This window comes from Coregonus clupeaformis, chromosome 14 (assembly GCF_020615455.1).
Source record: "Coregonus clupeaformis isolate EN_2021a chromosome 14, ASM2061545v1, whole genome shotgun sequence".
NCBI classification, from domain to species: Eukaryota; Metazoa; Chordata; class Actinopteri; order Salmoniformes; family Salmonidae; genus Coregonus; species Coregonus clupeaformis.
The window spans coordinates 18779850-18909683 of NC_059205.1; the positions used below are offsets into that span (position 1 = coordinate 18779850).

Genomic DNA, 129834 nt, shown 5'->3' on the forward strand with positions numbered 1-129834 from the left:
TTATGATTGATCCCCAGGGTCGCATTCAGTAGGGCACAGCGTTATGGAACGTTCAGATATAAATACTGTTTATTGAGTAGAACAGATATACTGATCTGTCATCATATAGAGTAACGCAATGGTATTCCAACTTTTTCAACGGGGACCCCATTTTTATCACTAAAATGTCTGGGGAGTGGGGACCCCATAAAAAAATAAAGCTAATTCAGAGTCCACAGACGCAGAGACGCGATAGTCCTGCGGCCCATTGTGACACATCTATCTGGATCTGCGACCACCATCCACAGGGGATGCACAGCCTGACCGAGCACCTCCCCAAAATTCCCAACCAACACGGCTCCGCTATTCATTTGAATGTGGTGATGGTTGGAGAAATAGCTTGAGCAGCGCTGAGAACTCAAAAACTATGAAAGCTAACGGTCCAATATTCTAGAACTGCTGTAAGACACGTACACGTTTTGGACTCTGATAAGCGCTTAGGAATAATGTAATCTCTTAATGTTCAGAAGGTTGTGGAGTCCTGAATTCCACCCAGGTGTTTGTGTTGTCTGTGTTCTTGATTCTACTTTATGATACTGAGATATGAAAATTGGCTGACTAATGGTTTAAACTGTCGGTTGGTTCTGTTTATCCAGGAGCTCTTAGCTAAAGCAGCTGATTATAGACCATCTCTGTCAAGACTAAACTGATTTCTCTTCTCTTTCTAGAAATGAATGAGACGGACCTAGAGAAAGTAGAAGAGAGATAAATAAAGTGAGAGATGGAGTAAGAGGAGAGAGAACAGGGACGAGTGAGAGAATAAGAGAAAGTGTGAGTGAAACGGTGAGATGGTCTTCCAGGTGGGGTTGAAGCATTCCTGCTGCGCTCCGACTGTATCTCTGTTGTGGTCAATGTCTGTCAGAGTTCTTCTGCCTGGCCAACAGTTCAGTTTAACCCCAGAGAGGCAGGGCCATACGCTCATTCTGCAGCTCTTACTTCCCATCTCTCAGCTAGTGAGACTGATGTGAGTAGCCAGTAGTGATGGGGGAAAAATCGATAGTTACATATTGGGATATTATTTCTGACGATATATCGTATCGTTTTGACAATATCGCAATATTATTATTGCGCTAGTTGTCTGTACCTGCACCAAAACTCCAGTATTTTTCCATCAGAGCCTGTTCTCCATTATCTTTTTAAATAGGGAGCCAATTTGTTTTCAGCACTTTTATTTCCATGATCAAAACTCGTTCTCATGGCTCTCTCTTGTCCCTCTGCAGCAGACATATGGTGAGCAATATGTTTGGAACATCAAATCGCAATAAAATCACAGTATTGAATTGCAATACATATAGAATTGTGAGAATCGCAATACATATCGTATCGGCACGTAAGTATCATGATAATATTGTATCGTGAGGTCCCTGGTAATTCCCAGCCCTAGTAGCCAGTGTGCGTGTATCTCTCTCAGTCTGAGTGGCCATTGTCCTTAGTTAGGTTGTGTGTAATCAGTCCTCCTTGGTCAGGTAGCCCATGTGTGTGTTGGTGAGGAAGTCACATGTGGGGATGCTGCTGGACGCCTGGTGAATGTTCATGGCTGTGATCTCCCTGGGAGCCCTGAGGACACAAAAGGAAGATATTCATTTATCTAATAGTGTATTTAATAGGGAAAAATACAATACATTCTCAGTGTTTAGTATACCAGCTCAGTGTGAAGGGGATAATGAGTGTGTCTCACCTGTTCTGGGGGGATTTTACATGGGCTCCAGCCAGAGCTTCTCTCAGGATGTCACTAGCAAACTGCTCTGTCGCCTGCAGAAGACAGAAACATATTATACAGTATATACTACATCACAGAACATCTTATATCAGTACAGGAACAGAGACAGGTGCACAGAGGGACACAGGAAAAATGTCTTCATCAATCTAGTGAATGACATCTATCTCTAAGTGAGGCCAACTGTTATTCTCATTGTTCATTATAAGTGTTTGAGGCATCCGGAGTGACTGACCTTGAGAATCATGGCCTCGATCACCGGAGCAAACACATTCTTCTCCACCTCCACCTGCTGAAAGGCCACCCCAATCTGAGAGCGATGGAGAGAGGAAAGTGTGAGGGGAGAAGGGATAGAGAGAAAGAGAAAGAGTGAGACTTAAGTTAGGAGATGCTGGGTCTTGTTAGCACAAGATACTGTACACAGCTGTACTGATGCTAGGAGTGTATATTTGTACACACTCCTCTTTTATTTTAATTGTATTTATTTTTACCCCAATTTGATATCCAATTGGTAGTTACAGTCTTGTCCCATCGCTGCAACTCCCCTACGGACTCGGGAGAGGCGAAGGTCGAGAGCCATGTGTCCTCTGAAACACGACCCTGGCAAGCCGCACTGCTTCTTGACACACTGCTCGCTTACCCCGGAAGCCAGCCACACCAATGTGTCGGAGGAAACACCATCCAGTCCAGCTGGCGACCGAAGTCAGCTTGCAGGCGCCCGGCCCGCCACAAGGAGTCGCTAGAGCGCGATGGGACAAGGAAATCCCAGCCGGCCAAACCCTCCCCTAACCCGGACAACACTGGGCCAATTGTGCGCCTCCTCATGGATCTCCCGGTCACGGCCGGCTGTGACACAGCCTGGGATCGAACCCGGGTCTGTAGTGACGCCTCAAGCACTGCGATGCAGTGCCTTAGACCACTGCGCCACTCGGGAGGCCTCTTACAGGATTTTAATCCTCACACAATCCACAATTCTCTAGCATCTTAATACAGCACCGTGAAACCTGGCCATTTTTAGGTGCTTATCAAATTTCATAGCCAACCTCTGATCTGCAAAGGAAAATTGTCCACCAGTCTGAGAATTGAATTTCACTGCAAAGTGCACATACTTGGTTTCCTCCAAGGTCCAAATCGGTATATTTATATGGCAGGAAGGAAAGCCAGCACACACTGTGGCCATGGAGGATCAAAGTTGTGCATCCCTAAGTAAGGGTCAACTTTGACCAACTCCCTTATCTGTCGGTGCCGACCAGATAGCTCCTCACCTGTTGGGCTGTGTCGCTGATGAACTGGGCCGAGGGGCAGGGTGCCAGGAAGTACTTTGGCTCGGGGTCCGCTTCCTGTTCCTCTTCTTTGACCTTTAACCTCTGAGAGGGCGGGGTCACACTGACGATGTCTAGGACTTCATCGTCATCATCCTCGGGCTCAGTCTTCAGCAGGGTCTGCAGCTGCTCCAACCGCTGGACCAACTCCTCACAGCTACCCAGGGTAGAGGGGCACTCTAGAGAAAGATGTATACACACACGTTAACACACACACAAAAAAAAGTAGAGGTTCCAATAACAGTGAATGTTCTCTATCTACAGCCTGAGGTAGTAGCAGGGTGAAGTGAGTTGTGAGATATAAATAAAATAAATGAGATGTGTGGGCGTCTACACAGAGTACAAAACATATTGAATTGCACCCCCTCTTTTGCCCTCAGAACTGCCACAATTCGTCGGGGCATGGACTCTACAAGGTGTCGAAATCATTCCACAGGGATGCTGGCCCATGTTGACTCCAATGCTTCCCACAGTTGTGGCAAGTTGGCTGGATGTCCTTTGGGTGGTGGACCATTCTTGATACACACGGGAAACTGTTGAGCGTGAAAAACCCAGCAGTGTTGCAGTTCTTGACACAAACCGGTGCACCTGGCACCTACTACCGTACCCCGTTCAAAGGCACTTAAATCTTTTGTCTTGCCCATTCACCCTCTGAATGGCACACATACACAATCCATGTCTCAATTGTCTCTAGGTTTAAAAATCATTCTTTAACCTGTCTCCTCCCCTTCATCTACACTGATTGAAGTGGCTTTAACAAGTGACATCAATAAGGGATCATGGCTTTCACCTGGATTCACCTGGTCAGTCTATGTCATGGAAAGAGCAGGTGTTCCTAATGTTTTGTACACTCAGTGTATATTGCTCTGTACTCCATAGAAGGAGTAGAAGGACAAAGGTTGAATAAAGATAAAATGGACAATTAAGAGAAATGTAAATAAACAACTTAGGTGCACCGTAAATAAAGACTTCCTAGCTCTTTATATTAATTCCATCCTGAAAATAACCTTCAGAAAATAGGCTAACAGGTGAGAGCTTTAAACAGGTGTGAAGGCTGAGCACATCTGTTCCTAACTTTGTGTTTAGACATGCAGAGAAAGAGAGTGAGGTAGAGAGAATGTATGAAAGAGAGAAAGCAAAAGAGTGTGTGCATTTGGGGTATTTGGGCCATAGTGATTAGAGCAGAGCCGCGCAGAACAGAGCTTGGCTGTTTGGGCTCTCAGCCTGGTGTGTGACTCATCAGGCTAGCGACCTCCTTTCTCCTCCACACAGGAACAGGAACAATGGACAGAATGAATTAGGACTGCTTGTGAATACCAGACAGGCCTGCATACAGTACACTGGCCTTTGAAAAAGGTTACAAAAATGCCACATAATAGAGTTGCAGTGACATTTCTCCCGGAGAGTCATGCACACAAACTCTTCCAACACCACTGAATCTCTCTCTCTCACACACACACGCCTACACACAATAACACCCCTCTTCCCCCCCCCCTCACCCACACTCTACCTGGTTCGTTGTCTATCTGTGTGAGGATGTCCTCGATGGTTCCTTCGTCAGGCCTGCTGCTGCGTAAGGGCTCGGGGTCCGGGGGAGTGTAGCCCCTCTGCCGGCACCACTGGACCACCTCTCTGGTCTTAGGGGGGGTGAGGGCTTGCAGGCGGGGGCAGCGCTCCAACACATCCTGGACCACACGCTTCACTGCCACCGCTCGCTGGAGCTACAATGAGACAAACCGTAGCAACTTCGTTTAAAGTGCACTCAAAGTCAACACACGGGTGACTGCCAAAATAATGGAAACACTTGTGGAAATGAGGGATACAAAGTAGATTGAAAGCAGGTGCTTACACACAGGTGTGGTTCCTGAGTTAATTATGCAATTAACATCCCATAATGCTTAGGGTCATGTATAAAAATGCTGAGCAGGCCATTATTTTGGCTACCACGGCTATGCTCCCATAGGATGACAATGCCCCCATCCACAGGGCACAAGTGGTCACAGAATGGTTTGATGAGCATGAAAACGATGTAAACCATATGCCATGGGCATCTCAAGTCAACAGATCTCAACCCAATTGAACTTATGGGAGATTCTGGAGCGGTACCTAAAGAGAGTTTTACAACACAATCTACAAACCACCAAATGACGGAATGTCTCGACGAAGAATGGTGTCACATCCCCTCCAACAGAGTTCCAGACACTTCCAGAATCTACGCCAAGGTGCATTGAAGCTGTTCTGGCTCGTGGTGGCCCAACACCCTATCAAGACACTTTATGTTGGCGTTTACTTTATTTTGGCAGTTACATGTATATACATACTAGATACAAAACAGTCAACACACTTTGCACATTATAATGGAGATAGCTCCGATTCCTTTTTTCTTTCCTAATTTATTTATTAATGACAATCACAATGCAAAACATGGGTCAGAAGACATAGTACAATACAATTAATAGACGAAGGACAGCTCTGATTCCTCACAATTCTCCCTTTATTCCCTTTCAGCAGCTGTCACTCAAATTGTACTTAGCATATTAATCACATGGAGTCTGTTGATATGGAGTAAACAGAGGATTTTAACTGATTGGATTTTAGCTAGACAGCACAGGGCCAACCCTCTCCAGGGGGTGTCTTCGGCATCATTTCCTCTGAACGTCCTTTATGAGTTCATAGAAGTTACCATAACACAGTCAGTAGTCAGCCTCGGGTAGAAAACCAGTCTAGACTGCCTCCACAGATATTATGGGTCTACAGGGGATCTAGGCAGCAGCTTGGGTAAAAGTATGTGTGTGTGTGTGTGTGTGTGTGTGTGTGTGTGTATTTTGTAGAGATGAAAGAGGAGGATGATAACTGGGGAAACATACAGAGAGAGAAGCATCTGACTGGACAGGGAGACATGAGGTAAGCAGAAAATATGCAGAGTCAAAGTCTTGTGTAAACACACACACAAACGAACTCTGACTTGTTTACACGTTGTACACAGCCAGACTAACAAACACACAGCCAACAACACAAACAAACAATCTTACCTCTGCTGCCCTGCGTTTCCCAATGTTCCAGGAGTAATACTGCTCAGTAGACACTGCACAGAACGGATGGGAGTCCTCGGCTAAACAATACAACACAAGATGAATCATACAACACACAACACAGTGTCTACATAATAATAATAATAATAATAGATTGGATTTATATAGCGCCTTTCTACCAACTAAGGCACTCAAATCGCTTTACATAGTAAGGGGGAAACTCACCTCATCCACCACCAATGTGTGGCACCCACTTGGGTGACGCACGGCAACCAGTATGTGCCAGAACGCTCACCACACATCAGCTAGCATGGTGGAAAGGTGAGGAATGATATGCCAATTAAGAACGAGAGGGATGATTAGGTGGCCATTATGGAAATGACCCTAGGTTGGGAATGTTTGCCAGAACACCAGGGTTAACACCCCTAGACTTGCGATAAGTGCCATGGGATTTTTAATGACCACAGAGCGTCAGGACACCCGTTTAACATCCCATCCGTCTCATTCAAGCTTTATTTATATGGCAACTCGTCTAAGAAGAATGGATGTAAAGAGTAGAATGTAGAAGGGAGCTTACTCTTCTCTGGTAGGATGAGGGGGGATTTCTTCACCACGGCGGTGAGCAGCTGCATGAGGGTCTGTATGTGTTCCGTGCTGAGGAGCCAAGAGAGGCACAAACACACATCACAAACACATTATCACACACAAGACCCCAACAGACTCTCAGCAAACCTATAGATCTGAGTGTAGTGCCAAAACCATCCATATCCAATAGCCCAATTTGCTTCTGCGGTATAGAACTATCCTACTGCTGCTATGCTAATGGCTTGGTGCTTTGTTGTTCGCAAATAGCCAGTCCTTTTCATGGCATATAATGTTTTGTCTGAGATATATCTAAGTAGTCCTTACATGTTAGCCAATGCCTTTCATAGTGTAACTGATGTTGTATGAGCTTAGTACAGGTTCTCTTGGGACCCCTTTGTAATAACTCATATTGTATCCGAGTTGTCCTTACTTGATGACCTCGATGTGGTGGTGTGAGCTGGTGTCGGCCCCCTGCTCCAGTTTGACTGAGGCGAACGCAGTGGGAGGGGCAGCTACAGGGGTGGAGGAGGCGACAGGGGCTGTTACAGGGGGCGAAGGGGCATGTGTAGCAGAGACGGGTGTAGAGACTCCTGGCTCTGTCTTCACTGTAGAGGAGACGGGAGATACAGAGTACGAGATGGGGCTCAAAATAAAAACAAGACAAGACAACCTTTCAAGGACCGGGGTGTGAGGAAAGAAGGGGGAGAGGAAGAAGGGGGAGAGAGGAAGAAGGGTGAGAGGAAGAAGGGGGGGAGAGGAAGAAGGGGGAGAGAGGAAGAAGGGGGAGAGAGAAAGAAGGGGGAGAGAGGAAGAAGGGGGAGATAGGAAGAAGGGGGAGAGAGTGGAAGAGAGGGGTTGAGGGTGGAAATATAAAAAGATGGAGGAATTGTTAAGTGGTAGAAACGTGAGGTGAAAAGGAGAGATGGGGAGCTGAATGCATTGAGAGGAAAGAGAAAGGAAGGCTAAAGGCGTCCGCACGCTTCCCAGCCGAAACAGTTCGGAACAGCTCGTGCATACAGTACCAGTCAAGTTTGGACACATCTACTCATTCAAGGATTTTTCTTATTTTTACTATTTTCTACATTGTAGAATAAGTGAAGACATCAAAACTATGAAATAACACATATGAAATCATGTAGTAACCCAAAAAGTGTTAAACAAATCAAAATATATTCTATATTTGAGATTCTTCAAAGTAGCCACCCTTTGCCTTGATGACAGCTTTGCACACTCTTGGCATTCTCTCAACCAGCTTCATGTGGTAGTTACCTGGAATGCATTTCAATTAACTGGTGTGCCTTGTTAAAAGTTAATTTGTGTAATTTCTTTCCTTTTTAATGCGTTTGAGCCAATCAGTTGTGTTGTGACAAGGTAGGGGTGGTATACAGCAGATAGCCCTATTTGGTAAAAGACCATGTCCATATTATGGCAAGAAATGCTCAAATAAGCAAAGAGAAACGACAGTCCATCATTACTTGAAGACATGAAGGTTAGTCAATACGGAACATTTCAAGAACTTCGAAAGTTTCTTCAAGTGCAGTCGCAAAAACCATCAAGCGCTATGATGAAACTGGCTCTCATTAGGACCGCAACAGGAAAGGAAGACCCAGAGTTACCTCTGCTGCAGAGGATAAGTTCATTAGAGTTACCAGCCTCAGAAATTGCAGCCCAAATAAATGCTTCAAAGAGTTCAAGTAACAGACACATCTCAACATCAACTGTTCAGAGGAGACAGCGTGAATCAGGCCTTCATGGTCGAATTTCTGCAAAGAAACCACTACTAAAGGACACCAATAAGAAGAAGAGACTTGCTTGGGCCAAGAAACACGAGCAATGGACATTAGACCGGTGGAAATCTGTCCTTTGGTCTGATGAGTCCAAATTTGAGATTTTTGGTTCCAACTGCCGCGTCTTTGTGAGATGCAGAGTAGGTGAACGGATGATCTCCGCATGTGTGATTCCCACCGTGAAGCATGGAGGAGGAGGTGTGATGGTGTGGAGGTGCTTTGCTGGTGACACTGTCAGTGATTTATTTAGAATTCAAGGCACACTTAACCAGCATGGCTAACACAGCATTCTGCAGCGATATGCCATCCCATCTGGTTTGCGCTTAGTGGGACTATCATTTGTATTTCAACAGGACAATGACCCAACACACCTCCATGCTGTGTAAGGGCTATTTTACCAAGAAGGAGAGTGATGGAGTGCTGCATCAGATGACCTGGCATCCACAATCCCCTGACCTCAACCCAATTGAGATGGTTTGGGATGAGTTGGACCAGCAGAGTGAAGGAAAAGCAGCCACCAAGAGCTCAGCATATGTGGGAACTCCTTCAAGACTGTTGGAAAAGCATTCCTCATGAAGCTGGCTGAGAGAATGCCAAGAGTGTGCAAAGCTGTCATCAAGGCAAAGGGTGGCTACTTTGAAGAATCTCAAATATATTTCGATTTGTTTAACACTTTTTTGGTTACTACATGATTCCATATGTGTTATTCTACAATGCAGAAAATAGTAAAAATAAAGAAAAACCCTTTAATGAGTAGCTGTGTCCAAACTTTTGACTGGTACTGTATATTATGCTGACATTCTGTGACGTTTTTGTTTGTTTTGGACTTTGGCAAGGGTTTTTTCAGCTGTTTGGGCACACCATTTATTTTCGGTAGCCGAAGTCTACAACGACCCCTCATTGGCGATTGGTCAACAGTAGGGATTCGTCAATGAAGTAATTGCCTGTTGTCATTCAACGAGACGACTCGCTCGCATACACATTTCTTCACTTGAAAGATACTGCATCCTAGTCAGATGCAAAATTGCGCGACTAAGATCTCCTCGGCAAAAACATAAAAATTAATGACAGATTTCTTGAGTTATCTTAGATTAATTCTAACTATTTTGGGGAAGTGTATACTGGCTACGGCGTCTCAAAATGGAAAAAACAGTAGTATTGCTGCTTTTTTCTCATTTTTTCAAGCGAAGGTCTTTTAAGGGAGTATGCGAGAAAACTTATTTGGTTCGCCTCGCTGAGCTCGGATAGGCACCAGCCGAACTGAAGTATGCTGATGCCTTAAGGGAGGGCCACCAAAAGAGAGGAATGAAGGAGGGACAGGAGGATGTTGAAGGAGAGGAAAGACAGAGCGAGGCGAGGGGTGCTCCTCTCACCTTGGGCCAGAGGCAGGGTGAGGGAGGGTGAAGGCGAGGCCTGGGTAGCAGCTCCAGGACTGGGGGAGACTCCAGCTGCAGCCACTCCTGCTCCAGGGGAGGGAGTGGAGCTACTACTGGGAGCTGGTCCTTTAGACACACTGCCGGACTGGAATACTACTATGCGCGTGCGCGCACAAACACACACACACACACACACACACACACACACACACACACACACACAGGAGGGGACAACAAGAACAAACCCACACATGAATATTGAATGTATAATGAATAAAGCAGTGACTTTAGCGGTGAAGGTGACTGCTTTTCAGGCCCTCATGACTAGGCACCAAAACCTCTATATTCACACATGTAGGCCTGGGGCTCAGCTGGTGCCTAGACTTCCTCCTCAGTACACTGTGTGCGAGCCAGTTACTTTAAAACCCAGGTGCACTGTGTGTGTGTGTGTGTGTGTGTGTCTGTGTGCGAGGAGTTTTAATATTGCAACACCCCTGCTCCCCCTCTCTCTCTCTAGCTGCACTAACTCAATCCCCAGCCCACCGAAGCGCATCTCTCAGTCTCCCAGTCCCAGCTCACATCTGGGGAATAGGTAGAATCCCACAGCACAGACTTCTGCTCACCAGTCCTCTGGGGGTACTGCGAAAGTCTGTCTACCTGGTTTTCTATTGATTTCAATATAATGGTAGGATGTCAGCTACTCTGGAGAATAGTCATATGCCTTGAGGGCCTTTGTGTCACTGTCTGAAAAATATATGTCAGGAAAAACACTGGATTGTCTGATGGATTGATAGATTTTGGAATAATTTACCATGGATGGACTGACTGACTCTTACCTTTGTTGACGGGCATGTGTACGGTCTGTACCCCTCCTGTGCCAGTGCCCACCCCCAGCTGTTTGGGCTGGTTGGCTGGTATGGCCAGCACTGTCTGCTGGGAGCTGGACCCGCCAGAGTGGATCTTCAGCATACCTGGACAAGACCAGAGCACAGGAGACAACTCTTAGCCTGGATGGGGCATTTGGCCACTTACATGATCTATTTATTCTAAATCGATGCTTTACTTATACAGGTGATCCCACAGATATTTTTTTTTAGACCTGTCCCAAAATAGCAGCAATCCACTTTCTCAAACAACATAAGAGGTTTTCTCTTCCTACCTGATAGAGTAGCAGCTGTCTTTCCTCCCCCTGCTGCCATCCCGCTGACCAGCGATGCCGCACTGACCAATGTCGTGCTGGCGCTCTTGGGCACACCCACAACCATAGAACCCGCCCCTTTGGCCATGCTGATGACGTGCATGTTTGTAACGCTCTTAGTAACGGTAACAACAGTGGTAGAGGTGTTGGGACCCTTTGCCAAGGTGACAGTTGGCGCCGTGGCGCCCTTCTGCATGGTTACCAAACCGGTGGCGCTCTTTGCAATGGTAACGGCGTTTGCCGTGGCTTTCTTTGCCATGGTAACGGCAGCCGTGGTGTTCCTTGCCATGGTAATGGCGGTAGCAGCGCTGGCATTCTTTGCGGCGTTGATGACTGCTGCCTGGTTGGCTGCCACCAGGACAGAGTGGGATACAGGTTTGGCCTGACCGGACACCTCCGCTAGCTGGAACCAAACAACCACAAACAGCTGGCCTTCGTGAAGATGTACTCACACAGACACAAACAGACAAATTCACATAGTTTTACTGCCCTAAACATCACCACATGGTTTCAGTCCGTGTATGAAATAAATGACCAAAAAAACGTTCTTAGAGAGAAAGAATGATACAAACTACGGGTACTACACCTTTCTAGTTTTATAACTCTTTTCATAATATGTTAGGGTCCACCGCCCTGTGTTCCCCTTCTGCAGCTCCACTGATAAATCCCATTCATTCTAATTAAGGCAGACTGCTCAAGCTAAGCCAGTGGGTTTAGGGAGTTCTAGCTGAAACAAAGCAACACATTTCTCTGGCAAGATGCTGACATTCTAATTAACAGTTCTGGAAGAGTGGAGTTCCAAAATGGGGATCAGGCACGGAAGAGAGGCTTCTTGGTTCCATAAAGGACCAGATAATCTAGTTCTGATACAGGGTCTATTTGGGGAGGTTACCCCAAATACTCCAAACTCCTCCCACTCACCGGTTGACTAGCGGCTGTGATGACTCCGCCCGTCATCCTGAGCATGGTCGTGGCCGGCTTGGACAGGTGGGCCGCTGTCGACGTGGTTACCGTTTTCACTGAGCCGTCAGACAGCTTCACCTGGGACCCGCCCAGCGCCTGTCAATCAACATACAGTCCATACAAATAAATTAGATATAACTTTGTTGATTCTTGATTCTTATAACTTGATTGCATAAGTTAGATTCTTACAGGAAGTGCGCTGTATAGCATATAGGGAAAGGTTCAGGACAAGATGATCAATGCTTATGCAGAAAATAGACAATGCTTAATTGGAGACAATCGTTCAATAGTAAATTCCACAAGTACTCCTGCTCTACATTGAGAGAGATCTATGCGATCTACACAGTGTTCCTCTGATGTTTCTGACTGACCCGTCCTCAAACGAACTGCACTTAGCGTGACCAAACACACCCGATACAACAGCTCTAGCATGCACTCAAAACCTTTTGTAATAGAATCCAGAGAATTTAAAGCATTAAGCCCCAGTATTATGACACCACATGATGTAAATACCCAGGCAGGCAGGCAAGACCCCGGGGGAACAGAGGGAGGAGCTGAGGATGAGAGGGTAATTTGGGAGAGAGATGAAAATGGCTATTATGGTTATGTAGCTGAAACAGATTGAACGGTGAGAGTATCAGACTCTTCTCCTCTAGCTAACACAAGCACGGATAGGCGTGCACATGCACGCACACACACACACTGTCTTAGACTGATAAACAGTCTCACACACAGCTGTCCTCTCAAATGGTCTCTCACCCAATACTGTTGGTAGGGGGGGGATCAAAAAAGGGGAGGTCACAATTCTGTTTGTACACTTGTTTACATAGATATGCTTCTTAATAAAAATGTGAACAAGCCATTACACTTTGTTATTATCATGGCATTTCATTATTATTACATTATTATTATTAGCATTATTATTGTCACAAACCCTGCTGCTGCGGTCATTCAATGACATTGGAATATGTTCTTCAAAGAGAGGACAATTTAATGAAATAAATAATGTAGCCTAAGCTCCTGAAAATAGGCATTTTACAAGATTAAATCATGAAAGGAGCATTTTATTCTTATTAAAGAGATGGAGTCCAGACAGGCTACTTTAGGAAACTTTCTGAATGGACATATATGCCTATAGATAGAATCAGCTAACTCACAACACGCACACCCAGTGAAAGCAACCCTCAATCAAATCCACCAGCATATGTCAGACACAAGAGCAAATATTTCTCCTTTCCTTAAAACATGTTAAAAAACCTAGGCCTACCTTAGGCTTTCTGAAAATAGACTATAAGATAATGAATTGACAAGGAATGCTATGCTATAGTATGAAAATTAAATTAACAATCATTAAAATAGAAACAAATACACGCAACATCCATAGCCTATCAGAGACGCTGATTATCGAGGGGGAGAGGATTATCAAATACTGTGAGGAAATATTATGAATTGAATGGCTGTAAAAAATAAAACATAAAGACTTTGTTGACTGATAAAATGACTGATAAGCCCAGCTGGGCACTTTCCTACATTTGACATTTGTGAGAAGCAGGCGAGAAGCAGGTACTTCTATGCGTTCTCAGGCGTGCGCGCTCCATCAACATTAACAGGACAGAGAAACCAGACACATGCTCATTGCTCACATGGAGCGCGTAAATGATGGTATGAAATAAACCCAAACTTGTTTCTCACAAGTGTAGTAGGTTGTGAACTCTGCAACCAATGTTTCCACTCCGAGAATGAGAATGGTAAATTACGGTACTGTAATTAATACATGTTTTAACAGAAATGTATGTAACCAAATGACAGGGATTAGCGGTAAATTGCCTGTTTTATAAACGGTAGGTTACCACATGGGCATTCATAAAATGCTTTGCGGGCCAACACTGGCCTAGGCTACTATTCTACTTTGCGGGGATAGGAGGGCAGACTTTTTTTGGGTCTCGCCTAGGGAGGCATATGAGCCAGGACCAGGCCTGATCAGCGTTGATTAGTCTATAAATTAAGAAAATATTCTGTATCAAATTAAACCATGCCAGTTTGGAGAGGATTGGCGCATTGTCTATTTGACACAACATTAGCGCATTATAGGCCTCAGAGCCAGAACAACCTTGTCGACTGCTGTTGAATAATTATTGAATAGTCAGACACATCCAAGCTTTCTTAAAAGAACACCAATGTATTCATTTACTAGCAAGCAATGAAAATGTGCATTGTATTAAAAAAAGTCCACACATCAAAGATTTTTTTTCTGAAGTGCCATAGCCTCTCTACACCCCCGCACATCTAGCAGATTAGCTGCATGAGCATCAAAGGAAAGGTGGAAAGAGGAGATGTAGAAAGTTTAATAGACAGACGAAGTTAGCAATACAATTGCTTATAATCATCAGTAAACACTCCCGCTATTAGGTAAAGTTTATCTACATGAAAATAAAGTTAATAAAACATTTTTTTAAATCCTACAATGAATGTAGGCTTATTTAAACGGTTTTGGCGGTTATTTTATTTTCATGACTCCATAACTGTCAGTTACACGGTTATTCAATTACCATCACAGCCCTAACTGTTGGCCTCTTAAAAGGCACTTAGATTGAATTACTAGCTTAGTATAGTAGCATTTGCACCTGCTGTTTTCAAGAGGGACTAAAACATGAAAAGGAAGGAGAGAAGTTAAACTATATGTCCATAGAGGTCATAACTACTGCCTGACTCTATACTAAATAGCTTAATAAGTTCAGACCACTGCAAGGATGAGAGAATGAGAGAGGATGAGAGAATGTTTGCAATTAAATGGAGGGAAATACAGAAAGAGGGTCAGAGAGAGAAAGAACTAGCTGAAGGCATAATTATTTAGCTCTAATCTGATATTCAGGGCAAACTAAAAAACAAACAACACATACACACACACAAACACACAAGAACTCCCTTGTGAAATGCCTTTTTAAAGCCCACTCAATGAGTCCCATTTATTTCTAGGATAATAACTACTGGAAAAACACACATTTAATAACACGGTACAGTATTCTATATCTACTATAATAAATTAAGATATGCAAGATTTTTTTATATATATACAGTACCAGTCAAAGGTTTGGACACACCTACTCATTCCAGGGTTTTTCTTTATTTGTACTATTTTCTACATTGTAGAATAATAGTGAAGACATCAAAACTATGAAATAACACATATGGAATCATGTAGTAACCAAAAAAGTGTTAAACAAATCAAAATATATTTTAGATTCTTCAAATAGCCACCCTTTGACTTGATGACAGCTTTGCACACTCTTGGCATTCTCTCAACAAGCTTCACCTGGAACACTTTTCCAACAGTCTTGAAGGAGTTCCCACATATGCTGAGCACTTGTTGGCAGCTTTTCCTTCACTCTGCGGTCCGACTCATCCCAAAATAACACATATGGAATCATGTAGTAACCAAAAAAGTGTTAAATAAATCAAAATATATTTTAGATTCTTCAAATAGCCACCCTTTGCCTTGATGACAGCTTTGCACACTCTTGGCATTCTCTCAACAAGCTTCACCTGGAACGCTTTTCCAACAGGCTTGAAGGAGTTCCCACATATGCTGAGCACTTGTTGGCAGCTTTTCCTTCACTCTGCGGTCCGACTCATCCCAAACCATCTCAATTGGGTTGAGGTCGGGGGATTGCGAAGGCCAGGTCATCTGATGCAGCACTCCTTCACTCTCCTTCTTGGTAAAATAGCCCTTACACAGCATGGAGGTGTGTTGGGTCATTGTCCTGTTGAAAAACAAATGATAGTCCCACTAAGCCCAAACCAGATGGGATGGCGTATTGCTGCAGAATGCTGCGGTAGCCATGCTGGTTAAGTGTGCCTTGAATTCTAAATAAATCACAGACAGTGTCACCAGCAAAGCAACCCTACACCATAACACCTCCTCCTCCATGCTTTATGGTGGGAAATTACATATGCAGAGATAATCCGTTCACCCACACGCGTCTCACAAAGACACGGTGGTTGGAACCAAAAATCTCAAATTTGGACTCCAGACCAAAGGACACATTTCCACCGTTCTAATGTCCATTGCGCATGTTTCTTGGCCCAAGCAAGTCTCTTCTTATTATTGGTGTCCTTTAGTAGTGTTTATTTTGCAGCAATTCGACCATGAAGGCCTGATTCACACAGTCTCCTCTGAACAGTTGATGTTGAGATGTGTCTGTTACTTGAACTCTTTGAAGCATTTATTTGGGCTGCAATTTCTGAGGCTGGTAACTCTAATGAACTTATCCTCTGCAGCAGAGGTAACTCTGGGTCTTCCATTCCTGTGGCGGTTCTCATGAGAGCCAGTTTCATCATAGCGCTTGATGGTTTTTGCAACTGCACTTGAAGAAACTTTCAAAGATCTTGAAATTGTCCGTATTGACTGACCTTCATGTCTTAAAGTAACAATGGACTGTCTTTTCTCTTTGCCAAATAGGGCTATCTTCTGTATACGCCCCCTACCTTGTCACAACACAACTGCTTGGCTTTAAAATTCAAAAAATGAACTTTTAAGAGGGAACACATGTTAATTGAAATGCATTCCAGGTGACTACCTCATAAAGCCGGTTGAGAGAATGCCAAGAGTGTGCAAAGCTGCCATCAAGGCAAAGGGTGGCTACTTTGAAGAATCTCAAATATAAAATATATTTTGATTTGTTTAACACTTTTTTGGTTACTACATGATTCCATATGTGTTATTTCATAGTTTTGATGTCTTCACTATTATTCTACAATGTAAAAAATAGTAAAAATAAAGAAAAACCCTTGAATGAGTAGGTGTTTCCAAACTTTTGACTGGTAGTTTATATTCTTTAAATAGCATACAACACAATCGAGGTGAGGGCGTTGGAAATGCTTTTGGCTGTTAATCTGCTTCTGTTCTGTAGGTGGCACTGTGTGATCTTTTTAAAGGATGTGTCCAAATCTCTCAAAGGCACTAGGATCCAGGTGGACAGGGATGGTCTGCCAGTCACTGGGATGACAACCCAACTTGGGATGGGGGGAGGTTTTAGCAGGTGGAATAGTGGAGAACAATTGGAGGTTTACTCAGTAGCAGCGCAAATATCATGGTACAGCTATATTGACACTCAATCATCATGGTACTTTTTAATGGTAAATTTACAAACATATATTATGATAAATAGAATTGAAACTTGTATCTCATTATGGTAAATGGTGAAATATGTATAGCCAGTTATAATTGTAATGGCTTAGCAGATAATAAGAAAAGACGATCGGTATTTACCTGAGTAAAAGACAAGTAATATAATATCTATTGTTTACAGGAAACTCATTCAACAATTTTAGATTAAGTTGTGTAGAAAAGGGAGTGGGGGGGGGGGATCCGCAAGGTAGACGGATTCTTTTTAAATTAAATTTGTGTCCTGCTCCTTGAATGTGGCAGCTCTAGCCTTTGGCTCGGTGCAGAATTTGCCTGTAATCCATGGATTTGGATATGTACTTACGGTCACTGTGGGGACGACGTCGTCGATGCACTTATTGATGAAGCCAGTTACTGAGTTGGTGTACTCCTCAATGCCATTGGACGAATCCCGGAACATATTCCTGTCTGTGCTAGCAAAACAGTCCTGTAGCGTAGCATCTGCATAATCTGACCACTTCCGTATTGAGCGAGTCACTGGTACTTCCTGCTTTAGTTTTTGCTTGTAAGCAGGAATCAGGAGGATATAATTATGGTCAGATTTGCCAAATGGAGGGCGAGGGAGAGCTTTGTACGCATCTCTGTGTGTGGAGTAAAGGTGGTCTAGAGTCTTTTTTTCTCTGGTTGCACGTGACATGCTGTTAGAAATGAGGTAAAACTGATTTAAGTTTGCCTGCATTAAAGTCCCCGGCCAATAGGAGCGCCGCTTCTTGATGAGTATTTTCTTGTTTGCTTATGGCCTTATACAGCTCGTTGAGTGCGGTCTTAGTGCCAGCGTCAGTTTGTGGTGGTAAATAGACGGCTATGAAAAATATAGATAAAAACTCTCTTGGTAGATAGTGTGGTCTACAGCTTATCATGAGGTACTCTACCTCAGGCGAGCAATACCTCGAGACTACCTTAATATTAGACATCGCGCACCAGCTGTTATTGACAAATAGACACATACCCCCACCCGTCGTCTTACCGGATGTAGCTTTTTTGGTTTACCCACTCATCGACTAATTCTCACAAGGCACCCTGATCTGCGCCCCCGGTATCTCCTTCTTTTCTTCATCGAATGACGGGGATTTGGGCCTTGTCTGGGAGCAACATTATATCCTTCGAGTCAGACTCATTAAAGAAAAGATCTTCGTCCAGTTAGAGTTGAGTAATCGCTGTTCTGATATCCATAAGCTCTTTTTGGTCATAAGAGACGGTAGCATCAACATTATGTACAAAATAAGTTACAAACAATGTGAAAAAACACACAAAATAGCACAATTTGTAAGGAGCCTGTAAAACGGCAGCCATCCCCTCCGGCGCCATTTGCAGTCCTGATTGGACCATAAACAGATTTAGCTCATTAATCTATACGGTCCAAATGATGATGATCCACGGTTCTTTGAAAATATATATAATTTATCAAGCCTACAAGCAATACAAGACTCTATTATTTTGGTGGGAGATTTTAATACGGTTTCAAATACCTCAATGGATAGTAAAGCAAATCACATTACAAACTATCACCCTCATGCACTTAAGGAAATCACAAACATCATGGATATTTTAGAACTAGTGGATATACGGAGGCTTAAATATCCTGACCTAGTGAGATATACACTACCTTTCAAAGGTTTGGGGTCACTTAGAAATGTCCTTGTTTTAGAAAGAAAAGCTATTTTCTTGACCATTAAATTAACATCAAATTGATCAGAAATACAGTGTAGCCATTGTTAATGTTGTAAATGGCTATGGTAGCTGGAAACAGCAGATTTTTTATGGAATATCTAGATATGCGTACAGAGGCCCATTATCAGCAACCATCAGTCCTGTGTTCCAATGGCACGTTGTGTTTGCTAATCCAAGTTTATCGTTTTAAAAGGCTAGTTGATCATTAGAAAACCATTTTGCAATTGTGTTAGCACAGCTGAAAACTGTTGTGCGGATTAAAGAAGCAATAAAACATTAAATAGTACCCGCAAAACACCAGTCTCAAGGTCAACAGTGAAGAGTCGACTCCGGGATGCTGACCTTCTAGGTAGAGTTGCAAAGAAAAAGCCATATCTCAGACTGCCCATCTTAATCTTTTCTCTTTATTGGCCAGTCTGAGATATGGCTTTTTCTTTACAACTCTGCCTAGGTCAGCATCCCGGAGTCGCCTATTCACTGTTGACATTGAGACTGGTGTTTTGCAGGTGCTTTTTAATGAAGCTGCCAGTTGAGGACCTGTGAGGTGTCTGTTTCTCAAACTAGACACTCTAATGTATTTGTCCTCTTGCTTAGTTGTGCACCGGGGCCTCCCACTCCTCTTTCTATTCTGGTTAGAGCCAGTTTGCGCTGTTCTGTGAAGGGAGTAGTACACAGCGTTGTACGAGATCTTCAGTTTCTTGGCAATTTCTCAAATGGAATAGCCTTCATTTCTCAGAACAAGAATAGACTGACGAGTTTCAGAAGAATGTTCTTTGTTTCTTGCCATTTTCAGCCTGTAATCGAACCCACAATTGCTGATGCTCCAGATACTCAACTAGTGTCAAGAAGGCCAGTTTTATTGCTTCTTTAATCAGCACAACAGTTTTCAGCTGTGCTAACATAATTGCAAAAGGGTTTTCTAATGATCAATTAGCCTTTTAAAATGATCAACTTGGATTAGCAAACACAACGTGTCATTGGAACACAGGACTGATGGTTGCTGATAATGGTCCTCCGTACACCTATATTCCATTACAAATCAGCCGTTTCCAGCTACAATTGCCATTTACAACATTAACAATGTCTACATTGTATTTCTGATCAAGTTGATGTTATTTTAATGGACAAAAAAATTGCTTTTCTTTCAAAAACAAGGACATTTCTAAGTGACCCCAAACTTCTGAACGGTAGTGTATATATTTTTTAAATGATTTGATGAAAACTTAAATTTAGCCTATTGAAACGCACTGAATAACAGATTCACACAAAAAGTTTGTTTAAGAAAGATCAGGAAACATTCCTTTTTTTTTTGTTACATGTATTTAACCCCTTATTTTTGGCACTAAACAGTGTCCATATAACACTACCAGTCAAAAGTTTTAGAACACCTCAATTTTTCCAGTTTTTATGGAAATTCACACAGTTTAATGTCTTAATGTACTCTGAAATTAAAGCATAGAACAAATAAACAATTGGAGACAAAAAATAAATCATGGAATCGTATTGTTTAACAAAATGTAATCAACATTTTTGACTCATCAAAGTAGCTACCTTTTGCAGACATAACAGCCGAACACACTCTTGGCATTCTTTCTACAATGGAAATCAAATATTGTTCGGAAAGTTCTTCCCAACATTGTTGCAGAAGTTCCCACAAATGTATTGCACTAGTAGGTTGCTTTGCTTTCACCCTTCTGCCCAGTTCATCCCAAACCAGCTCGATGGGGTTTAAGTCTGGAGACCATGTGCTGGCCATTCCATGATTTGAAGCCTACTGTCTTGTTCTTTTCTTCTAAGGTAGTTCTGACATAGCATGGAGGTGTGTTTTAGGTCATTATCTTGCTGTAGGAACCCCTGACCAACTAGGCATACACTAGAGGGTATTGCATGGCGCTGCAAAACGCTGTGGTAGCCATTTTGGTTCAGGGTGCCACTCACTACGTGCAAGTCACCGACTCTGGATCCAACAAAAGAGCCCCAGACCATCACGCTTCCTCCTCCATGTTTGACAGTTGGTGTCACACACTGAGGAACCATCCTTTTGCCTACTCGACGGCAAAAGGATGGACCGAAGATTTCAAATTGTGATCCATAAGACCTTCTTCCAGTCTTCAGTAATCCACTGGCGGTGCTTCGTGGCCCAGGCAAGCCTATTTTTCTTATTTTGCCATCTTAGCAATGGCTTTCTTACTGCCACTTGACCTGTCAAACCTGCAGCTCGAAGTCTTCTCTTCACAGTTGAAACTGAGACTTGCTTACTTCGACCAGTGTTAAGCTGTGCTTGAAGCTGTTGTCCTGTGAGCCGCCTATCACGCAAGCTGTTGACTCTCAGAAACTTGTCTTCTGATTCTGTTGTGGCTTTGGGTCTGCCAGACCTCTTCCTGTCAGAGCTTCCTCCAGTCTCCAAGTGCCTTTTGATGGTGTAGGACACTGTACTCACTGACACCTTGGTTTTCTTTGCAATTTCTCTAAAGGAAATACCTACACTTTTAAGGGTTATAATGGTCTGTCTGTCTTCCTTTGTTAATTGCCTTTTTCTTGCCATTATGATAGCAATATACTACTTTCTGCAGTACAATACTGTCCAAATAATGTTTATGAGGGTGTAGTAACACAGTCTGTTCCAACACTGCTTTTATACAGACAGAGGGTTTGTAAGTAATCAACACAAGTTGGGACACCTGTAGGAATTGTTAGCGTCAACTTTCAAGGCTTAATTTACTTCCATTGCAACAGAACAGCTGTAAGTGATTAACCCATTACTTGTTCCCTGACAAAGGCATTTTTTTATAACTCTGAAATGTACATTATTTTCCAGTTTTTGGTAACCTAAATGTTTTTTTGTTAGTTTTTTTATTCCTCTGGCAGCTTACCTCTTATCTTTGTACCATTTCAGGTTATTCACTGGACTAAATTTAAATAAAAACTGGAAAAAGGGGGTGTTCTAAAACTTTTGACCGGTAGTGTACTTCCATAAATTTTTTCAACTGGTACCGGGGGACCTTCAGAGGAGGAGCAAAACAACCGACATGTATGTATTCGTGAGAGTCTCACCTTTCCACAGAGGGGTCAGTGTGTAGCTCAAACTGCTCAAACTGTTCAGACATTACAGACAGAAGTTGGCAGATTGGCTGTACCGAGACGCTTGTGGGGGTCATAGAACAAAACGGAGAACACTATTGTGTTTGTGAGAGTAGTTAGTTTGTAGGCCAAACCATCGGACGCTACAGACGATTTTGTGATAAGACCAATTTTCAAGATGTCTCATGGTCTGACAAACACCGCTCTAGCTCCGTCACCTTTCACCACAGATGCGGAAGTGTGACATAGGCAGATGCGGTGCATACAATGCAAAAATGTTTTATTTTAAGATGAAAAGCAATATCTTTAGGGCCTGTACATGGTCCACATCAGGCAGGTGTGCTATTTTAGCAATAAGCATCATCACCTGTCTGATGCAGCATGGTGGCTACATGGCTGAAGCCTGGGGTTGCTCCTCTGCATTGTTTACCCCAAAGCGCTAATCATTAGCTAGATCAGACTCTAAATATGATCTTGATGCTTGTTTAATGTCCTAAAAAAAACGTATACTGGCAATAATAAAATCATGTGATTTTTACAGTGTTTATAAATACAGTGTAATTGTGTGAATTTTACAGTGAATATAGGTCTACCATTTATGCATTCGAATGGCCGACCCACTTCCCGCGATAATCTTTTTTATTGTCATGCCAGACACTGAGATTGTAAAACACTGCCAATTGTGCACAAATTTGAGTTGAGAAAGAAATCAAACAGCACTAAAAAGCTGGGATCCTGCTCTTTTCAATAATTGTCATCAAAACTGTTGTATTTTCCTGAGGTTGGATTTAGGAATGTTGCACAGTGACTGGTCTTATTAGAACACATTTCTTTCTGCACAGCAATCAGCAGTGTGAGGAGTTGTGCGCTCTTTACAGCCGACAGTTGATATTCAGCTGATAAATAAACAACATAGCACATTAACAGCATTGGGAATTAATCTTTTTTTTTTAAACAATTATATAGACTACAGAATAGCAATATTACAATATTCATTTTTATTTATTCCTGTATTTAACCAAAAAGTGATTTGTGTAAATAATGTTCATGTCTTGACAAGTAAGCAGCTAATAATGACATCGCTGTGTCTGATATGAAAAATGACAGAAAAGGAGGTGGACTTTTAAATGCGCGTGCCGATGTTCAACTCTGAATTGATGGGCTTCCCGCCTCCGCTGAGACGGTTCTGGTGCAAGTATCCAGGACGTAGCCTACTGGAAGTTTCCGTGCCAGCGGGCAGCCCTGAATGTCAAGCTCTGTTATACAACTTATATGACCACTAACTTGCACGTCTCCCCAGAAGTAACTATGGCTATAGTGGAAGTTTACCTGTCCTCCATTTTGTGTCTAGACAGTACTGACCTGAGCCAGGATGGCAGCCTTCTGACCGGCTGTGACCCGGATGGCCTGCTGGGTGACGGTCGCAGGGGACGACACCACGTGACCTGTGGAACTGGCCGCGCCCTGCTTCCCCACGCCCTGCGACGCCGGCTGGCCAACCAGAAACGTGCCCTGGAAAAGATCAATCACAAACAGCTTGGTCGATACGACACCAAAACATAATATCAACAGCAATTGCTTTTACAATACCATCTGAGAGCTTTTGTTAGAGCTTTTCTGGAAGAGTTTAGAAGTATGTAGGGGGGGATGGTAACATGTATTTGTTATTTATTCATTGGTTTGTTCAACAGTTTGGGAATATGGGTTGGTGGGATGAGTGGGTGGCACATTGTGGTTGATCAATTTAGACATCCTCTTTGGCACAATCAGTCAGCAGTTAGGAAGGCAGATAACTGGGGTGAGTGATTTCTTTAGTTAGGCTGTTTAAGGATGTAGTAGGGGTGTGTGTGTGTGCACGCACAAACACTCGCAAATGTGTGCATGCGCAAGTGTGTGGTTGGTCACATTAATTTGCTGCTACCGACCGGTGGAGCGGTGGAAAGAGGACGTCTAAATTTGTCCGTACTCTCTGCGGGCCGGCACCCCGATGGCAAAGGCTAAAGGTTTTTCCAAAAGTTCGACCGACGTGAGAGTGAGAACGGCGAGTGGTGACATGAAATTATCTCTGCCCCAGATTCAGATTTTAGGTGGGAGGAAGACAGGACGCACAGACTTCATTAGAAGTTGTTGGGTAAATGCAGAGAAAGCATTGTTCTAGAGTTAAGAGCTGGATCAATGGCTCAATAATGAACGTATCTACTTAAGGGATATAGCTAGCTAGCAGCAGGCTCAATCACTACTGAAATCCTAAAGACAGGCTTTACTAAAGGAAAATCCCAGCCTTCATGAATGCAAAACAGCACAAATATATTCTTTACGAAGGAAACAAATCCCCTAGCAAGTAGTCATTCAAATTAACGAGAGTGTGTATAAGACAGACAGTCAACCCTGTGGATATGAGCCCTGCCTGTCATGCTTAAAGGGGATTGTGTGTAAATAGGGGGAATTTTAGAGTTTGGTTATTACATAAACATAGTATTAGTGTGATAACGTGAAGTGTTTGAGCTGTCTAGAGGCTTTGAAGAGACTGAAGAGAGTCCTTTTATTCCACTCTGAGCATGACATGAGACTTTCCGCAAGAATAAGACATGAAAGACAGCAGCTTGTTTCACTCAATGATTATTCAAAGAGGATAAAAGGATGAACAGAGAGAGTGAGAAGATGTGATTATCAGTGTGTACCTGTGGGGTCTATTTGAGGAGGTGTGCACGTATGTGTGTGTGTGTACCTGCATGGTCTGTGTGCGTGATGTGTGTGGGCGCGCCTGTGTGTGTACCTGTGGGGTCTGTTTGAGGATGTATGATGTGTAGGAGAGGTTAGAGGTCAGGCTGCTGGATGAGGTGGGGGTCTGGGAGCCAGAGCCTGTAGAGGAGCTGCCCTGGGACTGCTGACCTGCACACACATAAACACAGAGAGACATGCATCAGCATAATAGTGTTTTTTCGGGATCAAAAAGGGGCTTAGGTGGTGGGCGCGGTCGGCCCTGCAATTCTACACGTTTTGCCATGCAGCTGAGAGAAAATGAAGCTAATTTCCTGCAATTCTATGCATTTTGCCATGGCTAATTCTTTATACTGCTAAATTCATTGTTTTGGGAATGTTCAATTCTCCCTGACTGTCTAGCTTTTATTTAGGTGATTGTTAGTTCTCAAAGATGAATAAAAAAATATATAGGTCCATTATCTTTACAACATACTTTATATCTGGTTTTAGTCAGTGGTGTAGTGGAGGGTATACGCAGGTATACGCCGTATGCCCACTTATTGTTCAGCGGGCATTGCATATACTCACTTCTTAATCCCCACGATGTGTATCAAAGTAGTGTAGTGGAGGTATACGGCGTATCAATTAATAAGGCTGATGGAACGGAACAGATCAGAATGTTTAGCTTAAAATGATGATAAACTATCATTTCCTCACATTTTATGTGCCCCAATGTGCACACGGCGGTTGGCCTACGCGCAAATGTTCCAAAATACAATTTGCTGGAAATCACGTTATAAAATGCGCACTGCAAATGAGAGCGGTCTCATGGACAGAGATGGAAATATCTGTTAGAAATTGGGAATATCTAACGATGCAACATGACTACGATAATGCCTTTGGCTGCTAGACAATGAAAGAAAGTTGAAAGAAAAACAATTGAACAGGAGAACGCATATGAGGAAGTCTTTTTTAAATAATTGCCTCCATGTTTCTATGGTGGGATTTTAGCTATAGGCTACTTTGAAGCAAGGTAAGACACACCTCATAATATGAAGTAAAACGGCCAGGTAAAAAAAAATTAAGGAACAGGAGAAATATAGCATTTATTTGTCTTCTTTTTTATGGGGGGGTGGGGTAGGAGTCACTTTATACTATTCCAGGTATTCCTTAAAGAGGTAGGGTTTCAAGTGTCTCCGGAAGGTGGTCAGTGACTCCGCTGTCCTGACGTCTTGGGGAAGCTTGTTCCACCATTGGGGTGCCAGGGCAGCAAATAGCTTTGCTAATGATCGGCCTATCAATCTTCTGGTAGATGGAAAGGATTTTCTCAAAAACCTTCTCAATTAAATGTTAACTAGCTACAAAGTAGCCTATGCCTACCTGGCAGAATGATATCATGATTATTTGCATCAATCCAGTGGCCGTTTTCCAACTCCATCTCATATGCTACAGAAACATCGCTAACCAAACAGTGTTATGTGCCTGCCTACTTGAATTGAAGAGTAACTACACAAAAAAATCTAAATGTCTTAGATTTTTCCCAGACATCAAAAGTGGTCTCTTGATGTGGTTTAAGTATTGTTGTCCAATTTTGTTGTTTTTCTATAAAAAACAGTATGACTTTGAGAGTAAAATGTTTGTTTAAAAAAAATTGAAAAGCAGAAACCTATGACTTTCTGACTCAGTTGACAGCCTAATTTATCTGTTTCAATAGTAGGCCTACTATTAGCCTAGTTGCACAGTACATATTGGGTTGGCCTGACTGAAAGACCAATATGGGATTGATCATTTGAGGTCACTGTTTCTCATAGAATTTTTCACACAGGGTGCCTTTCCTTTGCCGGGGGGGCAGTTTGGGATTTTCTTGGTGCAACATTTGAGTATACCCACTTCTCCAGGCACTACACCTAGAGCAGGGCTCTCCAACCCTGTTCCTGGAGATCTAGGTTTTCACTTCAGCGCTAATCTAGCACACCTGATTCTAATAATTAGCTGGTTGATATGCTGAATCAGGTTAGTTACAACTGGGGTTGGAGTGAAAACCTACAGGAGGGTAGCTCTCCAGGAACATAGTTGGAAAACCCTGACCTAGAGACTGCAATCTCATACAGACATAAACACCCAAATAAACCTGTATTCATACACCAAAGAGGTGAAAAACCCCACAGCATATTCACTATTCAGTGGGGGTTTGTAAATGTGACAAACTGGATTGGATGCAAGGACGGGGTCGGAGAGGAAGAAATGGAGGAAGAAGAAAAGAGCAAATGAAAGGAGAGGAGTTGGTGAGGATAACAAGGTGTGTGTGTGTGTGTGTGTTACCTGCTGAGTTGGAAGCTCTGAGGATGGCTCCCTGGGGAATGAGCAGCAGCTTGCCCTTGCCTGATGGGTTCTTGCTGTTGGTGGTGAGGTATAGCTTGGTTCCCGGGGGCAGGTTGGCAAGGTTGGCCAGGTTGTTGGCTGGCAGCTGGAGGGTAGCCATCACTGTGGAAAAAGGGGGGAGTTTGTGAGGGCGTCTGTCAAGAGGACAAAGAGTTTGTTTGTGTTTACATGTCTTAATGTCTCAGATAAACAGGCACCTTTTCCCAGTGTTTGTATGTGTGAACAAACAAAAGTGAAGTGACCCTCACCTCCGCTCTTTCCCGTTCCCCCTGCGGCCCCCGTTGCCTTAGCAACAACCTGCTGACCCATGATGCTACCAGCCGCTCCGCTGACGATGGCCTTGGCGACGCCCTGGGCGACCACCTGCTTCCCACCGATCACCTTGGAGACGGAGGGGTTACCCTTGGCGACCAGTATCTGTCCGCTGCTGATGGCCACCTGCTTCACCGCTGCCTGGAGGGCGGACCCTACAGGGATACCCATAACCTGGAGAGGGGGAACAATGGAAATGTAGTTTTACAGATTCTTTACTCTCTGACACCTTGCTCATTGGCTGTGAACCATCTCTGTGTGTGTGTGTGTGTGTGTACGTCAAATCAAATCAATGTTTATTGGTCGGGTACAGAGTTTAGCAGATGTTATAGCGGGTGCAGCGAAATACTTATGTTACTTGCGCCTAACAATGCAGTAAAATGTCAAACAAGTACACAAAAAATAATAATACATCTAGAAATGTCGGAATGAATCCAATGAACAACCCAAATAGCACTGTAAGAGTAATAGCAAGCAATCTATTTGTATATACACAGGAAGAATTTACACAAGATATACTAAATAATGATATGTACAGCAATAGATATATTAGAGTGAGCTATGTCAAGGAGCCATTATATAAATAAATATGCGGTGAGTATAAACAGTATAACTAAAATGCAACGTACAGTAGTAGAAATATTAGAATGAGCTATGTTGAGAATACATTATTTAAATATACAGTACATAACCCCATGGCAAAATGGATAGAATTGCAGGAAATTAGCTTCCGGACTAGAGTCTGGAATATAAATATATGTATGTGAATGGTGCGTATAGACAGTATGTGAATAGAAAAGGTGTGTATAGCAGTAGTTATGTATTATGAGCCACGACTAGAAGTTCAAGTGTGTGTGTGTTTATGTGTCCGTGTGTGTCTGTCTGATACCTTGCTGGGTGGGGCCCCTGCTCCGGTGGCCCCTCCTGTCTGTTTCTGTGGCGACATGGAGATCACGTGACCTCCCTTCACTGCGACAAATTGCTGCGTTGCTGCGGCGGCGGTCTGCTGGGCTGCCGTTACCGAGGAAACCATCTGCTGCTGATGCTGAGTGGGAACTTCCCCCGGCTCCTGCTTGATAATGACCTGCAGAAGAAGAGAGCATATAGATAGAACATTCGAAAAAGGACAACCAGTGCTAGAAGCAACAGTTTCAGAAATGATTCACACCCCTTTACTTTTTCCACATTTTGTTGTGTTACAGCCTGAATTTAAAATGGATTCAATTTAGATTTTGTGTCACTGTCCTACACACACAATACCCCATATTATCAAAGTGGAATTATGTTTTTAGAAATGTTTACATATTAATTAAAAAGGAAAATCTGAAATGTCTTGAGTTAATTAGTATTCATCCCCTTTGTTATGGCAAGTCAAAATAAGTTCAGGAGTAAACATTTGCTGAACAAGTCACATAATAAGTTGCATGGACTCACTGTGTGCAATAATAGTGTTTAACATGATTTTTGAATGACTACCTCATCTCTGTACCCCACACATACAATTATATGTAAGGTCCCTCAGTCAAGCAGTGAATTTCAAACACACATTCAAACCAAAAAGACCAGGGAGGTTTTCCAACGCCTCGCAAAGAAGTGCACCTATTGGTAGATGGGTAAAAATACAAATAAAGCAGACATTGAATATCCCTTTGAGCATGGGGAAGTTATTAATTACACTTTGGGTGGTGTATCTATACACCCAGTCACTACAAAGATACAGGGGTCCTTCCTAACTCAGTTGCCAGAGAGGAAGGAAACCGCTCAAGGATTTCACCATAAAGCCAATGGTGACTTTAAGACAGTTACAGAGTTTAATGGCTGTGATAGGAGAAAACTGAGGATGAATCAACATTGTAGTTACTCCATAATACTAACCTAATAAGAGAAGAGTAAGAAGCCTGTACAGAATAAAATATTCCAAAACAAACATCCTGTTTGCAACAAGGCACTAAAGTAATACTGCAAAAAAATTGGAAAAGCAATTAACTTTTTTTCCTAAATACAAAGTGTTATGTTTGGGGCAAATCCAATACAACACATTACTGAGTACCACTCTCCATATTTTGCTGGCTGCATCATGTTATGGGTATGCTTATAATCGTTAAGGACTGGGGAGTTTTTCAGGATAAAAAAGAAACGGAATGGAGCTAAGCACAGGCAAAATCCTAGAGGAAAGCCTGGTTCAGTCTGCCTTCCACCAGACACTGGGAGATGAATTCACCTTTCAGCAAGACAATAACCTAAAACACAAGGCCAAATCTACACTGGAGTTGCGTTCCAAGAAGACAGTGAATGTTCCTGAGTGGCCGAGTTACAGTTTTGACTTAAATCTACTTCTAAAACTATGGCAAGACCTGAAAATGGTTCTCTAGCAATGGTCAACAACCAATTTGAGCTTGAAGATTTTAAAAAATAATAAATGGGTAAATGCTGCACAATACAGGTGTGGAAAGCACTTAGAGACTTACCCAGAAAGACTAACAAATGTAATCGCTGCCAAATGTGCTTCTACAAAGTATTGACTCAAGGGTGTGAATATTTCTGTATGAAATGTTCAATACATTTGCAAAAATGTCTAAAAACATGTTTTCAACTTTGTCATTATGGGGTATTGTGGGTAGATGGGTGAGATAATAATAATTATTTTTAATCCATTTTGAATTCAGGCTCTAACACAAAACAATGTGGAATAAGTCAAGGGGTATTAATATTCTTCCCCCTTCCAAACAGGCTAGAAAGAACCAGCAAGGCAGAAAAGAGTGAGCACTCACCATTGGTTAGTTAATACAATAAGTCAATTTCATTGTTGTGATTAGGCACTTGGTTTTAATGACATCGACTGACAGATCACAAAGGACCCTGCTTTAATATCAGCACCCAGTAGAGAGAGAAACAGTGGTGTGGGTTAAGGCTTGGTTCTGCCCAGTAGAGAAAGAAACAGTGCTGTAGGTTGAGGTTTGATGCTGTGTATCACAGCGTTCCTGCCTACAGTAAAACTGTCGGAATTAATCTGCCCTGAAATTGTGTTTAATCGTCTGTGGAGAGATGTGGGAGTGGGTTGATTTTATTACAGGGGTTTGACACCGTCTCAGAAGTCCTCACAAGGATAGTAAAACAAGGAACATTCCGACAAGTGGGTACATTTCACCGGTCCCCACAAGGAAAAAGGCTATATTAGGCTTAGGAGTTAAGTTTAGGGATACAATTACGGTTAGGTTAAGGGTTACATTTAGGGGTTAGGGAAAATAGGATTTTGAATGGGAATCAATTGTTTGGTCCCCACAAGGATAGCAAAACAAACACGTGTGTGTGAGATATAGCACCTTGCAGTTATTCCCTCTGCAATGCCTCCCCCATTACCTCTTAGAATGATGTCCCTTTTAAATGTCTTGCCAAGTGGCTGCCTACAGCTGCTGAAGACAGCACAATGGCAGAGTGGCACACTATTCATAATACACAGAGAGCGAAAGAGAGCGAAAGAGAGAGAGACAGTTGTTCAAGGGAGGAAGAGTCTACAGAGACAGGAAGTAACTATGGCACACAGACTGCTGGGTTGGCTCTGACACAAATCTCCTGGATCTCAACACTGTTAGGTCTGAAAGAGTTCTATGAAAAGTACTCATGACAGGTTAAGACTTTGGTTATCAAAGTCATTCATGGAGGACTCCAGTCAAGTTCTTCCACACCGATCTCGACAAACCATTTCTGTATGGACCACGCTTTGTGCACGGGGGCATTGTCATGCTGAAACAGGAAAAGGGCCTTTCCCCAAACTGTTGCCACAAAGTTGGAAGCATAGAATCGTCTAGAATATCATTGTATGCTGTAGCGTTAAGATTTCCCTTCACTGGAACTAAGGGGCCTAGGCCGAACCATGAAAAACAGCCCCAGACCATTATTCCTCCTCCACCAAACATTATAGTTGTCACTATGCATTCGGTCAGGTAACGTTCTCCTAGCATCCGCCAAACCCAGAAGCGTGATTTATCACGGCCATGGAAACCCATTTCATGAAGCTCCCGACCAACAGTTATTGTGCTGACGTTGCTTCCAGAGGCAGTTTGGAACTCGGTAGAAAGTGTTGCAACCGAGGACAGACAATTTTTACACGCTATGCGCTTCAGCACTCGGCTGTTCCGTCCTGTTAGCTTGTGTGGCCTACCACTTCGCGGCTGATCTGTTGTTGCTCCTAGACGTTTCCACTTCACAATAACAACACTTATAATTGACCGGGGCAGCTCTTGCAGGGCATAAATTTGACGGAATGACTTGTTAGAAGGGTGGCATCCTATGACGGTGCCACGTTGAAAGTCATTGAGCTCTTCAGTAAGGCCATTCTACTGCCAATGTTTGTCTATGGAGATTACATGGCTGTGTGCTAAATTTTAAACACCTGTCAGCAACAGGTGTGGCTGAAATAGCTGAATCCACTAATTTAAAGGGGTGTCCACATACTTTTGTATATATAGTATAGCTATGGCTGCAAGGACTGACCATCTATGATATCAAAATTATAGCTTTAAGTAGGGCTTGACATTCACTTTTTTTTGCCACAGATTTTTTACTTGTCGAAAAGCTCAAGTCACTAGTCCAAAAATAAAAAAGGGTCTGTAACACCATTTTACATCATTGTATGATGCAAGGAACCACTTTACAAAATAAAATGCATGACTAGAGAAGCAGACAAAAATGTAGGCTACACTCTATCTATTGGCTTCTTTGCATATTCAAGCCTGTCTCAAAATACATCACATCCCCTTTAAGGCTCTCTTGGAGGATGGATGGCCACCAAGGTTGGGAAATTCACACCAGCCAAATGCGGGTAGATTTTGGCAGTGGCGGGAAAGAATGTCTATTAGTGACCAGGCACGTTGGTGGGTGGTCACACACAACATTTTGGAAGAGTTTTTTTTTTCAATCCAAAACCCAAATTGGTCAAATTGACCTGAAAGGCTACTAAAGTGTGCCTTTGTCCTCGTGTTTCTTAGCTAGTTACATCGTTTTATTCAGGTTGTTTTTCAATATTAGTTTGAGTTTGCTGAAACTGTCTCCTGCTAGGCAATCACGGAGATTCTCAATCTCATCTCTGACAGACACGAGTGCCGTTACCACGGTAATGGCCCGCCCCTTAAAGGGGCAGCTGAACATTTTTGTCTCACCTAATGACTCAAATATTTGGGGGTACGTTGTGATTAATTGAGCATGGAACACTCCAAAAACCTTTTATACATAAACTTTTAGTCATATCTTATTAAAACACTTACAATTTAATTGTACTCCTGAATTTATTTGTGTGCTCATAAATATCAACTTACAGTATGCACTCCTTGTAAAAACATTTTTTGCGTTAGAGCCCAGAACTAATAATAATAAATAAGTCGTATCACTCAGCATTTTGTGGCAGGGCAGGCACTGATTCTTGATGTTTCTGTTTTACTTTTTACTATTGTATCTAAATAATTCATTTTAACATACACTGGTTAAAAGACTTGGGTCACAAAAATGAAATTGAATTGAGTAATATACCACATAACTTCTTACTAGTAATACATTTCTTGTATTATAAACATTATAAAGCATGCTCATCCGTCATTTGTGATTGTTGGTGTAATTATGGCAAAAAAATATTTGGAATGGTAAAAAATCTGAGTGGCTGGTAGATTCTTTAATCTACATGCCACAGTGGCTGGTGGACCAAAAGGTTAATTTCCCACCCTGTTGGCCACCTTGGTAGCCTATAAAATATTGCAACATTACAATTACCAAATACTTTTTATGTCTTTATAAAATAATTCCCTCTAGGGCTCGACATTAAGGGCTTCCCATCATCCCTGGGACGATAAAAAATGTCTACAGCTCAAAACAGACTCATACAATTCATACAACAATTATAAACCTAACAATGTGCACACGGCTGTAGAATATGCGCAAATGTTCCAAAATGCTATTAGCGGAAAACACCATTCTCAGAAGTGCACCGCACGCGGGAGCGGTATCATGTCACAGAAATGAAGAAAGGGGAGATCTAAAGATGCAACAACTAGCATGGGTTACTAATATGACTAGGATTATGCCTTTGGCTGCTGGACAATAAAATAAAGTTGACTTGAAAACCAATACAACATGAGAAAAATGCTGTGTTAAGTGTTTATAAAATAATTCCCTCAACATTTCTATGGCGTATTTTAGCTAGGCTACTTTGAAACAAGGTAAGACATGCTTCATAAAATGACAAAACGTCTAGGTTTTAAACAAATACATTTATGGTTAAATAGTCTCAAAAGGCTGACCACTTCCGCTCAGACTCAAGGTGGGTGATGTGCAGTGCGCAACAGGCACTGTCCTTCACTCTCCAGTCTTGTGACCATTTGATCTGAACGAACCATGCCTCGAGTATGTCGACGGAATCAAGCCTTTAGATGTTAATGATAATTATCCTTCATTATATTTGTCAATCATGACTGCCGTTTAGTCTACATTTATGTAATTAAAAGTCTCATAAAAGTTTGGCAACATTTTCTGGCACCTCCCTCATGTCAGCATCGGTTTGGACATAAGGCTGTAGCCAATATGCATATCACCTACACTTTGACATGTAGGCTTTTTTATTTACAGACAAGAGGACAAGCGTTTATGTCGAGCCCTGCTTTAACCATGTTTTTAGGCTATACAGTATTTGTTTACATTGACATTGTTTACAAACATTGGAGTAAAACAAGGTTATATTTTGGGTTATGAATGTTACGGCAGTTGAACTAAGGCATTTAGAAGTTATATTCTTCAATAATTAATGGGTATATACAGAGTATACAAAACATTAGGAGCACCTTCCTAATATTGAGTTGCACCCCCTCCCTTTTGCCCTCAGAAAAGTTTCAATTCGTCGGCGCATGGACTCTACAAGGTGTCCATAGGATTCCACAGGGATGCTGGCCCATGTTGACTCCAATGCTTCCCACAGTTGTGTCAAGTTGGCTGGATGTTCTTTGGGTGGAGGAACATTCAAGATACAGTGCCTTGCAAAAGCATTCATCCCCCTTGGCGTTTTTCCTATTTTGTTGCATTACAACCTGTAATTTAAATGGATTTTTATTTGGATTTCATGTAATGGACATACACAAAATAGTTCAAATTGGTGAAGTGAAATGAAAAAAATAACTTGTTAAAAAAATTCAAAAAAATAAATAACGGAAAAGTGGTGCGTGCATATGTATTCACCCCCTTTGCTATGAAGCCCCTAAATAAGATCTGGTGCAACCAATTACCTTCAGAAGTCACATAATTAGTTCAATAAAGTCCACATGTGTTTAATCTAAGTGTCACATGATCTGTCACATGATCTCAGCATATATACACCTGTTCTGAAAGGCCCCAGAGTCTGCAACACCACTAAGCAAGGGGCACCACCAAGCAAGCAGCTCCATGAAGACCAAGGAGCTCTCCAAACAGGTCAGGGACAAAGTTGTGTAGAAGTACAGATCATGGTTGGGTTATAAAACAATATCCGAAACTTTGAACATTTCACGTAGCAATATTAAATCCATTATTAAAAAATTGAAAGAATATGGCCTACCGAGTGGCGCAGTGCTAGCTGTGCCACTAGAGATCCTGGTTCGAGTCCAGGCTCTGTCGCAGCCGGCCGCGACCGGGAGACCCATGGGGCGGCACACAATTGGCCCAGCGCCGTCCAGGGTAGGGGAGGGTTTGGCCGGCAGGGATTTCCCATCGCGCACTAGCGATTCCTGTGGCAGGCCGGGCGCAGTGCACGCTGACTCGGTCGCCAGGTGTACGGTGTTTCCTCCGCCACATTGATGCGGCTGGCTTCCGGGTTAAGCGGGCACTGTGTCAAGAAGCAGTGCGGCTCAGTTAGGTTGTGTTTCGGAGGACGCATGACTCTCGACCTTTGCCTCTCCCGTGTCTGTATGGGAGTTCCAGCGATGGGACAAGACTGTAACTACCAATTGGATACCACGAAATTGGAGAGAAAAAGGGGGTAAAGTACAAAAAAATGATTTTAGAAGGGGAAAAAAAGAAAAAAGTAAAGAATATACCTGCCAAGAGAGGGTATATATAAAATATATATGCATAAGAGGGCCACCCACCAAAACCCACGGACAAGGCAAGGAGGGCATTAATCCGAGAGACAACAAATAATAATAATAATAATAATAATATATCTGTCCATAGGACCACTTTAAGCCTTACACTCCACAGAGCTGGGCTTTACGGAAGAGAGCCAGAAAAAAGCCATTGCTTAAAGTAAAAAATAAGCAAACATGTTTAGTGTTCGCCAAAAAAACATGTGGGAGACTCCTCAAACATATGGAAAAAGGTACTCTGGTCAGATGAGACTAAAATTGAGCTTTTTGGCCATCAAGGAAAATGCTATATCTGGTGCAAACCCAACACCTCTCATCACCCCGAGAACACCATCCCCACAGTGAAGCATGGTGGTGGCAGCATCATGCTGTGGGGATGTTTTTCATCGGCAGGGACTGGGAAACTGGTCAGAATTGAAGGAATGATGGATGGCGCAAAATACAGGGAAATTCTTGAGGGAAACCTGTTTCAGTCTTCCAGAGACTTGAGACAGGGATGGAAGTTCACCTTCCAGCAGGACAATGACCCTAAGCATACTGCTAAAGCAACACTCAAGTGGTTTAAGGGGAAACATTGAAATGTCTTGGAATGGCCTAGTCAAAGCCCAGACCTCAACCCAATTGAGAATCTGTGGTATGACTTAAAGATTGCTGTACACCAGCGGAACCCATCCAACTTGAAGGAGCTGGAGCAGTTTTGCCTTGAAGAATGGGCAAAAATCCCAGTGGCTAGATGTGCCAAGCTTATAGAGACATACCCCAAGAGACTTGCAGCTGTAATTGCTGCAAAAGGTGGCTCTACAAAGTATTGACTTTAGGGGGGTGAATAGTTATGCACGCTCAAGTTTTCAGTTTTTTTGTCTTATTTCTAGTTTGTTTCACAATAAAAAATATTTTGCATTTTGAAAGTGGTAGGCATGTTGTGTAAACCAAATGATACAAACCCCCCCAAAAAATATATTTTAATTCCAGGTTGTAAGGCAACAAAATAGGAAAAATGCCAAGGGGGGTGAATACTTTCGCAAGCCATTGTACACACAGGAAACTGTTGACCGTGAAAAATCCAGCAGCATTGCAATTCTTGACACAAACCAGTGCGCCTGACACCTACTACCATAGCCCGTTCAAAAGCACTTAAATATTTTGTCTTGCCCATTCACACTCTGAAAGACACACATACACAATCCATGTCTCAAAATCATTCTTTAACTTGTCTCCTCCCCTTCATTTACACTGATTGAAGTGGCATTAATAAGGGATCATAGCTTTCACCTGGATTCACTTGGTCAGCTTTCTCCGTTCAAATCTTACCTTAACATTATAATTATTTCACAATACTGATGACGGATCAGCTGCAAATATTGAAGCGGCTTGATCATATGTTACGCTTACCCAATAACAATTCACTAAATCACTGATTTGGCACATCATTGTGAACATGTTAGGCTACAACATCATGAGAAATTACAGACAGTAGCCTACAAGTAGCAATTTTCTTTTTATATGAAATGTTTTTCAATATGGTTGAAATAGGCCTGTAGCCTACTGCATTTATATTTTAATGCAGTCATCTCGGTTTTCATTTGAAGCATTATTTTACTTTGCTTGTGTATATCAATTGCACATTGGCAACTTCGTATTTGAAGCAGCGGTCACAGAGAGATGGATAAACCATGTGATTCTATGTTTATCTGTGTATAATGTGGAGCACAAAAAAGCATGCAACGACGCACTTAGCTGTTTTACGAGTTGTCTGAGGCAGGCGTTAGATTACGAGCGTTTTCAAGTGCAACGTTAATAACGATGGTTTTGGGAAACAGCTCAGAGATTTAACGATACTCCTATCAAGGTTCTAACAATTAACTTAGCCATAAGATGCTTTTGGGAAAACGGGCCCTGGCCATTAAAAGGTTTTCCTGAATATCTTCTGTGGTGAATGTACGACAAGACTCTTACTCCATTGACCTTTGAGCGATCTCTATGTCACCTCTGTGTAACTCACCTTGACCCCTGAGGACAGGAAGCTTCCTGTGTGAACCTTGGAGGCCGGAGAGCGAGTGCCCTGGGCCGCAACCAACTGCTTGGCTGTGGTACATCCTGTAAGACAGAGGCCATCAATCAATTAATCAAAATGTATTTTGGTCACTGCCTGACACTGGGTCCTGGTAATGGCATCGGTCTGGTTCACAATGATATTGAATTCAAAAGCTTTAGGTGGGTTACAGCACTAAAACTAAGCTATTGAGAGAAAGAGAGAAACTAAGCTATTGCCTAAAAGCTAAAAGCTATGGCCTTAGTTTCAGCACCAAAACGTCTGTTTGTTTAAGAGACTAGTGAATCAGCTCTGACTCCCACATCAGCATCAATCCTCCAGCTTGAAATAACATGGGACACTTTAAACCCCTCCACCCGTCCTGGATCAGTTAAAACTAAGCGTTGGTGGATGTCTGGGATATGGGAGAGGCTGTGTGGGAGAGCAGAGCACATGACAGGAATGTGAATGAGAACTAGAAAGGGCTGAAGTTCAGCAGTGGGAGAATGCGATTTCACTGTGCTCCACTTCAGACTGACACTGATACATGGAACCACTACTAAAGGACACCAACAAGAAGAAGAGACTTGCTTGGGCCAAGAAACACGAGCAATGGACATTAGAGCGGTAGAAATCTGTCCTTTGGTCTGATGAGTCCAAATTTGAGATTTTTGGTTCCTACCGCCATGTCTTTGTGAGACGCAGAGTAGGTGAAAGGATGATCTCTGCATGTGTGGTTCCCACCGTGAAGCATGGAGGAGATGTGATGGTGTGGGGGTGCTTTGCTGGTGACACTGTCTGTGATATATTTAGAATTCAAGGCACACTTAACCAGCATGGCTACCACAGCATTCTGCAGCGATACGCCATCCCATCTGGTTCGCGCTTAGTGGGACTATTATTTGTTTTTGAACAGGACAATGACCCAACACACCTCCAGGCTGTGTAAGGGCTATTTTACCAAGAAGGAGAGTGATGGAGTGCTGCATTAGATGACCTGGCCTCCACAATCACCCAACCTCAACCCAATTGAGATGGTTTGAGATGAGTTGGTCCGCAGAGTGAAGGAAAAGACAACCAACAAGTGCTCAGCATATGTGGGAACTCCTTCAAGACTGTTGGACAAGCATTCCTCATGATTGGTTACTACATGATTCCATATGTGTTATTTCATGGTTTTGATGACTTCACTAATATTCTACATTGTAGAAAATAGTAAAAATAAAGAAAAACCCTTGAATGAGTAGGTGTGTCTAAACTTTTGACTGGTACTGTATATATTTTGGGGGGAACTCAGTCGGGGTCTCAATTTACTGTACAATAGTATAATACAATTTCGAACTTTGGTTGTGCATCAGCAGTTTTTCTCTTATGTCAGTCACTGACAGTCACTCAATAGCCCATGTCAGTAAAACATTTTGGGATTGGTAAGTTAGTCTAACCTGCGATCTCAACTTGTAGTAATCATGGTCGAATTACCAACCGTGGGTCGTCCATTGATATTGTTAGTCACTCTCACTCCGATATCATATTAAAAACTGCAAACATTTCTCTCCACCTATGGTAAAATGTGTAGAATTGCAGGACATTTGCTGTAAAACTGCAAATTTTTCTCTCCGCCCCATGCTAATTTCATTTAGGGCCCCCAAAAGGCTAGTGATAGGCTCTGACTGCATATGTGGGTATGCATGTGGGTACGCAGACCCGCGAGCCACTGCAGCCCCTCATGATGAGTTTAGATGTTTTGTGTCCCCCACCCCCATCAAAGTTACCCATCCCTGATATACACAAACACAAACACAAAAGAGTTCCTCAATCTCACACACAGCCTCCCATGCTGTAGACCTGCGAGGGCTATAGCAAACTCACAAGCACACACATCTCTGAATGTCTAACCCCCTCCCCCCTCACTGTCCTGTAATCTGTCCCTGACCCTGAGCCACGGAACAGAGCAGTACAGCAGTACATCCTGTCACCATGGAAGCCCCTCTCATACCATCGAAATGCTGCAGCCTCACCACATGTCATGATTTATGAGTGGAAGGAGATGGAGGAGGGAGAGAGAGAGAGACTAAGAGAGAGAGAGAGAGAGAGAGAGGGGACAACTGTAAGTCGCCCTGGATAAGAGCGTCTGCTAAATGACTAAAATGTAAATGTAAAAATGACAACAGTAAGCGTTCATGTTTAGGAACGTTAGAGAATATAGTCAACTGTGGAGGTTTATTAGTATCAGAGGAGGAGAGGAGCGAAGTAAGAGTGCACTAGATTCAGCCTTGGGGTGTTTGTAACGCTGGTGTGTGGGAGGGGAGTGTTGGCCATACAGTGGCTGAGGAGAGCCTAAAACACCATTATCATGTGCTGTGTGGGAGGCACAGAGTCCACAATACAGTCTTAAATTGTGCTGCAGGAGCTAACCCAAAAACCCAACCCAAATCACAACTTTAACTATTAGGGAAAACCAGCTAAACTGTTCCTAGATCAGTGTCTAGAATCTAGGGGCAAGAGTGGAGCAGTAGAGCGGAGCAGTAACATACCTGTGGAGGCGCCGGAGTTCGCTGCCATGCCGATGACCTGGCCGGGCTTGTCGACAATGATGTAAGGGTTGTTGAGTACGGAGGAGCCCTGTTTGTTGTGTACCGGGGTGGAGGTGTGGGTACGGGGGAGGGGCGAGTGGCTGGGTGTGGAGATGGGTGAACCTTTGGGATCAAAACAAAATCACAAACATGCTCATTATAAAGATATTCATTTTAAAACACACATTTTTGTAAAGCTCTGTATCTTCAAAAAAAAATTGCCCATAAACAAAACTCGATCTAAAGATTTCCTTAAGGCACTTGTGCCTCACATTTTAAATTTAAACCCTTTTCAATCTTAAAAGATATAGGTCTCCTGTAGCTCAGTTGGTAGAGCATGGCGCTTCCAACGCCAGGGTTGTGGGTTCGATTCCCACGGGGGGCCAGTATGAAAAAATTTATGCACTCACTAACTAACTGTAAGTCGCTCTGGATAAGAGCGTCTGCTAAATGACTAAAATGTAAAATGTAAAAAAGAGAGTGTTTTTAAACTGAGATTGACGTATAGTTTCTTCCAAAAAATATTGAATAACGAAACAAATCAAACCAAATCAAACAAATGTCTCCACTGACACTAAGAGTGACTATGAAAACAAAAATCTAAATAAAACTACTGAATCATTCAACAACTCCTTCCCGTCCCTCCCTCCACTCCAATACCGCCAGATCCCATTGTGAGATAGTCACCTGACACAATCTTACAGCTCATGGTGATTGGCTGAAAGGATTTCCCGGGGGACTCGGAGGGGCTGGGCACCTGTCCCTGGGGGATGATCTTACAGCTGGCCGTGATTGGCTGGAAGGCTGAGTTGCCATGGGAACCCAGTGTGATCTTCTCTGTGACTTTAGGCCAGGATGGAGTGCGTTCCGAAGCTGAGGGGGGTGCGCTGTACACCCCAGACCTCCCTGCCTCTGCTTTGATGGGCAAACCTGGACGGAAAGGGAGGATAAAGAGAAAGAAAGGGAGAGAGAGGAGAGAGAAAGAGGATGATAACCATTAAAAAACCACTCTGGGCATAATCTACATTATAATTACCCTCATCCTGGCACAGAGAGATAGGGAGAGAGAGAGAGGCAGAGTGTTTCTCAGTCCAGCGTCATCAATAATTCACTATAGGCCTGCAGAGGAAAGGATTTAAAGAAACAAAAAAGAGAAATGACAGAAAATCATGGCCCACTTGGGCTGGTCGTGATTCACTGAATAGGAGATGAAATTGACATAATTCCAATGCAAACAGTTACAGTTCTGCAGTTCACATCTTCTATAGTGTAGACCAGGGTTTCCCCAAACACAGCCCTGGGGTCCCCCCTGGGTGCACGTTTAGTTTTTTGCCCTAGCACTACACAGCTGATTCAAATAACCAACTAATCATCAAGCTCTGATTATTTCAATCAGCTGTGTAGTGCTATGGCAAAAAACAAAACGTGCACCCGAGGGGAGGGTGGGGGGGTACCTTGGTGTTGACTAGAGTTTAAAGTCTCAGTCACATCCCTAGCTGATAGAACATGTGAGTAAAAAGGAGACTTGAATGTAGAACAGAATACAACCTACCATGTATCTCACCTTTCTCTGCGATGGTGGGGTGGTTGTCCTGTGAGAGGGGGAGTGGAGAGCTGCAGCGGCCAGAGAGGGGACCTGGGGTTTGGGGCAGGAAGGAGGGTGACGAGGGGCTGGCTGCACGCTGGTGGTGGTGGGCATTGGAGGAAGAGAGCACATAGTCGTCCCCCAGGGAGTTCCTGTGGAGCTCGACATCCACCACCTGAGTGGAGAGTGAGTTCAAGGGTCAGATTTCACAGTGGTAAAAAAAACGGTGTATTCAACAGAACGAGTCAAGTTTGAGATCAATGCTGGGGCTATGGTCGCATGAAATGTAAGTCAGGTGTCTTGCTAGTAGATTTGATAGAGAAGTTTGAACATAGTAAATGAATAACAGACTTACCGTTTCTGCCCCCAGTGTTTGCAGGCCTGTGTAAGTTCTGTCTAGCTACAGGGAGAAATGGAAAGACAGTAGGATTTATGATGTATTTTTACATAGAGAAAGAGAATGACTGAGTAACAAAATAACAGTGAGGAAAAAACAAACATTCAAAACTGTGTCAAAAAAAATAAACCATATCAGTGAGTCTCACTAATGACGAAATCAAAAAGCCTGTGAGAAACCAGAACATTCTCAAGTGGCTAGACTTATACAACTTTAAAGAATCACTTCACTTAATTGGCATCCAAGAGTCCTCTTTTGAGGAAGAAAGAAAGAGACAGAGAGTGGAAGACAGAGTGACGCAGAGAGACAGAAGAAAGAGACTCAGAGAACAGCTTCAGTGCTCCTCTGTGAACAAAACATGCATTTCCAGTGCAAATAAAGTTGTAATGAATCTACAAATCGGACCTTGAGGTGGTGTATGATGTCTATGCGTTTGTTGCGGGGGTCTTTGAAGTGGATCTGGATGCGGACAGGGAACTCCCCCCAGCCACGACGTGTCAGGTGGAACGGAGGCTCACTAACAACAGTCATGAAAACACACACACATAGATCAGGGACAAACACATTTTCAATTCTTTATGACACACACACACCTTGGTTTAGAATAAACATCATCCATGAAAACAACATCATAACAACCCCTTTAAGAATTTAATACAGTCAGTCAGAGAAAGTATCCCATCTCTCCCTATACTCTGACTCAGTCATCTTTGTAGACATTCTCCCCCAAAATCAATGGAGGCTCTCTCTCTCATCTCCTCTCTCTTTGAAGCCTGCGGTTCTCATCCTTGTGGCCCAGAGGCTAAGCTGACTGTGTGTGTGCGCGTGTACACTTGAGTTATTCCCACACTTGAAGACCTTAGATGTGTCAGAATCAGCAAAGAGCTTTAGCTACGTCTCTGTGGGGTTCAGTGAGTTTGACTCCTCTGTCAGTCAGTCGGGATGCATCTATCGGGGTTACTCAAAACCATTGCGTCTCGTCAGCTAAAAACAGCCAGAGGAGGATTTTTTTAAAAACACTGTCTGATACTCTGATTCAGTATGGGGATGTAAACTAGAATCAAACTGCATGCATTGTCAGGGCTCTAAGCATTACGGGCCTGAGGTATTCTGAGGTATTAGATATTAGTCTTTCTAAGTGATTACACAGTCTGTAGGTGAAGGGTGTGTCAGCACGGTTAGTCATGACTCATGTGTACTGTTGACTCCTGTTCTGACTCAGACTGCTCACACAAATCATAGGAACTAAAATGTATGTTTCAGGGGTGTCAGGGGGCTCTGTGTAGAAGTTTCCCTTAGGCACAGGTCTAGGATCAGCTTTCCCGCCACAAAACCCAAAGAGCAAGCTGGTCTTAGATCAGTGTCTAGGGGCAACTTCTACACAGAGCCCCCTGACACACCTGAAACACACACTTTAGGTTTCGGTGCTTTGTCTCATGTCCACATGGGGGCACTATTACTCCAAGGCATTTCAGTTTGTTTACTATGATGGGAGTGTTAAGATGTCCACATGCTTCCCAGCAGAATAGTTCTGAAGAGTGCATATACAGTATTATGTTAGTTTTGGACTTCGGCAAGGGTTTTTTCGGCTGTTCGGGCACAAATAAATGTCTTGTGGCAAGCCGAAGTCGGAAGCTGAAGTCTACGCCCCTTCGTCGTTGATTGGTCAACAGTAGGGATTCTTCAGTAAAATCTTTGTCATTCAACGAGAGATGAGTCGTTTTCATGCAAATTTTTTCATTGAGAAATACTGCACCAAACATCTTAGTTAGATGTAAAATCACGCGACTAAGATCTCCTTGGCAAAAACGTCAAAATGAAAAGCAGATTTATTGAGTTATCTTAGATTCATTCTGACTATTTTGAAAAAAAATTGACAAACAGTACAATTGTTGTTTTTTCTCATTTTTCAAGCTAAAGTCTTAAGGGAGTATGCAAGCACACTCGTTCGGTTCACCTAGCCGAGTTTGGCTAGGTTCCAGCCGAACTGAAGCATGCTGATGCCTTTATCAAGGTGTACACTCTGGTCTTCTCGGGTCCAAAAAGCTGGACCCAGAACTGACCGGACCCGAGGACAATCAGATCCGGACCCGAATGGACCGATCATTAAAAAAAAAGGGGGATCCGGACCCGAGAACAATCAGACCTGACAATAACCCGACCTAGACCCAACCCATACCCTGACCAAAAAAATATGATTATCAGCCAAGTTTATTTTCTGGATAACGAATAGGTCTTTATATGTTGGCTAGGCCTTCTACAAATATGCTATAGGCCAGGGGTATTCAACTACTATTTGAGAAGGTCCAGTGACACAAATTTCCTAGGTGGCAAATTTCCGGATGGATATCGTCCTTTATCGGCGCTGTGGTACAGCGTAGTAACAAACATGTTGTTATATAAAATGTACATTCAATAAATTAAATGAGAATAAGAATTTGAATTAATTACAACTTCTTTCGAATGTAAACATGTGCAACATTGCGTCAACATTGCCGAAGAACAAAAGTGGTTGCATAATTGTCTATGCAAAAAGTGCACTGTGAACATGTCTTCAGAAAGTGTAATTGGCATAGAATAAAAAAATATATATATTTAAATAAAATAAAATGCATGTTTTCTGGGGAACAAAGGAGAGTTGAACAAAAATAATCTGAATGCACAGAACGTCACTGTGAGCCATACAATATTTGTGTATAAGTCACTCTGGGCCTTGCCCTGCATTAATGAGAGACATTACACTTTCTGTCTCCTGCCAATGCTTTGAACTTTGGCACAAATGGTGCAGGTGTTCATTGGTGCGATATTTGTTTTTAATAAAGTTCATTGTAGAGAAGGCTGATTCACAGCTGTATGTGGAGCCAAACATGGTCAGGATGTATAGCGCCAGTTTCTTGAGAAGAGAGACATCAGATGCAGGCACCATCTTTCCCCAGAAAGGGACAGGGTCACAATCACCAGCCTGTTCCTTCATAGCCACATTTTCTTGCAGCTCAAACAACTCCATTTGCAGTGATGTAACATCTACCCATCTGAAGACCTGTTTTACTTCTTCTGACAACTTTGTCAAGTTTGTGACCAAGAAGGGTTCTGGATGAGCAGCAGCAGTTCTCTTCCAACAGTGAAGTCATCAAAGCGAGCCTTGAAGTTATCCATCAACTTCTGGATGAAATCAACATGGTTGGGAACACCTTTGTCTCCCTGCATTTGCACCAGAAGATTGGGGAAGTGGACAAGTTCGCCCTGGAGATCATTCTTAAAAAGCTGTGTTGTCCCGTCCCTGCAGCTTAACATTCAGTTGATTAAGGTGTGATGTAATGTCTGTCAAAAATTCAAACTGTTTCCAGCTTCTCATCTTCCAAAAACTGAGTTGCCTTATCACTCATTTCCTCTGATAAGAAAATTTGATTTCCTCCTGAATGGCCCAAAAGCGTTCCAAAACCCTGCCTTTGCTGAACCATCTGACATTGTTGTGCAGTAGTAAGTCATCAAAACTGGCATTGGCCTCTGCTACAATGCCTCGTAGCAGGCGCTGTTGTAGGGATGATGTTGCTCTCAAAAGTTGAACAGTTTCATCATCGTTGTCTTGACCTCAGAATACTCTTTTCCCAGACTGGCACACAGGACAGATTGATGGATGATGCAGCGATATGATGTCAGGTCAGGGTGGTCCTCTTTCAAACGTGCAACCAGTGCCCTCCCTCTTCCTATCATGGCTGGAGCTCCATCTATGTTGATGGAGACCACTGACTTCAGATCTATCCCCCTTTTTGTCATCATCCCTTTGATGGTCTCATGGATATCCTCTCCCTGTGTGTGCGCTTCTAGATTTGTTAAGCCCAACAGCTCCTCACAGAATTCTTTCTTTGTTTCGTTATATAATCTGACAAACACCGGAAGCTGGGCAGTATCAGCGTTATCTGTTGATTCATCCACAGCTAATGAAATGCATGGTACATTCTGAATGGCCTCATCAAGTTGTGTTGTTGCTTTATCTTGGCCAGGTCACAGTTGTACATGAGAACTTGTTCTCAACTGGCTTACCTGGTTAAATAAAGGTTAAATAAATAAAAAGTTGGGAAGTTAAATCTTCAGCTAATATTTCCGTTCTCCTCATTGCTGTGGAATCTGACAGTGGGATCTGCTTGATCTTTTCCCTGAGTTCATATTTTTGTTTACCTTCAAGCAAGGTGTCAGCAACTTCACACATGCATTATTTTACCATCTCAGCGTCTGAAAAAGTTTTTTTGTGTTTTCCCAAAACCAAAGCTATCCTCAGTGAACACCCCATTGCACATTGTTGGGCTGTCAGAGAACTGACAAGGACTTTGGTGGACCTCTCATATTGGGATTTGAGTTGGTTATTCTTGTTCGTTCTCACCTCCTTGTTCAGGGGATACGTCTGATCGAATTTACTATGCCTGGTGTCATAATGGCGCTTAACATTGGCACTTTTCACGAGAGCTACGGACTCACTGGATATCAGGCATAATGGTTCTGTGCTAGTTGCAGGGAGAATGAATAAATACTGTTCCGTCCACTCGTCTTTGAATATACGGTTTTCAGAATATTCTTCTTCTTTTTTTTTTAACAAGCCATATTAAACAAAGATACTGGTAACTAAGCTCCTATCTGTGATATTTACAGTTGAATGTGATATTTGGATTAATGTCATTGGGTAAGACAGGGCACTAGTAGAGGTGGGCGTTGCTTTGAGAGAGAGCGAGAAAGAGAGGTTGCTGAAATAAAGAGGCCACAGCGCCCGGTAGCTTTTTTAAAAAGCTGTCTAAAAATAATGTATTGACTTTTATATAACAAAATGCGGTCTGGGTTAACCCTTCTCTGGGTCCGTCCCGGACTCCGGTCCGACAGTTGAGTTTGGCTGCTATAGGCTTTGAAGAGCCGTGGACGGGTCCATTCGGGTCCACTCACGTCTCTCAGCTGTAGTTACATAGACCCGAGACCCGATGACAAACAAAACAGACCGGAGCAAAAAGTTAGAATTATAGGTCACGGGTCGGGTCTTGGTTTTTCGAGTTTGGGTGGACCCGTGAACACCTCTAGTGTTTACTACTCAACCAATCTAACAGAGATTTTTCTGCTATTGAAATCCTTGAGCGTGCCGCCTTAGCGTTTTTTCAGGTTGCCTAAGTCCAAACTGTAAAAGAATAATACAAAATACAAAATAAATTGGGATGGAAAATGTCTAAAACCGGATAATGTAGAAAAGATAATGGACCTATATATTTATATTATATAATCTTTGAGAAATAATAATCACCAAAATAAAAGCTACACAGTGAGGGAGAATTGAAAATTCCAAAAACAATGAATTTAGCAGTATATACAGTGCATTCGGAAAGTATTCAGACCACCTGACGTTTTACACATTTTGTTACGTTACAACCTTATTCTAAAATTGATTAAATAAATACAAAATCCTCAGCAATCTACACACAATACCCAATAATGACAAAGCGAAAACAGGTAGACAATTTTTTGCAGAAAAGAAAAAGACAAAAAGGAAATACCTTATTTATATAATTATTCAGACCCTTTGCTATGAGACTCGAAATTGAGCTCAGGTACATCCTGTTTCAATTGATTATCCTTGAGTTGTTTCTACAACTTGATTGGAGTCCACCTGTGGTAAATTCAATTGATTGGACATGATTTGGAAAGGCACACACCTGTCTATATAAGGTCCCACAGTTGACAGTGCACGTCAGAGCAAAAACCAAGCAATGAGGTTGAAGGAATTGTCCGTAGAGCTCAGAGACAGGATTGTGTCGAGGCACAGATCTGGGGAAGGGTACCAAAACATTTCTGCAGCATTGAAGCTCCCCAAGAACACAGTGGCCTCCATCATTCTTAAATGGAAGAAGTTTGGAACCACCAAGACTTTTCCTAGAGCTGGTCGCCCGGCCAAACAGAGCAATCGGGGGAGAAGGGCCTTGGTCAGGGAGGTGACCAAGATCCCGATGGTCACTCTGACAGAGATCCAGAGTTCCTCTGTGGAGCTGGGAGAACCTTCCAGAAGGACAACCATCTCTGCAGCAGTCCACCAATCAGGCCTTTATGGTAGAGTGGCCAGATGGAAGCCACTCCTCAGTAAAAGGCACATGACAGCCCGCTTGGAGATTGCCAAAAGGCACCTAACGGACTCTCAGACCATGAGAAACAAGAATCTCTGGGCTAAAGAAACCAAGATTGAACTCTTTGGCCTGAATTCCAAGCGTCACGTCTGGAGAAAACCTGGCACCATCCCTACGGTGAAGCATGGTGGTGGCAGCATCATGCTGTGGGGATGTTTTTCAGCGGCAGGGACTGGGAGACTAGTCAGGATCGAGGGAAAGATGAACGGAGCAAAGTACAGCGAGATCCTTGATGAAAACCTGCTCCAGAGCTCTCAGGACCTCAGACTGGGGCGAAGGTTCACCTTCCAACAGGACAACGACCCTAAGCACACAGCCAAGACAACGCAGGAGTGGTTTTGGGACAAGTCTCTGAATGTCCTTGAGTGGCCCAGCCAAAGTCCGGACTTGAACCCGATCGAACATCTCTGGAGAGACCTGAAAATAGCTGTGCAGTGACGCTCCCAATCCAACCTGACTGAGCTTGAGAGGATCTGCAGAGAAGAATGGGAGAATCTCCCCAAAAACAGGTGTGCCAAGCTTGTAGCGTCATACCCAAGAAGACTCAAGGCTGTAATCGCTGCCAAAGGTTCTTCAACAAAGTACTGAGTAAGGGTCTGAATACTTATGTAAATTTTATATCAGGTTTTTATTTTTGCTTTGCCATTATGGAGTATTGAATAAGGCTGTGGAAAAAGTCAAGGAGTCTGAATACTTTCCGAAAGCACTGTATTTTGTTATTATGTTTGAGCAAAATGTATAGAATTGCAGGAAATTACCTTTAAAACTGCATGTTCACTCAGCTCCATGTCAGAATATGTAGAACTGCATGACATTTCCATTAAAACTGCAACATTTTCTCACACATGCATGGCAAAATGTGTAGAATTGCAAGAAATTTGCTTTAAAACTGCAAAGATTTCTCACAGCTCAATGGAGAAATTTGAGAAATGTTTCTCTAAAATTCAGCCACACTGACCACGCCCCCTGCCACACCCACCACCTAAGCCCCTTTTTGATCAAGAAAAAACCCTGGTCTAACACTAGATAGGCCTACATCTGCACTAGCTATGCCTACATCTTTGTCTGGCCAAACAGAAGTTGTTCAGAAAACTTTTGTTGACCTATAATATGAAATGGAAATGGTGTAAACATGGGCAACACTACATCGTAGCTCAGGGTTGGGCAACTGGCTGCCCAAAATAATAATAAATAAAAAAGTACTCATTCGGGGTCTCAACTTACTGTTGAAAGCTAGAATAGTAGAATACACAAGGTGTCATTTAGAAATTTGGCTGTGCATCAGCAGTCACTCAATTAGCCCATGTCAGCTAACCTTTTTTTAGATTGCTAAATTAGTCTAGCCAGCTATCTAAACTAGTAATCATGGTCAAATTACCGACCGGGTATGCAGGGCACGTGTCCAGGGGCCCTGACCTCCAGGGGGCCCCCATTGATTTAGTTAATCACTCTGACTCAGATATCCTATTAACACGGCATAAGTCAGGGTAACGTGTAGAATTGCAGGAAATAAGCTTAAAAACTGCAAACATTTCCGCACCATGGCAAAATGTGTAGAATTGCAGCAAACTTGCTTTAAAACTGCAAAATGTTCTCTCCACCCCATGGCAAAATGTGCAGAATTGCAGGAAATTAACTCACGCCGCTGACAAGGGGGTGGGGGGGGCTAAGATATTTTGCTCGCAAGGTGGATGGGGGCCCCCAAAATGTTTTTGCTTTGGGGCCGTCTCTGACTGCATGTGTGGGTGTGGATGTGGGTACACAGACCCGCATGCCACTGCGGCCCCTCATGATGAGTTCAGATTTTTTGTTGCCCCCACCCCATCAAAGTTGCCCCTCCCTGTCGTATCTCATCAGATCAAAACATGTTGCTCAGAGAGTCTCAATCTGTCTGCTGTTGCCTGAGGCCTGCATTTAAAAACAACACCCCAGTGATCTATTCAATAACAAGACGAGCCCTACCTCCAAAGTACAGACACGTGCGCACACAAACATGTGCGTGCACACACACACACACACACACACCTGACTTCCACCAGGTCATTGGGCTTGTAGCTGGGGTGCAGGAAAAACCAGACTTTCTTGACAAAGTGATCGATGCTGGGCTCTCGTCTGGAGCCTCTGACGTACACCATCCACTTATGGGTCGACTGGTCATTCTCCTCCCGCTTATCAGGAGGGATATACCTGGGAGACAGAAGGGAGATAATATATTTTAGCAATTTAGCAGACGTTTTTATGTAGGAAAGGCATTCATCTTTGTATATGTGGCCCCATGACCCTGGCATTACTAGTGCCACATTCTTACCAACTGAGCCACATAGGACCACCAAATATATTGGGAGAAAGGAGCAAGAGAAAGCAAGAAAGGTAGGGAGAAGGGGAAGAAGAAGGAGAGATAAGTTGGGGGACAGGGGGAGAAAGAGCGAGAGAAAGAGAGAAAAGTAGAGTGTGAAAAACAAAGAAAACACAAAGAGGGAAAGAAAGAAACTGCGAGAGACATGTCTAGCAGAGCTGTCAGTCACTGTGCACTAGTGCCCTGGTTCTGTTTGTTTACCTCGGATTGACAGATGGAGGGGAGGAGAGAGAGAGAAAGAGAGGCAGCTGCCTTGCAGGGGGAGAGGAGGAGATAGAAAGACAAGCTGGAGCTCAGCCAGTTCTCTCTACTCCCTGGGCGGCATGTAGCCTAGCAGTTAGAGCGTTGGGCCAGTAACCGAAAGTCACTAGTTCGACTACCCGAGCCGACAAGGTGAATAATCTGTCGATGTGCCCTTGAGCAAGGCACCTAACCCACATTTTCTCCAGTGGCGCCTTACTACTATGGCTGACCCTGAAAAATAAATAACATTTCACTAAACCTATCCGGTCAGGGCTCTACAGTGCGACCATTTTCCTCGCATATGAGTCTAACTATTATGCTGTGCAACCTGGAACCCTGCCGGTGTATGTGACAATTAAACAGCTTTTTTTCTTTCTTTTTTTATCGTGTTAATGGGATCCCAGAGAAAAACAGTGCACTTAAACCTTTAAAGACTTAATAAGCACTTAGCTATATATATATATATATATATATATATATATATATATATATATATATACACAGTTGAAGTCAGAAGTTAACATACACCTTTGCCAAATACGTTTAAACTCAGTTTTTCACAATTCCTGACATTTAATCCTAGTAAAAATTCCCTGTCTTAGGTCAGTTAGGATCACCACTTTATTTTAAGAATGTGAAATGTCAGATAATAGTAGAGAGAATGATTTATTTCAGCTTTTATTTCTTTCATCACATTCCCAGTGGGTCAGATGTTTACATACACTCAATTAGTATTTGGTAACATTGCCTTTAAATTGTTTAACTTGGGTCAAATGTTTCGGGTAGCCTTCCACAAGCTTCCCACAATAATTTGGGTGAATTTTGGCCCATTCCTCCTGACAGAGCTGGTGTAACTGAGTCAGGTTTGTAGGCCTCCTTGCTCGCACACGCTTTTTCAGTTCTGCCCACATATTTTCTATAGGATTGAGGTCAGGGCTTTGTGATGGCCACTCCAATACCTTGACTTTGTTGCCCTTAAGCCATTTTGCCACAACTTTGGAAGTATACTTGGGGTCATGGTCCATTTGGAAGAGCCATTTGTGACCAAGCTTTAACTTCCTGACTGATGTCTTGAGATATTGCTTCAATATATCCACATAATTTTCCTTCCTCATGATGCCATCTATTGTGTGAAGTGCACCAGTCCCTCCTGCAGCAAAGCACCCCCACAGGATGATGCTGCCCCCCCCCGTGCTTCACGTTTGGGATGGTGTCCTTCGGCTTGCAAGCCAACCCCTTTTCCCTCCAAACATAACGATGATAATTATGGCAAAACAGTTCCATTTTTGTTTCACCAGAGGACATTTCTCCAAAAAGTACGATCTTTGTCTCCATGTGCAGTTGCAAACCGTAGTCTGGCTTTTTTAAGGCGGTTTGGGAGCAGTGGCTTCTTCCATGCTGAGCGGCCTTTCAGGTTATGTCGATGTATAGGACTCGTTTTACTGTGGATATAAATACTTTTCTACCTGTTTCCTCCAGCATCTTCACAAGGTCCTTTGCTGTTGTTCTGGGATTGATTTGCACTTTTCGCACCAAAGTACGTTCATCTCTAGGAGACAGAACGTGTCTCCTTCCTGAGCGGTATGATGGCTACGTGGTCCCATGGTGTTTATACTTGCATACTATTGTTTGTACAGATGAACGTGGTACCTACAGGCATTTGGAAATTGCTCCCAAGGATGAACCAGACTTGTGGAGGTCTACAATTATTTTGGTTGATTTATTTTGATTTTCCCATGATGTCAAGCAAAGAGGCGCTGAGTTTGAAGGTAGGCCTTGAAATACATCCACAGGTACACCTCCAATTGACTCAAATTATGTCAATTAGCCTATCAGAAGCTTCTAAAGCCATGACATCATTTTCTGGAATTTTCCAAGCTGTTTAAAGGCACAGTCAACTTAGTGTATGTAAACTTCTGACCCACTGGAAGTGTGATACAGTGAATTATAAGTGAAATAATCTGTCTGTAAACAATTGTTGGAAAAATTACTTGTGTCATGCACAAAGTAGATGTCCTAACCGACTTGCCAAAACTATAGTTTATTTTAAAAAAATGTGTGGAGTGGTTGAAAAACGAGTTTTAATGACTCCAAGCTAAGTATCTATATATATATATATATATATATATATATATATATATATATATATATATATATACATATATATATATATATATATATATCTATATATATATATATATATCATATATCTATATATATCTATATATATCCATATATATATATATATATATATATATATATATATATATATATATATATATATATATATATATAGATATATATGCAGTACCAGTCAAAAGTTTGGACACACCTACTCATTCAAGGGTTTTTCTTTATTTTTACTATTTTCTACATTGTAGAATAATAGTAAATACGTCAAAACTATGAAATAACACATTTGGAATCATGTAGTAACCAAAAAAGTGTTAAACAAATGAAAATATATTTTATATTTGAGATTCTTCCAATAGCCACCCTTTGCCTTTATGAAAGCTTTGCACACTCTTGGCATTCTCTCAACCAGCTTCACCTGGAATACTTTCAAACAGTCTTGAAGGAGTTCCCACATATGCTGAGCACTTGTTGGCTGCTTTTCCTTCACTCTGCCGTCCGACTCATCCCAAACCATCTCAATTGGGTTGAGGTCGGGGGATTGTGGATGCCAGGTCATCTGATGCAGCACTCCATTTCTTGGTAAAATAGCCCTTACACAGCCTGCAGGTGTGTCGGGTCATTGTCCTGTTGAAAAACATATTATAGTCCCACTAAGCCCAAACCAGATGGGACGGCATATCGCTGCAGAATGCTGTGGTAGCCATGCTGGTTAAGTGTGCCTTGAATTCTAAATAAATCACAGACAGTGTCACCAGCAAAGCACCCCCACACCATAACACCTCCTCCTCCATGCTTTACGTTGGGAACTACACATGCGGAGATCATCCGTTCACCCACACCGCGTCTCACAAAGACACAGCGGTTTGAACCAAAAATCTCAAATTTGGACTCCAGACCAAAGGACACATTCCCACCGTTCTAATGTCCATTGCGCATGTTTCTTGGCCCAAGCAAGTCTCTTCTTCTTATTGGTGTCCTTTAGTAGTGTTTTTTTGCAGCAATTTGACCATGAAGGCCTTATTCACACAGTCTCCTCTGAACAGTTGATGTTGAGATGTGTCTGTTACTTGAACTCTGTGAAGCATTTATTTGGGCTGCAATTTCTGAGGCTGGTAACTCTAATGAACTTATCCTCTGCAGCAGAGGTAAGTCTGGGTCTTCCATTCCTGTGGCGGTCCTCATGAGAGCCAGTTTCATCATAGCTCTTGATGGTTATTGCAACTGCATCAAGGCAAAGGGTGGTTATTTGAAGAATCTCAACTATAAAATATATTTTGATTTGTTTAACCCTTTTTGGTTTACTACATGATTCCATATGTGTTATTTCATAGTTTTGATGTCGTCACTATTGTTCTACAATGTAAAAAAAAAAACTTGAATGAGTAGGTGTGTCCAAACTTTTGACTGATAGAGTATATACAGTGGGGAGAACAAGTATTTGATACACTGCCGATTTTGCAGGTTTTCCTACTTACAAAGCATGTAGAGGTCTGTAATTTTTATCATAGGTACACTTCAACTGTGAGAGACGGAATCTAAAACAAAAATCCAGAAAGTCACATTGTATGATTTTTAAAGAATTAATTTGCATTTTATTGCATGAAATAAGTATTTGATCACCTACCAACCAGTAAGAATTCCAGCTCTCACAGACCTGTTAGTTTTTCTTTAAGAAGCCCTCCTGTTCTCCACTCATTACCTGTATTAACTGCACCTGTTTGAACTCGTTACCTGTATAAAAGACACCTGTCCACACACTCAATCAAACAGACTCCAACCTCTCCACAATGGCCAAGACCAGAGAGCTGTGTAAGGACATCAGGGATAAAATTGTAGACCTGCACAAGGCTGGGATGGGCTACAGGACAATAGGCAAGCAGCTTGGTGAGAAGGCAACAACTGTTGGCGCAATTATTAGAAAATGGAAGAAGTTCAAGATGACGGTCAATCACCCTCGGTCTGGGGCTCCATGCAAGATCTCACCTCGTGGGGCATCAATGATCATGAGGAAGGTGAGGGATCAGCCCAGAACTACACAGCAGGACCTGGTCAATGACCTGAAGAGAGCTGGGACCACAGTCTCAAAGAAAACCATTAGTAACACACTACGCCGTCATGGATTAAAATCCTGCAGCGCACGCAAGGTCCCCCTGCTCAAGCCAGTACATGTCCAGGCCCGTCTGAAGTTTGCCAATGACCATCTGGATGATCCAGAGGAGGAATGGGAGAAGGTCATGTGGTCTGATGAGACAAAAATAGAGCTTTTTGGTCTAAACTCCACTTGCCATGTTTGGAGGAAGAAGAAGGATGAGTACAACCCCAAGAACACCATCCCAACCGTGAAGCATGGAGGTGGAAACATCATTCTTTGGGGATGCTTTTCTGCAGAGGGGACAGGACGACTGCACCGTATTGAGGGGAGGATGGATGGGGCCATGTATCGCGAGATCTTGGCCAACAACCTCCTTCCCTCAGTAAGAGCATTGAAGATGGGTCGTGGCTGGGTCTTCCAGCATGACAACGACCCGAAACACACAGCCAGGGCAACTAAGGAATGGCTCCGTAAGAAGCATCTCAAGGTCCTGGAGTGGCTTAGCCAGTCTCCAGACCTGAACCCAATAGAAAATCTTTGGAGGGAGCTGAAAGTCTGTATTGCCCAGCGACAGCCCCGAAACCTGAAGGATCTGGAGGTCTGTATGGAGGAGTGGGCCAAAACCCTGCCGCAGTGTGTGCAAACCTGGTCAAGACCTACAGGAAACGCATGATCTCTGTAATTGCAAACAAATGTTTCTGTACCAAATATTAAGTTCTGCTTTTCTGATGTATCAAATACTTATGTCATGCAATAAAATGCAAATTAATTACTTAAAAATCATACAATGTGATTTTCTGGATTTTTGTTTTAGATTCCGTCTCTCACAGTTGAAGTGTACCTATGATAAAAATTACAGACCTCTACATGCTTTGTAAGTAGGAAAACCTGCAAAATCGGCAGTGTATCAAATACTTGTTCTCCCCACTGTATATATATATATATATATATACAATTCCAAATACATTTCATAGAGTAAAGTAAGGTGCTAGTACACGATAAAGCTTTTGCAGATAGGGAGTGTAGCTACTTTGTTAAGTCAGGGGACATAAGTAATAATTACTGTTTAATGTCACTGTTATGACATGCAAGCCTACTTGTTGTGTTCTAGTAGTGTCTCCCTTCAACCCCTAAACACAGGCTTGTGATCCAGGGGGAACACATGTCAGTGATCAGGACACAGAGTTCTGTATCAAGACTGGGCTTGCATGACATGCACCCAGTTACCCAACTGCTTACTGTAGTGAGAGGGAACAAAAACAAGGTGTGCTGAGTGCCTACTGAGAAACCCAACTGCAGGGAGGCAAACTGGTGAGGGCCCAAAAAGGTGACAACATTTTCCTGCATGGAAACACGCAAAAAAGATGTAAACTGCACAAAAACATGCCAATTTTCAGAGTGGGGTTGTCACAATACCAACATTTCACTAACAATGAGATGCCAAGCGAGTAGTATTGTGATACCACAGGGTTTGCCCCCCCCCCCCGTTCACACGTTTTACTGTATAATTTACTGTATACAATGCAGAAAATAGTAGATTTGCTTATATCCAAAGGCCTACCTGTGATTGGGCAGGAGGAATATAAATGCATAATGGTCTGCATTTTCATTGTGGCAGTAAGGAGAAAACACACTAGGCCTATGCGAAACCATCGTTAGCCTACTCTTCAGACAACTCACACACATAGCCACACACTCCCTCCCTTCCTCACACATCTCGCTCAATCACTTACTCCCTCTCCCACACACATCCTCTTCCTCTCTCTCACATACACCACTCTCTCATTCCGTCTCACACACAAAAACACACTCTGCTCCCAAAAGTTAGGCACCAAACAGTATTTAAGGAACACCAGAAAAATATATACATTTTTTATTCAGGTTTAGCTTAGAATTACATTGATAAGGCATATGCATCCTACCTTTGAAGCATCTCTTTGAATTTATCCTGTGCCATCCAAATTTGTGCAAAGCCAACAAATTAAACATGACTAAACAAGGTTGTTTGTTATCAAACCAAAAACTTGCGGCCCGCGACATGGTTTATAAAATTTGCGCCAATTCGTGGTAGAAAGGGGAGAAGGTCACTTCGGTAGTTTGGGTTAGAAACTTGCGGTTTTCAGTGATGTAAAGGCGCAATCATGACTGTCACTGTGCTCCGTTTTTCCTCTATGGCAGTGGCATTCAGCCTAGTCCAACTGGCCTGCTTGCTCTTCCAGGCTAAATTAAAAGATACTGCGCTGCGAGCCACTCCAATAATTAAACAAATGTAACAGAAAATGCATTACTGTCTGCACACCCCTGTGTGCCATCACGGCTAAATAACATTTAAAAACTGATGGAGATGCGCAGAAAAAACAGACAGAAGCAGCTGAGTAGGCTAATGGCTGGTTAGGGGATGCGGATGGCTGCTCACAGCTATCACAGGTGATATTGGATAAAACATTCTGATATGAAATATCTGACATCACACTCTAAACTCTGATATTGTATTTGTAGAACGCGTAGTGATGCATTCTGTGCTCAGTCATACATTTCGATCTCAGAAAGATACACCTTTATATTTAGTGATCACACGGGAGAAGATCTGTTCGCGCCTCTCTTTTATAGCTCAATGGATGATACAGTCTTGCGTCTGCACACTTTATTACGGATCTACACGATTCACGTGGATGACCTATTTAGAGATATATTGCCTAAAAGTGACGAGTTTGCATCCCTGCAACTGTATTACAAGAGCTTGCAACACACTGCTGCTGTTTATATCTGTCACAAAGGTCTAGATGTATTGTGAAATGCTTAAGAAAGTTCACAGTGTCAGCAAAAAGAATGGGACCACTGCCTTGAAAAGCTCTCAGATTCTACTGAGTAAAAAACTGAAAAACTCATTGATAATATCAGTCACGTACTTGGAGACATTTCCCACCACGATGGTCTTCTTTATGTAGAGCCTGGAAGCCTCATCTCCTGTAGTGTGGTAGGTCACCCTCTGCTCCCCCTCGAATGACGACAGTACGCCTGACGATGGGATGCCAAACGTGTCCTACAACAAAGGAGACAGTCATAGTATTAATGTTAGAGGGTGTATCAGAAGCCTTTTACCACTGCAGTAATTATCAAAAGGGTCATCATATGATTGCCTTCCCAAGGGTGCATCTCAATAATCTACAGTGCCTCCCTCTCTTCGGCTCCTTTGCCTCATCTGCATAGGTTTGAAAAGACAGGATAGGTGAAAGGAATTTGACCAGGTATTTCAGATCAGTATGGATGAAGGAAAGGAGACGGGGAGAGGAAGCTACTTCAGACTCCACAGTCCACTCACCTTCCCTGTGTTGCGGCCCGGCCTGCGCTCCTGCCTGCCCCTGTCCTCTCTCCAGGAGCCCTCCACGTCCCTTTCCGGCCCCTCACCCTGCTGGGACAGGGACTCAGACTCCGAGGGCCCCAGGGAGTGGGCGTCCGAGCCCTGGTTGAGAGGGGAGGAGGAGCGGGAGGGTGACTCCAGGAAACGCTTGATGGCCGGGTGGTTCAGCACCGCCGGGTCGCTTTTGGATGCCTGCTGGTAAACGTAGGAAAGGAGAGGGAATGAAGTTGTAGAATTTGTAGTTTATTTTTATTTTTATAAGAAATTGGACTTAAAGCTACCTTACCTCTTGGAGCTTGGGCACCCCAGCGTTGGCATAGTAATTGGCCACGATACAGGCTCTGAGCTTGTCCATCATTCGCCTGGCCTCATTCAGACGCTGTAACGGAGAAATGAACAGAAACACTGAAGATTTGTCCTGCAGTATAAGCGTGTAATTAACTTTTCTCCTACAGTATAAGCATGTAGCGGCAGTAAGTAGCCCAGCAGCTAAGGAGTTGGACCTGTAGCCAAAAGGTGGCCGGTTTGATTCCCATGCCGGGCACTGGAAAAAGGGTGGAATTGATCTGGCAAAAATGGATGGCTGCTGGGTTCACATCCTCAAGACCTTCCCCTATCTTAAAACTGCATTGTTGGTTAAGGGCTTGTAAGTAAGCATTTCACTGGAAGGTCTACACATGTTGTATTCGGCGCATGTGGCAAATACAATTTGATTTGATCGTTGGGCCCTTGAGCAAGGCCTTTAACCCCACAACATGCTCTACATCCAGGGGCGCAGCACTGCAGCTTGACCCTGTGCTCGTCTTAAACTGTATGTGTGATGTGTGCTGTCTGAGGGGGTTGAGAACGGAGAACAAGACAAATTTCCATTGTTCTTTGTAACATATGGACAATAAAGTTGTATTGTATTAGAGCTGGAAGATATGGACAAAAATTCATAACGCAATAAATGTAACTATTTTGCTCGATAACGATAAACACAACAAACATTTTTTTTTTATGGACAGTTACTACTTTGCATTAGCGGCAGGGCTGTAGACAATTTTTTCCCAGTACCAAGTAAGACAACTGAGATGGTAGCCTATGACTCAAAAGGTAAACTATTTCTCTAACACATCCATGGAAAGCATGATTGATATTTTGATGTGCAACCTGTTTTTGGCTCTTCAGAGATGAATTTGCAGACATCTTTGTGCATATTGGCCTTAACTATTATTCTCCACCTGATGAAGTGGGAACTCTTTAGATAGATTGCTAACTGTAAATATGATCTTGTTGCTAGATAGATTAATCAATTAGACTACATGGCTATCAGTAAATGCAATGTCTTACAAAAACGTTCAAGCACTAGGCCGAGGCTAATTGATATAGGCCTATTAACAGCATCATTGACAATGATTGACAGCCATTGTCGATAGCGACGACATTGTGATGTGACTGGCGATGGTTTAGCCTACATTTTGAACTTACGGCATTGCAAGTCTGGAACCAACAGGACCCTGAAAAGCTTGTACCCCCAAGCCATTAGACTCCTAAATAGCTAACCAAATAGCTAGCCGGACTATCTGCATTGACCCTTTTTGCACTAACTATTTTGACTCATCACATACGCTGCTGCTACTGTTTATTATCTATCCTGTTGCCTAGTCACTTTACCCCTACCTACAGCACCAGTCAAAAGTTTGGACACACCTACTCATTCAACGGTTTTTCTTAATTTTTCACTATTTTCTACATTGTAAAACTATGAAATAACACATATGGAAACATGTAGTAACCAGAAAAGTGTTAAACAAATCAAAATATATTTTATATTTGAGATTCTTCAAATAGCCACCCTTTGCCTTGATGACAGCTTTGCACACTCTTGGCATTCTCTCAACCAGCTTCACCTGGAATGCTTTTCCAACAATCTTGAAGGAGTTCCCACATATGCTGAGCACTTCACTCTTGGGTCCAACTCATCCCAAACCATCTCAATTGGGTTGAGGTCGGGGGATTGTGAAGGTCAGGTCATCTGATGCAGCACTCCATCACTCTCCTTCTTGGTAAAATAGCCCTTACACAGCCTGGAGGTGTGTTGGGTCATTGTCCTGTTGAAAAACAAATGATAATCCCACTAAGTCCAAACCACTTGGGATGGCATCTCGCTGCAGAATGCTGTGGTAGCCATGCTGGTTAAGTGTGCCTTGAATTCTAAATAAATCATAGACAGTGTCACCAGCAAAGCACCCCCACACCATAACACCTCCTCCTCCATGCTTTATGGTGGGAACAACACATGCGGAGATCATCCGTTCACCCACACCGCATCTCACAAAGACACAGCAGTTTGAACCAAAAATCTCAAATTTGGACTCCAGACCAAGGACATATTTCCACCTGTCTAATGTATATTGCTTGTGTTTCTTGGCCCAAGCAGGTCTCTTCTTATTATTTGTGTCCTTTAGTAGTGGTTTCTTTGCAGCAATTAGACCATGAAGGCCTGATTCACACAGTCCCTTCTGAACAGTTGATGTTGAGATGTGTCTGTTACTTGAACTCTGTGAAGCATTTATTTGGGCTGCAATTTGGCTGGTAACTCTGGGTCTTCCATTCCTGTGGCGGTCCTCATGAGAGCCAGTTTCATCACAGCGCTTGATGGTTTTTGCGACTGCACTTGAAGAAACTTTCAAAGTTCTTGACATTTTCCGTATTGACTGAACTTCATGTCTTAAAGTAATGATGGACTGTCGTTTCTCTTTGCTTATTTGACCTGTTCTTGCCATAATATGGACTTGGTCTTTTACCAAATAGGTAAAAGACCAAGTCCACCTCTTTAAGGAATACCTGGGATAGGATAAAGTAATCCTTCTACCCCCCCCACCCCACAGCGGAGTCACTCACCACCTTCCGGAGACATTTGAAACCCCACCTCTTTAAGGAATACCTGGGATAGGATAAAGTAATCCTTCTACCCCCCCCACCCCCCCCACACACAGCGGAGTCGCTCACCACCTTCCGGAGACATTTGAAACCCCACCTCTTTAAGGAATACCTGGGATAGGATAAAGTAATCCTTCTACCCCCCCAAAAAAAAAATGTGTAAAGTGGTTATCCCACTGGCTATAGGGTGAATGCATCAATTTGTGAGTCGCTCTGGTCTAGAGCGTCTGCTAAATGACGTAAATGTGCCCTTGAGCAAGGCACTTAACCCTAATTGCTCCTGTAAGTCGCTCTGGATAAGAGCGTCTGCTAAATGACTAAAATGTAATGTAAATGTAATCTTCTGTATACCGACCCTACCTTGTCACAACACAACTGATTGGCTCAAATGCATTAAGACGGAAATAAATTCCACAAATTAACTTTTAACAAGGAACACCTGTTAATTGAAATGCATTCAAGGTGACTACCTTATGAAGCTGGCTGAGAGAATGCCAAGAGTGTGCAAAGCTGATAAAGGCAAAGGGTGGCTATTTGAAGAATCTCAAATATAAAATATATTTTGATTTGTTTAACACTTTTTGGGTTACTAAATGATTCCATCTGTGTTATTTCATAGTTTTGATGTCTTCACTACTATTCTACAATGTAAAAAATTGTAAAAATAAAGAAAAACCTTTGAATGAGTAGGTGTGTCTAAACTTTTGACTGGTAGTGTATATGTACATATATACCTTAATTACCTCATACCCCTACACATCAACTCGGTACTGGTGCCCCGTGCATTTAGCAAAGATATCGTTACTCATTGGGTATTACTTTCTATATGAGTCTCACAGAGCACAGCAGGGCAGCACACAAGTGACATTCTGAGTAATTTACCTATTCCTATTTGCTGTAGCCTATTTCAATAAATATGCTATATAGATTTGCAAAGAATTCTAAAACCTGTTTTCGCTTTGTCATTATGGGTTATTGTGTGTAGATTGATGAAAAAAATGTTTTATTTAATCCATTTTAGAATAAGCCTGTAACGTAACAAAATGTGGAAAAAGTCAAGGGGTCTGAATACTTTCCGAATGCACCGTATACCCTTAAGCCCCCACCAAAATACACTCCTCACTTCACCATACAGAGCAGCACCTAAACCAAACCCTTACCCTACCCCTTACCCTAAACCGGGTTCGTATCCTAACCCCAATCCCACCCCTTACCCTAAACCGGGTTCGTATCTAAATCCCAACCATCCCCATACACTGATACATCACACTCTTTCCCTTCTTTGAGCCCACCCCTCTCTTTATTCATGTCTTGTTTAGTCTGATGTTTTGTTTTGACTGGGTCCTTGTAAAGTGACTTTAGGTCTTTGAAAAGCACTATATAAGTCCAATGTTATTAATCACAATGTTTTATGGGTACATAATCACGATAGGTCAAAAGTTGACATCGCCCAACCCTGTGCCAATATTAAGAGGTGAGAAATACATTATATACTAACAGAAAGCTGTGACTCTACTTTCTGTAAGTAGAACTGCAGTTGCCTTGAAAACTGTATTTTTCCCGCAATTGCATTTTGAGCACAGTGGGGAGAGGGAGTGAGAGTGGCTCGCACACACAGCAGCCAAAACCGAAACAGGGACAGGCAGATAATTTCATAGCAGGAATCCACATAATGCATAGGCTATTACTGTTGAACAAATAATGGTTTTGGAACCATCTATAGGAACATTGTGTAGCAAAATCACCAAAAATTACAGATGTAAGCTAAATGCTTCGGTAAGAGGAAGGTGACGTCGGTAGTTGTTGGTTTATCGTCCCAGCTCTATATTGTATATTGTAATTACACACAATTAAAGGTAATAAACATGAAAACAGAGTGTTTGTCTTTGCATGCATTTAAGGTGTTCGTACTTTTGTCCACTCATGGTTCTGATATGACTCATGTATGGTGATATGATACTCATTCAGTAGATGAGGTTAACAGTTACCTGTCCGATCACTTCGATCTCATGTTCTTTGTTCTTCATCTCCAAAGAGAACTGGTCTTTGATGATGGCCTCAATCTTCTGCACCGTAGCTTCCCTCGCTGGCAAGTTTGAAAAAGTATGAGAAAACACAGACGGAGTGAGCTAGGTCACATGTTAGCATCATCCTAAAGATACCGTGAACCAGTAATTGTCCATACAGCCTAAGTGCACAAGTACAGGAAGGCTTTGATAGTACAATAACATGTGTAGTAGAACTTCTAGTCTTACCATTTTGTTCCACTACTTTGTGTCGTTTGTTCTCCTGAACCTGTGAGATGTCCTCATAGTCTGGGTCCTTGTCTTCAATCTTCCTCTTGATGCCTGACATGATTGCCTTGGAGATAGAGACAACAGCAATGTGTAAATTCAACATCTGTGCTCTGGAAACCATGTCCCTGCTGCTTGCTCTGTGATATATGCTAGATATATTTATCACTAACTAAAATGGAGAAGATGCTGACAGTAAGCTTTTTATCTTGTAGCAGCAATAATTGCTGAGTTCTCAATATTATTCCAGGTAATCAAATAACAACCTAGCTTGTTGGAAGTTTATTACATTTCCCTGCATGGTATTTATGCAGTTCATAAACAATAATGTCTGAAATCACTGCACCTGCTAGCCTAGCATGTTAGCTAGCATAAGCTGTCAAAAGGGGAATAAGTGCTAACAGAAAATAAACACCATTGCCCGTTTTCAACATCAAACCCCACAAAACATGGCATTCTATTGAATGGTTATAGATTTTCAACATAGTTATATTTACAGTGGCTAGATAGATGTTCTAATTTAGCATCTATCTAGCTAGTTAGCTAACTAGCCAGCCATCTAACTGGAGATCTATGCAAAAATGTAGCATTAAGCATAGCTATGTAGGTGCTAAATGCTAGCTAGCATAACATGGAGCTGCAAGTCGGATCACTCCGCTACTCGACCCCGATGTCTAGCAAGGCCTTTGAACTACACTAACGACGTTTTTAGCAAGCAGCTAGCTAGCATTGTTTCGTGGTAGACCAGTGATTTGTGAAAACACTTTGCTACCAAACTTGACAATGCAGCATTATATGGTACACGTATCCATTACGATAAAATTGCATTTTAATAGTTTTCCCACTCTCACAACATACCCCAATGTTCAACAATTAACCATACCTCACGCTCGTGGTGCAGGAACTGGGAGGCGTGCAGGAGAAAGTTGTTAGCAGGCTAACTAGCTAGCTGAACGTGTGTTGTGATTGTTTTTGCAAGCAAACCGATACGCCTGCTTCTGTAGTTTAATAATTACTTTTCTGCGGAGCAAGGCACAGTGAACGGACGTTTCTATATAAAGTGAGTTTTCATTCAAAGCTACCTATCTATGCTGGTTCATGTTTTGCTGGGTTTGTAGAATCTCTAGCTAGCCCCATGGCATTCGCCTGCAAACAGATGGGCCTTGCGATTCCTGCGATTAACCAGAGGGGGGCACTAGAAAACAGAATCATAATCCAGGCTGTACAGAATACAGTGACATGCCCTACACTGTATCTCAGTTTCAAACGGAAGAAATAGGGATATAATGATTAACCTCATAGAGGTAAAATGTAACTAATGTCATAAAAATACATCACACATTATAAATAAGTTATTAAAACATCTACTTTTCTTGTTGGCCCTTTGCTTTCCCTCAAAAGACGCAGTCAATTTTACTCACTTCAAATAGTTTGTAAACACACTATCCAGTAGCCAATGGGTTCTAATGCCAAGACCATAGCCTACTTTATTTATTTGTTCATCAAATAGAAAACAATCTGGCTTGTGCCACATCTGTTTGGTACAGTAACCCTAACAATATTGTATAAATATGTCCTGAAATGACATCATCACATATACATCTACAGGCTTGTCTGTGGTTCAGAACAATGCATGTTGGTGAGATGAGATGTGAGAAGAATCGCAAACTGGTGCCAAATGTCTGCATTACAGACTGGATTTATTAGATAACACAGTCAGATTAATTTGAAAGATGGCATAGACAGAGCTGTTCACAAATTGATCTTGATAAACCTTTGAGCCACTGTTTCTATTCTCCCCTATGAAATCCATGTGGGTTTGTTGCTATATAATCTGAGAAGAATGTCTGAGGTTTTGATGTAACAACTCTACATTAGAATAAAAAGAGAGGGAATTGAATCATGGTCAATGGTGGTATGCTTACCTTTAATAATAATAATCTGTAATCCCAACATGTTTCAAGCTACCACCATTGTCCCTGTTCCCAAGAACTCCAAGGTAACCTGCCTAAATGACTATCTATGATCTGTAATTATGAAGTACTTTGAAAGGCTGGTCATGACACACATCAACACCATCATCTCAGACACCCTGGACCCACTCCAATTCGCAACAGATCTACAGATGACGCAATCTCAATTGCACTTCACATTGCCCTCTCCCACCTGGACAAGAGAGGAAATAACTATGTGAGAATGCTGTTTATAGACTACAGTTCAGCGTTCAACACCAAGCTGGGGAACCTGGGACTGAACACCTCCCTCTGTAACTGGATCCTAGACTTCCTGAGAGAACGGCGGTGAGGGTGAGTGAAGGCAACAACACTGACGACGCAAAGATGGTAGGCCTGGTAGGTCAGAAAGACCAAGGAGCTAATCGTGGACTACAGGAGAAAGAGGGGAGAGCACGCCCCTATCCACATCGACGGGGCTGTAGTTGAGTGGGTCGAGAGCTTCAAGTTCCTTGGTGTCCACATCACTAAAGACTTAACATGATCTACACACACCCGCACAGTCATGAAGATGGCACGACAGCACATCTTCCCCCTCATGAGGCTGAAAAGATCCTCAAAAAGTTATACAGCTGCACCATTGAGAGCATCTTGACTGGCTGCATCAATGCTTAGTATGGCAAATGCACCACCCTCGACCGCAAAGCGCTACAGAGGGTGGTGCGGACAGCCCAGTACATCACTGGGGCCAAGCTCCCTGCGATCCAGGACCTCTATATCAGGTGTCAGAGGAAGGCGCGAGAAATTGCCAAAGACTCCAGCCTCCCACTCTGCTATTGTCCAGTAAATGGTACCGAAGCATCGGATCTCTGATCAACAGGCTCTGAGACAGCTTCCAGCCCCAAGCCATAAGACTGCTAAATAGTAAATTAATGGTTACCCGGAATAGTTTTTACATTTTCAGTCATTTTAGCAGACGCTCTTATCCAGAGCGACTTACAGGAGCAATCAGGGTTAAGTGCCTTGCCCAAGGGCACATCGACAGATTTTTCACCTAGTCGACTCAGGGATTAGAACCAGCGACCTTTCGGTTACTGGCACAACGCTCTTAACCATTAAGCTACCTGCCGCCCCATATCTGTGCTAACCGTATCTTGCACTGACTATATGCACACTCACAAGACTATATATACACACTCACACACACATTACACTGACACTTCATACGCACACACACATAACACACACCCATACCGACAACACAAACACAAATACACACACAGACACACACAAACTCTTTTACACTCATCATATGCTGTTGCTACTCTGTTCTTTATTTTTCTCTTATTATTATCTATCCTGATGCCTAGTCACTTTACCCTGCCTTCATGTCTATATCTACCTCAAAAACCTCATACCCCAGCACATTTGATTTGGTACTGGTATCCCTGTATATAGCTCCATACTTGTGTATTCTATTCCACTTGTGTTACTATTTTTCTTTTGATTATTATTTCTTTACTCTGCATTGTTGGGAAGGGCTCGTAACCAAGCATTTCACGGTTCAGTCTACACCCATTGTTTTCGGCGCATGATTTTGATTTGAACAGAATGGCATTTTGCCAAATAGATAACCTTCTGTCCTGGCACCACCTCTCAACTAATATGACATATTGTTACTGTTAGTTGAAGGTCGTATACACAGAGTATGCTAGATCTATATTTATGTTCAGTGAAGCTATATGATTAAATAATCCCTTAACATCCTCCATTGTCGGGCAAGAGCTCACTGGCACCTAAAATGTTATAGTGCATGAGTTCCTGCACCTCATACAATATTGGCTTAAAAGTATTGCACCTAAATATAAACTGTTATGGCACACAAAATGACTACCGGCACCTTCCCACCCACACCCCACAAAAGTGTAACAGAATAGAATTTGCATACTCATATGGAATCGATATAGATACAACCTTTGCAGAACTGATGTATGTTTGTTGTTGATGCACCGTGGGCGGCAGATAGTTTGTCTTGTAAACAAGATAACAGTGGGACCAATCTAATTAGGTCCTAACCACAGTCTGGAATGATACTATACCACTGCTCATGTTCTATCATTCCATTCCCCCTTGAAATATAAGAGAAACCATCCCTCTCACTCTTCTGCAAACATAAAAACACTGTAGGCACAGATCTAGGATCAGATTACCCTTATCCTATCCTAGGGGGGTATTGCAGTGAGGGTTAGGGTGGATCAGAGCCAGATGGCTATGGGGTGGATGGGACTCAAAACTGTCCTTAGATCAGACAACTTCATTAACTCCATCATCACGCCCCCTGTTGTAGCCAACCTCCAGACTCTGCCAGCACAACAGATGGTTTACCCCTCAGAGTAAACATCCATTAAGTGAAACCTCATCTTGGTTAGCAACATATGCATTCACATGTGTAGCCTACATGAAATTGCCAAGAACAAACCAGATACTCATGAATAAAGTCTAAAGCCACAATAAAAGTTTTCTAAAGTAGTGGAATTATTCTCCAGAATATTGGTGTTTTTAGCATCCTTGTTGTTATTTAGCTGTTTTCAGATGTACAGTGCATTTAGAAAGTATTCAGACCCCTTGACTTTTTCCACATTTTGTTACGTTACAGCCTTATTCTAAAATTGATTAACCCCCCCCCATCAATCTACACACAGTACCCCATAATGGCAAAGCAAAAACAAGTTAACATTTTTTTCTTTAAAATAAAACACTTAAATATTACATTTACATCAGTATTCAGACCCTTAACTCAGTACTTGAAGCACCTTTGGCAGCGATTACAGCCTCAAGCCTTCTTGGTTATGACGCTACAAGCTTGGCACACCTGTATTTGGGGACTTTCTCCCATTCTTCTCTGCAGATCCTCTCAAGCTCTGTCAGGTTGGATGGGGAGCGTCGCTGCACAGCTATTTTCAGGTCTCTCCAGAGATGTTAGATCGGGTTCAAGTCCGGGCTCTGGCTGGGCCACTCAAGGACATTCAGAGACTTGTTCCGAAGCCACTCCTGCGTTATCCTGTTGGAAGGTGAACCTTCACCCCAGTCTGAGGTCCTGAACTCTCTGGAGCAGGTTTTTATCAAGGATCTCTCTGTACTTTGCTAATTTCATCTTTCCCTCGATCCAGACTAGTCTCCCAGTCCCTGCCGCTGAAAAACATCCCCATAGCATGATGCTGCCACCACCATGCTTCGCCATAGGGATGGTGCCAGGTTTCCTCCAGATGTGACGCTTGGCATTCAGGCCAAAGAGTTCAATCTTGGTTTCATCAGACCAGAGATTCTTGTTTCTCATGGTCTGAGAGTCCTTTAGGTGCCTTTTGGCAAACTCGAAGTGGGCTGTCATGTGCCTTTTACTGAGGAGTGGCTTCCGTCTGGCCACTCTACCATAAAGGCCTGATTGGTGGAGTGCTGCAGAGATGGTTGTCCTTCTGGAAAGTTCTCCCATCTCCACAGAGGAACTCTGGAGCTCTGTCAGAGTGACCATCGGGTTCTTGGTCATCTCCCTGACCAAGGCCCTTCTCCTCCGATTGCTCAGTTTGGCTGGGCGGCCAGCTCTAGGAAGAGTCTTGGTGGTTCCAAACTTCTTCCATTTAAGAATGATTGAGGCCACTGTGTTCTTGGGTACCATTCCCCAGATCTGTGCCTCAACACAATCCTGTCTTGGAGCTCTACAGACAATTCCTTCGACCTCATGGCTTGGTTTTTGCTCTGATATGCACTGTCAACTGTGGGACCTTATATAGACATGTGTGTGCCTTTCCAAATCATGTCCAATCAACTGAATTTGGAAGCGAAAGAAACGCACACCTGTTTAGGCGAGGTGCTGGCTAGCGGAGTAGAACACTTGAAAAAGAAAAGGAAAGCCTCACACTCTAGGAGCTCAGATGCAATAATTGAATAACCTAATAACCAACGTTTCGACAGACAAGCTGTCTATACCCTGATGAAGACAGCTTGTCTGTCGAAACGTTGGTGATTAGGTTATTAAATTATTGCATCTGAGCTCCTAGAGTGTGCGGCTCTCCTTTTCTTTTTCAATCAATTGAATTTATCACAGCTGGTCTCCAATCAAGTTGTAGAAACATCAAAGATGATCAATGGAAACAGGATGCACCTGAGCTCAATTTCGAGTCTCATAGGAAAGGGTCTGAATACTTATGTAAATAAGATATTTCCGTTTTTAATTTGTAATACATTTGCAAAGATTTCTAAAAACCTGTTTTCGCTTTGTCACTATGGGGTATTGTGTGTAGATTGATGAGGAAAAACAATTATTTAATCCATTTTAGAATAAGGCTGTAACGTAACACAATGTGGAAAAAGTAAAGGGGTCTGAATACTTCCCGAATGCACTGTATTTTGATGTCATAATTTGATTGAAATGTGATAAGGCATTTCCATGTAACTTCTCCCCTAGGTAACTTCCCTTAGATGATTGACAGGTCAACACCAGTGTTTAATAGTAATGTAATTCCTTTGGAATCTCTCTGCACCAGGCTATAGGTAAGTGGGGTGGTGGACAGGCAGACAGACATGTAAATATCTTTACATTATTCTGATTATAAAACAGCATAGTTTCACACTTCCATCATGTATGGCTTGTTTCATCTACTACAGTTGCACTATACCATAGTATTGCTGCCATTGACATTTTTAAACTATGGTATTTTATATTGTATTGCAATATGTCATATGAGAACTGTACACCATGTTCAGTATAGAGAATAACTTTATTGATGCTTCATTTACAAGTCAGCAATTACAGTCCGACATACTATAGCTTAGACAGTCCACGCTAATTTTCCGTGAGAAACAGAAGAACCAAGGCGAAAGGGAGATTAGAATATCACATCATACATACTTTAATGTGCTGTTTCGTTAATATCAGAAATACAGATATTAATCCAATATTGTCTTATTCCATTAAGGCACAAAGGATTGCATTCTCCAGGTCGAACTAGTCCTCATCTTGTACACAAGTACTGTAGGCTTTACAAGTTCATCAAATCCATGGTTCAAATCCAGGGTTCCCATGAAAGCAGGTTCAAAACAACGTCACCTCAGGGATTTGATTTGAGCCAAAGGCCTAACTCTGCATTCACGACCATCAATCACTTCTCCCCTGCTCAGGCCTTGCCCCTTGAGAGTCATCCAAAATAGAGCAGACCACTTAGATGTGTCAGACTGTCAAAAACAAGCATCACTCATCAACAACACACACAATCCCAGCACTCACCACAACAACAAGTAAAGAAAGATCAATAATATAGTCAAAACAAAAGTAAAATATCTCTCTCTCTCTCTCTCGACACGAAACACTGGAATGCGGCTTAAGTTAACATGCCTCACATTTTCTTTCACTTTGATTGAGAGGTCCAGACGTATCCCAATATTGTTTTACTGCACTTGTTTTGTTTAAATTTACATTATTGAGTAACAAAACCGTTCCTTATCCATTACCCAATAACGGAGTGCATGTTCCTCTACCTCCCTCTTTTTCTCTCCCTGTGTTGATCTTGATCTCACATATTATGGTTGTGCTATTTGTGGGGGATCCCAGTAATAGCAGGCAGAGACCAGTATGAGGCGCTGACATGCTCAATTCACCCCACTCACATACGTCACATGAAAGCAAATAACATTTATTGATACAGTAATAAAATGAAATCAAAAATCATATTTACACTGTGATTTAATAGTAAAAGTGCACAATTGGGGCTCTCGGATACAAAAAAAACACCAAAAAGACACAAACCATATGCAAACAAGGATACCAGAACATTTAAATAGAAATGTTGTAAAGAGAAGGCCTCAACATTACCATATAACAATACAGCAATTCACAGCAATTCATCTCTTATTCTAACGACACCAAAAGTAAAAGGAGACTTTTACTGACCAGAATCAAGACTTAAAATGTTCACCATCACACCTGCCAATCAATCATATCCTGTGAGTTAATACACAGGTGTCAGCTCGGCAGAGCTAACGGCACACACACCTGGAGGTTTCCATGGTTACCCCGAGCTACATTGTGTACATGAGCTATACATTATATGAGTATACAGTTGAGAGGTGCCATTGTCTATGTATGGCATAGAGTTCTATAGAATTGTCATATATGAGGCAAGGCCACTGAGTAAGCAGCACAATATTAAACAGTCTATTATTATATAAACCTACAGCTGGTTTACATATACTGTAGTAAAGGTCACATAATTTACCACTCATTTAGAACAGTTTTGATCTACTAAGGCATCTGATACCCAGAGACATAAACGGCCGCTAGGGGGCCCCCAACCAAAAAATGAAATAAATAATGATCTTCATCCCATGGCAAAATGTGTAGAACTGCAGGAAATGAGCTTTAATAATGTAAAATGTTCTCTCTGCAAACCAAATCTCGCTTAGGGCCCCCCAAATGCTAGAAACGGCCCTGCTGATATCGTCTAAATCACCCATACACCAAACATCCAAATCAACTATCTAAACACTATGTAGCAACAAGCACACCAACAAGCACAAGGTAAAACATCAGTACAAATATCCAACAGTAAAAAAGACAAACAAATATAATTTAATAAATTGCAAAAATAAAATAAAAATCAGTGTGTGTGTGTGTACCAAAGATAAAAGGGAGGCACGGCCGTGAATTATGATGACAGTGTCAGTGATAAGAGGTAGGATATGAGAAGAGGAAAGAGATTATATGGAAAGAGTAAGTAAGGGAAGCTCTAACAGGAAAAGGTAATAGGAGTAAGTAGAATCAGAGTTCAGACCACAGCAGGAGGGGAGCAGGGGCTTCCTATAATGAATGTCATTTGAAATTAGTGGCCATCAGGAGATGAAAGAAGGCAATGGAAGGATGATGTTTAGTTCTATTTGGACATGGCTTCTGTTTTTGGATAAGCATATGCCAGCTTGTTTTGTTTTATACCAAACGATCACCGCTTAACGACATAGCAAATTGAAGTCACGGAACTACATTCCTACCCTCTGGCTTCCAGGTAAACTTGATACATTCCATGATACTGTTCCAAGTTTCCATGATACTATCACAGGGTTACAAAGAAAGAGGCCATATTAAGATTGTTGGAATGCATACTTCCTTTTAAAACTCAAACTGTCAATCAGTGCCAGGTTCCTATGAATTTCTCTCAAGTCTGAAAAGCTTTCTTGTTCACTATCACAATCACTATCTGTTAGTACTTGTCCACCTGAATACCTCCATAATCTCTTAAAGCAACACTTTGATTTCATCCACTATCACTACTCCCTTTCTGTCCATCAAAGAGCAGAATCTCTGGTTCTTAGGAAGAGGAGATGAGGAGTTGCTACTGTCACAAGAATGCCAGTGGCCTACACACTGATGCTAGGTATGTCTAGGGCTGTTACAGTGACCGTCTTACCGCCACACCGGTGATCACAGGTCATGACCGCAGTCAAATTCCACCTCACCGTTTAGTTATGGTAACTAGCCTTCTCCAAAACTGCGCTCTGATGCTGCTGATGGTCATTAGTAGCCTACCAAACTTGCTAACTGCCTGGTACTCAGCCCTCTATTGTCCCTCTAATCACTCTGACATCAATGCAAATGTTTGAAAATCAAATCAAACACTTCATGAGAGCCCATGAGCTCATGTTGCGCAACATTTCTATAGGCTATGCAATTGCGTGAGATAACATTTTTGATGGCCTCTATTTAAAAAAGGAGGATCCCATCAGCTTTCTATAGGCTAGGCCTACTATATTTATTTCTCAACTCTGCTAATATTAAGCACATTGCTTCGCTTTACAACAGGAGTATAGCCTACCTGGCTGGCATGACAATTAACCATGGGAAAATCATCCTCCATTCGCTATTTAAGTGCATAGATTACATGTATTTATTTCCCCTGCCCCTGTTCTGAGACAGGCGCATGATAATGGTCCATTCTAAATCAAAACTAATTTCACACATTATTTGTATATGTAAAGACAAGATTAAATTAAGAATAGTCTGATGGGTGACAATATTATAACTTGTGAATTATGTATTATCACTTGTGAATGATGCCCATGGTGTGCAATAAGGCAAGAAACAGCGCATGCCTTTTTTTGGCGTATTTTTCAAATCATAGTAGCACACCTCATGTAGCCTAGCCCATAGGCCTATATGTTTTGATAAGGTTAGTATCACTACTAAAGTGGTCAAATAACTTATTAAAATTAAGCACATTAATCCCCTTTACAACCGGTGTAGAGACTAACTTACATAAATAGGCGGCTTGTGAGTTTCAAGTTTGGGGAAGATAATTTTCACCATAAAAATACACCTTTATAATAAAGCATTACATGCATAATCGCATTTGCGGTCACTTTTGAGAATGGTGTTTTCCCGCTAATTGATTGCATTTTAGAATGTTCGCAATTGATTGCATTTTGGAACATTTGCGCTTATAGCCTACTGCCGTGTGCGCATTGCTGCGCTTATATATGAGTTTATCAACACTTTAAGCTAAAAGTTCTGATCTGTTGCATCAGCCTCAATGCTTTTAAACGTTTTTTTTATGCGAGTGGTTGTATTAATTTGGGATCTATCGCATCCCATTACTGTCCCAGAGTATGTTTGGAATATTTCTTTCTGGCACAGAAGGACATGTTGACCAATAGAATAGGTCAACTTTTGTACTATGGGGGATAGTAGATTGACATAGGTTAGTGCTTTTGCTGTTCGTTAGGCCTACTCATCTTGTTGGCTGACGAAAAGTAAATGTGAACAGTTTTTCGAACATTTACAATATGTGCCTCGGAATTCAATAAGGACGTGCACAGTTGCGTCCCCGATGTGTCTGTCTTCACTTGTAGCCTACTTCGGAGTTGAGATGCCTGTGAGAAGGACCCGATCACATGACGGGCATTGGCTAATAAGAATTGAGATATCTGAGAGAACCATGTGAGTGAGAGGTGCTTTGGAGCACGGCGATTGGCAGGCAGGAGAAAGGAATTATAATTATTATATTTAGCCCAAGGGCACAACAGTCACTGGCCGCAAAAGGCATGGATTCTTTAGGGGGCATTATGGCCACACCAGGGGGATGCCGCCAGGAAATTTGAGGCCTGGTGAGAATATTATCAAGTGCTTGTCAAATTGTGAATGAGAAAATTATGAGAAAATTATGAAAATTATGAACTGCGCAAGAAACAAAGCAGAGCTTATGCCTTTCATGCGACTTTTTAAAAATCATCATGCAGCCTTAGAATGTATTAAAAATCAAAACATATAGCCCAACGTTTGTATCACAACTGAAGTTGCATAAATAATTATAAATTAAGCATGTTTCTTTGTTAACCCTCGGAAATTGTTTTGAGAAAATATCCTTTATATTTTATTCAGCTATGTTCAATTGTATTCTTCATACTATAAAATAATGCCATGGAATTCTAAGCAATTCTTGTCTGCTAAATGAACTAGTGTAGCCCACAGCCATTTGGCATAGCCAGATCAGGGCCTGACATAAGGACAACTCAGAGGATGCTATTCTGTTCTTCTCAAATACAGACTACATTTTCTTCATGTTTCTTTAGACATGTCTAAAATAAATGATGGATTTATTGTGAAGGTGTAGGTGTAGGCTATATTAAATGGATTTATTAAGACTTTTTTAAATGTAGATATTCCAAAAGTCTGCGTCTGTGGCTTGTAGGCTATGTGTGGAAGCCAGGAGATGCTAAATGTTTTTATGTTAATTAACGGTCAATTACCGTGACACCGGCAGTTATTTGCTTGACAATCACCGGCTGACAAAATTTCATGACTGCTCTGATCTTATCCTGCCGCTGGCTCAGTGAAGGCTCCATCTAAACACAGACATAATGTTGTCTGGAGGCATACCAGCTAGTCCGTGGTTTGATTTTCCATAGAACAACAAAGTCAACTGGCAGGCATAGATGGATCTGGAGTAGCATAGCAGGAATACCACGATACCAGCAACAGAGTGTTGCTACACGGGACAATAAGGAAACAAGTGAAACTGAAACTGGGGCTGTGGTCTGATTTTCTAAATGAGTTGCTTATTGAGACGAAAAAAAAGGGTTGAGAGTGTGTGCATGTCTTTTTGCACCATTTTTAGGAACGCGTGTCTCAAGAATATTTTTCGGTGTGTGTGAATGTCTATTAAAGCATGTTTATGTACAAGCCTGTGTGTTTGTGTGTGTGTTTGTGTGGTCAGGGCCGGTGGTGGAACTTCTCGTTGTAACGGTGGATGGTGACACAGCCGTGGTAGGAGATGGGGCGAGGCATGGCCGCCACGCCTGTGATGATGCCCGTTGCCGGGTCGTAACACAGGATGGTGTCAGAGGCTTCGCCGTTCTCACCCCGCCCACCCAGGATGAAGATCTTCCCATTACACACCGACATGCCACAGCTCTCCTGGAGAGAGAGAGAGGGAAAGGAGAGAGAGAGAATGAGAGTGTGCGAGAGGGAAAGGAGAGAGCAAGAGTGAGAGAGAGAGCGAGAGAGAGGAACAGAGAGGGACAGAGAGAGAGGGAGAGAGTCAGGGAAATGTGCCTCACCACGGTTGACTTATCAGGTGCTCGACAAAACAATAACAACTTTTTTTGTGAAATCAAAAAGCTCCAGTTATGATGTAAGGTCAACACTGTATTTGTTTTCATAGACCATTGTTATGTGCAAACCTCATAGCAGCTCTGAAGTTGAAATTAAACAGAATCTCCAGTGTCTCTGTGCCATAAATGACATCCTTACCTGTTTGCTGAAAGTGTGCACCACGTGCATCCAGTAGTCCTCTGCAGGGTCGTAGCAGAAGATAGACTTGGTTAGACCACCTGACACGTAGATCAGGTTGTTCAGGGAGACCGCCGTGATGCAGCGCTTAGCGATAGGGATGCTTGCCCTTAGCCCCCAGGTGTCTGCCTCTGGATCATAGCACTGGACCTAGAGAGATCACGTGGATTGAGTGATTCATGATTGATTGATTATTTTTGTTTTGAAAAAGTGTGGTATAAAACATATAGCTGTGAAAGTATACATGGACTCAGAGCATAATGCATGAAAACCTTATGCAGTACAACATTTATCGTCTACTGTATGTGCATCTTGGTGAAACACTTAGAAACAGATATATACACTGAGTATACAAAACATTAAGAACACCTGCTCTTTCCATGACATAGACTGACTAGGTGAATCCAGGTGATCCCTTATTGATGTCACCTGTTAAATCCACTTCAGTCAGTGTAGATGAAGGGGAGGAGACAAGTTAAAGAAGGATCTTTAAGCCTTGAGACAATTGAGACATGGATTGTGCGTATGTGCCATTAAGAGCGTGAATGGGCAAGACAAAATATTTAAGTGCCTTTGAATGGGTATGGTAATAGGTGCCATGCGCACCGCTTTGAGTGTGTCAAGAACTGCAACGCTGCTGGGTTTTTCACACTCAACAGTTTCCCGTGTGTATCAAGAATGGTCAACCACCCAAAGGGCATCCAGCCAACTTGACACAACTGTGGGAGGCATTGGAGTCAACATGGGCTAGCACTTTACCTCTACCTACATGTACATATTACCTCAATTACCTCGACTAACCGGTGCCCCCGCACATTGACTCTGTACCGGTACCCCCTGTATAAAGCCTTGCTACTGTTCTTTTATTGATGCTCTTTAATTATTTGTTATTTGTCTATTTTCTTATTTTTTTCATTTTTTATTTTTATTTATTTATTGTTTACTTCAGTTTATTTAGTAAATACTTTCTTAACACTTATTTTTTCTTAAAACTGCATTGTTGGTTAAGGGCTTGTCAGTAAGCATTTCACTGTAAGGTCTACCTACACCTGTTGTATTCGGCGCATGTGACAAATAACATTTGATTTGATTTTGATTTGATTCTAAGGCTCTAATTTCACTCATTTCTTTATCCTCCGGCACATGCCACAAATACTTTCAGTCTTTGTCTGTCCTCAAACTTAAAGCTTCCCCTTTAAAACATGCCTCACACATTTCTAACAGTATAGGCTAAAATGGGGAATATTCTAGATATAATGTTCACTAATATTGTTTCATCTAACTTCACTGTATTCCGTGCTCCATTATGACTGCCACTGTAGTCTTGGCCCTTCCCTAGTCCTCCATCCAGCTATAAGTAGGTGTGGTGATATTCCTTCCCTAGTCCTCCATCCTCCCTCCAGCTATAGGGCCCTTCCCTAGTCGTCTGTCCTCCCTCCAGCTATAGGGCCCTTCCCTAGTCGTCTGTCCTCCCTCCAGCTATAGGGACCTTCCCTAGTCGTCTGTCCTCCCTCCAGCTATAGGGCCCTTCCCTAGTCCTCCATCCTCCCTCCAGCTATAGGGACCTTCCCTAGTCGTCTGTCCTCCCTCCAGCTATAGGGCCCTTCCCTAGTCCTCCATCCTCCCTCCAGCTATAGGGCCCTTCCCTAGTCATCTGTCCTCCCTCCAGCTATAGGGCCCTTCCCTAGTCCTCCATCCTGCCTCCAGCTATAGGGCCCTTCCCTAGTCATCTGTCCTCCCTGCAGCTATAGGGCCCTTCCCTAGTCGTCTGTCCTCCCTCCAGCTATAGGGCCCTTCCCTAGTCGTCTGTCCTCCTTCCAGCTATAAGGCCCTTCCCTAGTCGTCTGTCCTCCTTCCAGCTATAAGGCCCTTTCCTAGTCGTCTGTCCTCCCTCCAGCTATAGGGCCCTTCCCTAGTCGTCTGTCCTCCCTCCAGCTATAGGGCCCTTCCCTAGTCCTCCATCCTCCCTCCAGCTATAGGGCCCTTCCCTAGTCCTCCATCCTCCCTCCAGCTATAGGGCCCTTCCCTAGTCCTCCATCCTCCCTCCAGCTATAGGGCCCTCCCCTAGTCCTCCATCCTCCCTCCAGCTATAGGGCCCTTCCCTAGTCCTCCATCCTCCCTCCAGCTATAGGGCCCTTCCCTAGTCCTCCATCCTCCCTCCAGCTATAGGGCCCTTCCCTAGTCCTCCATCCTCCCTCCAGCTATAGGGCCCTTCCCTAGTCCTCCATCCTCCCTCCAGCTGTAGGGCCCTTCCCTAGTCCTCCATCCTCCCTCCAGCTATAGGGCCCTTCCCTAGTCCTCCGTCCTCGATCCAGCTATAGAGAGGTGTGGTGATATTGCTCTCTGTCTGATGTCATAACACCTCGATGACAACTGATGAACTATAAAACGTATCTCATTAAAAGATTGCCTAATGCATATATTAACATGGAAAACAAGATCTGACTCTGGTATCACTCGCAGTGCTTGATCTGAATAAACCTCCACCTTATTCAACCCGTGTGTCGTAATGTCAGTCTGGGTTATTAGACAGTGTTATTGGAGCGAGGTGTAGGGTAGTTGCAAATCTCACAAGTACTTGATTCCATAATCAGATTCCCTGTTTACTGTTATGAATGCTTAAGGGGAGGGGTGGTGGTTGTGGTGCCGGCGGGGGTAGGGGTGGGAGGTTGTTTATGTATATGTGTAACTGTGCTGAAGGACAGGGGTGATGGTGGTGGGGGCGGAGGGTTGTTGATGTACTGTATATGTGTAACTGTTATGAACTGTGGAAAGAATTTCCTCTTGAATGACAAATAAGGACAGTAAAGGTAAGTCAACAACATTCATTCATATCTGGGATTTATAGGTTCATCTTAGGTGCATATCTAAAAGGTATGGTATAGGTGTGTATCAAACCTTTTCTATTATCCCTGTTTATCTAATAGGTGTGGTGTATGGTGTATCTTTGAGAGGTAAAGGTGCATCTTAGCCAGTTATCCATGTGTATGGTGTACCCTATGGGTCTACCCACCTTATCAGAGCAAGTGTTGTCATCGGGCCCTCCCCCGATGACAAAGAGCTTCCCAGCACAGCTGGACACGGCCGGAGAACTGACCGCCTCCTTCATCGGAGCCACCTCTGTCCAGCGGTTAGAGAAGGAGTCATAGCACTCCACACTGCTCAGACGACTCTGACCATCATACCCTCCCACTGCATAGACCTATACAGAGAACACACATTTAATCATAGTGGTTAGAACAATATTGACTACTGTTTGCATTGACTATAATGTACACACTCCTGCGGTAAGAATTACCCTGCCAAGGGTGCTCAACCTGTGCACGCACAAAATCCTGCCTAAACACTGCGTATATGTCTTTACTTAAAGACACATACGAACGCACGCACCCATGCATGCATAGTGCCATTGCCTGTGGCATAAAGACCGGTTTGTTTACAAGAAGCCACAGTTCCATGTGTGTATACCAGTTCCCGCCTCAAGAGATAGAACCCGTAAATCTGGTAAACAGTATAAGATGACGTGATGCATGCTTTATAACAAATGGCACCATGACCCTCCTATTCGTGTGTGTCACACGTAATACATTAAAGACATAGCAGACAGTAACCACATCAGATAAACTGGCTCTTCACCTCAATCACACTACACACACTTCATCTCACACCACACACACGCACACACACACCATCCAATCTCCAAATTCCAGTCTGGAGTGGCTGGCTGATTTAAACGAATCTTTGTCACAGCAGTGTGAGTGGGTGTCAATCACTCAAAAACTCATTTTAACCTGGCTATTAGCATAGCAACTGAGGCAGTTCATAAATTCTGCCTACTTTCCAAACTGAAAAAAATGGAGAGAGAGAAAAGATCAACAAATCCATTTACTCTTTCTCTCTCCAGCCTCTATGCCACACTTGGCATTAACCAGGAACATGATAGGAGAGAGGGAGGCAGGGAGGGAAGGAGGGAGAGAGCGAGAGAGAGATAGAGGAGAGAAATATAGCTACAGTAGGTATTTTTGATGTGTTCGTGTGTGTTCGCATGTGTGTGTGTGTGTGTGTTCAAACCACGCGCTGCTAACAATTCACCACAGTTCACAGAGGGACCTCTCACCCCTCTCCTAAGGACAGACAAACAGCCCTGTCTCCCCTCCATCTCACATACTCTCCTTAAACAAATGCAACAGATATGACTCACAGAAGATGTGCACTGAACAAAAATATAAACACAACACACAACAATTTCAAAGGTTTTACTGAGTTACAGTTCATATAAGGAAATCAGTCAATTGGGAATACAGATATGCATCTGTTGGTCACAGATACCTTAAAAAAAAAAGGTATGGATGTGGATCAGAAAACCAGTCAGTATCTGGTGTGACTATCATTTGCCTCACACATCTCCTTCGCATAGAGTTGATCAGGTTGTTGATTGTTGCCTGTGGAATGTTGTCGATCCAGAGCATCCCAAACGTGCTCAGTAGGTGACATGTCTGGTGAGTATGCAGGCCATGGAAGAACTGGGACCTTTGCAGCTTCTAGATCCTTGCGACATGGGGCCATCCATACTCATGCTGAAACATGAGGTGATGGCGGCCAATGAATGGCACGACAATGGGCCTCAGGATCTCGTCACAGTATCTCTGTGCATTCAAATTGCCATCGATAAAAAGTAATTGTGTTTGTTGTCTGTAGCTTATGCCTGCCCATACCATAACCCCACCGCCACCATGGGGCACTCTGTTCACAACGCTGACATCAGCAAACCGCTCGCCCACACGTCTGCCATCTGCCTGGTACAGTTGAAACCGGGATTCATCAATGAAGAGCACAGTGGCAATCGAAGGTGAGCATTTGCCCACTGAAGTCGGTTACTTTGCCGAACTGCAGTCAGGTCAAGACCCTGGTGAGGACGATGAGCACGCAGATGAGCTTCCCTGAGATGGTTTCTCACAGTTTGTGCAGAAATTCTCCGGTTGTGCAAACCCACAGTTTCATCAGCTGTCCGGGTGGCTGGTCTCAGACGATCCCGCAGGTGAAGAAGCCGGATGTGGAGCTCCTGGGCTGGCGTGGTTACACGTGGTCTGCGGTCGTGAGGCCAGTTGAACGTACTGCCAAATTCTCTAAAACAACGTTGGATGCAGCTTATGGTAGAGAAATTAACATTCAATTATCTGGAAACAGCTCTGGTAGACATTACTGCAGTCAGCATGCCAATTGCACGCTCCTGTAAATTGAGACATCTGTGGCATTGTATTGTGTGACAAATCTTCACATTTTAGAGTGGCCTTTTAATGTCCCAAGCACAAGGTGCACCTGTGTAATGATCATGTTGACTGTCAGGTGGATGGATTATCTTGGCAAAGGAGAAATGCTCACTAACAGGGATGTAAAAAAAATTGTTCCCATATGATGTGTTGCGCATAATGCATTACAGACGTAGCAAAGAGCAACCTCAATCCCACACACACACAGTGCAGCGCCAGTGTGACAGAGAAGGAGGACAGCAGTGGCTGAGCACAGCATGTTCCAGAGCAGCCAGGTCACCTGTGATAAAAGTCAGTATTCGACGTCCATCCATGTCGGAGGACGTTGGGAGATGACGTAGAAACCGGCCACTAGGGGCAACAGTGAGCGCTGTTACCTTCAAGTAGGTTTTGGTTTTGCTAGGGCATTGTGGATGCGGAAGGAGAATGAGCATAAGCATCTGCCTCTGGTGCCAAAGGTTGCATGCATGTTCAAATCCAGCAATAGAATGTAGTTTTTGAGATTGTTGTTTTAAGCCTATCCCAAACATTAACCATTACCTTAACCATTCAGAGTTAATGCCTAACCTTAAGATTTCGGAGTTAATGCCTAAACTTAAGCTTAAATACTAACTTCAACATTTTACATCGGAGAAACATGGTTGAACGTCTAATTTTGACGTGAGACTGTGAGAGCTAGTTGTTCCAGAGAGAGGAAAACAAGGGGCTGACCTACATTAAAGTGTCTGGCAGGAAACCAGTCCAGCAGGACGTTAGGGACTGCATGTGTGTGTGTGTGTGTGTGTGTGTGTCCTTATTGGGTTGGAATGCCATCCAAGGGTCAGCTCGAAAGGCACAATGTACTCCATTTGATCTCTATATAACATTAATAACTCTTTGGAGAAAGCAAAAACTCTCAAATGAACTCAGGGCTGGAGCTGGCGATAGGAACAAAGATCAAATGTTTTCTGTTTTTTTGTCATATTTCTTTTTTGTTTTACAACAACAAATATTTTGCATCTTCAAAGTGGTAGGCATGTTGTGTAAATCAAATGATACAACCCTCCAAAAAAATCTATTTTAATTCCAGGTTGTAAGGCAATAAAATAGGAAAAATGCCAATGGGGGTGAATACTTTCGCAAGGCACTGTATGTCACAATGGGAAGCCGGACTATCACCTCTCACCGTCTGTGGACTATGATTTACACTTAAATATACACTATGCAGATATCGCTCCGCTATTTCCTGGTTGCAAAAATTCTAATAGTTCGCCTAATTTCAGTTTATGTGACAAAACGAGCAGTCATTGTGTAGAGAATCATTGTACCATCTAAACCTCTGTGAAATATATTTTCCATAACCAAATATAGTATTTTCAGCTGTTTGAAGCTGGTGTACAAAACCGAAAGCAAGGAACTGGGAGACTTGTCAGGATCGAGGGAAAGATGAACGGAGCAAAGTACAGAGAGATCCTTGATGAAAACCTGCTCTAGAGTGCTCAGGACCTCAGACTGGGGCGAAGGTTCACCTTCCAACAGGACAATGATGCTAAGCACACAGTCAAGACAACGCAGGAGTGGCTTTGGGACAAGTCTCTGAATGTCGTTGAGTGGCTCAGCCACAGCCCGGACTTGAACCCGATCAAACATCTTTGGAGAGACCTGAAAATAGCTGTGCAGCGACGCTCCCCATTCAACCTGACAGAGCTTGAGAGGATCTGCAGAGAAGAATGGGAGAATATCTCCAAATACAGGTGTGCCAAGCATGTAGTGTCATACCCAAGAAGACTCGAGGCTGTAATCGCTAAAGTAAAGGGTCTGAATACTTATGTAAATGTGATAATTCATATTTTTATTCGTTATACATTTGCAAACATTTCTAAGAACCTGTTTTTGCTTTGTCATTATGGGGTATTGTGTGTAGATTGATGAGGGGAAAAAAACAATTTAATCAATTTTAGAATTAGGCTGTAATGTAACAAAATTTGGAAAAAGTCAAGGGGTCTGAATACTTTCCGAATGCGCTGTATTGCAACAGAATAATTGTAGCTTTGCTACCTAATGTTTACCTTCCCCTAAAACTATAAATTGTTCTGAGTCGTCAAGTCTATCCTAATTTCATAGCATTTATTTGTACATTTTAAAGACCATCATTAACCAAAACAAATGCTGACCACTGGTGTAATAATGTTTTCCTTAATGTTATTCTTAATAGCGTCCATGCTGTTATTACCTGGTATTATTAAAGTTGACTGTTTAATGACAAAATGAAGACAGCCTTTGAACAGCCTGAGTCAAAGCAAACAGACTGTAAACTCAGAAGATGTCATGAGTCACGAATGCTACAAGATCCTTGGAAGGATTTGGCCTAAAACGGTGACAAATGGGCTCAGTCAGTAACAGCAGGACATGGACGGTATGTTGTGATTTGCATTGATTGCTCAAAACATCCTTTCTCTGGCACTACAGGGCCTGAGCATGGCCAGTCTGCATTGGTCTTATCTTGACTACACCCTACAGGCCTGCCTTACCACAACACAATGAAGTAACCAGCTTCCCCACAAGCACGCACATGTGCACAAACACACACACACACACAACAACACAGCACAGCTAAACCGGCACACCAGCGCATTAAAATACATCTATAAAACACAGGCATCAGAATATGGTAAAAACAACAGTATGGTTTCCATTCAGTTTGGCATTCTAGTTCACTATAATAGGAGGATGGTGGTGAGAATAAGTCAGTATTCCAGTTATAGTCTGATGCAGTTAGATGTGAAAACCACTGGGTACAGAGGAAAACAAATACTAAGAAATTGGAAACACTACTACATTTGTTTCACTCCAATTGACCTCACATTGACACAACTCCCTCCGAAGCTGCCTCATCTCCTTGTTCGGGCAGGCTTCGGCGTTCGTCGTCACCGACCTTCTAGCCACTGCCGCTCCTCTTTTCATCATTCCATTTGTTTTGTCTTGCTTTTCACACACACCTGGTACATATCCCCTCATCAGTCTCTGTATAATTATTCCCTCTGCTCCCCCATGTCTTTGTGTGTTATTGTTTCATGTGGAGGTGTCGCTAGCTCATGTGGAGCATTATGTTACTTTTATCGCTGGGATATTCACCCGTGTGTTTTGTTTTCCCAGTATGCAATTAAGTCGCACTGTATTTGGTTTACGCATTGCTGCGGACTGCTGTATTGGCCAAATAAACCCTATTCTTGGATTCACACCTCTTGCGCCTGACTCCTTCCTACTCACCTTTTTACACACATTGTCAAGATGCAAGTAATGGTCATGGTTTAAGATGGGGCGGAGACATGGGCCGAGTCCGAATTCCCATACTAGCATACTAAATAGTATGCGATTTATTTTATTTTTTATAGTATGTGAAATTTCAAAAATAGTACTCCGTACGCATCATCTAATGCGCGATTGCATTGACTCCCGCCATTCGTTCATTTTGGTACAGCGCGTTAATTTATCTGATTATCAGCTGTTGTCAAGCACGTGAGTCGGAAAAGACGAGTGAATTCTACTAGATCAAACGCCGAAATTAGTATGCAGTTTAAGTATGTAGTACGCTAGTATAGGGACACGGACATGGTGAAATATAGTTGGATGGGAACAAATATAGTACTTAGGCTTAGGAATCAGTTACATGTATCTGATTACAAACAAACTAACTGTAATATGTTACTTTACAAGCAAAACATATTGTAATCAGATTACAGATACTTTTGAAAAACTAAATGATTACTTCTTGGATTACTTTTAAATTCAGAAAGGATGTTTACGAAAAAATGTATGACACCTTTCCATTTTCTCAATGACATTCAATTCAGCATTGAAAAAAGGCGCACGTTTAAATTTGTTCCACCTGAGCGAGTCTGACCACAAGTCAGCGACAACTATGTTGACACACCAAATGTGTTTGATGTATCCTTTTTGTCTTCTTCTAATGCCTCTTTAGGGGAAAATAATTCAAAAGTAATTTAAAGTAATCAGATTACGTTACTGAGTTTGGGTAATCTAAAAGTTACGTTACTGATTACAATTTTGGACAGGTAACTAGTAACTGTAATGGATTACATTTATAAAGTAACCTACCCGATCCTGAGCTCAATACATAACAGCTGAATAGGCAGAAAGATGCATTCGCAAAGCCAACAGTTCAACCATCTATAAAGGTTGATTGAATTGATGGTTTCAAAACTATATGACATAAACTGCCTCTATATAAGATAAGGGGAATTTCCATATCTACATATGAGGCTGTCTCTCTGGCTACAGGAAGCTTGAGTTTAAGTTTAAGTGTTGGTTGGTAAAGCCTGAGGCGACTGGGGGAAGCGTGAGATGCTAATAGCATGATGTCATTATTAGCCAGAAGGCAGAGATGGAAAACTAGACTAATATTTCAACAGTGTGGATTGATGATACAATTTCTAAAGAGGATAGTGTGCAGTGCCTTACAAAAGCATTCAGACTCCTTGGAGTTCTTCACATTCGTGACTCGTTTCAGAAAACTAGGCATATGTCATGCATCACTACTTCACAGGAGCGCCATTTTATTTTAATTTTTTCATCAAAACACATTTTTGGCAGAAATGCCTTCTGGAACATGTCTAAACCAACCATGTTAAATTACGAGCCTGGTTGGTTTAGCCATGGAAAAAGACAGCAACCTTCCCACTAGCCATGATTGGCTGAGATAATGAGTGGCCTGGACATTTACATTTTAGTCATTTAGCAGACGCTCTTATCCAGAGCGACTTACAGTTAGTGCATACATTATTCAATATTTTTTTCATACTCCATGTGGGAATCGAACCAACAACCCTGGCGTTGCAAACGCCATGCTCTATCAACTGAGCTACATCCCTGCCGGCCATTCCCTCCCCTACCCTGGACGACGCTGGGCCAATTGCGCGCCGCCCCATGGGTCTCCCGGTCGCGGCCGGCTACGACAGAGCCTGGATTCGAACCAGGATCTCTAGTGGCACAGCTCGCACTGCGATGCAGTGCCTTAGACCACTGCGCTACTCGGGAGATATACTGGACATGCCGAGATATGAGTTCGGATTGGTCTGCCATGTAGCACGCTTCTGTCTATACAGTAATATGAGCTAGTCAGTATGTGTAGATAATCCTTTCTAACACAGCTTTTTTGAAAGATATCACGTAGTACAACTGCATAAGTGTTGCACTACACTTTCTGGAGGACCGAGTTTTGAAATCAATGGAATTAGAGTATGATAGCTAAACAGATGGAGAAAATTCTGGTGTTTGGTTGCAAATATGAGGACGGATCGAAAAGAAAACACACAGAAGGCTATAAAACACCTGTCTCCAGATTACATCTTCAAACTAAGGGAAACCATGGCATCTGTGACAGAGAGGGAGAAGCGTCCATCCATGCATATGGGTAAGAGAGTCTAGCTAGCTACATTTTCAGATATTACACGTTTCAAATTTAGTCAGAAAGTCGTTTTCATTTCAAGTTAAAGTGTACTTTTAGCTAGCACGCTAACGTTAGCTGGCTGGCTAGCTAGCTAACGTTACATGTATGATCTGTGTAGTAATATTATTCGTATCTTAGAGCCATTTGTATTGCTTGTTATAGCCTAATATTAGCTAGCTAACATTAAACCTGGTTGGTTAGCTACCTGCAGATTCATGCAGGGTAGTAACGTTATGAGTTGGGATTATGGTTAATTGTTTAGCTAGCTAGCTACATGTCTAAACAAAAGACTCCACTATGCAACTAACTATTTCAATAAAATGTTTATGATGTCACTGCGACAACTGTTGATAGACGTAGCTGGTAAATTCGCTCTGGCTATCTACTCCGATTTCAGAGCCTTCTCGTCTGACTGTGCCAGAGTGCAGAATAACTGACGAATTTACGAACGCTCAACACCCATTGAATATGGCCGGTGTCAGTAAACGTTGGCAAAAAAGCGTAATTAAATTGTTGCCAGTAACACAGTTGCAGTCACCAATGCTCTGGATAACAAAAAACAGCCTAACTAGCTCTGCTAGGACGAGTAAAATGGTCAGAGTGAGCTGTTCTCTCATTTGTGTCTGGAAGTAGCTAGCAAGCTAGCCAACGTTAGCCAGTTAGCTAGGGTGCTTGACTGCTGTTGTTAGGTCAGAACACTCGGATCAACCCTACTTTCGGCCAGAGCATCCAGTGTGCGCTCTGAACGCTTCGAGAGCGAAACGCTCTGAATTTACGAACGGCCAATCTGACAACGCTCTGAGTTTACGAACGCCCAGAGCACACTCTGGCACTCCAAATTAAATTTACGAACACACCCGTAGTATAAGCCAGCCTTTAGTCTTGAAATCTTTGGTTGTTTAGTATATAGCCTCATGTGAATCCTTAAAAAGATGGGTGGCGCTAAAGCTTTTTAGAGGGTGTGAACAATGCTGAATAGGTGTAGACAAAGAAGAGCTCTACAGAAGGTACCAAAACATTCAAGGACCATTTCCTCAAAAGTGAGGTTACAAGTTTAGCAACTTTCTAAGCAGAATTACTTTCCCAATGTTCCTCAACTGTAGTGTATGATATACCATTTTCTAGCCCTGAGTCTCTACTTTTATCCAATGTAAAAAACACTATTTCAAATTTTGCTACATAAGACCAAATCAAGCCGGTCGGTCACATTTTATTGTGTTACAAAGTGGGATTAAAATGGTTTTAATTGTCATTTTTTGACACTATATGCACAAAATACTCTGTAATGTCAAAGTGGAAGAAAAATTATAACTTTTTAAAAGATTAATCAAACATTTCATATCTAAAATATATTTGTTGCATAAGTATTCAGCCCCTTTGTTTAGGCAAGCCTAAATTAGTTCAGGAGTAAAATGTGGCTTAATAAATCACATAAAAAGTTACATGGACTTACTCTGTGTGAAATAATAGGGGTTGACATGATTTTTTAATTACTAACCCTTCCTCTGTCCCAGATACAGTGCCTTGCAAAAGTATTCATCCCCCTTGGCGTTTTTCCTATTTTGTTGCATTTCAAGCTGTAATTTAAATGGATTTTTATTTGGATTTCATGTAATGGACATACACAACATAGTCCAAATTGGTGAAGTGAAATGAAAAAAAGAACTTGTTTCAAAAAATTCTAAAATATTAATAATGGAAAAGTGGTGCGTGCGTATGTATTCACCCCCTTTGCTATGAAGCCCCTAATTAAGATCTGGTGCAACCAATAACCTTCAGAAGTCACATAATAAGTTAAATAAAGTCCACCTGTGTGCAATCTAAGTGTCACATGATCTCAGTATATATACACCTGTTCTGAAAGGCCCCAGAGTCTGCAACACCACTAAGCAAGGGGCACCACCAAGCAAGCGGCACCATGAAGACCAAGGAGCTCTCCAAACAGGTCAGGGACAAAGTTGTGGAGAAGTACAGATCAGGGTTGGGTTATAAAAAAATATCAGAAACGTTGAACATCACACGGAGCACCATTAAATCCATTATAAAAAAATTGAAAGAATATAGCACCACAACAAACCTGCCAAGAGAGGGCCGCCCACCAAAACTGACGGCCCAGGCAAGGAAGGCATTAATTAGAGGCAACAAAGAGACCAAAGATAACCCTGAAAGAGCTTCAAAGCTCCACAGGGGAGATTGGAGTATCTGTCCATAGGACCACTTTAAGCCGTACACTCCACTGAGCTGGGCTTTACGGAAGAGTGGCCAGAAAAAAAGCCATTGCTTAAAGAAAAAAATAAGCAAACACGTTTGGTGTTCGCCAAAAGGCATGTGGGAGACTCCCCAAACATATGGAAGAAGATGAGAACACCATCCCCACAGGGAAGCATGGTGGTGGCAGCATCATGCTGTGGGGATGTTTTTCATCGGCAGGAACTGGGAAACTGGTCAGAATTGAAGGAATGATGGATGGCGCTAAATACAGGGAAATTCTTGAGGGAAACCTGCTTCAGTCTTCCAGAGATTTGAGACTGGGACAGAGGTTCACCTTCCAGCAGGACAATGACCCTAAGCATACTGCTAAAGCAACACTCGAGTGGTTTAAGGGGAAACATTTAAATGTCTTGGAATGGCCTAGTCAAAGCCCAGACCTCAATGCAATTGAGAATCTGTGGTATGACTTAAAGATTGCTGTACACCAGCGGAACCCATCCAACTTGAAGGAGCTGGAGCAGTTTTGCCTTGAAGAATGGGCAAAAATCCCAGTGGCTAGATGTGCCAAGCTTATAGAGACATACCCCAAGAGACTTGCAGCTGTAATTACTGCAAAAAGGTGTCTCTACAAAGTATTGAATTTGGGGAGGTGAATAGGTATGCACGCTCAAGTTTTTTTGTCTTATTTCTTGTTTGTTTCACAAAAAAAAATATTTTGCATCTTCAAAGTGGTAGGCATGTCGTGTAAATAAAAAATAAAAAAAATCTAATCCATTTTAACTCCAGGTTGTAAGGCAACAAAATAGGAAAAATGCCAAGGGGGTGAATACTTTCACAAGCCACTGTACATACAACATCTGTAAGGTCCCTCAGTCAAGTATTGAATTTCAAGTACAGATTCAACTACAAAGACCAGGGAGCTTTTCGAAAGCCTCATAAAAAAAGGGCAGTGATGGGTAACAACAACAAATCAGACATTGAATATTTATTTAAGGATGGTCTAGTTAATAATTATGCTGTGCATTATGTATTAAACCACCCAGACACCTCAAAGATACAGTCGTCCTTCTGAACTGAGATGCAGCAGAGGAATGAAACTGCTCAGGAACGTTACCACGAGGCCATTGGTGATTTTAAACCAGCTACAGAGTTCAATGGCTGTGATGGGAGAGAACTGATGATGGATCAACAACATTGTGACTTCACAATAATTACTTAAATGACAGAGTGAAAAGAAGAACACAAATATACAAAATATTCCAAAACATGCATCTTGTATGCAACAAGAATTTTGAAAAGAATAATAGGAAAATATTGCAAAGTTCTTAGAGACTTACCCAAGAAGACTCACAGCTGTAATTGCTGCCAAAGGTGTTTATGTATGGACTCAGGGAGCTGAATGCTTATGCAACGACTATATTTAATTATTTAATTTGTATTCATCTTAGAAAAACAAAAATAAATATTTTTTGGTCCACTTTGACGTTAGAGTATTTTGTGTAGATTGGTGACAAAAAATGACAATTCAATCCATTTTAATCCCACCTTGTAACAATAAAATGTGAAGAAATCAAATGGGGTTTGAATACTACTTGCAAGGCACTGTATATATAATTAGATAAACAGCAAGATTATTAAATAACGGGTGTCTGAACAGTGATCTGCTTACCTTCCCCAGTAGGACCGCCATCTTGTGTCTCCAGCGTCCTTTGTTGAGTGAAGCCACTCTGATCCATAGGTTGAGCTGAGAGTTGTACATCCACACGTCTCTGCCGTTGATACGGCCCCCTGGAACAACACACACAACATTGTTAGCCTTGAGACTGCGTGACTCAGGACGATGTTAGCCCACTGAGCTCAAGCCTAGGCATTAACTCTGGGAACTAGCCAGAGTGTCAGGCAAGGTTACTCAACATGTGAGTGTAGTTCACCGAACCATCTCTGCTGCTCCAGTGTTTTTCATCTAACTTGTCATAGTCTTCTTTAGTTGTTTTCACAAGTCCGAATTGAATTGACACACAGCAATAGTCAAAAACCAAAGCCTGTATCAACCCCAAGATAAGCCCTTTGTTCCAATTCAAACCAAGTTGATAGAATAAAGACATTTATTCCTAAATAGAATAAGTTGATCTTGAGCAACATTCAAACTGTGAATGGGTTATGTTTTTGGGCTGAAATGTCAAGGCCACATTTAGTAAGGCACAGCTGACACTGAGTAAGGTTACATGCACAAAATAATGTGATTATTGTGGATAGTAAGATTCATATAATAATTAAATGTTTACATGCTTTGCAAGAATAATGATTTCCCTAATAATTCTGTTTACATGGACACAGGCTACCTGATGGCACTGATAAATGCAGAAAATCGCCAATCAAAATGTACGTTCTACCACAGCGACCATGTTATTTTTAGGAACCGTATTTGATTCTGAGTTTGGACATAAAAGTTTGTATGTGAAAACTACTTCTAAGACGCAAACATTCAGTTGTTCCGAACTTACTTCACTCGTGCTAAAGAGGGAGGCTCGCTCGGCTGGTGCTAGCACATGCAGATCAAATATACAGCTGGAACGCCATTTAAGGTGTTTACATGTCCTAATAATTCGAAAGATTGCTCAGAAAACCAGGTGTTTTAATCGGCGTAGGCTTACTTCGATTTTGACCTTACGCCAATTACGATAAGCAGAGTAAGGTGTTTACATGACTATTGCATAGTCTACCTACTGCCATATTCAGCTTAATATAAAATTAGTACTGTGCAATGTGTGAATGTAAACTCATTGTCTTATCTGAGTGAAAGGTTTGAGCTAGGCTTTATGGGCAATCCTGCTGATCAAAGTCTACTTCAACACTGAGCAAACAACACACACGCATGACACAAACACGCGCAACCTGACTTTTTACAGGGCTTTCAAACACAACACATACGTATAGCACATGCACACCCTAGCCTAGTACAACACTTTAAAAGAGAAACAGGATCTCTTGTTTTTTATAAAGCAGCAGTTGGATGACGTACTTTAAGGAACTGTTTTTTATATTCTCCACAGTGAGAAGGAACAACAACATGTGCAAACAAGCCCTGACACACTGACTCTCTCTCTCTCTCTCTCTCTCTCTCTCTCTCTCTCTCTCTCTCTCTCTCTCTCTCTCTCTCTCTCTCTCTCTCTCTCTCTCTCTCTCTCTCTCTCTCTCTCTCTCTCTCTCTCTCTCTCTCTCTCTCTCTCTCTCTCTCTCTCTCTCTCTCTCTCTCTCTCTCTCTCTCTCTCTCTCTCTCTCTCTCTCTCTCTCTCTCTCTCTCTCTCTCTCTCTCTCTCTCTCTCTCTCTCTCTCTCTCTCTCTCTCTCCCTGAGTCAATCAAAAAGGCCCCACGGATCCTTGCGAATAAAGACACGGCACTAAAACAAACACCACTTTTTTGCTATCACGAGAGAAAGGGATAGATATAGAATAAAGCCGTAAAAAAACCAGGAAAAGTCAAACAAATCAGGTTGAACCCTTTTAGCCTATATTTTAAGGACAAGAGGTGCAAACATTACTTAGAAGCAGTAAAGTACTGTACATTAGTTCCCTCTGAAGTAATATGAAGATGTTGGGAGATTGACATGAATGCTGAGTGCCAGAGAAAGAAACCCTCATCAGAATCATCCTTCTAAACAAAGAAATGGTTCAGTGTTTGTGAAGCTATGTTGAGAGAGTGGAGGAAAACAGACTAACCAGGGTGGCCATGCATGTTAGCCAGACTCAGCATCAACAAAGTCACACAACAACAAGATGAACAATAACAACCAACTAAACCAGGCGATAAGTCATATCGTGACGTAAACACATATCCATGAGTATAATCATGTCTTAATTGCAATATATGATACATAAATTGCTAAGCTGTTAAACAATAAGATCAGAAGTCCCATCTACATTTCCCCCCTCCAGTTCTAAACTGAGATGCCCCAACTGACGGGAGGAGCAGCTGATTTAACAAAAGGACTTAATATAGTACAATAGTTGGGCTTATCTTCTAACAATCAAATTAGATGATTTCTCAAACTGTCATAGTCTGTTGGGCTTAGAATGGGTGTTTACCCATAATTGAGAAAGGGTGGCTGTGTACTGCAGTAAACAGCAACATATACAAGGCTGGCCAGCAAAAACAAATGTGTTTGTTTCTTTTTTTGGACTCGCCAAGTTTAGAGTTTACTAGTTGTGTTCATATGTCCATTGAGATAAACCCCTCCTATTTGTGAAAATGATGTCTGAAACATAATGATACGTGGCTGCCACCTGACAATTATTTTAGGAGAAAATTAAGGAAAGGACACAAGGAGAAGTCCTGTTATCAGTAATAGTACACCGCCATTGTTATGTGTGAGTGGTGGGTAGTGGTATGTGAATATTGTATAACCCTCTAATAGTTGTGTCTGTCTGGTATTGACACTAATCTATTGATAATCACATAGGCCTATCCATCTCAGAAGACGACTACCCTATAGGCTCCTATCGGTCTCCAAAGAACAAACAAAGCATATGACAAGAACCAGTTTTCTAGACAAAAAACGCATAAACTTCAACTACCTCAAAGTGCACCATGACATTGAACCTACTCATTAGCCTTTCAAACCAGGTCTGTTCTCACCGGAAGCAAGTGTTGATCACATCCTCCTAATCATCAGCTCGTGCAGAGGGACAGACTTGCGCGTTAAAAAACACCCCTCAGGAAATGTCAAGGAGAAGGGCATCAAGAAAAGTATGGCACTGGAGGGAATAGCAGCCGTTTTACGGGCTCCTGACCAATTGTGCTATTTTTGTTTTCTTTCGCTGATCAGAAATGATTTTGTACATAATGTTTCCGCCATTATTTCCTAGAACCGAAAATAGCTTCTGGACATCAAAACAGTAATCACTAACCTTGATTTAGATGAGGATTTCTACTTCAATGAATCGGAGCTAAGGGACATACTGCTCATCCCGGACCAGGCCCAAATCACCACACTTGGAGGAGGCAGAGGCAGCATTATAGAGGCCGGCGTGAACATGGTCTCTGGCAGCTTTCATAGCTGAGATAAGTTATTTTCGCCTCTGGCGCACAGCTTCCGAGTAGTCCTTGTTGAGGAAGATGTTGGTTCCTCTCAAGTTCTTGGCTCTCTTCAGAGCAGCCATCCTATCCTTGAACCTTGACCTCTATTGGTCTGGGTCTGCCACCTGGGCTGGTTACAGGTTTTCCAGTCCTGTGGGCGTGCTCCACCTCAATCTTCCTATGATCCATCTGCAGCTTTTCTGTGATAATTTTTCTCACTTTCTCCTCAGACTCCATCCAGTTCTCATGTGGAGACTCTGGTATGCCATCTACAACAATGTTATTCCATCTGGACTGTCCCTCTAGATAATCTGTTTTCCCAGTCATTGTTAATAATGACTAACAGACTGTGCTGATGTCATCTCTCGCGGACTTACAGTTTGTTGTCATCTTGCTGCAAGCCTCATTCAGGACATCCACTTCTCCCTGGTAGAACTACAAACTGTTGTTAAGGTCCTGGACATCTCTGGTCAGATCATCCATTCTTTTGTTAGTTGAATCGACTATTGTTTGGATAAAGCTCTTGAAGCTATTTTCCTGTTGCTGTGACAACTTCTTGTAGACAAATGTTTGTTGATTTAAAAGATCACGCACCTGTGATAGAGAAACACTGTCCTCTCCATTAGCTTTGGGCGGCATGGTAGCAACATTGGCTAATGCTGGTACTCCACACACTTCAAGGCAGGACAGGTCACAGGGCAGATGGAAAACAGCAACAAACAGCAGGGATTTAAACAGCCACAAGCCCGGGACAATCCGCGGTCCCAGCCACAAGGGTTAACCGCATCGCGGGCTGTGTTCAAGCTGTCAAGGAAGTCTAGCTAGCTAGATAGCAGCTATGCTAGCAGACCAAGCAGCTTCAGACAAACATGGCTAACTGTCAACTTTTGATACTGTATACATTAATATATCAAGGAGAACACAGCCAAATTCAGCTAAGAAATGTTATATTCCTATCATACAAAACATGTCACTCAAGAATTCTGTGAAATTAGCATTGGTTGATTGGTTAATGTGGTCAAATGGCCACCCAAATCTCCCACTGACACCAGTTCAAGTTAGGATTCCCACAATGGTGAGTGGAGAGGTGAACCGTTTGGTCATATTGGTCATTGACAGTGAGTGTTGTGAACTCAAGTATGCAGTCACCGTGGGAAAGACAGTCATGTCCAGGAACATGTTTAGGGTTAGGGTTAGGACGTAAAGGTGACTTATTTGAAATCTTTCTCTGAAATTTGGGTAGAAACAATTACATAAAAGTTCACCTCAGGATTCCCTTAGAGGAGAGTTGACAGACAAACTGTTGGTCAGATATTGTGGTCATTGACAGTGAGTGTTGTGAGGTATGCGGTCAGTGTGGGAAAGACAGTCACGTCCAAGGTTATGGTCACAGTCAGTGACAGTAACGATCCAGACAGACTGGAGGGTTCCATGCCCATGTCGTTCTGATCCTATTTCAGACTGGGCTTTAATACAGATACTGCTGCATTGACACCCTCCAGAGTATGTGAGTGTAAGAGAGCCAGAGAGGGAAGGAGAGAATGGGGAGGAGAGGGAGGAGGACAGAGGGAGAAAGAAAGAAAGAAAGAAAGAAAGAAAGAAAGAAAGAAAGAAAGAAAGAAAGAAAGAAAGAAAGAAAGAAAGAAAGAAAGAAAGAAAGAAAGAAAGAAAGAAAGAAAGAAAGAAAGAAAGAAAGAAAGAAAGAAAGAAAGAAAGAAAGAAAGAAAGAAAGAAAGAAGAGAGAGAGAGAGAGAGAGAGAGAGAGAGAGAGAGAGAGAGAGAGAGAGAGAGAGAGAGATTGATAGCGCACACGCGAGGACTTGGCACAAGTAGAGCACAAGACATAAACACTCTCTCCCTCTAGGGCAGACCGTTAACTTCTCTCTCTCTTTTTTTCTTTCTTTGTCTCTTTTCTCCCTGTACTTTGGCAGATGTGTACTTTTAACATGTTTGTTATCTGAGGCTAATTCATTGCTTTTGAGCAAAAACTATCCCAACTAGCACCAATGCTTTGATGTAAACCCCACAATGTATATTAAACTCGATATAAGGGGTAACCTTTGTCAAAGTTGGATAGATTTCTATGTTTCTGTGATGATGGTTCTTTATTAGCCTAAAGTTTCAGATCGGTTTGCAGCCAACTCCTCTAATGTGTTAGCTGTCATGCCAAAATGTATGTTTAAATGTTTGTTTACAGCTAATTAGAGGTATGGTATTACAATAGAACCCATGCTGTTTTCATTAGGGAGTGTAGATTACGTTATTCTACTGCTGCCCTGTTCAAGTTGGGTCCAGTGACGCTTTAAAAAGGGTAGTTTATGCCAAACTTGGCAGCATAGCATGAATCAGCCCGGTCAAAAGGCTATAAATGCTCTGCGTAGAAGTTGCCCACTGGCACAGATCTAAGATCAGCTTACCTTCCCTAAACCCTAACCTCAACCATTAGAGGAAAAATGCTAAACTGACCATAGATCAGACTCTAGAAGCAACTTTATCCTCGAAAGCTATAAAGAGAAAAGAGCCATGTGACCCTGACTCTTGGCCAATGGGAGGAGAAAAAATGAGTGAGCTGGCCAATAAGGGTCTCCCTGGGCACTACTCCTGCAGAGTGTGTCCAGATGTTGCTCTTACATTTTCCTATTTTTCAAACGGGCTGGGGCATAAAAAGTACATGGCAAACGGCCATCGCATTACTCCCTTTCCTTTATTCCATAGTGAGGGACGACATAGCTGAGGTACTCTAAGGCTGTGTCTCAATAGGCTTTAATAGAGTTCTTACCTTAAAAGAGCTATAGTCTCCTTCCCTCCAATAGTCTTAAATGGTTCCTTTCCTCATCTCGTTTATTGTCAAGACAACTGATTAAGTGACAGTTGTATGGTAGAGACTTATCCAGTCTTTCTAGTTAAACAATAAAAGAGGGTTACTACTAATACCAATTCAAATAGGTGGCTCCCATGAGTACATCCTGGTATTTCCTGATCTCTGTCATTACATAACCTATTCATTTTTTAAATAATCAATATGACATTCTTCCATGACTAATCCTTGTTTATCTCTCTCTAGAGTGGCAGACTGTCAGCAAGCAAGGACGAGGAGCTCACCTGAGACCAGGATGTCATTGCGGAGGGCACAGACGGCGTACTCTGACTTGGTGAACTCTGGGAGCTTGGCCAGGGACTTCCACTCTCCTGTCACAGGGTCGTAACACTCTGTGTAAGGCAGGTTGAACCCCCCCACCCTCTCACAGCCCCCAACCACCACGATCACCTCTGAGAAGCCCGTCGACCTGCGGAGAGGGAGAGAGAGCGAGAGAGGGAGAGAGAGAAAGAGAGAGAGAGGGCAAGAATGGGAGAGGGGGAAGAAAAGGTCACAATACAGGTGAGGTGGAGCAGTAATAAAACAACAGCACAGTGACAAGACTCGACAAATTAACACATAAACAAAACACTAGTTGCTGTGGAGAAATAAGCCAACAATACAGAAACACTACACAGAGCAACAATACACAACACAGCACCACTCCAGATGAACATACACAATACAGGTAACTGTGGAAAAACGAGACAGCAACAATACACAACACAGCACCACTCCAGATGAACATACACAATACAGGTAACTGTGGAAAAACGAGACAGCAACAATACACAACACAGCACCACTCCAGAGGAACATACACAATACAGGTAACTGTGGAAAAACGAGACAGCAACAATACACAACACAGCACCACTCCAGAGGAACATACACAATACAGGTAACTGTGGAAAAAACGAGACAGCAACAATACACAACACAGCACCACTCCAGAGGAACATACACAATACAGGTAACTGTGGAAAAACGAGACAGCAACAATACACAACACAGCACCACTCCAGATGAACATACACAATACAGGTAACTGTGGAAAAACGAGACAGCAACAATACACAACACAGCACCACTCCAGAGGAACATACACAATACAGGTAACTGTGGAAAAACGAGACAGCAACAATACACAACACAGCACCACTCCAGAGGAACATACACAATACAGGTAACTGTGGAAAAACGAGACAGCAACAATACACAACACAGCACCACTCCAGAGGAACATACACAATACAGGTAACTGTGGAAAAACGAGACAGCAACAATACACAACACAGCACCACTCCAGATGAACATACACAATACAGGTAACTGTGGAAAAACGAGACAGCAACAAGACGCAACACCACAATACAGGTGAGTCAGTTATGATTTATGACTAAAGTGAAAGAGAGAAGGCAGTAACCTGCAAAGCTTTAGATTGGTAATTCACAACGTGTAATGTCTAATACTTTACATGATTGTTTTTGTCTACCTGGCAAAATACACATTCTTCTTAAGAACAGAATTTACATACTAAAGGCTATACTCCACTGAATATCAATGACCTCAATAATACATCCAAATGCTTCCCCATCGGCCTCACTGTTTGGAAAGTGCATGCCAGGGCTATAACATGATTTCCTTCGGTTAGGGGAGGGATTCACATCAACTCCACACTCCACGGTACTGTCAAATAAACATTATTTCTTCATAATTAAACTTCTAAATATCCCCACCTGGATGAAATGCTAAGCTAACTCTAAATCAAACTCAATGACATGCTAGTTAACAACATGTGTTTCGTGCACTTTCGCCTACATTTTCCTACATTCCCCACCTGTTTAGACACAGTACTGGTAAAGATGAGCTCAGGACAGACACAGGTATGTGAAAGATCCATAGAGAGCAGTGAGACCCCCAGACTTTTCCCAGAATTGGGGGGCCATGTTGGGGGTTTGGAGGGTGGCAGGAGCTGAAACTAGCGGCCCCTGAGGCTACACACACACAAAGACAAACATACAGGAGGCTCTATGTCTGGTCTGATCTGATCTGCCTGGATACTGACACGGTACGCCTGAGAGAGACATGTCACCTCCCAGCTATCTAACTGACACCCAATGTCAAATAATACTTAACCCTTAACAACTCCATAGACAAGAGAACAGCACTGTTGAATTCAGTAACGTCTTAACAGCAGATAGTGTATGTATCTAGGTAGCTTTTTAAGAGCAATTGAAAATGATCTGTGGATGAACACAGAGCTACACACACTCACATTAAGCTATGTACGGTATATTGTACACAAACAAATAACATACAAATAAACTTAAACAGGACTGTATGTGACACACTGCTTCACCGCTGCTATTAAAACAAGATCCAACGTACATATGGTTCAGGCTACGAATGCTTGCAACTTACTTATTCTGTCAGCAAACCGGAATGTGTATGGAAAATATTTTCCACCTCATGACACATTTTAATTTCAAAATAGGACCACAAAACAAACTAAATGAGTCTCTGTCTCCACAATAACACTGCAGGCACACATGCAAAGGGTTATGAGTTCATGAACAAACCATCTACTGTGGAGGAGAAAACAGTGAACATTGGCACTGACATTTTACCTCATCTTTCTCTCATCTCGGTCTCATCTCTCGCTCCCTCACATAGGAAAAGGTGGGTGGTTATTTAACTGAACTAAGAGCAAAGCTAAGATAAACGGCAGGTGTTTTCATTTGCAAACAGACATTTCTAATACCTCTTTTCAGGATTAGAGTTAATCCCCGCAAAATGATTGTGTCAGATGAGTGATGAGATAAGAGGAAATAGAAACGACTCATAATCCGCTTTCCAGCTCTCGGGCAAGGAAGAAGATTGATCTGGAACTGTACAGTACACAGTCACAACACTTCCTGTGTCAGCATATATGGCATATATGCCAAAATAACAAATAAACAAAATACTAGTCGCTGTGGAGAAATACAACAACAATACAGAAACACTACACAGAGCAACAATAATGTCACTTTACCCCAACCTACACTACTGGTCAAAAGTTTTAGAACACCTACTCATTCAAGGGTTTTTCTTTATTTTTACTATTTTCTACATTGTAGAATAATAGTGAAGATATTAAAACTATGAAATAACACATATGGAATCATGTAGTAACCAAAAAAGTGTTAAACAAATCAAAATATATTTTATATTTGAGATTCTTCAAATAGCCACCCTTTGCCTTGATGACAGCTTTGCACACACTTGGCATTCTCTCAACAGGTAACTCTGGGTCTTCCATTCCTGTGGCGGTCCTCATGAGAGAGTTTCATCTTAGCGCTTGATGGTTTTTGCGACTGCACTTGAAGAAACTTTAAGCATTCTTGACATTTTCCGTATTGACTGACCTTCATGTCTTAAAGTAATGATGGACTGTTGTTTCTCTTTGCTTATTTGAGCTGTTCTTGCCATAATATGGACTTGGTCTTTTACCAAATAGGGCTATGTTCTGTATACACCCCCTACCTTGTCACAACACAAATGATTGGCTCAAACGCTTTAAGAAGGAAAGAAATTCCACAAATTAACTTTTAAGAAAGCACACCTGTTAATTGAAATGCATTCCAGGTGACTACCTCATGAAGCTGGTTGAGAGAATGCCAAGAGTGTGCAAAGCTGTCATCAAGGCAAAGGGTGGCTATTTGATTTGTTTAACACTTTTTTGGTTACTACATGATTCCATATGTATTATTTCATAGTTTTGATGTCTACACTATTATTCTACAATGTAGAAAATAGTAAAAATAAAGAAAAACCCCTGAATGAGTAGGTGTTCTAAAACGTTTGACCGGTAGTGTACATGTACATATGACATCAATTACTTCAACTATCTCGTACCCCTGCACAGTGACTTGGTACCGGTACTCATGGTAAATAGCCTCGTTATTGTTATTTTATTGTGTTACTATTTCATTTTTTTTGGTGGTAATTTTATTAATTTTTTACTCTGCATTGTTGGGAAAGGGCTTGTAAGTAACCATTTCACGGTAATGTATACACCTGTTGTATTCAGCTCATGTGACAAATAAAATGTGACTTGATTTGAATACACAACACAGCACCACTCCAGAGGAACATACACAATACAGGTAACTTGCCCTACTTAGATGTATCAGAACATTCTGTCCCAAAAGCTGTGCCATTTTAAATTTATCTTTGAGGGAAAATAAAGTTGCATTGAATTGAATAGAAAGGAGTGACCAAGTTGGATCCCTCTGAACTACACCTCCCAGCATCCCCTGCACTATACCTGCGTGGGCGGGTCCTGGGTGACATCATCTCGTTGCCCAGTACGTGGTACCGTCGGGCCTCGTGGAGGAGCTGGTAGCACTCTGGAGCGGTCTGGATGATCTGGTCTCCTTCCACTGTCTGGACAAAGTAGTTGGGGTGCAGCAGGGGCAGACGGACGTGGTGTAGCAGTTCTTTAAGCACAGGCCTCCGGGGCTCCACACTGTGGTACACCCAGCGCATCACCGCCTCAAACACCACCTCCTCCTTTGCGATGGCCAGTTCGTCATTGCAGATGTACTCCTCCAGCTCGTCCCTCCTCAGGTCCAGGAACTCCTCGTGTTGGGCCACATCAGGGAAGTTGGCCAGAACGTACGAGCTGCAGCGGCTGGCTAGCTGTTTCAGAGAGTGGGCATCTGCGAAGCGCTGGATGCCCAAGCAGTTGCAAGGGTCTAGTTGGTCTTCTAGGAACTTGGCGCAGGCGTCACGGAGTGTGGAGATCTGGAAGAGACTGGAGGTCTCGAAGAGGAATTGCACGTTGTCGGTTGTGATCTTGGCGCGGCCCGTGTAGACGTAGCTGAGGAAGGAGTCCATGGCCTCGGCCAGAATGCCGTTGATCTCCACCAGCATCTCGCGTGACTCACGGTGGTCGTTGCAGAACATGGCGCGGAAGTAGGAGGAGCAGGCGGAGAGCACAGCGCGGTGGCAGGGGAACTCACGGCCCTGCACACTGATGACCACATCGGTGAAGAGGCGGCTGTCTCTGAACTCGTTGAACACCTGCAAAATGGCCTCTGAGTGGGAGGAGCCGGAGGAGAAGTCCAGCACTTCATTACCGGTCAGCGTCTTGGAGTCCACCTCGAACACCTTGGGAGACAAACGATGATGATGATGAGTTTCATTTTATGGGCGAAAGTGGTGTTCCTGCATTGGTTTGTAAACTAAGGGGGAGGGGGGTCGAATGTAACTGTTTGTTTAGCTTCTAGGCCAATTATGTTTTTATTATGTTTTTATTTGCCACTGGGGAATGATTGCTTCACATTGCACTTCTAAATGCTTTTCAAGACACATAAGCACACTGGATTTCAAATCAACACAAATGCACTGAAGTGCACACAGTATAATTTCCATATTTCCATTTTTTGACATAATAAACAGCTAAGATGAAATCTGAATTCTGATCAAATTAGTGGGTTTAGTGTGCACCTTTCGTTTGACGGCGGGGGAGTCCCGGGTCCCAGAATCCTCCCTGTTCAGCCGTCTGCCCAGGATCAACACCATGGCTGCTGCTCTGTAGACCTACCGGATACCTGGAAGAACAACAGTAAATAATGTATAAAGTGGTAGATAAATGTGTGGATCAAGCTATGAATGAGCTATTTACATGTTTTATAGGCCTGTACGTTTAAATCAGATTATACCTGAGAGAGAGAGAGCGAGAGAGCGAGAGAGAGAGAGAGAGAGAGAGAGAGAGAGAGAGAGAGAGAGAGAGACAGAGACAGAGACAGAGACAGAGACAGAGACAGAGAGAGACAGAGAGAATGTTAGGCCTATATAAGTGTAAATCAGCTTATATGTATTGTGTTATACCCTATTGAACTGTAGATCTGATTATACATGTGCTATAGACGTGTTTTAAGCCTGTGTAACTCTAGATCAAATGTTACAATATATAAGTCTAAATCAAGTTATACAAGTTACTTGAACTTAAACTTAACTACTGAACTTGAACCATTGTTGCTGTGACGAATTGGAGAAAACAAGTACACACCAGACGCTGTAGATATATAGAAGTCATAAAGGAAACAGCCTGCTTTGCGCTTCAGTGAGAAGAGAATGAGTTGTACTAACAATTCCAACACGTTCAGGGTAGAGTTACAGTATCTTGCATCACAGTAGAGGAAACATTTTAGTTTTGAGGGCTTCGAAATTTGAGCCGTATTCAAATATCTCCTAAACTCTTCCTCTGGCTCTGTACTGAAACAGTTGAAAAGGCCATAATCACAGAGACTATAGAGTGAGAGAGGTTCTTGTGCAATGGTAGCAGGGCCAACCTAAATGTCAATCACGTTTGTTGTGAAAGAAACTAGGTGAAGGAAAGATAGGCATCACGTCATCATGTTTTAACAGTGAGCTATCTGCGAAGCCGGTTAAGTATTTTCAACGGTGATCATCTAACTGCGTGGGCCTATAGGCCTTTGAAACAGACAGACTGACTGCCAAACCAGATCAATGTCAATCCATTCTGGGAGGGAGCCTCGTCCTCCTCTTCTGAAGTATATTTTGTTCACTTCCATAGAGTGGCAAGTGTGGGGGGTATTAAACAGGTATAAAGTATAACATGTCTGTTCATCAACTCACAGATTTTGACTAATGGTCTCTGAATTTGGTAAGATGGTAAAAGTGAAACAGGAACACACGCACGCACACACACAGGTGTGGGCTATCCTATGCTGACTATCTCAAACCATACATGTTTATTTCTTCTAAAAATGGATTCCTTCATAACAACTGCATTCTCGGAAAGATAAAGAAGTTGACATTTGCTTGCATTGTCTTGGAGGCACCAGTGTATGCCCGTCACTCCATGTGCATGTACTGGACAGAGGTCGTTAATAAAGCGCATGGGTCTGGCTTTACTGATAAATTAGGGCATTCTCCCTCCAGGCTATATTTAACCTGGCCGTGCACGCCGCCAGACGCACACAAAACATTTTAGTGGACCACCTCTTGACGACAGAGAGAAACATGAGTTTTAAAGTTAATTTCCTGCAATTCTACACATTTTGCCATGGGGCGGAGATAAATTTTTGCAGTTTTAATGCTCATTTCCTGCAATTCTACAAATGTTTTATGCCATGTTAATATGATATCTGAGTAAGAATGACTAACAAAATCAATAGGGCCCCTGAGCATGTGCCTTGAGTGCCCAGTCGGTATTCGGCCATGATTACTACAAGTTTAGATTGCTGGCTAGACTAAGTACCCGTCTAAAAGTTGGCCGAAATGGCTAATTGAGTGGCTGTCAGTGACTGACATAAAAGAAAACTGCTGATGCACAACCAAATGTCGAAATTGCACCTGGTGTATTCTACTATTCTTACTCTCAATAGTACATTGAGAGCCTGACTGAGTTGCAAAAATAAATAAAAAAGCCCGGCCCTGGCTATACAGACACCAACAAAGTGTTCTATGCAGCTATCTCTTATCTAGTCTTTTTTGAGAGATTCGTCTATAGGTGAATTCTAAATTGGGAATGGTCATATAGCCTAGGTATAATTACGCACAATAAACAAGCAAATCCCCAAATCTTTGAGCAGATTAAATTCTGACCAGGACTGACATATTATATGCATCGTGGAATCGACCATTATAATGATCAAATGTCAATATTGATGCAGCAATAGGTGGACGATTAATGTCCAAATGTTTTGAATAAAATGCATGTAGGCATATGCACAATAGCAACTCCAAAAAAGTTAAAAACCCGTGAGTTCTCTTTATGGTAGGCATTATTCTTCTCATAAATAATATATTAGCCTATCTGGTAGCTTTTTTTTTTTATTGTCGATTACCTCTTCTCGCCAACCTTGAACAGTGCTTAATTATGCTTAGCTTAACAAAGGCACACACAGTATCATTACCAGAATTCACTTAAACAGGATACGACTATCCAGTGCCACAACTGAATACATGAGCGTATTGAAATACACGTAAAGTATTAGGTACTATTTCTACAGTCCGTTAGGACTAACGACCTTACCTTATCCTGGAGTTTTCGTATGAGCCGCCTACGCTATTTGGAGCGGTGAGAAAAAAACAAACAAAAAAACACAACTAAAAGTTAAAATGATGATCTGAAAATTCTTGATCCCAAAATTGTATGATAGCAATGTTTCTTTATACAAAAAAACTAAACAAAAATGTATTTATCTATGCCATAGACATCATGATTTATTATGCTCGCAGAGACAAAGAACTGTAACAAAGTGTAAACATCACATGGAGATATATGTCACATCCTATGCCGACCTAGTCAGCTGGAGTTATTGGTGCTTATGGGTAGTGTATTTAATAAGAAGGGGATGTGCCTTACAGTTGTGGAATCAGAAACAGCACTTCCCAAGTACCTTTGTACTCCACGTGGCTGGACTTTGTTTGCAAACACTTCCCTGATGTTTTTCGCAAAAACTCTGGAAACTTTGTTGTCAACACCGATTGAGTAATAAAGTACAGGATATTGCCTAATATTGATATAGGCCTAATGATTATTAATTGAGTCACGTATACGCATGAGTTGGGAGACTAGTAAAGTATAAGTCAGACATACTTTAGTAACTTTCCTTATTGTTGAATACTGACAGAGTTTTAAAGTTTAATTGGATGAAAAACAACCATTTACTTTATATACAATCACACTCTGGTCAATAACATAGTTGTGTTATATCCTGTCATGATTTTGTTATTTTTCATCAGGTGTAACCCAATATGGGGCATTTGGGTAGAATGGTGCAAAACATGCTGCCGCTGCAGCTCTCTACAGGGGACAGGGGGAGGGGTTAAAGGAATCATGGCATCATTTCAAAACTGCATTATAATGTTGTACAATCCTACTCGGATAAGGAGAGCTATCCTTAGAGAGCTACTTCCTCACTTCTTTGAATCACTTTTGTTTTTGGTCTCTGACCCATTTTCAATGATTTGTCCCAACCTGTCGATGCAATATGTCATCATCAGTCGAAAAGCCTGTTTCGAAGCACCATTACCCTCTAGTGGATGTTCAATGCACATGCATTCTTGATTAAATGATATTCGAAAAACATATTGCCTTTAGTTTACACTGACATACATGATGGTTGACACAATAGATAAGTAGGTAGTTGCTTAAAAATTGTCTGTGGCACTGTACCTTTAACATCCTGCAACAGATGTGGATTCCAGATGTTGTTGACTATCTGAGGGACATAATACAAAGCAGAATCAATGAGTTAGCCAGCCAACTTTGATAAGCAACCAGAAATAACCATTGATTTTATGGTTCATTTAAAAAGCTAAACTTAGATATGTATTTTTGCTTGTTAAATCAATTAGACCATCCCCATTTCAAGCTTATCTTTATACAAAAGAAAAAGCTATATCAGAATATTTAGGTTTCAACATCGCTTCCAGACAAGCTAAACACCTTCTTCGCCCGCTTTCAGGATAACACAGTGCCACCGACGAGGCCCACTACCAAGGACTGCGGCCTCTCCTTCTCCATGGCCGAAGTGAGTAAGACACTTAAGCATGTTAACCCCTGCAAGGCTGCCAGCCCAGACGACATCCCTAGCCGCGTCCTCAGAGCATGCGCAGACCAGCTTGCTGGTGTGTTTACGGACATATTAAATCTCTCCCTTTCCCAGTCTGCTGTTCCCACATGCTTCAAGATGGCCACCGTTGTTCCTGTACCGAAGAAAGCAAAGGTAACTGAACTAAATGACTATCGCCCCGTAGCATTCACCTCTGTCATCATGAAGTGCTTTGAGAGACTAGTCAAGGATCATATCACCTCTACATTACCTGTCACCCTAGACCCACTTCAATTTGCTTACCGCCCCAATAGATCCACAGACGATGCAATCGTCATCACACTGCATACTGCCCTATCCCATCTGGACAAGAGGAATACCTATGTAAGAATGCTGTTCATTGACTATAGCTCAGCATTCAACACCATAGTACCCTCCAAGCTCATCATTAAGCTCGAGGCCCTGGGTCTGAACCCCGCCCTGTGCAACTGGGTCCTGGACTTCCTGACGGGCCGCCCCCAGGTGGTGAAGGTAGGAAACAACATCTCCACTTCGCTGATCCTCAACGCTGGGGCCCCACAAGGGTGCATGCTCAGCCCCCTCCTGTACTCCCTGTTCACCCATGACTGCGTGGCCAAGCACACCTCCAACTCAATCATCAAGTCTGTAGACGACACAACAGTAGTAGGCTTGATTACCAACAATGACGAGAAAGCCTAAAGGGAGGAGGTGAGGGCTCTGGGAGTGTGGTGCCAGGAAAATAACCTCTCACTCAACGACAACATAACAAAGGAGATGATCGTGGACTTCAGGAAACAGCAGAGGGTGCACCCCCCTATCCACATCGACGGGACCGCAGTGGAGAAGGTGGAAAGCTTCAAGTTCGTTGGCGTACACATCACTGACAAACTGAAATGGTCCACCCACTCAGACAGTGTGGTGAAGAAGGTGCAACAGAACCTCTTCAACCTCAGGAGGCTGAAGAAATTTGGCTTGGCGTCTAAAACCCTCACAAACTTTTACAGATGCGCAATTGAGAGCATCCTGTCGGGCTGTATCACCGCCTGGTATGGCAACTGCACCGCCCACAACCGCAGGGCTCTCCAGAGGGTGGTGCGGTCTGCCGAACACATTACCGGGGGCAAACTACCCGCCCTCCAAGACACCTACAGCACCCGATGTCACAGGAAGGCCAACAAGATAATCATGGACATCAACCACCCGAGCCACTGCCTGTTCACCCCACTATCATCCAGAAGGCGAGGTCAGTACAGGTGCATCAAAGCTGGGACCGAGAGAATGAAAAACAGCTTCTATCTCAAGGCCATCAGACTGTTAAAAAGCCATCACGAGCACATTAGAGGCTGCTGCTGCCTATTGAAATCACTGGCCACTTTAAGAAATGGAACACTAGTCACTTTAATAATTTAACATATCTTGCACTACTCATCTCATATGTATATACTGTATTCTATTCTATAATATTCTACTGTATCTTAGTCCATGCCGCTCTGTCATTGCTTGTCCATATATGCATATATTCTTAAATTCCAATCCTTACTAGATTTGTGTGTATTATGTATATGTTGTGAAATTGTTAGATATTACTTGTTAGATATTACTGCACTGTCGGAGCTAGAAGCACAAGCATTTCGCTACACCTGCAATAACATCTGCTAAACACGTGTATGTGACAAATACAATTTGATTTGATTTGATTTGACATAATTTGTGACATGGAATCTAAATGGAAAATACTTTGGTTTTGAAAAAAGTCAACTTTTGTTTAGAGTGTAAAATTTCAACCACAAGATTATGTAATCATGGTAACCAAATTTCAACATAGACAAACCTTGTATAAAATATGTTGAATTGTACCTTTAAAACAACGTCAGGTCTTCAATGTTAAGAAAAAAACAATAGGCTGAGCAGCACCTTCTACTAGAGAATTGATCTATCTATCTACAGTTACCCTTTGGTCTCCCTCCAGAGTTTTAACCAAGCCCTGCTTAGCTATGCACTGACTATTACCAATGTGCTATCGTGAGAATGATTGTTGAGAGATCTCCACTTCCAAACTAAATTGATTCACTGTTGCTATCAAAGTCATTACAAAGGGTAGGTTTAACAGAGCAAATGAAATATAAACATACTTTCTCACTCATATAAATGATTCTATTTAGGCTTATATAGCATTTGCAAAGTCATCAACAGCTATTGTTTCAATTCAACCCAGGAGTCAACTAAACATTTACAAGACCTACATAGTCTGGCTTTATTTCCTGTTTGTCTACAAATTAATAATTTATATGTTGGATTCACGTCTCCATCTTTACCAAAAATCGAAGTTAAAGAATAGGAAAAAATAAATAAAAAAGTGCATTTAAAGTTTGATTTGATTTAGTCCTATTCTTTAACTTAGATTTTTGGTTGAGATGGAGACGTGAATCCAACATATTCATTATTAATTTGTAGAAAAACTGGAATTAAAGCCAGACTAAGCCAGTGGCAGAGATGGAGCTATACAAGCAGAAGATAAACCTCCTTCAAATGTTGATATTTGGTTGCGTTGACAACCGAACACAATCCAATATCACTTTTGAAATACGATAAATAGCCTATTAACTTCTCAACAAGTGAACAAATTATATGTTGGATTCAAGTCTCCAACTCAACCAAAAATACAAGTTAAAGAATGGAATTAAGCAAGTGGCTCAGATGGAACTATCTAAGCAGTACACTGTTTTTCCAATGAAATTTGATTGTGCTTTTAGATGGTTGAAAGCATAGTGATAACACATTGGAAATTCAACTAACTTTTGGCAGTTCTTTTAGTGGATGCATATATACAGGTAACAAACAGCCAAAATAAAGGATACATTTTACATTACATTTTAGTCATTTAGCAGACGCTCTTATCCAGAGCGACTTACAGTTAGTCAATGCATACATTATATTTTTTTCCTACCCCCTGTGGGAATCGAACCCACAACCCTGGCGTTGCAAACGCCATGCTCTATCAACTGAGCTACATCCCTACATAATGTGTTAATAGGGCATTGGGCCCCCACGAGCCACCAGAACAGCTTCAATGCGCCTTGTCATAGATTCTACAAGTGTCTGGAACTCTATTGAAGGGATGCGACACCAGTCTTCCACAAGAAATGCCATCATTTGGTATTTTGTTGATGGTGGTGGAAAACGCTGTCTTAGGCTCCGCTCCAGAATGAGACATACACAGACACACCCTTTAAACCACCTCTGCTCCCTCTTTTAAAGTCACAGAGATCTCTTCTTGTGGCCAAAATAATGGGCAACTGGAAATTTTTATAAATGACCCCTAAGCGTGATTGGATTTTAATTGCTTAATTAACTCAGGAACCAGACCTGTGTGGAAGCACCTGCTTTCAATATACTTTGTATCCCTCATTTACTTAATTGTTTCCTTTAATTTGGCAGTTACCTGTAGGTTGTAATCTCATTGATCAACATCTCAACCAAATATTTCCCAATTATCCACGTTGAAATGACGTGGTGTGCCCAGTGGGTGTTTTATTGACAACTTTACAGTCCTTTTTGCTCCCATAGCCCCCTTCATTCAAAAGTCACATGAGAGGCGAGACGGCCGTGGGCACTTCAGCCAATAGAAGGACAACATGGCCCCACACAGGTCTCTGTACCTGAGACCATACAGGTATGGTGCCAGGACTTTGGGCAGCACCAGAAGGATGTTACACACCACTAGGGAGGTCAACGGCATCATGGTGGCAGTAGAGCCTGCAGCACCAGCATGGGAAGGACAGGAAGTGGTGGAGGTATTGGATGAGGAAGGGGCCTTTGGTCCTCATGTCCTCCTCTTTACACGCCAGACATGCGGGTGCGACATTACAGAATGCCGTAGCCAGGGAAGACTAGGAGCAGGATGAGAAGGATGCCTGTTACTGTCAGGAGCATGGACACCTGAGAATAGGATGCATAAAGGCAGAATACATTTGCCTGATAAAATAATTATATGTAATGAGAAGCAAATTGTCAATATAATTTGATTGATTGATTGAGAGTCACGTGCATGGGAGTGGATTGGCTGACGGTGAGGACCAGGAGGAGGGGCAGAGAGCAGATGTGTAGGGGGCAGGGTCCTGTAGAGTGGTACCAAAAACACCCCTACAGACCCTGCTGGTAACAATACAGACACTGCCTAGATATCAGCGATCGCCCTCCTCGTCCTACAGAAAGGAGAGGAGAGGAAAGAGTTTGTTTCTCTAAACTCCATTACATTTTAGCAGACGCTCTTATCCAGAGCGATTTACAGTTAGTGAGTGCATACATTTTTCATACTGGCCCCCCGTGGGAATCGAACCCACAACCCTGGCGTTGCAAGCGCCACGCTCTACCAACTGAGCTACACGGGGCACCATCCATTATAACATCAGTGAAGTCATTACATGTACTAGTAAAACTCTCCCAGCCTGTGTTCCCATTACCTGGAGACTGGCAACAGGGTGTAGTATCCGAGTGGAGCATCACAGTCAGTGAGGTGTCCAGCACCACATCCTTGGTACTGAGGATGCCACTCTGACATCAGCACACCCGCCACGTTCGGACAGGTGCTCACCATGTACAGTAACAGGAACAGCATGTCGCTTAGCAATGCATCGGCCAGGAGTAGGTAGCGGGCCTCCTGGCGCATCCAGGGGCTAGGAGGAGGATGATGATGACAATAAATATTACGTTTGCCTAATTCCAAAACCTTTACCTAATCTTTCTGCACTTAAGTAGATCTGAAAGCATTTGATAGACATATGCAATAAGGTAGTAGCTTTACCAGTCTGCTGATAAGCTAGGGGAAATTGCTCACACCTGTCCATCAAATCTACACACCATCGCATCTATGCATTAGATCTACATACCTAGGGGGTAGGGGTTAAGGGTCAATTTTAGAATTGAGGTGACTCACCTAGTCAGTATCCGGGCGAGGATGACAGGAATAACCAGTGAAACAGCCAGGAAACCCAGGATGGGGCAAAGCCCTGGAGCGGCGTGGAGGCGGAAAGACGTGCCACTCGCAGGTGAACAGCTCCAACTGTCTCTGAAAAAAAGTTAGTAGTAGTGTCTGAGGCGTTGCTGTTGGTCTTAGAGGAGATTCTGCTGTGTCTCTCAGAGTGGCCAGAGCTGTTGCACCAGGTCCCAAAAGCACAGAGAAGAGACAAGATCTCTTGATTCTCTTCAGAGCCCATCTCTATGGAGCTAACTCCCTCTCCTCCGTCCACCATCCCCCGGGCCACTGTGTCAACACTGAGTAAGAGGAGATGGTGCTTTTATTGTCTATCTACCCCCATCAGAGGGTGATGTCACTAAGTGTGAAGTATTTGAGTAACCGGTGTGGATACATTTGTTATTGGTCTACTTGGACACCCAGTTTAGGGCAAACAAGGCTTTCGAGACAAATTTACAGAAGTACTACTTTTCCCTTGATGATACTCCTGTCATAAAAGACATGCTGAGTGTGAGGTGCTTATGTGTCTTGTTGACATTACATAATGTGTTACAATCATGTACCTTTGGGTTATGTACAATTGATTCACCCCCCCACATTGGTTTTAAACTAGCTCAAAGTTCAGTGCATGAAACATACACAACTGCTATACAAGTATACGGGAACACAACAATAGCAAGTCATTTCTCAAAGTAGACACCCAACAAACAAAAAATAAATAAACACCAGGCCCACATACAGTGCATTTAGAAAGTAATCAGACCCCTTGATTTTTTCCACATTTTGTTACGAAACAGCCTTATTCTAAAATGTATCAAAATGTTTTTTTCCCTCATCAATTTACACACAATACCCCATAATGACAAAGCGAAAACTGTTTTTTTTTATGTTCGCAAATGTATTAAACTAAAAAACGGATATATCACATGTACATAAGTATTCATACCCTTTACTCACTACTTTGTTGAAGCACCTTTGGCATGGATTACAGCCTTGAGTCTTCTTGGGTATGACGCTACAAGCTGTATTTGGGGAGTTTTTCCCATTCTTCTCTGCAGATCCTCTCAAGCTCTGTCAGGTTGGATGGGGAGCGTCGCTGCACAGCTATTTTCAGGTCTCTCCAGAGATGTTCGATCGGGTTCAAGTCCGGGCTCTGGCTGGGCCACTCAAGGACATTCAAAGATCTGTCACAAAGCCACTCCTGCGTTGTCTTGGCTGTGTGCATAGGGTCGTTGTCCTGTTGGAAGGTGAACCTTCGCCCCAGTCTGAGGTCCTGAGCGCTCTGGATCAGGTTTTCATCAAGGATCTCTCTGTACTTTGCTCCGTTCATCTTTCCCTCGATCCTGACTAGTCTTCCAGTCCCTGCCGCTGAAAAACATCCCCACAGCATGATGGTGCCACCACCATGCTTCACCGTAGGGATGGTGCCAGGTTTCCTCCAGATGTGACACTTGGCATTCAGGCCAAAGAGTTCAATCTTGGTTTCATCAGACCAGAGAATCTTGTTTCTCATGGTCTGAGAGTCCTTTAGGTGCCTTTTGGCAAACTCCAAGCGGCCTGTCATGTGCCTTTTACTGAGGAGTGGCTTCCATCTGGCCACTCTACCATAAAGGCCTGATTGGTGGAGTTCTCCCATCTCCACAGAGGAACTCTGGAGCTCTGTCAGAGTGACCATCGGGTTTTCTTGGTCACCTCCATGACCAAGGCCCTTCTCCCCCAATTGCTCAGTTTGGCTGGGCGGCCAGCTCTAGGAAGAGTCTTGGCGGTTCCAAACTTCTTCCATTTAAGAATGATGGAGGCCACTGTGTTCTTGGGGACCTTCAATGCTGCAGAATTGTTTGGTACCCTTCCCCAGATCTGTGCCTCGGAGCTCTACGGACAATTCCATCAACCTCATGGCTTGGTTTTTGCTCTGACATGTACTATCAACTGTGGGACCTTATATAGACAGGTGTGTGCCTTTCCAAATCATGTCCAATCAATTGAATTTACCACAGGTGGACTCCAATCAAATTGTAGAAACATCTCAAGGATGATCAATGGAAACAGGATGCACCTGAGCTCAGTTTCGAGTCTCATAGCAAAGGTCTGAATACTTATGTAAATAAGGTATTTCTGTTTATTATTTTTAATACATTTGCAAAAAAATCTAAACACCTGTTTTCGCTTTGTCATTATGGGGTCTTGTGTGTAGATTGATGAGGAATATTTTTATTTAATCCATTTTAGAATAAGGCTGTAACGTAACAAAATGTGGAAAAAGTCAAAGGGTCTGAATACTTTTCGAATGCACTGTATCCCCATACCATAGGCCATACAGATAAGGAGCACAGGCTCTGGACAGTAGCATCATTATACACACAGACTGTTTTGGTGGGATGGAGTTTTGGCCTGCCTGGTGACATCACCAGGTGGTACATTAGTTAACAGACCAATAAGAAAGAGAGTTCCAAACCTCTCTGTCAATAACAGCTAGTTTTCAGTTTTCTCTTCCCCACTCAAACCACTCCCAGACAGTCCTAGATAAATTATTGCTTTAGAAATTGCTATTTGCTAAGAAGCTATTTTTGTTTCTTTTTGACCATTTTATTTGAAAACAATCCCAGAAATGATTTGATATTGATATAAAAAAGGTTGCATTGGGCCATTAATGCTTCTATAAATCAATGATCCAACGACTGACTGACTGGCCTTACCAGCTCTGTTGACTCATAGGAGATACAGTAACACAGGGATGTACAGTGGGGAGAACAAGTATTTGATACACTGCCGATTTTGCAGGTTTTCCTACTTACAAAGCATGTAGAGGTCTGTCATTTTTATCATAATTATACTTCAACTGTGAGAGACGGAATCTAAAACAAAAATCCAGAAAATCACATTGTATGATTTTTAAGTAATTAATTTGCATTTTATTGCATGACATAAGTATTTGATCACCTACCAACCAGTAAGAATTCCGGCTCTCGCAGACCTGTTAGTTTTTCTTTAAGAAGCCCTCCTGTTCTCCACTCATTACCTGTATTAACTGCACCTGTTTGAACTCGTTACCTGTATAAAAGACACCTGTCCACACACTCAATCAAACAGACTCCAACCTCTCCACAATGGCCAAGACCAGAGAGCTGTGTAAGGACATCAGGGATAACATTGTAGACCTGCACAAGGCTGGGATGGGCTACAGGACAATAGGCAAGCAGCTTGGTGAGAAGGCAACAACTGTTGGCGCAATTGTTAGAAAATGGAAGAAGTTCAAGATGACGGTCAATCACCCTCGGTCTGGGGCTCCATGCAAGATCTCACCTCGTGGGGCATCAATGATCATGAGGAAGGTGAGGGATCAGCCCAGAACTACTCGGCAGGACCTGGTCAATGACCTGAAGAGAGCTGGGACCACAGTCTCAAAGAAAACCATTAGTAACACACATAACGCCGTCATAGATTAAAATCCTGCAGCGCACGCAATGTCCCCCTGCTCAAGCCAGCGCATGTCCAGGCCCGTCTGAAGTTTGCCAATGACCAACTTGATGATCCAGAGGAGGAATGGGAGAAGGTCATGTGGTCTGATGAGACAAAAATATAGCTTTTTGGTCTAAACTCCACTCGCCGTGTTTGGAGGAAGAAGAAGGATGAGTACAACCCCAAGAACACCATCCCAACCGTGAAGCATGGAGGTGGAAACATCATTCTTTGGGGATGCTTTTCTACAAAGGGGACAGGACGACTGCACCGTATTGAGGGGAGGATGGATGGGGCCATGTATCGCGAGATCTTGGCCAACAACCTCCTTCCCTCAGTAAGAGCATTGAAGATGGGTCGTGGCTGGGTCTTCCAGCATGACAACGACCCAAAACACACAGCCAGGGCAACTAAGGAGTGGCTCCGTAAAAAGCATCTCAAGGTCCTGGAGTGGCCTAGCCAGTCTCCAGACCTGAACCCAATAGAAAATCTTTGGAGGGAGCTGAAAGTCCGTATTGCCCAGCGACAGCCCTGAAACCTGAAGGATCTGTATGGAGGAGTGGGCCAAAATCCCTGCTGCAGTGTGTGCAAACCTGGTCAAGACCTACAGGAAAGGTATGATCTCTGTAATTGCAAACAAAGGTTTCTGTACCAAATATTAAGTTCTGCTTTTCTGATGTATCAAATACTTATGTCATGCAATAAAATGCAAATTAATTACTTAAAAATCATACAATGTGATTTTCTGGATTTTTGTTTTAGATTCCGTCTCTCACAGTTGAAGTGTACCTATGATAAAAATTACAGACCTCTACATGCTTTGTAAGTAGGAAAACCTGCAAAATTGGCAGTGTATCAAATACTTGTTCTCCCCACTGTATAAAGACATGGCCACTTAGCTTTTTCACAGAGACATGGGCTGAGTTTCATTCTAGAGAGAAATGTATCTTCCCTTTAGCCTTAATCACTCCCTATCACAGATCTCAGAAACATGGTTGATGTAGGTCTAAACCATCATAATTTTGTATAAATCATTACATTTTACATTTTAGTCATTTAGCAGACTGCTCTTATCCAGAGCCATGGGAATCGAACCCACAACCCTAATGAATTAGAAGGAATGCTGTTTTGAATTTGGTTAAGTTAGTGTGGGAGAGGTGGAAAAACTATTGTTATCCATCAATAATGATAAGCCACCAGGTATAGACAACCTTGATGGGAAACTATTGAGAATGGTAGCAGACTCTATTGCCACCCTTATTTGCTATATCTTGAACCAAAGCCTAAAGGAGTGTGTGTGTGCCTGTGGACGGAAGCTAATGTAATTCCACTGCCTAAAAATAGTAAAGCACCCTTTTCTGGCTCCAACAGCCGCCCAATCAGTTTGCTGCCTGTTCTTAGTAAACTGATGGAGAGAATTGTGTTTGGTCAAATACAATGCTATTTTTCAGAGAAGAAGTTAACTACTGACTTTCAGCATGCATATAGAGAAGGGCACTCAACTTGTACTGCACTGCTCAGATGACAGATTGGTTAAAATAAATGGATAATAAGATGATAGTTGGAGCTGTATTGTTAGATTTCAGTGCAGCCTTTGATGTTATTGATAATAAATTGTTATTGAAGAAAATCACTTGCTATGGCTTTATATCACCTGCCATCACATGGTTGGATAGTTATTTATCCAATAGAACCCAGAGAGTGTTTTTCAATGGAAGCTTCTCTAACGTCAGATATGTACAGTGCGGTGTCCCTCAGGGCAGTTGCTTTGGGCCGTTACTATTCTCTATTTTTACAAATGATTTGCCACTGGTCTTACACGAAGCTATAATGACTTTGTATGTGGATGATTCCACACTCTACATGTCAGCACCCAAAGCCAGTGAGCTCACTGAAATTCTAAATAAGGAGTTACAGTCAGTATCAGAATGGGTGATTAATAATAAACTGGTATTAAATACATTTAAAACTAAAAGCATTGTATTGGGCTCAAAACATTCTCTAAAACCTAAACTGGAGTTGTGCATAAAGGGTGTGACCATTGAGCAAGTTGAGTAAGCTAAACTCCTAGGTATAACATTGGATGGTCAATTATCATGGTCAGGTCATATTGACAAAGTCGTTGTGAAGATGGGGAGGGGTATGTCTGTTACAAAAATATGTTCTGCGTTTGACACAAAAATCAACTGTACTAGTTGTTCAGGCACTGGTCTTATCCCATCTTGATTACTGTCCAGTAATATGGTCAAGAGCAGCAAAGAAAGACCTAGCAAAGCTGCAGTTGCCTCAAAACAGAGAAGCATACCTTGCCCTTAACTGCACATACAGAACTAACATCAACAACATGCATACCAGTCTTTCCTGGTTGAGGGTTAAAGAGAAATGAACTGCATCTCCTAGTTATGATACATATTAGTAATGAAAATTCCAGATTGTCTGCATAATCAAATAACATTAAGCTCAGACACCCATACATACCCAACAAGACATGCCACCAGGGGTCTCTTCACAGTCCCCAAGTCCAAAACTAATTCAAGGCAACGCACAGTATTATACAGAGCCATGATCACATGGAACTCCCTTCCTTCTCCAATTACTCAAGCAAACAGCAAAATTACCTTACATTTTTTTTTATTAAACAACAACTCATGGAACGGCGGGGACTGTGAGGTGACACACAAACACACACATTATTTTTTGTTGTATTGTTTGTATTATGTTTGTTGTGGTGTTATTTGTATATCTTATTTTAAATTTGTGTGACTGTCCTTGTTTATCAGTCTATCAGTGTTTTGTTACTTGTCATGTTTTGTGTTTTTGTGGACCCCAGGAAGAGTAGCTGCTGCTTCTGCAAAAGCTAATGGGGATCCCAAAAAACAAATAATAAGTCAATAGCGCCACTTTCAGTTTGCGCAATATTGCTTTCCCCCATCCACTCCTGTAACATCCATGAAGGGAAGAAGAGAAGAGAGGAAGGGAAACAGCTTTGTGGAATAAAATGCAGCCATAGAGAATCATTGAATAAGGACACTCTCCCCCTCCCATCCAGACAGTTGAGACTAAACTAACAGTGCAGGTGTAAGCCACAACAGTTCAGAGTTTTCTTATCTATTAGCTCTCATGGTGTTGACATCATCATCTCATCTCCGGATGGGACAGATCGACACTAATGACTAAGAACATGGGCCTCAAGGTGGCCACTTAGCGTAGCCATGGATACCTGGCAGCTCAGGGAAAACTGGACAGGTCAATACATGAATGGGCAGTCAGGCGTAGTTTTGAGAATCAGATGAAAGTGGTTACCATCCCAATGGGACATGTTCCCAAACTGTGCCTATGTCAGTGTTTTTACAATTGTGTGTTTGTTCAATGAGTGGACAGTAATTTACTGCAGACACACAGTAGTACATTTTTACATTTAGCAGACGCTCTTATCCAGAGCGACTTACAGTTAGTGAGTGCATACATTTTCATACTGGCCCCCCGTGGGAAACGATCCCACAACCCTGGCGTTGCAAGCGCCTTGCTCTACCAACTGAGCTACAGGGGACTTCTAAATGTTCATACAACACACTAACTACAATAACAGTCAAGTAATCAACATGAAAATACTTTATTACATTTTCAAGTGATAAATAGCTAGATCTTTTTGAATGTCCACTCTGTTTCAGATATCACAGGTTTGCACACAATCTTTACCTTCATCTCTTTCTCCTCTTCCTGTAGCCACTTTTCATATTTTTCGTCTCCTCATCATCATCATCACTGTCAGCTCCCATGTCCCTCTCCTGCTCATCATCCTCCTCCTGCCACTCTATTGCCATCAGCTTCTAGAACACCTCAAACTCCTCCTGTGTTGCCATGGTGATGTCGGTGAGGTAGGTTTCTTCAGGGACGGCGAGGATATCGTTAAGTTTGGGGTTGATGATGAGGGTCTGGTCCTTCTTGTCGGGGGTCTGGTACAGCCCCCTGCACTCCAGGAAGCAGTGTCTACAGCGTACCTCCTCCAGGATTACCCGGAACAGCTTGGACTTCACCATCTCCGTCTGCTTGACCCCCATGCGGAAGTAGGCATACTGCCGAGAGGGATGGGGAAAACAGGTGTAAGAAGTAAAAGAAAATATTTGACATAAAGGACCAACATACTCAAAAACAATTAGGCTTAATGATCAGCATAATGTTTTTGTAGTTGTCTTGCAGCTAAAGCATCAATCAATATATTTACTGTCCCAATTGGGAAATTTGCATTGAGAATAAAGTCTCCTTTCAATAGCCTTGTCTTTTTCACACTAGATCGGTTGAGGCCCAGGACAAAAAGAGCCATGAGAATAGAAGAGGCATGTTCACTCTGCCCTCCTCGATGCTTGGTTTCTGCCTCTAAGAGTTGATCTGCCTGGGTGTCTGTGAAGCCCTGTCGAGGAGCGCTTGGTGCTGTGACAGGTCAGTATGATGATGCTGGGTGCTAGTCTGGTTGTGGGTGGAACAGTGAAGTCTGCACGTTGTGAAAACTGGTTGTCGCACATTGTGTCTCCCAAGGATGGTTCTTAGACTCAGGACAGGGCAGGTTGCATTTCTCAGGGTCCATCAAAGAACCTGCAGAGGAAGAACGAAATTGTAATGCATAAGATGTGCAGCTGGAACTGAAGATTCCCTATACAATGCACTACCAAAAGTAGGGCACTATATAGGGAACAGGGTGCTAGCTTGGTGATTCCCTTTGTATCATACATGTTCATTGTATCATACATGTTCATTCATGGACTGGCAATATTCATTTCTATTGCAAGCTAATAAACTATCAGGTCAGGCATTCTAACTTATGTGGTGTCAAAATACATTAGCTAACGTTACGTGAACTATCAAGCATGCAAGCTCTCAAGCTAGCTAGCATATCGGTTAGTGCTATCTGGAATCCTTGGGACGACCCTACCCTAACCCCGACCCTTACCGAAGATTTTTTATAACTAAACCAAGATAGACTACAGACTGTCGTTTCAATTAGGAACAACTGAGCCATAGTGGGGAGAACAAGCAAGTAAGTGGGCAGAGCCAAGCACGAGCTAGTGCGATCCTATTGCCGCATTTTAGCATTTGCATATTTCCGTTGGGGAACACTTACTCTGAAGTGCGCGTGTGCAATAACTCAATTCGCCTTTGCACTCCTTCCAAACAATGCCATTTTTCAAAACTTAGGGTAAAGTCTACAAAACTTTGTCCACTCTGCTCGTAACATATTTTGGTTTTGGGAGCAGTAAACTGTATTGAGATCAAATGTTTCATTGATGAGTAAATTAACAGAATGTCGGCCAAAAACCATCTCATTGCATCTTCTCCCACTGCCTGCCACTGGGCTTCCTCTCAAAACCATATTTGGTAGTGAGAGGGAACGCCAACCGGATACTTCACATTTATACATCTGGTGAAATATCTGTCTCATTGTTCTATCTATGCCCTTACCGTTTTAAACCTAAACTTCAATTGGGTGACGTCAGCGTTGGGAAGTCCCAAGGATCCCGTTTAGACTACTCCCTAGCATATCGGGACCCTGTTCCAGTCGTATTTTCGTGGTTTTGTTGAAAATAGTAGAATATACACTTAGCTAGTTTTTCAATTATCCGAAAACAATCGATGCATTCACCTGCAAGTAGGGGTTCTGAATATATATATACAGTGGGGGAAAAAAGTATTTAGTCAGCCACCAATTGTGCAAGTTCTCCCACTTAAAAAGATGAGAGAGGCCTGTAATTTTCATCATAGGTACACGTCAACTATGACAGACAAATTGAGAAAAGAAATTCCAGAAAATCACATTGTATGATTTTTTATGAATTTATTTGCAAATTATTGTGGAAAATAAGTATTTGGTCACCTACAAACAAGAAAGATTTCTGGCTCTCACAGACCTGTAACTTCTTCTTTAAGAGGCTCCTCTGTCCTCCACTCGTTACCTGTATTAATGACACCTGTTTGAACTTGTTATCAGTATAAAAGACACCTGTCCACAACCTCAAACAGTCACACTCCAAACTCCACTATGGCCAAGACAAAAGAGCTGTCAAAGGACACCAGAAACAAAATTGTAGACCTGCACCAGGCTGGGAAGACTGAATCTGCAATAGGTAAGCAGCTTGGTTTGAAGAAATCAACTGTGGGAGCAATTATTAAGAAATGGAAGACATACAAGACCACTGATAATCTCCCTCGATCTGGGGCTCCATGCAAGATCTCACCCTGTGGGGTCAAAATGATCACAAGAACGGTGAGCAAAAATCCCAGAACCACACGGGGGGACCTAGTGAATGACCTGCAGAGAGCTGGGACCAAAGTAACAAAGCCTACCATCAGTAACACATTACGCCGCCAGGGACTCAAATCCTGCAGTGCAAGACATGTCCCCCTGCTTAAGCCAGTACATGTCCAGGCCCGTCTGAAGTTTGCTAGAGTGCATTTGGATGATCCAGAAGAGGATTGGGAGAATGTCATATGGTCAGATGAAACCAAAATATAACTTTTTGGTAAAAACTCAACTCGTCGTGTTTGGAGGACAAAGAATGCTGAGTTGCATCCAAAGAACACCATACCTACTGTGAAGCATGGGGGTGGAAACATCATGCTTCGGGGCTGTTTTTCTGCAAAGGGACCAGGACGACTGATCCGTGTAAAGGAAAGAATGAATGGGACCATGTATCGTGAGATTTTGAGTGAAAACCTCCTTCCATCAGCAAGGGCATTGAAGATGAAACATGGCTGGGTCTTTCAGCATGGGTCTTTCTGGCACTTACTGATGGTAGGCTTTGTTACTTTGGTCCCAGCTCTCTGCAGGTCATTCACTAGGTTCCCCCGTGTGGTTCTGGGATTTTTGCTCACCGTTCTTGTGATCATTTTGACCCCACGGGGTGAGATCTTGCGTGGAGCCCCAGATCGAGGGAGATTATCAGTGGTCTTGTATGTCTTCCATTTCTTAATAATTGCTCCCACAGTTGATTTCTTCAAACCAAGCTGCTTACCTATTGCAGATTCAGTCTTCCCAGCCTGGTGCAGGTCTACAATTTTGTTTCTGGTGTCCTTTGACAGCTCTTTGTTCTTGGCCATAGTGGAGTTTGGAGTGTGACTGTTTGAGGTTGTGGACAGGTGTCTTTTATACGGATAACAAGTTCAAACAGGTGCCATTAATACAGGTAACGAGTGGAGGACAGAGGAGTCTCTTAAAGAAGAAGTTACAGGTCTGTGAGAGCCAGAAATCTTGCTTGTTTGTAGGTGACCAAATACATATTTTCCACCATAATTTGCAAATAAATTCATTAAAAATCCTACAATGTGATATTCTGGATTTTTTTTCTCATTTTGTCTGTCATAGTTGACACGTACCTATGATGAAAATTACAGGCCTCTCTCATCTTTATAAGTGGGAGAACTTGCACAATTGGTGGCTGACTAAATACTTTTTTCCCCCACTGTATATCGTCATTCCTGTATAGTTTACCGTGTTTCTCGAAAATGTGTGTGCTATCAGAGAGGAAGAGGCGAAACGAGAGGATTTACTCTGCCCAAAATCTGTCCTTGTGAGATAAGCCCTTTTTCTGTAACGAGAGTGTCGAATTGCATGAGTCATATTTGATCGAATAGAAGTTTCGTAATGTTTAGGCTGTTACAAATGTACTGAATGTGCTGTTACAAATAAGTGGATGCACGTGGCACTCCGGCAACGTTGAGAAAAACGACTAAGTTGCCTGTTGTCCACACGCCCACTCATTAGTTAGAATGGTCCCACCTGATCTCGCCTGCCTTCAAATCATTGAGGACATATATTTCCATTGTTAGAGCTCACTCGGCTATCTTGTCAATTTCATAGATCATCTTCGGTGCTATGTAGCTGCAGCCCAATATGGAGACCGGAGTATGGGCGAGTGGGTGTGTCGAAAGGAGTGGGTGTATGGAAAGCGAATCAGATAATTGGGCAGATTTGTTTACACTCAAGATCATTTTGCGTGGCTGATTGGGCTGCACGATGAGTCGATAAGCTGGGTACCAGTGCACCGGTGTTGTATCGACGGCACGTGCACTGATAAGGGTCTACCTGTGCCCTCAAACATGCGCCTTTGCCCTCCCACTCGCCAAGTGCCCTTTTGGGTGGTGATATACAGTTGAAGTCAGAGGTTTACATACACCTTAACCAAATACATTTAAACTCAGTTTTTCACAATTCCTTACATTTAATCCTAGTAAAAATTCCCTGTCTTAGGTCAGTTAGGATCACCACTTTATTTTAAGAATGTGAAATGTCAGAATAATAGTAGAGAGAATGATTTATTTCAGCTTTCATTTCTTTCATCACATTCCCAGTGGGTCAGAAGCTTACATACACTCAATTTGTATTTGGTTGCATTGCCTTTAAGTTGTTTAACTTGGGTCAAACGTTTCGGGTAGCCTTCCACAAGCTTCCCACAATAAGTTGGGTGAATTTTGGCCCATTCCTCCTGAAAGAGCTGGTGTAACTGAGTCTGGTTTGTAGGCCTCCTTGCTCGCACACGCTTTTTCAATTTCTGCCCACACATTGTCTATAGGATTGAGGTCAGGGCTTTGTGATGGCCACTCCAATACCTTGACTTTGTTGTCATTAAGCCATTTTGCCACGACATTTGCCACAACACTAAAAGTATGCTTGGGGTCATTGTCCATTTGGAAGACCCATTTGCGACCAAGCTTTTTATTTTTTATTTTTTATTTCACCTTTATTTAACCAGGTAAGCCAGTTGAGAACAAGTTCTCATTTACAACTGCGACCTGGCCAAGATAAAGCAAAGCAGTGCGATAAAAACAACAACACAGAGTTACATATGGGGTAAAAAAACATAAAGTCAAAAGATACAACAGAAAATATATATACAGTGTGTGCAAATGTAGCAAGTTATGGAGGTAAGGCAATAAATAGGCTATAGTGCAAAATAATTACAATTAGTATTAACACTGGAATGCTAGATGTGCAAGAGATTATGTGCAAATAGAGATACTGGGGTGCAAAAGAGCAAAATAAATAACAATATAGGGATGAGGTAGTTGGGTGGGCTAATTTCAGATGGGCTTAGTACAGGTGCAGTGATCGGTAAGGTGCTCTGACAACTGATGCTTAAATTAGTGAGGGAGATAAGAGTCTCCAGCTTCAGAGATTTTTGCAATTCGTTCCAGTCATTGGCAGCAGAGAACTGGAAGGAATGGCGGCCAAAGGAGGTGTTGGCTTTGGGGATGACCAGTGAGATATACCTGCTGGAGCGCAGACTACGGGTGGGTGCTGCTATGGTGACCAATGAGCTAAGATAAGGCAGGGATTTGCCTAGCAGTGATTTATAGATGGCCTGGAGCCAGTGGGTTTGACGATGAACATGTAGTGAGGACCAGCCAACAAGAGCGTACAGGTCACAGTGGTGGGTAGTGTATGGGGCTTTGGAGACAAAACGGATGGCACTGTGATAGACTACATCCAATTTGCTGAGTAGAGTGTTGGAGGCTATTTTGTAAATGACATCGCCGAAGTCAAGGATCGGTAGGATAGTCAGTTTTACGAGGGCATGTTTGGCAGCATGAGTGAAGGAGGCTTTGTTGCGAAATAGGAAGCCGATTCTAGATTTAACTTTGGATTGGAGATTCTTAATGTGAGTCTGGAAGGAGAGTTTACAGTCTAACCAGACACCTAGGTATTTGTAGTTGTCCACATACTCTAGGTCAGACCCGTCGAGAGTAGTGATTCTAGTCGGGTGGGCGGGTGCCAGCAGCGTTCGATTGAAGAGCATGCATTTCGTTTTACTAGTGTTTAAGAGCAGTTGGAGGCTAATGAAGGAGTGTTGTATGGCATTGAAGCTCGTTTGGAGGTTTGTTAACACTGTGTCCAATGAAAGGCCAGATGTATACAAAATGGTGTCGTCTGCGTAGAGGTGGATCGGAGAGTCACCAGCAGGAAGAGCGACATCATTGATATACACGGAGAAAAGAGTCGGCCCAAGAATTGAACCCTGTGGCACCCCCATAGAGACTGCCATAGGTCCAGACAACAGGCCCTCCGATTTGACACATTGAACTATCTGAGAAGTAGTTGGTGAACCAGGCGAGGCAGTCATTTGAGAAACCAAGGCTATTTAGTCTGCCAATAAGAATGCGGTGGTTGACAGAGTCGAAAGCCTTGGCCAGGTCGATGAAGACGGCTGCACAGTACTGTCTATTATCGATCGCGGTTATAATATCGTTTAGGACCTTGAGCGTGGCTGAAGTGCACCCATAACCAGCTCGGAAACCGGATTGCATAGCGGAGAAGGTACGGTGGGATTCAAAATGGTCGGTGATCTGTTTGTTAACTTGGCTTTCAAATACTTTCGAAAGTAACTTAACTTAACTTCCTGACTGATGTCTTGAAATGATGCTTCAATATATCCACATAATTTTCCTTCCTCATGATGCCATCTATTTTGTGAAGTGCACCAGTCCCTCCTGCAGCAAAGCACCCCCACAGCATGATGCTGCCACCCCTGTGCTTCAAGGTTGGGATAGTGTTCTTCGGCTTGCAAGCAACCCCCTTTTTCCTCCAAACATAATGATGGTCATTATGGCCAAACAGTTCTATTTTTGTTTAATCAGACCAGAGAACATTTCTCCAAAAAGCACGATCTTTGTCCCCATGTGCAGTTGCAAACCGTAGTCTGGCTTTTTTATGGCGGTTTGTGGCTTCTTCCTTGCTGAGCGGCCTTTCAGGTTATGTCGATATAGGACTTGTTTTACTGTGGATATAGATACTTTTGTACCTGTTTCCTCCAGCATCTTCACAAGGTCCTTTGCTGTTGTTCTGGGATTGATTTGCACTTTTTGCACCAAAGTACGTTCATATCTAGGAGACAGAACATGTCTCCTTCCTGAGTGGTATGGCGGCTGCGTGGTCCCATGGTGTTTATACTTGCGTACTATTGTTTGTACAGATGAACGTGGTACCTTCAGGCATTTGGAAATTGCTCCAAAGGATGAACCAGACTTTGGAGTTTGAAGGTAGGCCTTGAAATACATCCACATGTACACCTCCAATTTACTCAAATTATGTCAATTAGCCTAACAGAAGCTTCTAAAGCCATGACATCATTTTATGGAATTTTCCAAGCTGTTTAAAGGCACAGTCAACTTAGTGTATGTAAACTTCTGACCCACTGGAATTGTGATACAGTGTATTATAAGTGAAATAATTTGTCTGTAAACAATTGTTGGAAAAATTACTTGTGTCATGCACAAAGTAGATGTCCTAACCGACTTGCCAAAACTATAGTTTGTTAGAAAGAAAATCGTGGAGTGGTTGAAAAACAAGTTTTAATGACTCCAACCTAAGTGTATGTAAACTTCCGACTTCAACTGTATATTTTTTACAGAGGAGTATAAATAAGTTGACACTCAACTACTGTATGACTTTCAACATGCCACTGAAAAGGTTGAAAGTTGCAATACAATTTTATAATTTCGGAAAATACTTCAGAGTAATTCAAAGCCATTTGCAAACATTGCAAACAGGAAGTTGGATGCTTAGCAAAAACAACTGAACATTTTTGTCCATCTGAGGGTAAGTAAGTGTTCTTGTTTCAAACACCCACTATACCATCTTTCAAGGGATAGTCTACTCAATACAAACTAACATGATTTTTAACCTACCTTGGCTGTAGTTGATTCAAGAAGGCAGTTTTGAGGCCTCCCGAGTGGCGCAGCGGTCTAAGGCACTACATCGCAGTGTTGCGGCATCACTAAAGCCTGGGGTAAGATCCCAGGCTGTGTCACAACTGGCCGTGACCGGGAGTCCCATAGGGCGGCGCACAATTGGCCCAGCGTCGTCCGGGTTAGGGGAGGGTTTGGCCGGGGGGTGCTTTACTTGGCTCATCGTGCTCTAGCGACTCCTAGTGGCGGGCTGGGCGCCTGCAGGCTGACTTTGGTCGTCAGTTGAATGGTGTTTTCTCCGACACATTGGTGCAGCTGGCTTCCAGGTTAAGCGAGCGGGTGTTAAGATGCGCGGCTTGGCGGGTCATGTTTCGGAGGACACATGAGCGTTGCAGCAATGAGACAAGATTGTAATCACGAAAAAGGGGTTACATATATATTTTTTTATAAAAAATGAGTTTTGCGATATTTAGTCTCCTTTCAACACTTGCAGACATGCTCCGGAACTTTGGAGACTACTAAGTCATTTTTTAAACGTCACGCTTTGGGCTGTATGTGTCAATGTGTAGTTCATACATGCATAACCTGAGCAGAATTACATTCTTACCTCAATTAGCCCTCGTTTGAAAGCGACTTTTTATGGAAGCTGTGCTCTGCCATTTTTTCAACATTTTCCCCCATGTGGGTCAGACCCCTAGCAATTTGAGTTCTAACCAATGAGCTTCAGCCCCTTGCCATTTGAGTGACAGCTAGCAACATGTACACACAGCAGAGTGAGAGACTGAGCAATGACGTGGTGCACATGTGACATAGTATGCAATTTTCGGGGACCACTTTTGGCTCGTAGGTGCTACTTTAAGAACTACTGGCTGTAAAGTATACAAAAGTAGAGAGAATCTCTTTAATAGCCATATTTTGTTTCTGTTAGCATTCTCAGTAACACTTAACATTAAACTGTTCTTGTTCCTGTGCAATAAAACTAATTACTTTTGGAGCAACATTTTATTAGCATGTTACATAAAACTTTGGTAATTGCATTTTTAATTGCATAGCAATGAGCTGAGAGTTTTTTGTAACTACTGTACCCAACAGGAATAGTGACTGTAGTTTATGGTTCTTCATCAAATATTTGCCAGCCGTCAAATATTTTTTTGTTTTCAAATAACTTGCATATATTCAAATACCTTCAAATATTATTTGGTTTTCTCCTGAGACCTGTATTTGAATATCAAAGAAAATAGTTGCCTTTTAGTTGAAACGCTAAATAAACTATATTCAACTACCTCGAGTATTTGAAATAAACAACAAAATACAACATTTTCTGCTCAGGTCTGTCAGACACACATCAAGTGCATACATCATACCTGACAGCCCCTGGGTTAGGAAAACACCTGAGTTGGGGAGTCAGTTGCCTGGGAGCACACACACACTCACCTAGCATGGATCTAGGAAAACGTCACCATTCTAAAGACAGGCCCTTTTTGTGCAGGGCCTGCCGGGCACACGGGTAGGCCTTGTTCTGGTCAAAGAGTCTTCATCATCCAAGAGGTCAGAGGAGTCATCCTGGACAATGCAAACTGTGTCCCCTTTAGCATGAGGGTTGCCTTGATACTCTGTCCAACACGACTCAGCCCACAGTGACATTGTCAGTTTTGGTCTACTGAAAAGGATGCACTTAATTCAGTTGTAACAGAGGGTCTATCTATCTGGTACAGTAAACGTTATGTTGTACCCACCCTAGCTCTGGTCCAGGGCGTCGCACCACACTCTCACTATCGTCTTGTTCTAGTGAATGGCTTCAACTAGCTCTGGTCCAAGCGCATGCGTCGGAAACGCATGCAACTCATAGTAAAAATCCCGACATATGCGCATGGACCTGAGGTAGTAGTCTGACGGTATATAAAGTATTCAAAGTCTTTTACCTTTGTTTCGTATTTTGGAGATATGACACCCGGCGCATACAGATAAATGTTCCTCAGCAATATAGCAACATCTTTAGCTACTTTTGTGAGTAACCAAAGTATATTGAAGCCAAGTCAGTAAGTGTTCTTGTTTCAAACACACATTATAAACTGGGTGGTTCGAGCCCTGAATGCTGATTGGCTGACTGCCATGGTATATCAGAGCGTATGCCACGGGTATGACAAAACATTTATTTTTACTGCGCTAATTACGCTGGTAACCCGTTTATAATAGCAATAAGGCACCTTGGGGGTTTGTGGTATATGGCCAACATACCTCGGCTAAGGGCTGTATCCAGGCACTCCGCGTTGCGTCGTAACTAAGAACAGCCCTTAGCCATGGTATATTGGAAATATACCACACCCCATTGGGTGTTATTGCTTAACTATACCGTCTTTCAAAGGATAGTTTACTCAATACAAACTAACTTGATTTGTAACCTACCTTGGCTGTAGTTGACTCAAGAAGGCAGTTTTGAGTTAAAATGTCAGAGGATGCACATACAGTACAGATGTGGGACCAGTTAAGGTAGCCTGAGTGCCAGTCTGTTTGTGCCATCCATCATGCCAACTCCTTGTCACTCATGGGTTTGAGCTAGTAGTCTGACCGTATACAAAGTGCTCAAAGTGAAAGTCTTTTACCTTTGTTTCGTATTTTGGAGATATGACACCCGGCGCATACAGATAAATGTTCCTCAGCACTACACAACATCTTTAGCCCCCCGTGTAGCTAGTTAGCGGGTAAATTATATCCACACCACAGTGAACTTTTACCTGGCCAACACTCACCTTTTTATTCGTAAACCTGAAATTAGATTATTAGCAAGCTAGCTAGGAGCAAATCAGAGAACTATGATTCAAAGTCGTTCAGGGCAATTATCCAATATAGTGATGCTCGGTGGATTGTTTCAGAGGG

At 42.5% G+C, this 129834-nt stretch overlaps 2 protein-coding genes and 1 non-coding gene across 7 annotated transcripts; 1 reads left to right on the plus strand and 2 right to left on the minus strand.

Annotated features, from left to right (window-relative positions):
* Positions 1 to 1351: 1351 nt before the first annotated feature.
* Positions 1352 to 64762, minus strand: LOC121581237 (YEATS domain-containing protein 2). 5 transcript variants are annotated; one of them, XM_041896723.2, is made up of 30 exons: positions 64485 to 64762; positions 63563 to 63668; positions 63296 to 63393; positions 58669 to 58761; positions 58344 to 58574; positions 57931 to 58064; positions 50220 to 50381; positions 42445 to 42556; positions 41998 to 42042; positions 41610 to 41817; positions 40745 to 40987; positions 40019 to 40180; positions 37455 to 37549; positions 28243 to 28437; positions 27290 to 27527; positions 26982 to 27143; positions 24733 to 24848; positions 23319 to 23468; positions 11978 to 12115; positions 11018 to 11459; positions 10695 to 10829; positions 9856 to 10014; positions 7126 to 7300; positions 6688 to 6764; positions 6111 to 6190; positions 4589 to 4799; positions 3022 to 3257; positions 1992 to 2066; positions 1718 to 1791; positions 1352 to 1596 (listed from the first exon to the last, which is right to left on the minus strand). In XM_041896723.2, the coding sequence occupies exons 2-30, from the start codon at positions 63660 to 63662 to the stop codon at positions 1488 to 1490; spliced, it is 4455 nt and encodes a 1484-aa protein (XP_041752657.2). In that variant the 5' UTR covers positions 63663 to 63668; positions 64485 to 64762; the 3' UTR covers positions 1352 to 1487. The 5 variants fall into 5 exon arrangements, with proteins under 5 accessions (XP_041752657.2, XP_041752659.2, XP_041752660.2 ...); XM_041896725.2 differs by having other exon boundaries at positions 41622 to 41817; positions 58344 to 58577; XM_041896726.2 differs by having other exon boundaries at positions 40760 to 40987; positions 58344 to 58577.
* trnag-ucc lies at positions 40368 to 40443 on the plus strand. The gene has a single exon. It is a non-coding gene; the product is annotated as a tRNA-Gly (tRNA).
* A 10559-nt stretch (positions 64763 to 75321) lies between the features above and the next one.
* Positions 75322 to 105555, minus strand: LOC121581238 (kelch-like protein 24). Its single transcript, XM_041896727.2, has 8 exons — positions 105302 to 105555; positions 102745 to 102848; positions 101561 to 102405; positions 97494 to 97678; positions 90984 to 91102; positions 79398 to 79586; positions 76346 to 76534; positions 75322 to 76009 (listed from the first exon to the last, which is right to left on the minus strand). Exons 2-8 carry the CDS (start codon positions 102817 to 102819, stop codon positions 75806 to 75808), a joined length of 1806 nt encoding a protein of 601 aa, XP_041752661.2. The 5' UTR covers positions 102820 to 102848; positions 105302 to 105555; the 3' UTR covers positions 75322 to 75805.
* Positions 105556 to 129834: the final 24279 nt, after the last annotated feature.

What these genes read in the sequence shown, in the direction of transcription:
- LOC121581237 (XM_041896722.2), bottom strand. Translation starts at nt 63,662, where the DNA reads ATGTCAGGCATCAAGAGGAAGATTGAAGACAAGGACCCAGACTATGAG. An exon ending in GTGGTGGGAAATGTCTCCAA is followed by an intron (nt 50,382 to 57,930) that starts GTACGTGACTGA and finishes TCTGTCTCCCAG; the next exon opens with GTATATCCCTCCTGATAAGC. An exon ending in AGAGAAAGGTGAGATACATG is followed by an intron (nt 40,988 to 41,609) that starts GTAGGTTGTATT and finishes CTTTCCGTCCAG; the next exon opens with GTTTGCCCATCAAAGCAGAG.
- LOC121581238 (XM_041896727.2), bottom strand. Translation starts at nt 102,819, where the DNA reads ATGGTGTTGATCCTGGGCAGACGGCTGAACAGGGAGGATTCTGGGACC. An exon ending in TGGCGGTCCTACTGGGGAAG is followed by an intron (nt 79,587 to 90,983) that starts GTAAGCAGATCA and finishes TTCTCTGTATAG; the next exon opens with GTCTATGCAGTGGGAGGGTA. An exon ending in TGCACACTTTCAGCAAACAG is followed by an intron (nt 76,010 to 76,345) that starts GTAAGGATGTCA and finishes CTCTCTCTCCAG; the next exon opens with GAGAGCTGTGGCATGTCGGT.